This window comes from Capricornis sumatraensis, chromosome 2, assembly GCF_032405125.1.
Source record: "Capricornis sumatraensis isolate serow.1 chromosome 2, serow.2, whole genome shotgun sequence".
NCBI classification, from domain to species: domain Eukaryota; kingdom Metazoa; phylum Chordata; class Mammalia; order Artiodactyla; family Bovidae; genus Capricornis; species Capricornis sumatraensis.
Window position 1 is genome coordinate 130,440,834 of NC_091070.1, and position 143,646 is coordinate 130,584,479.

The window sequence follows — 143,646 nt, forward strand, 5'->3', positions numbered from 1 at the left end:
GTGGTAATATAGAAAATGGGACATTACTCAGCCATAAAAAAGTGAAATAGTGCCATTTGCCACAACATGTATGGACCCAGAGATGATCATATTAAGTGAGAAAAGTTCAGTTCAGTTCAGCTCAGTTGCTCAGTCATGTCCGACTCTTTGCGACCCCATGAACCACAGCACACCAGACCTCCCTGTTCATCACCAACTCCTGGAGTCCACCCAAACCCCTGTCCTTGAGTCGGTGATGCCATCCAACCATCTCATCCTCTGTCGTCCCCTTCTCCTCCTGCCCTCAATCTTTCCCAGCATCAGGATCTTTTCCAATGAGTCAGCTCTTTGCATCAGGTGGCCAAAGTATTGGAGTTTCAGCTTCAACATCAGTCCTTCCAATGAACACCCAGGACTGATCTCCTTTAGAATGGACTGGGTGGATATTCTTGCAGTCTAAGGGACTCTCGAGAATCTTCTCCAACACCACAGTTCAAAAGCATCAATTCTTTGGTGCTCAGCCTTCTTTATAGTCCAACTCTCACATCCATATATGATCACTGGAAAAACCATAGCCTTGACTAGACCTTTGTTGACAAAGTAATGTCTCTGCTTTTGAATATGCTGTCTAGGTTGGTCATAACTTTCCTTCCAAGGAGTAAGCGTCTTTTAATTTCATGGCTGCAATTATCATCTGCAGTGATTTTGGAGCCCAGAAAAATAAAGTCAGCCACTGTTTCCCCATCTATTTGCCATAAAGTGATGGGACCAGATGCCATGATCTTAGTTTTCTGAATGTTGAGTTTTAAGCCAACTTTTTCACTCTCCTCTTTCACTTTCATTAGACAAATATCACATGATGTCACTTATATGTGGGATATTAAAAAAATGCTACAAATTAACTTATTTACAAAACAGAAATAGACTCACAGACATAGAAAACAAATTTATGTCACCAAGGGAGAAAGAGTTGGGGGAAGGATAAATTAGGAGTTTGAGATTAACAGATACACACTACTATATATATAACAGATAATCAACAAGGATGTGCTGCATAGCACAGGGAACTCTGCTCAATATTCCATAGTAACCTATATGGGAAAAGAGTCTCAAAAGAATACACACACACACACACACACACGTATACAACTGAGTCACTTTGCTGTATACCTGAAACACTGTAAATCAACTACATTTCAATAAAAAAGTAATATAAAAAGAAAGCACAGAGTTCCACTCCTCATGGGCTGGGCTGGACTGGGCCCTGCCTCAAAAGCTTTCCTCCTAGAACTAGAGGGACCCTCGGAGTTCATCCAGTCAGTGCCCCCTGGAGGAAACTGGCCAGAGGGACCAGACTAAGGCCACACCACTGGGGAGCCGCTGGCTGAGGTCAGAACTGAGGCCTCTTGACCCCAGCCTCAGCGCCCTTCCCTCCTGACCGACAACTTGGTTGGTCAGTATACTCTAAGTGGGTTCCTCTGAGTGGGGCCTAAGGACCAATCAGCTTCAGAATGGCCCTGGGGAAACTTTTTGAAACTGCAGCTTTCTGAGGCCCATCCCAGATCGACTGGATCCTAATCGGTGGGGTGGGGACCAGGAATCTGCTCCTGATGCACCACTTCCTTTGAGAACAACTGAAGGCATGTGTTACAATCAGTTGTGGAGGGTGTTGCAAATAATTTGTTACTAATAATACTTAAAGCTCTCAATTTGGGGGCATTATTTTCTTTCTGAGAAGAACAGATACAATAGCACAGCTCTCATACACTTGCAATAATAATGAGCTTCCTTGACCAGCAGAGAAAGTTACTGTGGTGCTGCTCCTGCTGCTCCTTTGTGGCAGGCACGTGTCCTGAGCCTGTGTTTTTCCACACTGCGTGACCAGACCCTCTAACTGGGTTTGGGCCTCCCCTCGATGTGTCGGGAGAGATGAATGTACCAGCTTTGGAGAGAGACGGAGCTGGATTTGAATCTACATTGTACCATTTACCAGCCATCCATAAAACCCCTTGACCTTAGTCAGTTTCCTCCTGTGCAAACTGGGAATAGTAGTTCCTACCCTCAAGAGTGGCTGTGAAGATTAAACAAAAACATCCTAATGTGCGTGTATGGATGAAATGAAGGCACAGGGCGGGGGAGTGGGGGAGGGCGCATGGCTCCCTGCAGCCTGCAGCAGGGCCTCTGGCATTGCCACCTGGCTTGTTGACCTTCCCCATTCAGAGGAGAAAGAGCCTTGTGACTGGAATTCTTGAAGAACGGTGCTTACAGGGGGCTGTGCTTGTATTGAGTAAGGTTTAACAAATGGAAGAGATAATATTAGCCCGGTCACAGCCATCTCTCCCCCTCTCGCCTTCCCTCTATCGCTCCTGTGACTGTGACTGAAGCTGGGGTCCTCTTCCTTCTCCTCTTCCATCATGGAAATGTCTGTCCAGCTCTGAATCTGCTTTGGTGAGAACAGAGGTGGGCAGGGCATTTGGTGGGAGGCTGGCTTTGGAAGAAATAAAAGACACACCTCTGACTCTTCAGAAGCTTCTAGCAAAAGGGAGAAGGAACGCTAAGCCCAATCATGTCTTAAATCTTTGCTTTAATGCAATTCCACTTTGTACTCTGCTCCATCGCCAGCTCCTGTCTGGCAAGGAGACAGCAGGGAGCGGCACGTGCGGGGATTCCAGTGGGCGGGCAAATCTGATTCCTACTCACACTCTCCCCCACCACCCCTCCCTCTGCCCCCACCTTACTCCAGAGAGCGCTTACCCCTGATCTGAGGTGCTTAAAGGACTGCTCTCTTGTAGTTTCAATGTATGTCAAGCAGCAAGAAACAAATTCACTACACATCAGCCTCATTAAGGCCTGCAGTACTTGTGACATCTCAAGAGCAAACCTTTTTCTCAGTGTGTCACCTTCTCGTAATCATGGGTAGAGGTCCCATGGGGGCCCCCATCCCTACTAACGTGCTCCCCAATTTCACTCACTGCACAACGAAGAAACACATTCTAAACAAGCTGAGAAATGGATATAATGAGACATCTCCATACTGGATCGATGTTCCTCAGAGCACTTGCAAAGAGAGAGGTGACCCATGGCTCTGCTTGGACCAAGAGATTCAGGAGTGGCCTGGTCAGATGAGAGCCCCAGCTTCCATTTCTGAGGGTCGACCCCAGAGAGGCATTTATCAGCAGCATCCACTCCCCCACCCCCACCTTGCAGACAGTGCTCTGACTCCATGTCCGCGGCCCTCTCTCCACCTGTCAGCCAAGCTCATTAGGGCTTGCGAGCTCACATCAAAGGTGGCTCTCGTCAAAATTTGTAAGCATCAGGTTGCTTTGATTATCCACGTCCTCAGAGGTGGGGTCCTTGGGGCATGGATGATTTTTTCAACTGCAGTTTATCAGGACAGGACTGAATAGCCATGGAAGGCCTGTGAGATAATTACAGTCATGTAGGTGGTGGGAATCATGTTAAGAAAAGCTGGGTTTCTAAGCATTTTTTAAAAATGTTTATTTGTTTACTTTTGGCTGCACTGGGTCTTAGTTGTGGCATGCAGGGTCTTTGCTAAGGTGTATAGGCTTCTGTCTAGTTGTGGCATGCGGGCTTCAGAGTGTGTGGGCTCTGTAGCTTGTGGCACACAGGCTGTCTGCTTGAGGTAGTGGGTTTAGTTGCCCCGCAGCATGTGAGATCTTGGTTCCCCAACCAAGAATGGAACCTGCATCCTCTCCATTGGAAAGCAGATTCTCAACCTCCGGTCCACCAGGGAAGTCCTGTAAGCATTCTTAGCTTGTTGATTATTTGATCCCTCAGATGCACAGACTCCTAGTAGAGGCAACCCAAAGATACCCTTGGTAACCACAGAGAGCTGGACTTGGATTAAAATCTTGCAGTTGACCCGTGCTTTAACAGGAGACAGGCCCCTCCTCCTTCCAGGCAGTATGGAGGCTTCACAAGGCCTCAGGCTGGGATGAGTTTTTTCTGTTGACATTTTCCTTTCCAAGAACCCACTGTGTCTGAGTTGGCTCAGCCTCCCTCACTGTGCCTGGAGAAAGGGGGGCACATTGCAGGGGAGCCAAAGCCCCTACCTCTTCACTGCCACCTCCTGTAATGACAGCTCACAGATGGCCCCAAGAGAACCCGGGCCCTTTGTCCTCAGCAGCCGACATCAAGTCCCAGCTGCCTGACTCCAGGAAGCATTACGACTGTCCCTCAAACTTCTAGGTTAGGGTTAGGTATCTCTCCTCTGTGCTTCCTTGCCACTCCAGTTTCACTTTTAATGGCTTTATTTTACAAACACAAAATACTAGCAAAGCATTTTTAGGAATATTTACTCATTGAATGATTGATGATTTACTCATTGAAGATTGAACGCGGGAGGAGAAGGGGATGACAGAGGATGAGATGGTTGGATGGCATCACTGACCCAATGGACATGAGTTTGAGGAAACTCTGGGAGTTGGCGATGGGCAGGGAAGCCTGGCATGCTGCAGACCATGGGGTCACAAAAACTTGGACATGACTGAGTGACTGAACTGAACAGAATTCATTGAATGGGGGGATCCCAGGCGGCTCTAGTGGTAAAGACCGAGCCTGCCAATGCAGAAGACTTAAAGAGACGTTGGTTCGATCCCTGGGTTGGGAAGATCCCCTGGAGGAGGACATGGCAACCCACTCCAGTAGTCTTACCTAGAGAATCCTTTGGACAGAGGAGCCTGGCAGGCTACAGCCCATAGGGTCGCAGAGTCAGACACAAAACACAACAGAAATGACTTAGCACGCACACACTCATTGAATTTTCATAACAACCAAGAATGTAGTTACTAATATGATGCCTCTTTTATAGATCGAGGGGGGCGGGGGGAAGACATAGAAAGACTGAACAATTTGCTGAAGGCCACAGAGCATGTAAATGGCAGGGTCAGAGTTAAAATGCAATCTGGTTGCAGAATCTGGGCTCTGAACCACTCTGTTAAACTGTGTGTACCATGCCATCAAATGCCTTGTAGAATAGTCCCTTTACAGATCTTTTCTCCCTCACCAGCCTGTGAGTTCAATTGGAACTGGAATTCACCACCAGATACACAGTAGATGCTCCAAAAACTTTAGGGAATAGCATGCCCAGTGTACCAACAGTCCTGCCTTGAGTCAAGCAGGAGTATATATCAGCCAGTAATTTTCTCCTGGTGCCAAGAAGGGGGCTCCAAAAACAGAGTCAATGCTTCCTGCCCAAAAGGAATTTTGTTGGTTTTAACAGCTCGTTCCTATCAGCACATTGATTTCCTTTGGGGAAATTACCTGTTTCCTGCTGGGTAACAGATTGGCAGAATTGTAAAAGGAGGTGACTTGTCCTCCTCCAGCCAGGGAGGGCATGGACCCCAAGTTAGGCCAGCTGCACTCTATTTTCCTGGACTTTGAATTTGGAATAAAGTAGCACATGCAGTGGCACCCCACTCCAGTACTCTTGCCTGGAAAATCCCATGGGCGGAGGAGCCTGGCAGGCTGCAGTCCATGGGGTCGCTAAGAGTCAGGCACGACCGAGCGACTTCACTTTCACTTTTCACTATCATGCATTGGAGAAGGAATGAACCCACTCCAGTGTTCTTGCCTGGAGAATCCCAGGGACGGCAGAGCCTGGTGGGCTGTCATCTGTGGGGTTGCACAGAGTCAGACACGACTGAAGCGACTTAGCAGCAGCAGCAGCAGCACATGAATGGAAGCACCAGTGGAGTGCAGGCCTGCCTGTTCCCTCTTGCCTTGTCTGAGCCCCATCTGGATGTTTGCACTCTGCATCTGCCTTCCTCCCCATCCCCAGTCGTCACCTCTGCACCTTGACCTTGGCTTATTTTGCACTTGAGTCTCTTTGGTCTGGCTAGGCCTGACACCTTGGGCTCCAGTGAGCTTGCACTACTTGTTATCTATACAACTATCCTATCTGTGGACTTCCCTGGTGGCTCAGGGGTAAAGAGTCCACCTGCCAATGCAGCAGACACGGGTTCAATCCCTGGTTGGAGAAGATCCCCTGGAGAAGGAAATGGCAAGCCACTCCAGTATTCTTGCCTGGGAAATCCCATGAACAGAGGAGCCTGACGGTCTACAGTCCCTGGGGTTGCAAGAGAGTCAGACATGACTTAGCAGCTAAACAACAAACAACAGCATCCTATCCGTACACTTGCTGTGGGTCACACTGCCACCTGGCTTATTCTTGCTCTGGACGTGTTCTTACCCAGCATCCTGTTCAGGCCCTCCCTGCCCTCTCCTTCAGCCAGAGTTTCTTGCTGTGTTCACTGAGCTTCAGGGTACCATCCCAGGGTGGGGATGGTGGAGCAGAGACCAGGGGAGAGGCTGAGTGGGAAATCTACTGGTGCCACTTTCATCTGTCTTATATATTCAAGTTTTACTTAAGACTTCAGTTAAAAGGAAAAACCCTCTACTTATTAAAATAAGAAAAGTTTGCAGACCATTATCTTAGATCTTTCTGAAGCCATCAGCTTATTTCTGCCTGTTGTTCTAGCATTCAAGCTTTCCATTTGCTCAGAACTCAGTTAACCATTCATTTGATATGTTCTTAGTGCCTACTCTGTACAAGGTGCTGTGCTGGCTGCTTGGAAACCAGGTGAGGAAAGAGCCTCAGTCCTCAAAATGCTGGTGAGCGAGAGTACATACTGTTTGCGTGCTGAGTTGCTTCAGTCATGTCTGACTCTTTGTGACTCTATAAACTAGAGCCCGCCAGGTTCCTCTGTCCATGGGATTCTCCAGGCAAGAATACTGGAGTGGGTTGCCATGCCCTCCTCCAGAGGATCTTCCCAACCCTATGTCTCCTGCATTGGCAGGAGAACTTTCTCTTCCACTAGGGCCACCTGGAAAGCCCCCAAGAGCTAGAGTAATGCTCCTCAAGTTTAATGTTCACACAAATCACCTGGGGATCTTTTAAAATGCAGATTTTGATTCTGTAGATCTGAGTTGGGCCTGAAATTCTGCCTTTCTAACCAGTTCTCAGATGATGGAATCAGGAACCCAGTGCTCCTTCTTGCCCTCTGGGATGCTTTTAACATTCTTTTCTATATATATATATGTGCACACTGCTTTACTTATTTACTTACTTTCGACTGTGCTGAGTCTCTTGCTACCTGTAGGCTTTCCCTAGCTGCAGGGAGCAGGGGCTATTCTCTGGTTGCAATGCACGGGCTTCTCACGGTGGTGTCTTCTCTTGTAAAGGAGGACAGGCTCTAGTTGTCCGGGCTTCAGTAGTTGTGGCACATGGATTCAATGGGATCTTCCTAAACCAGGGATCAAACCTGTGTCCTCTGCATTGGCAGGCAGACATGGAATGCTTTTACAAATCCTAATGTGGGACCTCCATGGTGGGCCAATGGCTAAGACTACACTCCCAGTGAAGGAGGCCTGGGTTCGATCCCTAATTGGGGAACTAGATCCCACGTGCCACAACTAAGACCTGGCACAGCCAAATAAATAAATACTATGTAGGCCATCATTAAATCAACATCTGTAGTTTTTAAATATTCTTAATGATTTTAATGTGTAGCTAAGTGGTTCTTAAACCACTGATTTATAGGGAAAGACAGATTATTGGTTTCCTATATCTGCTGTAACAAACTGCCACAAGCTTAGTTATTCAAAGCAACACAAATTTATTATCTTACAGTTTGGGGAATCAAATTTAAAATGGGTCTCACTAAAATCAAGGTGTTTGCTGGTAAGTATTGTTTTCTAGAAACTTTCAGGGAGAAGCTGTTTTTTTGCTTTTTCTGGCTTGTGCTGGCTGGCACATTCCTTGGCTTGAGGTTCCTCCAATCAGCTCTGATGGAGTCTCTCTCACCTTGTATCACTCTGACTGTCCTGCCTTTCTCTCTAATTTATAAGGACTCTTGGGATTCTACTCAATACACACAGATAATCCAGGATAATCATCCCGTCTCAAGGCCAGCTATTAGCAATACAGCATAATTTATTAACAAATTCTGGGGATTAGGACATGGACGCCTTTGAGGGAGCCATATTCTGTCTACCACAGAGACACTGAATAAGGTAAAGTAGCACAGTCTGGTTCTGCCTTGAAGGAGATGTACACTGGTCAGGTGGTTCTTACTCAATCTTGGAAAAGGGACAAGAGGAGGAGGAGTCGATAAGGACTTTCTGAAGGAAAGTACTGCAGTTGGCTCAGGCTGGATCTTGAGAGCTGATTGTCAAATTTCCAGAAGTGGTACCCAAAACAACCCTTGGTAGCTTGAAATCAGTCACAGAAGAATATTTACACCATGAAAGTGTTAGTCATTTAGTCGTGTCTGACTCTTTGTGACCCAATGGACTACAGCCTGTCAGGCTCCTCTGTCCAAGGAATTCTCCAGGCAAGAATACTGGAGTGGGTAGCCATGCCCTCCTCCAGGGGATCTTCCCTATCCAGAGATTGCACTTGGGTCTTCTGCAATGCAGGCAGATTCTTTACCATCTGAGCTAGCAGGGAAGCCCCACTGGCAAATACTACAAATTTCTTTTCCAGAGATCCAGTTGTTAAACATTTAACAGCACGCCACTGAGGAGGTGCCCCAGAGTCTTAAACGAGTAGACATCAACCATCAAGGTAGATAAAGCACTTGCCTTTGAAGTATATCTGCTCTCATCAAATACAGTATAAGCTCCCACTGGACAAATCACAAATTTCCATGCCTCTACAGTAAGGATTCTCAAACCTTAACATGCACACAGATTACCTGGGGATCCTGTTAGACCTGATTTAGGAGGTCTGGGATGGAGCCTGAGATTCTGCTTTTCTAACAAACTCCTAGATAATGTCCATAATGCTGGTCCTAAAACATAAGCATACTTTGAGTAACAAGATTCCTGAAAAGTGGTCTCCAAAAGTGATCACAAAACATTCCATTTGGATCTAGAGAAGATGATTCTAAAATTTCTATTTCTTATATTTTATTTACCAAAGAAGCCATTATTTTGTATACAGTGGGAAGAAAATTTTTAAAGCTATACCAATTAAACCATGAGATGCTATCAGTTGTAGGACACATCCTAATTTCTGATATATTAAAATGTAAAAATAAAAAATCTTTGAATCAATAAAATGCACTGTTTGTATTTTATTGTTAAAAAGTAAGATATTACATTTAGCATTATTTAATATTTTAATGACACTTACATTTTAAGAGCCCTCACATGGCCTACATGTTGGACGGTTCTGAATGTTGAATGGTCCAGAAAGACTCAGGAGCAAAAGTGGGGGCCCCACACCCGAGGGTCCCCACAGAAGTGGTATCCTCACCTGTCAATGTACTTTTTTGTTTTCCCATAATATTTAGTTTTCATTGAGTTAGAGATTATGATACCTAGTTTTAGCCAAAAGAGCCCTCATAAAACAGACAAATGGTTTAAAAGGATTCCTGTGGTTAGAAGTTAACACCAATAATAGAAGCCTGAATGAGCAATAAGAAAGGCAGAACTGACATTTCTGCTCCTGATACGCATTCTGCATCTGCCACATTCCACTAAAACAGTGATGATCTAATCGGGTCTGACAAGACATTGCCAAAAACCAAAAGAAGAAAAAAGAGAGAAATGATCAGGAACACTCTGAAACGTGGGTTCACATTCAGTTTCACTAGGGATGAATCCCACCCCTGGGAACTGGGAGTGTTTGTTAGTTACGGTGATTTGTGTGCATAATTCACACTAGGAAGGGTGGGTCTGCTCATTGCAGGAGCCCGAGGACCCTTACTGATGGAGCTGCCGCCAGCTCAGAGCTCTGGAGGCTCTCACACCCGCAATTAATTGCCCTGGTGTGAAAGTGTTACATGTTTCTTTGGTTTCCAACTCATTGGCCTAAACCACCACGTGAGCCCAAACACAAGGAGAGCTGGAAATGCCATCCTGGCAGATGGGACCGCTAACTGCCCTGGCTCCTGATTCCTCGTTCTTCTCCCGTTGCGCTGTCTCCTGCGTCTTTGAGGTCACAATCATTGCAAAATACTGACAAATGCTCTCTGTCAGAGAAAGCTGCCCAGATAAACCTGTATAGCTCACAAAAAAATCCTGCCTGGGCTTCTAAAGGTATTTGAGTATGAAGATGTCTAATGTTTGGAGAAACTGCAGTTTCTGAACAGAAGAAAAGTCGCTTAGTCGTGTCCTACTCTTTGCGACCCGGTGGACTGTAGCCCACCAGGCTCCTTGATCTATGGGATTTTCCAGGCATGAATACTGGAGTGGGTTGCCATTTCCTTCTCCAGGGGATGTTCCCCACCCAGGGATTGAATCTGGGTCTCCTGCCTTGTAGACAGACACTTAACCATCCAAGCTACCAGGGAACAGATGATACAGTTAAATCATGAGGACAACCTACAAGGCTTTCAAAACTTGCCTGTCTCCCCAGTCAGCACTGTTCTGTGCCGGAAAATGACTGCATTCCTCTTAGCCTACATCAAAACCTGAGCTAAAAAGAGATCTTTCCTTACCCTTCCCTTCCTGGCTCCAGTGGCATGAAGAGTAAACAGACTTGGTCAATATCACACTGAAGAATGGATTTAATCAGTGAAGAGGATCATGTCAAGCAGAACCTGGAGGCATGGAAAAAAAAATATCCCAGTGCAGATCATCTGTCCAAAGAGAATCCAGAGTTACAAGGGAAAGTTTTCCACCTACAAAGATTATACATTTTTGTGTATACATTTTATATATACCTTCTGATTTTTAAGAGCACCAGGAGGTATGATAACCATCACAGGAGAAAAAACTTCTTGGTGATGCCATTGGAAGGTGTCAGAGCTGAGTTTTACATGAAGCAAATTTCATTCACATTTAATACTGAATAAATGAGTGGGAAACAAAAGGCAATGTTTAATTTGGAGGTAATTATTCATCCACAGTGGGATCTCAGCGCCATTGTGTTCATTAGAGGAACATCATCTCTTTATTAGCAACCGGAGTTGTGTCCCAGTTTTACCTGCCTGGGGGCCAGTGATGTTTGGAAGAAGCAGCAGCTGCTCCTCAGGGAGGAGACAGCACGATGGGCAAGGAATAGCAGCTCTTGCAGTATTTACAGTGATGCTGGGGCCTGGCAACCTCATGAGCAGATGAATAAGCGAGTCTTTGCTTTGAGGAGTTGTGTTGGGCCAAGAGTATGACCAGTTTGGCCTATTGAATTAGTACCAAAGCTGGGATTTAAAGACATTTATCTATATTTACAAAGCAGAAAGGGACTCACAGACTTAGAGAATGAACTTATGGTTGCCCGGGGGAGGGATGATGGGGGAAGGGATAGTTAGGGAGTTTGAGATGGACATGTACACACTGCTGTATTTAAAATGGATAATCAATAAGGATCGACTGTATAACACAGGAAACTACTCAGCATTATGTGGCAGTCTGGATGAGAACGCAGTTTGGGGAAGAAGGCATGCATGCATAGGTATGGCTGAGTCCCTTTGCTGTCCACTTGAAACCAACACTGTTAATCATCTATATCCCAATACAAAATAAAAAGTTAAAAAAGATAAAGACATTTATCTAAACATGAAACTTTTGGAGGACTTAGCAGTCTCTTCTTAAAAGTCCTTCTGATACCCATGACATTTTCACAGAACTAGAACAAGTAACTCTAAAATTTATATGGAACCATGAAAGACCCAGAATTGCCAAAGCAGTCCCGCACAAAAAGAACAAAACAGGAGGCATCTTTCCAAACTTCAGACAAAACCACCAAAGCTACAGTAGTCAAACCAGTGTGGTCCTGGCACAAAAGCAGACATACAGATCAATGGAACAGAATGGAGAGCCCAGAAATAAACCCACACACCTACGGACAATTAATCTTTGACAAAAGTGGCAAGAATATACATTGGGGAAAAGACAGCCTCTTCAGCAAGTGATGTTGGGAAAGTGGCACAGCCATACATAAATCAATAAAGCTAGAACATACCCTCACACTATACACAAAAATAAACTCAAAATTGCTTGAAGACTTAAATATAAGACATGACACCATAAAATGTGTGCAGAACACTGTCTGACATAAATTGTACCAAGGTTTTCTTAGGTCATCTCCCAGGCCATAGAAATGAAAGCTAAAATAAACAACTGGGACCTAATCAGATTTATAAGCTTTTACAAAGCAAAGGAAGCCATAAACAAAACAAAAAGACAATCTACGGATTGGGAGAAAATATTTGCAAATGATGTGACCAACAAGGGCTTAATTTCCAAAATATACAAATAGCTCCTACAATTCAATAACAGAAAAATAAGCAACCCAATTGAAAAGTGGGCAGAAGACCTAAATAGAAATTTCTCCAAAGAAGACATACAGATGGCCAGGAGGCACATGAAAAGATGCTCAACATCACCAACAATTAGAGAAATGCAAACTGAAACAGCAATGAGGTACCACCGCACAATAGTCAGAAGGGCCATCACGAAAAAGTCTACAAATAATAAATGCTGAAAAGAGTGTAGAGGAGAGGGAATGTAAGTGGGTGCAGCCACTGTGGAAAACAGCATGGAAGCTCCACAAAGCACTAAAAACCGGAGTTGCCATATGATCCTGAAACCCCACTCCAGGGCATATCCCCAGATGATACGATAATTCAAAAAGATATGTGCATCCCTATGCTCATAGTAGCACTATTTGCAATAGCCAGGACATGTAAGTGGACTTCTCTGATGGCTCAAATGTTTAAGAATCTGCCTGCAATGCAGGAGACCGGAGCTTGATCCCTGGGTTGGGAAGATCCCCTGGAGAAGGGAATGGCTACCCACTCCAGCATTCTTGCCTGGAGAATCCATGGACAGAGGAGCCTGATGGGCCACAGTCCATGGAGTCACAAAGAGTTGGACTGAGCTGCTAACACACACACACACACACACACACACACACACACACACACACACACAAGTAAACAACCTAAATGTCTATTGATAGATGAATGGATCAAGCAGATGTGTTAGATAGATGCAATAAAATATTACTCAGCCATTAAAATGAATGAAATAATACCATTTGTAGCAACATGGATGGACCTAGAAATTATCATATTAAGCCAAGTGAGTCAGAAAGAGAAACGTACCATACAATATCACTTATATGTGGAATATAAAACAAAAACAGATTCACAGACATAAGAACAGACTTGTGGTTGCCAAGGGGAGGTGGTGGGGGATGGAAGGATTGGGAGTTTGGGATCAGCAAATGCAAACTGCTGTATACAGGATGGATAAACAAGGTCCTACTGTATAGCACAGAGAATTACATTCAATATCCTGTGATAAACCATAGTGGAAAAGAATATATATATGTGTGTGTGCATGTATAATTGAGTCACTTTGCTACACAGCAGAAATTAAACACAGCATTGTAATTCAACTATACTTCAATTAAAAAAAAAAATCCTCCTGGAAATACCCAGACAAGGTTATAAGCCTTGTTGCTGTGTGTGCTACACCCTTATACCTACTATAGTGCTGCTGTTATAATAGCATAATTGTGTAGGCATGATTGCTTACTTGTTCTCTGCCCACTGGACTATAAACTCCCCAAGAAGGGAGATTGCATCCTATTCAGTGCTATCCCCTGGGGTGTGACACATGACACACAGCTGATGTATTTGATTGAAAGGATGGGTAGATGGGGTGACTCAGTTTAAGCCCTCAGTTGAAAACTCTTTTGAAATGCCATGGAGGACCTAATGCTGAGCTGTGTAGGTTTTGTTTAGAGCAGGACTCTTGGTACCCCAAGGGAGGGGGTGTGGTTCATGCATGGGATTCAGGGGGAATTAGATAAATTTGATGAAGTTGAATACAGTATTGTATGTATATGCTCATTTTTTTTTTTTTAGAGAAGGTGCTCAGAGCTTTTTATCAGCTTTTCATAATGATTCATGACCACACACAAAAAAAGCATAAGAAATTCATGTGCTTATGTAATCTTTGGCCTTGACCCTTGTGGAAGAGGAGGGACGGGAATGAGTTCTGCTCTGCAGGGCAGCACCAGCCGTCTGCGGGCGATACTGAGTGGCAGAGAGTCGCTCTCAGGCCCTTATCTTCTCAGAGCATGTGTCACTCTGCCCAGGGTGTCTTCCTCCTTAACACAATGAGAGCAACACAGGTCTAAAATGGAGTTGCAATCTTGCAGTTTACCATTTTGGATTTTAGAAGGCCATGGGCAGCAGAAGAGACCTTAGAAAATGGCAAAGAGAAGTAATCAGAAAGGCCGGACCCAGGGGAGATGGAAAAGTTGCCTTGTGATCCATGAAGAATTGCTGTGTGGGGAAGGCTCTGGAGGATAAAACTGGGATCCAGAGGTGGGTGTGGCAGAAAGTTCATTTCTGTCTCTACAGAAGAAGAACCTTCTCCTAGTTAAAACTGCTTAAAAACAGAATGGTCTGTCTTCTCAGGTAGTGAGTTCCTTGTCAGAGAAATTCAAGCAGAGGCTGAATGAACAAATATCAGGAATACAGTGGGAAGGGGTATTAATTCTAAGGCTCTGAGTTTTCCCTTCAGTCTCTGCTTCTCAAGTAATTCTATTCACTTTGAAAAGCATTTCATTTTTCTTAATTTGGTCTCTGTAAGAGATTCTCTTTCACCAGCCTCACCCACAGTTTCTAAGCTTTTGTCTTCAAGTTGAAGTCAAGGGCTTGTGCAGGCAAGCTGACTCCAAATAAACTGATAAGATTCTGAGCAAAATCTCTCTGGAAAATGTACTGAAATATATTTTTCTAAACTATGAAACAGATAAGCAAAATAGCTTTTATTTCGATGTGCTGTTTTCTTGAACACCCTAAAAGCACTCACTTTTGAAGAGTGAGCTGTCAGAGCCAGTCTCTGAAATTAATAGAATGTAATTTTCCACCATTTGTGAAAAATTTTGGGCTTTTCTATGCATATGAAAGTCATAGGGATGAGCAGAAGCAAAACTACTAGCCAGGAGGTTATTCTGACAAGCTTCCTCCAGCCATCCCTCTATTGCCTTTTCATGATCACAGCTTTTTGTTTTGCACTGAATACCAATAAAATAAAAAATGAGAACACGTGAGAGAGAAGACCAATGACACAATGTTCAGCCCACAATGCAAAGAGAATAAAAATGTTCTTCAATTTTAGACAAAGAGAGAAGGATTTGGTTAAGGGCAAAAAAAAAAAAAAGGTGGAACTTTATAAAAAGCAGGGATAGGGAATATTGTAACTTTTCAGAGCCACACAGAAATTCAGCTAGAATGTAATATATCCTGAAGCATTGTGGGCAAACAACTCCAGCTCAGATCCTTGCTTCTTGGGGGCCTGTTTGGCTAAGTTCCTCTTTCAGACTTAAAGCCTAGCCTCTTAATTCTGACAGATCCTGATCTTTTCTGATCTTGCTTCAAGCATACCATGCTTTTGAACTTGTCTTTGCATTTGCTTTTTCCTCTTCCTGGGACATCTGATCCCTACGCCCAATTCACTGAGACCACTCTAACTAGAAACCAGCTCCCTCCACTCCCAAGGGCCGGACACCGTCAATAACAGCACCCTTTTCTTTTATATCAAAACACTTCTCATTTTCTTACATTATTTTGTATATTTATTTATGTACTTGTATATTATCTGTCTTCCTCAGTTGAAATTTAATCTCCATAAAAATCCATGCCTGTCTGGTTCACAGCACGTGCCCAACACCAAGAGCTCAACACCATGTACCCTCCCATGACCCAGACCTAAGGTCACCGCCTTCACTCCTTTTTGCCACTTTCAGACGGTTTTCCCTCTTTCCTTAGAATTCTCAGCTGCTTTGGAGCACAGGACGTCAGACGGTACTACTCAGTTTCCTCCCTTTTTGCAACGGTCACTGTCCCTGCTGGGCCTCCCAGGTAGCTCAGTGGGCAAAGGATCCACCTGCAATGCGGGAGACACAGGTTCCATCCCTGGGTCGGGAAGACCCCCTGGAGGAGGGAATGGCAGTCCACTCCAGTCTTCTTGCCTGGAGAACCTCATGGACGGAGGAGTCTGGTGGGCTACACTCCATGGGGTGGCAGAGTCGACTGAAGCGTCTAAGCACGAATGCACAGTCCCTCCTAAAGACCTCCGCTGTTCACTGACTATTTATCACCTGGCTTACTTGCCCTCTCTACCTGTCATGATTCCTGGTGACTTCCACAGCCCTATCAAAGTCTCTGGCCTTTCAGCTCATCGGCTTGTTTACTGCCCCAGTCCCGTCCTCCTCCTTAACCACCTGCTCCCATTCATCTTTACCTATAATGCCACTCTGACTCTATCCCTCCTCACTCTCCATTCCCCAGCTTGTGCCTGCCTCATGCCTTACCTGCCTTAGATTCTCAGGTCCATCCACAGAGGTGTCACCTTGCATCCTTATAATAAACTCTCTTGCCCCATCTCTTTCTTAGTATTTGGCTGGCAAAATTCCAATCCTGATTAAATCCAACTCTGCCTACTCCTCCCTGCAATCATGGCTAAATCTCCCCCCACCCTGCAACCCATATTGATTTGTCTCATTTTAAATTCATGACCATAAACGTCAAGTGGGCCCTCAGTGCCTCTGGGAAGTACTCCTACGTTCACCTAGTTTGCTTATATGCTTCAAGAGGACTTTTTCATACTTTCTCCACCTCCTCAAACCCCGCTTTTCCCATGGCCTCATCCTCACTCTCAGTTAATCACTTGGCATCATTAAAGAATAGAAATTCCCATGGCTATGTCCATCTACCAGCCTTCACAGTGAATGCGAGGAGTCCATCTCCCTCCTGTCTCCTTCCTGTTACCAGGTACGGAGAGGCTATGCTGCCATGAGAGGCCAAGCCCTCTCCCTGAGCAATGAACCTCTTCCACTCCTGCTCAAGATCATCATTCCTGCACAGACTCCTCTTTCTGCTGCATCGTCACTTTCCCCTCCCTCCTGGCTCATCCTTATCAGCATACAAACATGCTGGAATATCTCTCATCTTAGAATAAAGGTATCCCTTGATACCACAATCTTCGCCTCCTTTCGCTGTGCCCCTCTATAGCAAAACTCCTTGAAAAACGACCATATTCGTAATTTCCACAACCGCACAACTACTCACTCTTATATGCCCCCAATCATGTTTTCTTCCAACCGCTCCACCCATGGAGTCATTGTCAAGCCCCTGCTTGTCTCAGCTCAGGCTGCTGCTTTAAAAATGCCAGAGGCTGGGCAACTTAAAAGCAAACGTTCATTTCTCAAAGGTCCAGAAGCTACAATGTCCACGATTGAGGTGCTGGGTGACTCAGTTCCTGGTAAAGGCTTTATTCCTGGCTTATAGGCAGTGGCCTTCTTGCTGTATCTTCATATTGCAGACGGAGAGCGAGCATGCTCTGGTGCTTTCTTCTTCTTTATAAGGGCACTAATCCCGTCTCAGGGGCCCCACTCCTATGACCTCATCTTAACCTAATCACTTACATCCAGAAGTCTGTGGGAGATAACATCACTGGCAACAAGTACCTGTATAATGTGGAAGATCCTGTGGGAAGTGCTAGGCCCTCCACTGTAATCACTGAGTGCAGTGTAGGTGGGAGGTTCTGCACAGATTAACACGGAGAGCAAAACATGATGCAAGAGAAGCTTTCATAAAGAAGAGTGTGTGAGGGGCAGGACATGGTTGAACGGTTTTAGGCAGGGTCCCTAAGCCAGGATAGCACCTTGAGCAAGGACACTGAGGCCGCAGACTGAACTGGAAGCCTTCCTCTCTCTTTACCTGTGAGACCTCTCTGAACTGAGGATCCATAGCTGCTCCCGGCCCATGCTAAGATAAACTTCCCAATGTCACTTTCCAGGGTCCACTCTAATGAAGCTCTGACCTGTTTACAATAGCATTTTACAAACTGCCTGTTATTTCTTCAATGTTGCATTCTGTTCTCTACATCCTCAACACTTCCCTTAGCATTTAGCCTAAAATCACTCAGGATAAGGAGCAGGTAGCCCTTCAGGACTTGGATCTAAGCTGTTTTCTCTAATTCAGTTTATTGTTCTTGTTCAGTCACTAAGTCGTGTTCAACTCTTTGCAGCCCCATAGACTGCAGCATACCAGGCTTCCCCGTCCTTCACTATCTCCTGGAGTTTGCTCAAACTCATATCCATTGAGTTGGTGATGCCATTCAGCCATCTCATCCTCTGTTACCTCTTCTCCTCCTGCCCTCAATCTTTCCCAGCATCAGGATCTTTTCCAATGAGCTGGCTCTTCCCATCAGGTGGCCAAAGTATTGGAGCTTAAGCTTCAGCATCAGTCCTTCCAATGAATATTCAGGGTTGATTTCCTTTAGGATCGACTGGTTTGATCTCCTTACAGTCCAAGGGACTCTCAAGAGTTTTCTCCAGGACTGCAATTCAAAATCATTGATTCTTCAGTGCTAAGCCTTCTTTATTGAGAACCCCAATTCAGCTTCACCTGTAATAAAGTAGATATTTGATTTTCTGATTTCCAAGTCTGTTTCTGATTTAAGATCTGGAGATTTGACTTACTGATCCTCTTGGAAACTTCAAAACCTCCAGAATCAGTTCACAGTGTGGCCCCTTCTGGAAATCTTCCGACTCTCAGCAGACACAGTGGCTCCCTCTGCTCTTTGCACACACTTGCCAAAGGGCTTAAGACATTTTTTGTGGTGAGCTCCTGTAGCACCCAGTCTGTGTCTGCTTCTTGTCTGTCCCCTCAGCTCTCAGCTCAGAACACATGCTCATAACCATCTCTTGAATCCACGAATGGATGACACAGATGCAACTTGTGAGACAGGAGCAGCACAAAGGCTCTGGCAAAGCCCCCAGCCCAGTTTGCAGTAATCACGTGAGACTTACCCCAGAAGATGGCTATTAAACTGATACTATGCCAAAGGAGTATCTCTGCTCCCAAGGCTCCAGAGCACACTCGCCAACAGCCCAACCATAAAACAATTTTCTGGGGCTCAAGACTTGTCTTTGAAAAATGCAAATTTTCCCCCATGTCTCCAGCCCTACCCTATGTTAATGACTACTGGACGTTTCTCTAGGTCATTCTATCAGATCATCAGCTTTAAATAGAGAAAGTCATTGAAAACCAACCACTTTGGATCCTAATTGAAAAAGACATGATTTTTCAGACCACAGGGTAATTTGAACATGGCTTGAGTAATACTAAAAATCATTATTTTGTTAGTTTCATTATGTATGCTTAATATTTATGGTTTTATTAGAAGCACATGAAGAAGAATTGGTTTACAGGTGAAATGACATGATATCTGTAATTTGCTTCAAAATACTTTAGGAAAGTTAACAGTTGGGGGAATAGATGAAACAAGATTGGGAGGATGTTGATAATCTTTGAGGCTAGGGCAAAGGTGCATGGAATTTTGTTTTACTCTCACATATATTTGAACTTTTCTAGTTAAAAAAAAATTCAACATCTTGGTTCTTTCCTCTCAAAGCTGCAAACTAACAGAATCCCCCTCAGGTCCCAGAGGGCCATGGAGTGCCCTGTGAATTTTTTGTCTGAATGTGCTTGTTTCTATGCAGCAATTCAAGAACCCAGAGATCTATTAGTATCTCAGCTTCATTAATAACCTTCAGGTTCAACTTTTAAAAAATGAACTGGCAATGATATCAAGCTTAAAAGAATGATAAGCTGATTCTGCAAAGGTCAAGGGATTAGGAGAGCCCAAAGGGGGCCAGCTACTGACCTAGGGTGTGACCTTCATCACAGTGAGAGAACTTTCCTCCCACAGAAATAGCTGCACAAACCAGAGTGGATGAAAGCAGAAGCTCTATGCTCTGGGCTTTGCTGACTGTGAGCAAAATTTGCCCCCCATGGACGTAGCACCGGAGCCTGGACCACCCAGCAGAGGGAGTAATTAAGCTGGGAAAGGTCACCGATTCATAATTCATGTCAAATGGCTTGATTTAACCAGTAGCCCCCTCCTCCACTAGTGCCTATCTCAATGTTAAGGGAAAGGGACCATCTGAAGATTTCCAGTCCTGCAAAGACATCTGCCTGCATTAGCTGGGGGCAGAATACTCCTGCTGGACCTGAGGACAATCTGGGGCCAGGGCAGAAGTGTGCATGACTGTTCCTATGTGGTTAATGTGTTCAGTTGGGCATCTGGAATAAGGCACTTTATCAAGGCCATCCCCTTGTATTTGAGCTCACTCAGTAATCACTTACCGAGTCTGAATAATCTTCAGAGAGCTACCATTTAATAACCGCTTACTGTATGATAAGTCTTTCCCAGGTATTACCACATTCAATCCTCCTGATAGTTCTAGCACGTGGCTATATTATCCCCTCTTGTAGAAGAGGAAAAGGAGGTTAAATGGGGGGTGAGGTGGTTTATATACATTGAATTAACCACATCCCCAGAATTTATAACCATCTCTGACTAACTCCAAGGCCCCTGCTCTTAACTTCTGCTGGGTCTTGCCCAGTGACAACTGTCTTAAGCTGAAATGGAGGTCATCCAATTCTCTGGGTGACAGTTTGTTGTTGTTTAGTCACTAAGTCATGTCCAACTCTTTTGTGACACCATGGACTGTAGACTTCTAGGCTCCTCTGTCCATTGAATTCTCCAGGTGAGAGCACTGGAGTGGGTTGTCGTTTCCTTCTCCTGGGGATCTTCCTGACCCAGGAATTGAACCCATGTTTCCTGCGTCTCCTGCATTGCTGGCGGATTCTTTACCACTGAGCCACTTGGGAAGCAGGTGAAAGTTTACTGTGGTCCTATTTATCTCATGTTTTGATTAGAGAGGTCAGTGTAGCCTGATCAGTTCATCCAAAGATGGGCAGTGGCTGGAAGGAAAGGAAGCTTTCTGCTCGGCCCTAAACTCTCATCTTGCTTAAACCACTCAACCACATAGCTCAACACCACCTCCCCGTAAAGGCAAGTTGTGAACATTCGTAACTGTCTGTGGCACTTGCCTGGGGCCCAGCCTGCTATGTGTTGACCCTACTCCTGTTGGCCTCTGGCATTCTTGGACTACAGGGAGGGCCTTGGCTGCTGCTCTGGTCCTGGTGGCCTTTAGCTTTGGACTTTCTGGTTGGTTACTGCACAAGCAACCCATGAACAGCCACCGCAGAGCCTACAGTGAATGTCAGGAAGCATTCACTGTATGGGAAGGACTCATTCCTGCCATTTTCCTGATGACCCCTGAGACCCCAGCCCTACTGGCTCAGCCCCACAAGCCCAGGACCTCTGTGAGCGTCAATGCCATGCACGTGCTCTTTCTGGCTTAAGTGTGGTAACTCTGATCAGAGGCTCTGCTTTGAGAATCTAACTACACAAAACTTTTTATATCATCTAAAATAGAGAAAAGAAATAAAATTCTGTCTTCATTTGGGTAGGGCCATTAAGGGATGGAGACATTCTTCTTAGAAGCACAACACAGAGTGGTAGTAGGAATCTGAAACAGCTCCCAGGAGAAACCGGGCAGAAGAGATCAGGCTTATGGTCCAAGAACAGGATTTCCAGAATGTGGAGCCAGGGTTCTCTGGTAGCTCAGATGGTAAAGAATCTGCCTGCAGAGCAGGAGACCTGGGTTCAGTCCTTGGTTTGTGAAGATCCCCTGGAGGAAGCATGGCAACCCACTCCAGTAATCTTGCCTGGAGAATCCCCATGGACAGAGGAGCCTGGCAGGCTACAGTCCCTGGGGTTGCCAAGATATCAGCTATGACTGATAAGGGCTTCTCTTGTGTTGTTGGAAGAGAGTGTTTGCTATGAGCAGTGCATTTTCTTGGCAAAACTCTATTAGTCTTTGCCCTGCTTCATTCTGCATTTCAAGGCCAAATTTGCCTGTTACTCCAGCTGTTTCTTGACTTCCTACTTTTGCATTCCAGTCCCTTATAATGAAAAGGACATCTTTTTTGGGTGTTAGTTCTAAAAGGTCTTGTAGGTCTTCATAGAACCGTTCAACTTCAGCTTCTTCTACACATGGACATCACCAGATGGTCAACACCAAAATCAGAATGATTATATTCTTTGCAGCCAAAGATGGAGAAGCTCTATACAGTCAACAAAAACAAGACCAGGAGCTGACTGTGGCTCAGATCATGAACTCCTTATTACCAAATTCAGACTCAAATTGAAGAAAGTAGGGAAAACCATTAGACCATTCAGGTATGACCTAAATCAAATCCCTTATGATTATACAGTGGAAGTAAGAAATAGATTTAAGGGCCTAGATCTGATAGACAGAGTGCCTGATGAACTATGGAATGAGGTTCGTGACACTGTACAGAAGACAGGGATCAAGACCATCCCCATGGAAAAGAAATGCAAAAAAGCAAAATGGCTGTCTGGGGAGGCCTTACAAATAGCTGTGAAAAGAAGAGAGGTGAAAAGCCAAGGAGAAAAGGAAAGATATAAGCATCTGAATGCAGAGTTGCAGAGAATAGCAAGGAGAGATAAGAAGCCTTCTTCAGCGATCAATGCAAAGAAATAGAGGAAAAGAACAGAATGAGAAAGACTAGAGATCTCTTCAAGAAAATAAGAGATACCAAGGGAACATTTCATGCAAAGATGGGCTCGATAAAAGACAGAAATGGTATGGACCTAACAGAAGCAGAAGATATTAAGAAGAGGTGGCAAGAATACACAGAACGGTACAAAAAACATCTTCACGAGCCAGATAATCAGGATGATGTGATCACTCATCTAGAGCCAGACATCTTGGAATGTGAAGTCAAGTGGGCCTTAGAAAGCATCACTACGAACAAAGCTAGTGGAGGTAATGGAATTCCAGTTGAGCTGTTTCAAATCCTGAAAGATGATGCTGTGAAAGTGCTGCACTCAATATGCTAGCAAATTTGGAAAACTCAGCAGTGGCAAGACTGGAAAAGGTCAGTTTTCATTCCAATCCCAAAGAAAGGCAATGCCAAAGAATGCTCATACTACCGCACAATTGCACTCATCTCACATGCTAGTAAAGTAATGCTCAAAATTCTCCAAGCCAGGCTTCAGCAATACGTGAACCGTGAACTACCAGATGTTCAAGCTGGTTTTAGAAAAGGCAGAGGAACCAGAGATCAAATTGGCAACATCCGCTGGATCATGGAAAAAGCAAGAGAGTTCCAGAAAAACATCTATTTCTGCTTTATTGACTATGCCAAAGCCTTTGACTGTGTGGATCACAATCAACTGTGGAAAATTCTGAAAGAGATGGGAATACCAGACCACCTGACCTGCCTCTTGAGAAATCTGTATGCAGGTCAGGAAGCAACAGTTAGAACTGGACATGGAACAACAGACTAGTTCCAAATAGGAAAAGGAGTACATCAAGGCTGTACCTTGCTTATTTAACTTCTATGCAGAGTACATCATGAGAAATGCTGGACTGGAAGAAACACAAGGTGGAATCAAGATTGCCAGGAGAAATATCAATAACCTCAGATATGCAGATGACACCACCCTTATGGCAGAAAGTGAAGAGGAACTAAAAAGCCTCTTGATGAAAGTGAAAGTGGATAGTGAAAAATTTGGCTTAAAGCTCAACATTCAGAAAACGAAGATCATGGCATCCAGTCCCATCACTTCATGGGAAATAGATGGGGAAACAATGGAAACAGTATCAGATGTCATTTGGGGGGGCTCCAAAATCACTGTAGAGGCGACTGCAACCATGAAATTAAAAGACGCTTACTCCTGGGAAGAAAAGTTATGACCAACCTAGATAGTATATTCAAAAACAGAGACATTACTTTGCCGACAAAGGTCCGTCCAGTCAAGGCTATGGTTTTCCCAGTGGTCATGTATGGATGTGAGAGTTGGACTGTGAAGAAGGCTGAGCGCCGAAGAATTGATGCTTTTGAATTGTGGTGTTGGAGAAGACTCTTGAGAGTCCCTTGGACTGCAAGGAGATCCAACCAATCCATTCTGAAGGAGATCAGCCCTGGGATTTCTTTGAAAGGAATGATGCTAAAGCTGAAACTCCAGTACTTTGGGCACCTCATGTGAAGAGTTGACTCATTGGAAAAGACTCTGATGCTGGGAGGGATTGGGGGCAGGAGGAGAAGGGGACGACCCAGGATGAGATGGCTAGATGGCATCACTGTCTCGATGGACGTGAGTCTGAGTAAGCTCTGGGAGTTGGTGATGGACAGGGAGGCCTGGCGTGCTGCGATTCATGGGGTCTCAGGGAGTCGGACACAACTGAGCGACTGAACTGAACTGAGTAAGGGCTGAGTGTGGAGCCAGTCAGGCAGCACCTGCCCTGAGTTACATCTCTGGAGGCAGCTAGCATCAAAGCCAGTGAGATCAGGGGAGGGAGGCAAAGGCTTCCTAGGAGGGTTGCCCCTGGCTCTTGTCTAAGAGCTTCTGAGAAGATCTCAAAGCTTTAGTTGTTAGATCTTCAAAGCAGTTGCTCTCACTGTGCAGACTATTTTAGGAATTTCAGGTTGTGGACACACCCTTTTCCCACCCTGTGGTCCACAAACCTATCAATTGCCTTTAGACACCTCATGGCTATTCTTTCCTTTCCTGGCAAGGAGGAATTGATCAAATTAAAAACAACTCCCCCATCACCACCACCAGTTTTGAAGCTCTTATGTCAGTTAATCCACCCGATTAAAATTGATTGAGCACCTACTATGCAACAGATGCTAAGCAAGGTCTGGGAAAACATGCATGCCTTGCCTTCACATCACAGATGGTCTGGTCCCTCTCTGGTCTAGGAGACGGATCACTAAGTACATCATTCCCGTGAAGTCTGAGGGCAGGTAAAGCAGCAGGAATATAGGGTCTATAAAGGGCCCTCAGGAGTCTAACCAAGATAGGAAAATGGGACCCTTCTCCTAATGCAGACGCTCAAAATGAGGAAAGACTCAAGGGCCTTGTGGGGAAAGTGGGGGAGAGAGGGGCATGGGGGTAGCCAGAAGGGACTGAGGAAAGTGGAACCGCGTTCTGGTCACAAACCCCAAGGCAGCCTCCAGGACGATCAGGATGGCTTTCAGGGAGGGGAACTGACTTCCCTTTGTTGGGCCATTTGGCTGCTCTAACAATTAGTCCAATGAATAACAGAAAGTCCCCTCCCTCCCACCCACCCTCTCTCAGCCACCTTCCACCCCAGGTGACCACGGTTGTGAGGAAAGCAATTGGTATTTGGCAATTTTCATGTGCAAGAATCATAGAGAATTGAAAGCGGTGAGACAAGCCAGGCTGCGCACCCCTCCTGCCGGGGCCCCAGGCTCTCTCTCAGTCTGTGCTTTCCCCCGGGTTGCAGAGCCGTGGCCCCACTGCCATCTCCATGTCTTCTCCATCTGGAAGTTTCCTCTGCATCCAGGCCGCACTTCAGCAACCTCCTGTTCCTGGTTCCTCCTTCTAGCCCTAGGCTTAACATTTCCTCCTCCTGCCTGTCTCTCCCCGGGGCTCCAGTGTTGGGCTCCATCAGCCACTGTTGGTTTCTGCTCACTGGGGTGGGTCAGTGGGTGGTTCTCCACCTCCCCGCAAACCCCCATGAAGAAGCCCACTCAGGAACCAAGACTTCAGTGGGTTCTGGGCCATGCCTCCATAACTTCCCACTTCATCCATTCTACAAAAACCACTGAGGTTTCCTAAAAGCTCAAAGCCTTCCAGAGGGAGAGCAAGTCAGAGAAACAGTCAGTGCTTTCAGGAGCAGGGCTGAAAAATCCCCCTGAGTACATGTGTCTGAATGTGGCCTCTGTGTGTATGTCTGTGTGGTAGACTGCGCGTGTGCGCGTGTGTGTGAAAGAATTACTCAGAATGAAACAAAACATGTTCCTATCAAGCTTAGCTGATGTTCCTACCAGCAGCCTAGACAATGCATCACCTGGTTTCAGCACTGGGCCATCTCCACACTGCTGGGGCGAACCCCTTTAGTACCAGGGCTCTGGCACAAACAGGTTCCTTGGGCGGGGGTGGCAAACAGTCATTACATACCCTGAGGGGCAGGTAGCCCTCACAGGCTACCAGCCCCTCCCTTATGAACTTCACAGATATTCTCCCTGAGGCCAACCTCCACCGCCCTCCCCATCCTCCACCCTTTGTTCTCTGCCCCCGCTCCTAGCTCTGGCGCACTTTTCTAATTTGGGAGGCCCGAGAGCCCCACCCTTGGCCCTCTCTTCTCCCACAGCCAGCTCAGCGGTTGGAGGGAGAGATGGAAAGAGAATACGTGTGCAGGAATGAGAAAGAGCGTACGAAGTAGAAAGGGAGGGAGGCCACAGGAGGTGTGTGGGTAGTAGGGGAATGGACTTCACAGTCTCCATTCAGTTCAGTTCAGTTCAGTCGCTCAGCCGTGTCTGACTCTTTGGGACTCCATGGACTGCAGCAACGCCAGGCCTCCCTGTCCATCTCCAACTCCTGGAGTTCACTCAAACTCATGCCCATCGAGTCGGTGATGCCATCCAACCATCTCATCCTCTGTCCTCCCCTTCTCCTCCCGCCTTCAATCATTTCCAGTGTCAGGGTCTTTTCCAATGAGTCAGTTCTTCACATCAGGTGGCCAAAGTATTGGAGTTTCAGTTTCAGCGTCAGTCCTTCCAATCAACATCCAGGACTGATTTCTTTTAGGATGGACTGGGTAGATCTCCTTGCAGTCCAAGGGATTCTCAAGAGTCTTCTCCAACACCACAGTTCAAAAGCATCAATTCTTCAGCACTCAGCTTTGTTTATAGTCCAACTCTCACATCCATACATGACTACTGGAAAAACCATAGTTTTGACTAAACGGACCTTTGTTGGCAAAGTAATGTCTCTGCTTCTGAATATGCTGTCTAGGTTGGTCATAGCTTTTCTTCCAAGGAGCAAGTGTCTTATAATTTCATGGCTGCAATTACCATCTGCAGTGATTTTGAAGCCCCCCAAAATAAAGTCTGACACTGTTCCCACTGTTTCCCCATCTATTTGCCATGAAGTGATGGGACCAGATGCCATGATCTTAGTTTCCTGAATATTGAGCTTTAAGCCAACTTTTTCACTCTCCTCTTTCACTTTCATCAATAAGCTCTTTAGTTCCCCTTCACTTTCTGCCGAAAGGGTGGTGTCATCTGCATATCTGAGGTGATTGATATTTCTCCCGGCAATCTTGATTCCAGCTTGTGCTTCTTCCAGTCCAGCGTTTCTCATGATGTACTCTGCATAGAAGTTAAATAAGCAGGGTGACAGTATACAGCCTTGACGTACTCCTTTTCCTATTTGGAACCAGTCTGTTGTTCATGTTCAGTTCTAACTGTTGCTTCCTGACCTGCATACAGGTTTCTCAAGAGGCAGGTCAGGTGGTATTCCCATCTCTTCCAGAATTTTCCAGAGTTTGTTGTGGTCCACACAGTCAAAGGCTTTGGCATAGTCAATAAAGCAGAAATAGATGTTTTTCTGGAACTCTCTTGCTTTTTTGCTGATCCAGAGGATGTTGGGAATTTGATCTCTCATTCCTCTGCCTTTTCTAAATCCAGCTTGAACATCTGGAAGCTCATGGTTCACATACTGTTGAAGCCTAGTTTGGAGAATTTTGAGGATTACTTTACTAGTGTATGAGATGAGCACAATTGTGAGATAGTTTGAGCATTCTTTGGCCTTTCCTTTCTTTGGGATTGGAAAGAAAACTGACCTTTTCCAGTCTTGTGGCCACTGCTGAGTTTTCCAAATTTGCTGGCATATTGAGTGCAGCGCTCTAACAGCATCATCTTTCAGGATTTGGAATTCCGTCACCTCCACTAGCTTTGTTGGTAGTGATGCTTCCTAAGGCCCACTTGACTTCTCATTCTCCATTAGCAGTCCCCATTAGCAGCACTAATTGGGCAGTAATTGGTGTAATCATCAAAAACATCCTCGAAAACAGTTAGCTGCCCCAGCAGACACACTTGCTTTCCAGTGACGCCTCGATATGGAAAAATGAGCAATTTCCTCTCACAAAGAAACTTTTCAGGACCTAGACTATGGCGTGTTCACAGAGGGGCTTGGATCTTGTCCTGCCCAACTTCCTGTAGTTTCATCATACTCCTTCTGAGGGCCAGGTTCTGGTCTTCCTTAGCTGGCCTCCTGACTGGCTAGAACAACCTGGGCTCTTGGTAAAAATCAGGGCAAGTGAGACTGAGCTTCCAACCATGAATGTGGGGATGCATGAGGGCTGATGGTCCTCTCTCCCACCTGTCCTCAACTATGCTCCAACTAAGGAAAGCTGCTCACTCCCCCTTCACTTGGAGCACTTATTTTTGCCTGAAAACCTTGTCCCAGGGTGTGCCTGGAAGGTGTTCCTGTTCCCCTATTCCTTCCAGTCTCACCTGCCTAAAAAACTCAAAACTCTCCTCCTCCAGGAAGCCTTCCCTGATTTGGCTAGTTTAATTCTACTCTGGAATTCCTTCAGTGCTCACACCCTTGCTTTACACTGTATTATATTCACATATCTACCTGCCTTCAGAGCAGTAGTCACTCACTGAGTGTGAATTAGGTTTAAGGTACTGAGGAGATGAAGATAAATGAGACAGAGACCCCAGCTCAGTGAGCTCACAACCTGCTGACAAGTCAATGATAGACTGTTGCTAAACTCTGTGGAAAAAGTGAGCATTGGGCTGATGAGAAAGGGAGCACCTGAGAAAGCTTCAGAACTTAGGGAAGGGGCTGTTTCGAGTGCTTCATGTATTTCAATTCATTTAAACCTCTTGGTACATTGGTATACTGACAAGACAGTGTGCTCTGATACTACTATTATCGTCTCCATTTTAAGGACAGGAAAACTGAAGCACAGAGAGGTTTAGTAACTTGCTCAAGGTCACACAGCTACGACATGGCAGATCTAACCCTAATCCACACTCACTACTGCTCTGAAGGCAGGTAGATATGTGAATAGAATACAGTGTAAAGCCTAGCTCCCAAACCCACAGTCTTAACCTCTATGCCCCACTATGTCCTCTAGGAACCAGCTGGATGATAAGGAAAAGCGGAAAGTTGTTCAGGGCAGAGGGACAAGCAATTGTGAAGTTCCAGAATCTAAAGAGGGCTGTGGCAGAGAAGAGAGGATCTGCAGGAACCATCAGCAAAAGCACGGAGCTTGGGTGGGATGTGAGGATGAGAACCAGGGATTATCACTCTGTGACCCTCGCACAAGCAGCCTGTAGAGGTAGAAGGGGTCTCTGGGAGAGGAGGCTAAATAAGTGGACGAGGCCAGATCTGGAAGGGACTGTGCCAGAGTGTACAGCACCAGAGTGGTGTGCTAGAGAGTGTCAGCCTCATCCTGAAGGCCCTGGGAAGTCGGTAAAGGGTTTTAAGTGAGAGGGTGACATAATTAGAATATCCCATAACGTGACTTCCATGATCCAGAAGAGGGATGTTGAGTGTCTATGCTGGGGCAGTGACAGTGGTGAGGAGGACAGGGGCTCACCATTTTAAAGATTAAAACAGATGATTTGGTGACTGAATGTGGGTGGATACGGAAGAGGCAAGAGTCAAGGAGGGCCCTGAGTTTTAGGGTCTAGTTTGGTTTAGTTATGTCCTTCTTCAAGGAAGCAGAGCAGGTTTGTGAAGAAAAATATGAATTCTACCTTGAACAGGTTTGATTCAGGAGGCCTGGGGTAAAAGTGTTCACAAGAAGAATTTGGGAATGCAAGCCTAGCGCCAAGGAGAGAGCGAGGAGTCAGATTCAGAATTGGGAGTCCCTACAGTATGGGCTCTGGAGTGAGACTTCCTGGGTTCAAATCCTGGCTCTGTCACTTGATACCTATAAACTGCAGATAATAATAGGGTTGTTGTAAGAATTAAATGATGCAATCCATATTAAGCAGCTTCCCTGGTGGCTCAGACGGTAAAGAATCCGCCTGCAATGTGGGAGACCTGGGTTCAATCTCTGGGTTGGTAAGATCCCCTGGAGGAGGGCAGGGCAGCCCAGTCCAGTATTCTTGCCTGGAAAATCCCCATGGACAGAGGAGCCTGGCAGACTACAGTCCATGGGGTGGCAAAGAGTCGGATACGACTGAGCGACTAAGCACAGCCCAGCACATATTAAGCAAGCAACATAGATTTTGAAACACAATAAATCTTAGTGTTTGATACTGTTAGTATTATTTAGTATTTAAAGCCCTCAGAGTAGATGAGATCACTCAAGAGAATATGCAGGGACAGAAGAACGGATGAGAGTTGAACCCTGGAGAAAAAGGAAGGGTTGGGAGGAGGCAGATGAGAGAATGAGAGAATCAGGAGAGGAAGGTGATCCAGAGGGAATCACGCCACAGAAGAGAATTTCACAGTCGATGTGGGCCTGGGCACCTCTGCAGCAAAGAGGTCAAAGAACTCATTTTAAACCAATTTCACGTGTGGCCTCTCTCCACAGTGATTATGGGCATTCTCCTAGGACAGAGCCCGTCATGGGCTGAGGGCTCTGCACGCTGTGTGTGGTTGGAGGCCAGTGCTTACGGGAAACAACATGGGACTGTATCTCAGGTGCCTGGTACAGAACTGGATCTTAGTAGGATCTCAATAAATGCCGAATCAATGAACGATGTGAAAACACAGGCTCAAGTTCTGGCGCTGCTGCTTGCTAGTGTGATCCTGAGACAGTTATTTTTAGCTTCTCTTGAGAACTCACCTTGTAAAAGAAAGATAATTATATCCACTTCTTAGGGCTCTTGCAGGTATGAAGTGAGACAACATACAAGAGCATGTTGTGTAAACTGTACCACTTTACAAATGTACAGGAGTAGGCATGAAGGTGGGGGCTGAGTCAGTAAAGTCATTCATGGCACTTCTAGCAAACAGAGACACATAGATGAGGCTTGGGAGCTGGGATGAAAAAGGATTTTTATTTTACTGAATGGGTGGAGGCTACAATTTAGGAAACAGATTTGTTCTCTCCAGGGGGTACAACCCTTCAATTGCACAGGGGGTGGTGGGCCCCTGACCCTAAACTCACTCTGTTGAGTCCTCCTGCTTGGGTTCTGTTGAAATCAAGGATTAAGACTTTCTAGTTTTGACAGGACCTTTTGTGGATTTGTCACTTTAATTAGTTTTGGCATTTTATCTGGTTTCTTTTCATTAGTGGAACAGCCAGAGTCCTAAGATTACAAACCCCCTCCAGGCTCCTGGGGGATGATTCCAGTCTTTGGGGTCCTGGTCTTACAAGAATCTTGGCTTGGCTTTTCCTGGAAAGCTGAGCTATGACCACAGGACAGAAGCCAGCTGCAGCAGAGACTCCCTAAGCTGCCCTCAGAGGAGTCTTGTCTCTGTCAAGAGTGGAGCAGCCAAGCATGTCCCTAGCTGTGAAGCTGTCTGGCCCCAGCCCTGTGTTTCATCAAAGATACTGTTTTCTCTAGACTAGCAACTGGGTCCAAGGGGTAATTGGATGACTCAGGTCAGAGGACCAAGACCTTTGCAAAGAGACAGGAGTGAATCTTTCACTGCTCTGCAATTTCTTTCCAAGTACTTTTTCTTTATTATGAAGTCAATTTTACAATATTATAATCTTTTTTTTAAAAGAAAAAATTATTCATACCCTCACCAGGGATCAGAAGGCCCAGATTCCAGTTATCTGCTACTTCTTAGCTTGTGTGACCAGGGACCAGTTCCTTAATTTCCTCATTCACCAAATGAACTACTAGCACCCTTACATTCTAGCCTTAGGGCTGTTATAAAATTAAATGAGAGAGGGGACTTCCCTGGTGGTTCAATGGTTAAGAGTCTGTGTTCCCAATGCAGAGGGCCTGGGTTCAATCCCTGGTCAGGGAAAAGATCCCACACACCACAATGAAGATCTGGCATAGCCAGAAAAAAAAACTAAATGAGAGAAATTTCCTCTTGGCAATCTTCAGTTTATGGGTTAGTCTCTAGCCAATGTGCCTGCTGGCTTTCCCTCTATGGTCTGACAGAAAGAAGAAGGGGTAGGAACTGTCGTTTGTTTGAACACTTGCCATGTTCAGTTCAGTTCAGTTGCTCAGTCGTATCCGACTCTTTGCGACCCCATGAATCGCAGCACGCCAGGCCTCCCTGTCCATCACCAACTCCGAGTTCACTCAGACTCACGTCCATCGAGACAGTGATGCCATCCAGCTATCTCATCCTCGGTCGTCCCCTCCTCCTCCTGCCCCCAATCCCTCCCAGCATCAGAGTCTTTTCCAGTGAGTCAACTCTTCGCATGAGGTGCCCAAAGTACTGGAGTTTCAGCTTTAGCATCATTCCCTCCAAAGAAATCCCAGGGCTGATCTCCTTCAGAATGGTCTGGTTGGATCTCCTTGCAGTCCAAGGGACTCTCAAGAGTCTTCTCCAACACCACAGTTCAAAAGCATCAATTCTTCGGTGCTCAGCCTTCTTCACAGTCCAACTCTCACATCCATACATGACCACAGGAAAAACCATAGCCTTGACTAGACGGACCTTAGTTGGCAAAGTAATGTCTCTGCTTTTGAATATATTATCTAGGTTGGTCATAACTTTTCTTCCCAGGAGTAAGCGTCTTTTAATTTCATGGCTGCAGTCACCATCTCCAGTGATTTTAGAGCCCCCAAAAATAAAGTCTGACACTGTTTCTACTGTTTCCCCATCTATTTCCCATGAAGTGATGGGACCAGATGACATGATCTTCATTTTCTGAATGTTGAGCTTTAAGCCAAATTTTTCGCTCTCCTCTTTCACTTTCATCAAGAGGCTTTTTAGCTCCTCTTCACTTTCTGCCAAAAGGGTGGTGTCATCTGCATATCTGAGGTTATTGATATTTCTCCTGGCAATCTTGATTCCAGCTTGTGTTTCTTCCAGTCCAGTGTTTCTCATGATGTATTCTGCATATAAGTTAAATAAGCAGGGTGACAATATACAGCCTTGACATACTCCTTTTCCTATTTGGAACCAGTCTGTTGTTCCATGTCCAGTTCTAACTGTTGCTTCCTGACCTGCATACAGATTTCTCAAGAGGCAGGTCAGGTGTTCTGGGATTCCCATCTCTTTTAGAATTTTCCACAGTTTATTGTGATCCACACAGTCAAAGGCTTTGGCATGGTCAATAAAGCAGAAATATGTTTTGATCAGCCATAAAAAAATAAGCATTTAACTCCAGGCATTTAATCCTTGTATACTATAAAGCAGACCTTATATTTCCCAATCTACAGATGAAAAGTTGAGGTTCAGAGAGCTAAGATACAGTGCCTCAAGTGATACAGTTGGTAAGTGACAGAGCCAAGAGCTGAACCCAGGTCTGTCTGGCTCCAAAACCCATGCTCTTTCTTCTACGCAAAGTCAGTGTGAACTTGGCTTCTTTCCTAGCCCTTCCCCTCCAGCATCGTTCTCACTTCTCAGGTAATGCAGAGAGCGCCCTAGGCTCACCATGGTTAGGTCCAGGTCTAAAACTGCTTTCAGTTCAGTTCAGTTCAGTCGCTCAGTTGTGTCCGACTCATTGGGACCCCATGAACTGCAGCACACCAGGCCTCCCTGTCCATCACCAACTCCCGGAGCCTACCCAAACTCATGTCCATTGACTCAATGATGGAATCCAACCATCTCATCCTCTGTCCTCCCCTTCTCCCGCCTTCAATCATTCCCAGTGTCAGGGTCTTTTCCAATGAGTCAGCTCTTCGCATCAGGTGGCCAAAGTACTGGAGTTTCAGCTTCAGCATCAGTCCTTCCAATGAACATCCAGGAATTTAGGATGGACTGGGTGGATCTCCTTACAGTCCAAGGGACTCTCAAGAGTCTTCTCCAACAGCACAGTTCAAGCATGAATTCTTCGGTGCTCAGCTTTCTTTATAGTCCAACTCTCACATCCATACATGACTACTGGGAAAACCATAGTTTTGACTAAATGGGCCTTTGTTGGCAAAGTAATGTCTCTGCTTTTGAATATGCCGTCTAGGTTGGTCATAACTTTCTTTCCAAGGAGCAAGTGTCTTTAAATTTCATGGCTGCAGTCACCATCTCCAGTGATTTCGGAGCCCTCCAAAATAAAGTCAGCCACTGTTTCCACTGTTTCCCCATCTATTTCCCATGAAGTGATGGGACCAGATGCCATGATCTTCGTTTTCCGAATGTTCAGCTTTAAGCCAAATTTTTCACTCTCCTCTTTCACTTTCATCAAGAGGCTTTTTAGCTCCTCTTCACTTTCTGCCAAAAGGGTGGTGTCATCTGCATATCTGAGGTTACTGATATTTCTCCCGGCAATCTTGATTCCAGCTGGTGTTTCATCCAGCCCAGCATTTCTCGTGATGTATTCTGCATATAAGTTAAATAAGCAGGGTGACAATATACAGCCTTGACGCACTCCTTTTCCTATTTTAAGCTATTCTGTTGTTCCATGTCCAGTTCTAACTGTTGCTTCCTGACCTACATACAGATTTCTCAAGAGGCAGGTCAGGTGGTCTGGATTACAGATGATGATTTCTGACCTTGAACCTGTATCTGCTTTCCTGGTTCCCAGAATGCTTTGGCCTACAAGTGTTAGTTGCTCAGTTGTGTCCGACTCTGTGCAACCCTATGGACTATATACAGCCTGCCAGGTTCCTCTGTCCATGGGATTCTCCAGGCAAGAATACTGGAGTGGGTTGCCATACACTTCTTTAGGGGATCTTCCCAACCCAGGGATTGAACTCATGTCTCTGTCTCCTGCATTGGCAGGCAGGTTCTTTACCATTAGCACCACCTAGGAAGGAATGAGAGAGGGGCAAATATACCCTTGGTTTAGGTAGTTTGAGGCAGCTTCCCTCATAGCTCAGTTGGAAACGAATCTGCCTGCAATACAGGAGACCCTGGTTCGATTCCTGGGTTGGGAAAAGCCATTGGAGAAGGGATAGGCTACCCACTCCAGTAGGCTTGGGTTTCCCTTGTGGCTCAGCTAGTAAAGAATCCACCTGCAATGCAGGAGACCTGGGTTTGATCTCTGGGTTGGGACAATCCCCTGGAGAAGGGAAAGGCTACCCACTCCAGTTTTCTGGCCTGGAGAATTCCGTGGACTGTATAGTCCATGGAGTTGCAAAAAGTCAGACACAACTGAGTGACTTTCACTTTCACTTTAGATAGCTTGAATTGTTGAGGACCTTTCTTAAAATAAAAGCAAGACTGGGCTCTCAAAAACACCTGGGCATTGAGTTAGAGCTCTGCAAAGTCTTCTCTATCTTTCAGGCAAGGGGGAATTCCTGGAAACTCTTATAATGGCTTGGAAGGGCAAGGTTTGCAGAAGTCACAGAGCTTTGCCTAGAGTTGCTATGTTGGTGTGGGGGTGAGGGGTACAGGGTGGCATCTGCTGGGAATACTGATAAAGCTGTTTTGTCAGGAACCCCATTGGGATTCCATGGAAGAGTGTGTTCCAAATAATGGTATAAAGTTACTCCCACTCCCCAATTCAGGACATCAGCTTAATTCTTCACCAGCGGAACAGGTTGAGCTGATGTCTGTTTTCTGAGAGAAAATTGAAAACCTTCACAAAAGTGGCCAGATGCTTCAGGAAGCAGGAGATGGGAGAGGTGGAGAGAGGAGATCAGTGGTCCTCCAGGTTGGGTCAGAGTCCTCTCGGCTCCAGTCTGCTTGGCAAAGCGGTGGGTCTGCTTGTGTCTATTTCTTTGTATCCATGAATGTCAGACTGCTCCGTTTACATCTCTGCTGGGGGTATGGAGGGGAGGAGGGAATGGGGAAAGGTTCCCTATTTGGAAATTGCATTGAGATGGAAAGACAATATGACACATCGGCTCATGTCAAAAGAGCTCATTCTTCCCGCCTACAGCATTAGCAATTTCCCACTGAGGTTTAATTTTTTAGAAATTATTATTTTGTTTTAATTTATTTTATTTGTAGCATAACTCAACAGGACACTGCAGCTCAGAGCAGGGTGGGAAGTTTCCAAGGGCAGTCAGGCCACTGCCTAAGAGACTTGGGGTGGGGGGCAGGGGAAGTGTACTTCGGTTATTTCTGATCAGAGTAGAGCATAGGAGTGGGAGGCCGCTGGCTTTTGCCTCAAACCTCCTCTCACTTTGCCTCTTGCCTCACCTCCACCCGCTTCTCCTGCTTCTGAGCAGTCTGGCCTATGGAGTGGGGGGAATCCGGTTTACAATGCTCCAGCCACGACTGCACAGGAATGAGAGTAACGAGGGAGGAGAAGCCCAAAGCGAGTCTGGACATTTTAAACTCACCCTCTTCTTCAGAGCCAGCAAAACTTCACTCCCTCCTTCTTTTCCCTGCTCAGCTTTCTCCTTTCCTCTCCTGCAAAATCCTAGAGTGTGGTTGCTGGAAGAAGCCTCAAAGAGCTTCTCATCCCACTTAGTCATCTTGTCAATAAAGAAACCAAGGCTCTTACTGGAGCATGACTGCCCCAAGGCTGGTTTGGTGCACCAGCCCTGGGACCCAGCCCCCTGGGGCACAACTCTGTGCCCTTGTTTGCCTATGCCTTGCTGGCTCTGCACCTCCTTCACTTTCCCATCTTTAACCCAAAAACTTAGAATGTCTTCCTGGGACTTCCCTGGCAGTCCATGGTTAAGACTCTGAACTTTCACTGCAGGGGGTGTGGGTTGGATCCCTGGTCAGGGAAAGAAGATCCTGCAAGCCAAAGAGAGGACAAAGAATAATCTTTTTCTGAGAGATAAAAGTTGAGGGATACACGGGGATGATCCAGAGAGATGATATGGGGTGGGAGTTGGTAGGGGGGTTCAGGATTGGGAACTCATGTACACCCATGGCAGATTCATGTCAATGTATGGCAAAACCAATACAGTATTGTAAAGTAAAATAAAGTAAAAATAAAAATTAAAAAAAAAAAGTTGAGGGATAACAATTTCACTTCTTTCTCTCCTTCCCTACCCGGGTCTGAATAGGACTCTGGAGTCTGAATTTAGTCTTTTCATATGAAAAGAAACCTAGATGTGTTTTGGGAGTGGGCTTGCAGTCTAAAAGGATTCTCAAGAGGAAAGAGTCCCATTTTTACATGAGGATTTTTTCTTTCTGCTTTGTGGCTGGTTATGTGAACAAATGTATCGGCAGTTAACTGTGGGGAGAGGGCAGGAAGATGACAACTAGGGCAGAGCTTTGCTCTTAATGTAAGAATTATTAAATAACTACCTTTCTCTTTTATCTCTCTTTCTGAATCAGTGTTTCTTTATGGGCCCCTTTATATACATGCCAGTTCTGTGTCTCTCTGTTCTCTTCATCTCTCTCTTATATTTGTCTCGCTACATGTCCCTCTCATCCTCTGCCTCTCCATGTCTCTCTTTCTCTTATCTCTGTCTCTCTTATCACTCTCATACACACACACGATCACTTACACAGTCCAGATTCAATAGTTATTGACCGAACAGGGAGCCTGAGCCCCTTGCCCACAGCCCTGTCAGAGCGAACCTTTTTCTCCCCGTGTGGTTGAGAAATGCCAGGTCCGGAGCTGCTGCCGGGGCGCCAGAGACGCTGCAGAGCTGCCTGCCGAGTGTGGAGGCAGAATCCGGGAACAATGAGAAATTATCTGTTAATTCTCGGCTTCTGCCACCTGCTCTGCTCCGAACAGGCTCCTTTGCCTTCAGTTTAGATGCAAATTCCCCCACTCGTTGTAAAGCAAAATATTGATTTCCCTGCATCACAGGCCTGGGCCCTTGGAACGGACCAGTGTTTTTTTCATTCTCTGCAAAGGCAAAACAAGGCGCTTTGTTCTGCAAATTTCCCCAGGAACTGGAGAAGGGGAGGGAGAACTTGCTGCTGAGTAACAGAGCTGCCATAAACAGGAGCAAAGAGCCGTTAGTCTCCACTTGTTATTTTATATAAATACAAACCTGCCCCCTCAGAAATCGCTAATGAGTGTGTGACAAGGGGCCTCTGAGCTCCAGTCTCTCCAGGTGGTGGAGGGAAAACCGATGGGACCTCTGGGCTCCTCAGGTGGGTTCTTAAAGCACTGGGAGGAGAATGGGGACTCCACAGCCTCACTCGCTCTTGGCACTGCAACTGAGCACCTCTCACAGGAAGGTGGCCTGGGTTGCATTGTGTGGCCGGGATCGTGTCTTCTCAGTAACTCCCGCCTGCCTTCCAAGTCCTCCCCTGTCGCAAGCTCCTGAAGCCAGAGTGAAAGCTTCGAACCCGCCGCAATTGCCCGGCCTATCTCCCTCTCCTAATGGGGTGCCCATGCCACCAGTTGCATCAACGGAGCCTTCAGCACCATGGACAGAGCTAGGAAGCGCAGGCGGTTTGCCAGGGTCCTCTCAAGTATTATCTTGACCCTCGGTACCTGGGGCACTAGCTGCCCAGGGCTGTCAAGGGCCGGCTAGCTCAGATGGCGCACGATGGAGACCGCCAGGAGCTGGGGCTCTGAATCTCCTCTCTCCGGGAAGTGAGTCACCGCCGGAGCCACTTCCAATTAGCGCGTTAATTAGGAGGAAAGACCTTCCTCCTCCACCCGCCACCCGGATACACACCAATCCCCTGGATTTCAGAGACTGCAGCTAAATTTTCCTTCTCAGCTCCGGGAAGGCAAAGAGACTTGAACCTGGAGTTTCGGGTGAACCCCACAGAGGAAGAGGCCCACCCGCCGACCAGCCGAGAACGCAAGATTTTTGTGAGAGGCCCCGCAGGGGCCTGGCGGCTGTCCACAGACCTCCAGGTTGAAAGGGGCACCTAAGAGCCCCCTCAGTCAACCTGCTTCTGGACCTTACGCCACAATTCCGAGAGGCGAGTTCTGCCCAGTCTAGCCTCAATCCTTCCGTTTAATTTTCGGTCTTTTTGGCTCTTGTTATGCTTAACAGCAAGCGTAACATCGGTAGTGTTACACCGAAGCGGGGAGATGGGTCTGGCGGGAACCGAGGGCCCTCTTGAAACGCCCCCCGTTCTTATTCGCCAGAAACTTTCCCCTCCGGTTGCCATGGAGAGAGACGGCCGCTGCCTCCCGTCGCCATAGCAACGTGCGGGTACCGCGGACAGCAGGAATGCGGGGCTCAGAAAGTCTTTTTGCAGTTCACATCGCCCCACAGTCTTGGGGTCTTCTGCCTTCGAAGCTGGGACAGGCGGCAAGTCTGACTAACTTCCCCGATTAGGAACCTTGGCCAAGGTCCTCCCACTCCTAGCAGGGTCATCCATCTTTCTAGAACAGGTTTCTCCGTTTCGGTGCCACTTGTGTGGCATGTGGCAGTTTACCCAGTGTTTTCACAACCACTGTCTTTATATCTCCCCGCAGCCCGTGAAGCACTCGTTTTCATTTGTACCCCTTTCACAGAGAGGAAAAATTGAGGTTCAGGGAGGCCCAAGGTCACACCAGGCCGTGAATGCGGAGCCGGATCCTAGGCTCTTTCCCAGGTCTTGAACCCTCCAGGATGCGGGACAACTCGGTCCCTCCGCCTTGAACCGCCCGGACTCAGACCGGTCGCTGAGTGTAGAGGGGGCGGCCGTGAGGCGCCAGACTTGCCAGCTGCCGCGGGATGCCACGTGAGGGGCGGAGACCCTGCGGGGAAGTGATTAAAAGCCGAACGGAGCCGGAGGGGGCCGCTGCGGGGAGGGTCTTCTCGGGGCCGCCTTGCCCCGCCCCAGTCCGGCCGCGGCGCGGGTTCCGGCGGCTGCTTGGAGGGCTGCGGTGTCCGGGGCATGAGTGGGGTGCGGGGGACCGGGGAGCCTCGGTGCCAGGCGGCGCTCGAGGTCCTGGCCTCTCTGTGCCGGGCCCGGCCGCCCCCTCTCGGGCTGGACGTGGAGACTTGTCGGAGCTTCGAGCTAGAGCCCCCAGAGCGGAGTCCGAGCGCTGCCGACTCAGGTAACAGGAAAGCAGAGGCCCCTTCCGTTCCTGGAGTCTCGCCCTGGCTGTCCCTGCTCCTCAAAGCCCCAGCTTCGGGAGCCCCGGAGCTTAGGTGGAGAACTCTAGCTCCGGATTCTGGATTCGGATCCAGCCCCGGCTAGTGCACTGGCCATCGCTCGCAGGACATAGAGAGGCGAAGGGGGTCCGGGAGGGAGAGAATACCCCCTGCTCAAGCCTGTGCGACTCTGCGGGGCCCCGCGGAAAGCCGGGCTCCCAGGATGCGGCTCCCCGAGGGGCCTCAGTTTCCCTTTTGCTCTCTCTGCTTGCCCCGCGGGCGATCTTCCCGGGGAGGGGGTCCGTGGAGCAAGCAGGAGACCAGGGACATCCCGGCTGAGGAAGTAACTCGTCTCTTCGGAGGCTGTCAAGGTCCCGGGTGCGTCTGTCGGTCTGTCCCGTCAGTGTATCTGATCTCTCGGGCAACGCGGCCCCAGCCCCCTGGGTCTCTCAGGGAGAAACTTGGGTCTGCGCCTGGCACGAGGTCTTTGTGTCCGGGTGTCTCCGACTGCGAGTGGCTTTCTGCGTCTCCGCTGGGGGGCGGGGGGCGGGGTGGGGGAGGGTGTCTCGGCCTCCTCCCCGCCGCACCCCCCACTCCCCACCGCTATAACTCGCTCCCTCGGTCTCTCTCTGACTCACTCGGACTCGGGGCCGAGGAGCGACGGAGCCGGTGTCTCTTGCCGACTTTGCCAAGCGGGCGCCTCCTGCCCGAACGGCGCGGACCCTGCGCCGGACGCAGTCCCAGGCGGCTGCCGAGCCCAGGAGGGAGCCCGAGCCGGGTCGAGCTCGCCGGAGCCGGTGAGTCCGGAGCGCGAGCCCCGCGGGGCCCGGGCCTGGCGCGCAACTGCGGCGTCTCCCGGGAGTCGCGACAGCGGGAATGGCGTGTCGCGCCCTGGCGGCGGGAACCGCGGGAGGGTGGGCGGCGCGGCGGTCGGCCCGCCGCGGGTATTTACCTGCCTCGCCCGCGCCGCGCGGCCGCGCTCGCCCCCGGCAGCCAGGCTTCTTTGTCCGGATCCCGGGGTCTGGAGGGTCCTGGGCGGGAGGGAGGAACGGGCGGTGGGGAGAGGCTGGGGGCAGTGTGAAACCCCGAGAGAGAATACGGAGTGGGGGTGGGGAGGTCCTGCAGGGACCCGGGCTCCGGGGTTCCTTTGGCTCCACAGACTCCACCCCTCCTTGTACCCCAACCCTGACCCCCGTGGCGCTGGGCCTAGAGGTTCGCTGGGGTCGCCCCGCGGCGGCGCATCATCCGCGCGGGAGAGCGAGGAGGGGGCCCCGAGAGGCGGGAATTTTATCTCCACGCTCTTCTCCTGGGACCAGAAGCGGGGACTGGAGCCGCGGTTCTGGGAGGAGGTACAGGTGGGGTAAGCGCTCCAGAGGCCGTAGGTTCCAGGCCCTGTTTTCACTTGAGGTTAAAGGTCGGAGATGTAGCTAGGTCCTAGGTTAGGAACAGGGCTGCTGGGGAATAGGGGAGAGGGAGGGGAGTAGTGGGCCTGGGGGAGGCTTGTGTGCGTCAGGGGGCTGTGTCCAACCGTGGGGCGGGTGGAGCCCGCTTCGGCTCTGTGTGGGTTGTAGGGGGCACTGCTCCCCCCAGCTCTGGTCCTGGCAGTGTTTAATCAGTGAGCTGATTACTGCAGCAGAAAGGACTGAGGTTAGACATGCAGAAGAACTTTTAGAGGGTGGTACGGTAGTGGAGGTTGATTCTTCTTGAAGAATCTCTGAACAAATTAGGCCCAGTAAGTATTATCAGATTTTGGTTCTCAGGTGCCATCACCTCCTGCAGTACCCAACTCCGTATGCCTGTCAGACACACAATTTTCCCCAAGTCAGGGAGTCTCTTCTTGCCTGCCTCCCCAGCTCCCTTCCCTTCTTTGCTCCAATGATCCTTCTCCAATGGGTTTCTTAATGTTTGCTCTGACCCCCTCAGACCCTAAAGGGGCTAATTCAAGGTGAGAACACACCTGTCGAGTTCTGGATGGAGACTGTTCCTCCTGTCTGTTTAGAGCAGAAATGCTACGGGTGGGGGGCAGCTGGCATACATATGTACACATCCTGATACAGGGAGGCATTGGGGTTCTGACTCCAGAGGGACACCCCATAGTCTGCAATGACAGGTACCTGGATGGCCAGGCTGGGGATGAGGGAAGGCTGAGGAGTAAGAGCCAGCAGGCCCAGATGAATCAGTATGCCTTCTCTGCAGGCTGCTTCAGAAAGCAAGGTTGAGTTGTCAGCCCTGGGGAACTTTAACTTTGGCTGCTGAGTCACAAGCCCTGGGGCCAAGCTGTGGGGGGAGGGGTCTGAAAGGGATGGGAGAGGCAGAAGAAGACCCTTGATCAGAGCAGGAAAAAGAAAAATGGTTAAGTGTGGCTTTGGGATCTTGCAGGCTTAGGTGTGCATGGAGTCTAGGGTGATGCTGTGGAATTTGGGATCAGGCCCTGAGGTATCCCACCTCCCAGGCATCCCAGAACAACTGCATTCCAGAACTGTCTGGGTCCAGATTCTCCATTCAGAGAAATGCTGCATCTTTTCATTTGCAGTTTCATGAAAAATGCAAGTGATGAGAGTATTCCCAGATCCCTTTGCCATTGAATGTTTTCCTCTGCCTTTCTACTCCTGTAAGTCTCCAGCTTATGCGATTTTAAGTAACACCCTGAGATTCAACAACTGAGATTCAGACTCTACTATCATTTTCAGGGACCCTCTTATATGCCAAGGTCTGTGATACGAATTGCACAAGAAATCTCAATCAGACCCTGAATTGGAAGCATTTGTACACAGCTATCGGAGCTGAAAGCAAGTCCCATCTTTTCTTTAAAAACATTAAAGGTGAAGGGTCTGCTTTCCTTCTTACTATCCACCTGCCCTCACCACCACCCCCCACCCCCACCCCAGGGATACTAGCAGGCAGTTCTTCACCTTTCTTTGTGTCCTTTGCCTTATGGAGGTGAATAAACTTTTTTTTTCATAAGCCAAGTTGCAGAGTGTTGGGTGTGGGTAGCTTGGGTTCTGATAGCATTCTCAAGGTAGTAAGAAGTACAGAGTGGTTCCAGAAAATGCAAGGATCTGTTGAGAGAGCCTGAGCGGCCCTGCCCCTCCCGGGTTGGCAGGCAGGAATGATTATTCTCTGGTGCACTTATGGCCATGAGATGTGTGTGATGTTTGTTCACTTTTCTAATGACTATGGAGATGTTCTGTGATTCAGCCACCTGGCTTTGAAGTTGGCCTTTTGCAGCACAGATAATATTTCTCCTGCTTGTGATGCCAAATTAAATGCACAGCATTTCATCCAAGCACACAAAACAGTTCTGTTTCTGTAACTGAGTCAGTCCCTCACTCCTTGATGGAAGGAAGGAATTCTGCAGATTTTGCCCTCTCTGGGGAAGAGTGCAATACAGAATCCTTTAGAACCCATGGTGATGAGATTCAGACTATGGTGCGTCTTTGGCTTTAAGACTCTAGAACCAGGATCAAGGATCTAGGCGTTGTAGAGCCCTTGGATTTACAATTCTAGAAGTTACCTTCTCTCTGTGTGGGAACTTCAAGAGTGGGGATGGTAGATACAAAATGTTCCATCCTCCCAAGCTCTGCACAAAAGGTATGTTCTTTTCTAATTGCTCTAGCATGACTGGGTCCTCCCTGTCCACAGAGTTGGGGCATGAGGTGTGACTGGGAATAATGAGGACTAGGATTGAAGCGTGCGGATCAGGCCAGTTGTTTTTAGGTCTGTGTAGGGCTTCCCTGGTGACTCTGATGGTAAAGAGTCTGCCAGCAATGCAGGAGACCCAGGTTCAACCCCTGAGTCAGGAAGATCCCCTGGAGAGGGAAATGGCAACCCACTCCAGTATTCTTGCCTGGAGAATTCCAAGGACAGTGGAGCCTGGTGGGCTACAGTCCATGGGGTTGCAAAGAGTCGAACACAACTGAGTGAGTAACACTTTCACTTTCCCACAGAACTGTCTGGAGTGGGGTGGGGGGAACATAGGGTAAGAGAAAAGTCCTGACCCAGCTAAGTGGCACCCCTGCTAGACCAACTTAGGAAAAGATGCCAAAAACAGAAGGTGGAGAAAAAAGGGAGGGAGATTTAAAAATAAAAACAGAAGGACACAGCCACAGCTAGGAACTGAAAGCAGAGGGACTTAAAAGTGGAAGTGAGCAGTACATCCAGCTCTGGATTCTCCAGGTATATGATACTGCCTTATCCCTCCCTTCTCTCTGTGCGGGGGCTGAACTGTTTTTCTTGCTCCATGAGGACCAGGCAGACCTCTTTTATTACTGGTTACAGGTATAAACAGGGAGACGGAGGTGGAGGAAAAAGAATCCAACATTCTGTCTGCCCCTCTCCCCATCATCCCAGCCTTGACTGCTCCATTCAGAGGGGCCACATGTCCTGACCACCAGGCAGAAAGGTACAGTTACCATCCACCAAAATAATAATACTAAAATAACCCCTAAATTAATGCCAATGTTCTGTTAGCTATGACACTCCATATTAGTCTCCGATTTATCCCTGAATCCTCTAATGATGGTGGAAACAGGCACCCAGTCATAAAGCTTGGTGCGGCTGTAATTAGTCCAGCATTGTCTCTCCTCATCACAGCTTTTCCAAGAGCATTAATTCCTTCTCTGTTTGGACTCCACTAATTATCCCCAACGGTAGTTCAGCCTGGATCTCTGAAAGAAGGAAAGGAAGCAAAGTCTTCCTGCTTCCCCTCCCCCCCAACTCTGAATTTTAATTATACCAGGTTCTCCTAATAAATTTACAAGCAGAGCTTATTATTAATGGAAGATGTCTGTGAGCCTCAGAACAAAATAGCCTTCATTGTCCCAACACACACACACACACTCTCTCTCTCTCAGGGATTTCTCAGGTACATTTCCAGATGGGACTTTTCCAGGGGCCATTGATTATTTGCCTGATGGGTATAGTTTCTGCATCTTCCAGGGAAGGAGAAAGAGACGGGGGATGAGGAGGCTGGCCCCCAGAATTCTGCCCAGGTTCAGAGGGTCAGGCCAAAAACCTGAAGATGCTCCCCACCCTCTCCTAATTATAGTGAAGAAATGCCTCCCCAGCTTCTCTGCCCAGACTTTGCCTCTGGACACTTTAGCTCTGCCTCCAGACCCCTCAGACCCTGGGCTTCGACATCAGAAAGTCCCCAGTTCAAATCCCAACTCTTCTGCTTAGGTACACTTTGTACAAGTTACTACCTTAACATCTCTCAACTTAGTTACTTTATCTTTGAGAAAGTGAAAGTGAAGTCGCTCAGTTGTGTCCGACTCTTTGCGACCCCGTGGACTGTAGCCCACCAGGCTCCTCTGTCCATAGGATTCTCCAGGCAAGAATACTGGAGTGGGCTGCCATTTCCTTCTCCAGGTGATCTTCCCGACCCAGAGATCAAACCTGGGTCTCCCACATTGCAGGCAGACACTTTACCCTCTGAGCCACTGGGGAAGCCCTTCTTTGAGAGGTGAATATTAATTTCTTAGGTAGGATGTAAAGATTAAGAGATCTTATAAGGGGCACAGCACTTACTATATAGAAATAAATAATAAATACTGTTACTAGGGCTTCCTTTGGAGAAGGCAATGGCACCCCACTCCAGTATTCTTGCCTGGAAAATCCCATGGATGGAGGAGCCTGGTAGGCTGCGGTCCGTGGGGTCGCTAAGAGTCGGACACGACTGAGCGACTTCCTTTTCACTTTTCACTTTCATGCATTGGAGAAGGAAATGGCAACCCACTCCAGTGTTCTTGCCTGGAGAATCCCATGGGCAGAGGAGCCTAGTGGGCTACGGTAGTCCATGGGGTCACAAAGAGTCAGATGCATCTGAGCAACTAACGCTTTCATTACTAGTGTTTGTATTAATGGTTCTGACCAGACTCTTTTCCCTTCCTAGATTAGACACTGCACCTTCCAGGGTTTGGGGCCTCTGAGTTTCTTGCTGGCTGCTCCCTGAGTTGTGCGGGTCTGTGCCTCCAGCTGTGTTTGCCAGGAGCTCCTTCACTGAGGCAGCTTTCGCTCTGCAGAGCCTGACATTGCCCATTTCTGAGGGTCCGTCAGTGACCCCAGACCCTGCAGCCAGCTTTCTCCAGCTTTGAGGGGAGCAGAGGAAATGGTCCTTTCTTTTCACTTCTTCTCTCCAGTTTATCTTTTCAATTACAGTCTGTTAGCAAGAATGTCTGTTACTATTACAAAATGGATCTTCCTGACATGGAAGCCCATTAGAAAAATGGGAACAATAGCAAGCGATGAGAAAAGCTGATAAATCCTAACACTATGGGTGGAGAGAAGAGGAGGGAGGACTGAAGTATCAGGGCTCTGTCTCTGAAGAAAGAAGTGTCAGTGGGGAGATAAGAAATGCCTGGGTTGCTAATTAATAGCCTACCGTTTTCCAGAGAGAGAGGGAGGCCATGAGCCATCCCCCCCTGTCAGACACAATCTCACTTAAGGTGACAGGCAGGTCCTGCCCTGATGGCCTTCAGGGAGTCATCAGGAAAGAAGGGGCCTGATCATCATCACCAGGAAAGAAGGGTCTTAAAGTCTCTCACATGTTTGCCCCCTGGCCCCATGTCCCCCTTCCCTGCCTCAATGCCCAAGCTTTGGGTCCATTCTGTACCCAGTGAACTGTTACCCACCACAAAAACAAAAACCAGGAAGAAGTAACAGCAACTTACCTTCGGGAACTTTCACCACATATTGGGCTTCCCAGATGGCTCAGTGGGCAAAGAATCCACCTGGCAATGCAGGAGACACAGGAGGCACGGTTCAGTCCCTGAGTTGGGAAGATCCCCTGGAGGAGGAAATGCACCCCACTCCAGTATTCTTGCCCGAAAAATCCCGTGGACAGAGGAGCCTGGTGGGAGCCTACAGTGCAAAGGATTACAAATAGTCGGACTGACTGAGCAACTAAGCACACGCCCCCCATGTATCCCGCATTGTGCTCAAGGCCTTACTTTATCTAATATTTACAGTGATTCTTTGACGTAAAAGAGGAGCCCACTGTTTGGAGAAGTTAAATAACTTGTTCAAGGTCACACAGTTGATGAGCATGCTCTGTGGTCATTCTGGCACTGGTGCTCAGTGGAGATGACTGCCTCGTGTCTCTGAGCACTTCCCCAGTCCAGGCTAGAACCCACGTGCCCTGCACAGCACCAGATCACTGGGTGTGTTTCCGAAGCCAAGTCCCATCGCTCTCTGCTCTCCCAGAGGCTGCTGGGTAATTGGTCAATATGGTTCCCCAAACCAGGTGCCCATAAAATACTGGTCTCCTCTGATACCTAATACTGAGCAATGGACTTCTTTTCCCCAGTTTCCAAGCAAACTTTGCAAAAGCATAGTACGTTCTGAATTGTACACTTTTCTTCAATGAATGTCTTCTTATTCCTTTGGAACTTGCTTCTGTTCACCAGCTGGTTGGTGGCAGTAATGGCAAAACAACTGAACAATGAGTGTTGACAGAAAAACTTGGAGATGTGAGATCTTTCACAAAGGATGTATTACATCTTGAGATACAGGGAGATCTAGCTATAGTGTATATGTATTATAATACATATTACTATATATAGAGACAGAATAGAATAATTGTATTATCTTAATATATATATTATATAATAGAATAATTGTATTATTGCCACTGGTAAAATTGTCCCTAGTTTGTAATGATAAAGTTAAAGCTATCTCTCTTATTAGTGTCCATGGTTTGCATGTGTTCTTCCCACTAAACAAATTGTAAAATTAAAAGATGTTCAAAATCAGACTGGGCAGAACTAGATAATTCTAATAAAAATAGCAAAATATATATTATATGGCCTACTACATTCTAGGCACTGTCCTTTGCACTTTTGATACACTTGATCCCATTTAAATCTCACAATGACCCTATCAGGTAGATACTATTACTCTACCCATTTTACAGATGATGAAACAGAGTCTGAGAGAGATTAAGAGTCACAGTTGATAACCAGTAGAGATGGACATTGAATGAGCCCAGTCTGACTCCAGGACAGTGCTTCTTTCTCTCCAGGCTGAAGGGGAAATAAAGAAGGAAAAGGAGAGGAAGAAAGAACAGAAATACAAACACTTAGGAAGTTCATCCTCTTTTTCAAAGTGTAGGACTTTCTCCCTTACCAGAGGCTTACCTCTCTTTCTTTTATTGGAGGATAATTGCTTTACAGTGCTGTGGTGGTCTCTGCCGTGCGTCAACACGACTCAGTCATAGTTATACATATACATTCCCTCCTTCTTTAGCCTCCCTCCCCACCCCCTTGCCCCCTCCCCAGGTCGTCACAGAGCGCCAGGCCGGGCTCCCTGCGTTGCACAGCAGCTTCCTGCTAGTTATCTCTGCCACACATGACTGTGTGTATATGTCAGTGCTGCTTTCTCAATCTGTCCTACCCTCTCCTTCCCCCACTGTGTCCTTCTCCTCTCTTACCATGAACCCAGTGTATGGTATAATATGAAGAGCACTGGGTCAGAACTCAAAAGGTGGCTAAACTGCCCATCAAAATGCTCTCTGCCTCACAGGGTTGAGGTTCAAACAAGACTTGAGTGGGGAAACGGCTTTGAAGGCTGTATATGCACCTGCAGTTTACTAGAGGCGATGCATCCTGGTGGGTTGGTCCCAGCAGGCCCGAGGTAGGAAGGCAAGTATCTTAGGTCACCTGGGCCTTTGGACAGCCCTTTGTGACACATTTTCAGCCAGGCCCTGCGGGCAGGCTGAATTCCAGGCCACATGAAGTGATTTTAAAGGAGCTAAATCCTCTGCAGTCATACCCACGGTGGCCTAATTCTGGTCTTACCAGCCTTGCTCACCACCTTGTTCCCCTGTGGTGTGAACCCACTCAGCATCGGGACCTAATTCTCTTTGCGTGGCCCGCCTGTGAGGTATCCTGGAAGAAGAGTCTCCAGGCAGAGGAAGGGCCTCCTGGCCTTACATAACCAGTATTGAGCACTGGGTGCCAATTCCCAATAATCTCACAGCGCTGAGGGAACAACAGCTAGGGGCCATGTGGAGACACATTCCAAATAGCAACCATGCTGAGGAAAAATTGATTCCTCCACCTCTCTTTTCATTTATGAATTCAGTTGTTGTTTTTTTTTTTTTTGGTCAGACTGAACATTTAAATACACTCTCAGCTCTCTTGATTCTCCCCATTTCTCATTAAAATTCTAATTATTACCAGAGCAAGAAAGATGTATGATCAAAGGAAAGCAAAACCCTAGAAATACCTTTTGTTTTAAGGTGACTCATATTGCAGAGAATGCACCCAGAACCGCTGTAACAAAGAACAGATGTGGAGGGCTCAGAGATGGCCAGATACTTTTAAATATACACAAACACACACACACACACACACACACACATATATCTGTGGTATATACTTAGCTATATCTGTGGTAGCATTCCTGTGAACTCCAGGGGTATCAGGGCTTAAGGAAACAGTCTCCAAACTATTTAGATCATGAAATCATAACAGCAAAATTTATTTTTGTTTAATACTTCCAACATGTGTTTATTTGCTCCCATGTTCTATACACATGGACAAAAGGGGTATTATAAAGCTGACTCTCCAAACACTTAGCAGTTGTGTGACCCTGGGCAATCTATTTAACCTTATGTGCCTTAGTTTCCTCATCTGCAAAATGAGGATAATAATCTTCACCTATTTCACTGGAGAGTCTTAAATGAGTGAATACATAAAAAGCACTTTGTGCCTTGGACATTTTAATTGTTCATAACTTGACTAAATTCAATAACAAAATTCATTACTACAATTTGTATATTATAATTCTGATTTTTTTAATTTTTTATAAAATGAATAAGTATTCAATAAATCTGATATTTTTTTCTCTTACACTCCCAGGATGCATGCACAACGTAATTGGAGACCTTTAGTCTAGAAGTTCACTTAGAATCAGTTTGGCCCCTAGCAGTCTCTAGTGGGCTAACCTCAGCTCCTATGCTGGGGAAAGGCTCCCAGGTCTCTGTGCAGGGGCCTGGGGGCTGGAGAAGGTGGCAAAAGGCATGAGGGTCCTATGTTCTTATTCCTTAGTCCTGAAGGTGATAGCTGATCAAGGCCAATACCCTACAGCCAGGGAGTCGGGAGGCAGTGCTACCTCCCCAGAGAGGATGACTGATGTTTTGGCCTCTTCCTCAGGTCCCTCTGGAAGGAGGAGAGCTTTCCCTGGGGCCTCTGCTGTGAGAGTTCTCTTGATCCCCCGAAGAGGGACCAAGCATCTCCCAGCCTAGTTTAGTACCAGGAATATGGCAAGTGCTCAGTAAATATTGGTTGAGCGATAATGACAGCTGTTTTATTTGACATTGATCGACTGATTCATTCATTCATTCTCATGTGTCAGTTTCTATGCTGAGCCCTGAGTCAGACAAATAAAAAATAACACAGGGTTATAGTAACCTACAGTTTCATCCAGGACAACAGTCTGAGACAGTGGAATGAGCCCCAGGCTGGGTGGGCAGTGGACATCTGGACCCTGGTCTAGGCTCTGTGATCTCTGACCGCAGCTGAATCCCTCGTCTGGATCACTGCTTCCACCTGCAGAAGCACAGCCTGACCTCGGTACTTGTAGGGTCATTCCTCACCTTAAATCCCAAGATTCTTAAGGCTTGGGACAGGATAATTCAGAGGCTGCAAGCTCATAGGCCTGCAGTGGCAGGCAAGTAATAGGGACAGGAGCTGGTGAGCACACAGCCTTCTGAAGGGCATCGCCAGTTCTCAGTGTGTGGGAGCACAGGTCCAGTCACCAAATCCTCAGGCCATTTCCAGAGAAGCCAGGAATCTGGTGTGATGATGACAATGGTGATGATGGAACTGCTTGATTTTTCAGTCATATGCAAGCCAAATAAGCCTTCTCTTCTGGCTTGTCTACAAGTGACCTTTGTGCAAACCCATTGGTTCAAGGCTTCCTGATGTCTCAGAGTAAGAAGAGGCCTTGAGCTCAAAGGTTCATTCCTAAAGGTGGGGTGGGGGTGGGGGGTGTGCTTAGTAGCTTCTCCCAGAGAGAGGCATCCTTCACAACTCTCCTAGGGTAATGGACATCCTACTTGGGGCACAGGGTGGGAGAGTGAGTGCCTGCCTCTGAATCAATTATGACTTTCAAAAATACCAGTGTTACAGCAGAGCTCTCACACAGCCACAGGAATGCGGGCAAAGGACAGCTATCGGAATTGTTTGTATTTAGCTCTGAAGTAAACTATGTGGATCAGATTCCAGCTTGGTGTGGTGTGTGCAGGCTCAGTCATGCCCAACTCTGTGCAACCCTATGGACTGTTGCCCTTCAGGCTCCTCTGTCCATGGAATTTTCCAAGCAAGAATACTGGAAAGGGTTGCCATTTCCTTCTCCAGGGAGATTCCAACTTCATACAAGTTATTTGTTGAGCCTACTATGTGCACACTTCTGGGAATACAGAAGAAGCATTGGATCTAATCCCCACCCTCAAGGAGATTATGCTTGATCTCATTCTCTTCAAGTCAACCTACTCACTATATATTAGCTCCTGCTGTGGGCTTGGTAGGCTTGGGGTGAGTGAAGAGAATGAAGTATCTCAGCCTGGGGCCCCTGATGTCTCACAACCTGTGGAGGAAGAGAGCTGTCTGCAAAAAACTACTCTGCTATAAGTCTGGCCATAGTAACAGTTCTAATAGAAATTCAAACAGCATCCAAATGTGAACGCCTCACGAATTTGCACATTTGCTTAGGCTGCTATTTAAATTACTTTCCTTTCCCGGGCACATGCCAATAGGGAGTCGGGGAGGCAGCCCAGGTGCTCCCCAAGCTGGTGGTGGGGGGAGGGGCGAAGCTGGAGAAATCAGCCTGAGGTGAACACGAGGCTGCAGATACTTCACAAGTTGGATGTGGAGCACTGACCCTACAACCACCCCTCCTCTGCCTGAGCAGCCTTCTCATGACCACTCTTTTCTCTTCTTCCGTCTCTGTCCCTTGTGTGTGGCCCCTCTTTGACAACCCTTCCCGGCTTCTCCCCACCTCTGTCTGTCTCTGTGCCTCCCTGCCTGGCTGAGGGCAGGCACCTCTGTCAGCCTCCTCGCAGTGGTAGTTATTGTGTGTGGCGTGGCCCTGGTGGCAGTTTTTCTCTTTCTCTTTTGGAAGCTGTGCTGGATGCCCTGGAGGAACAAGGAGGCCTCCAGCCCCTCCTCTGCTAACCCCTCCCCGGAGGCCCTCCAGAGCCCCAGCTCCAGAGGCAACATGGCGGACAAGCTCAAGGACCCCCACACCCTGGGCTTCCTAGAGGCGGCTGTGAAGATCAGCCACACGTCCCCAGATATCCCGGCTGAGGTGCAGATGTCCGTCAAAGAGCACATCAAGCGTCACACACGGCTGCAGCGACAGACCACAGAGCCAGCATCATCCACCAGGTGAGGGTGGACCCCTCCCTTCCTTACCTCCACATTCCTGAATCCAATACATGAATGAGATTCCAGCCTGTGAGGATCAGAGACCGGAAATAATCATATGCTTATTGTGGTTGGAGAATATGTCAGATGATGTCTTCCGTGGTGGGTGATCGGCTCAGAGGTGGGCACCAGGAGTGACTTCAGCAGAGGGGAACCTTGGAGGTGGGGTGCTGTGCAGGTGGTCAACCCTGAGATGTGCGTGGGTGGGAGGTGTTGGCTTGTCCAGAGGGAAAGGAATATGCAGAGGTGCAGAGGCGTGAAAGTTAATGCCGTGTCTGTGCCCACACCGCCTCTGAGATGGAGTCTGCAGTGTGTGGGAGAGAAGAGATTCCTAACATTTTGAGAAGGAGAATAGCCTTTGACAGAGTTCCCTGCCTTACAGAAATTGTATACAACATTCTTTATCTGAACAAACAAAATGACAAAAAAAAAAAAACAAAACCACCATGTAATGACAAAAACCTACTCTAAATTCAGAAACGTTTAAAAGACGTGAAACATGCATGCATAAGGCGTTGTATTTATTAAAAATTTGGGGCTTTTATGGATTCCTGGGTCCAGGATCCCAGCGGACCGGCCAAAGGGAAGCAGGGCTGGTCTTCAGATTGAAAGCCAGAAATGGTGCAAGTGCTGGGTCACATTTATGGAGTTTGTTTTTTGACATCAGGCAAATTGCTCATTTTCCTAAGCCTCAGTTTTCCCAACTGTGAAATAGGGCTACTGACGCTCATAAGGTTGCTGTGAGGAGCCAAGGTAAGAATCCATGAGATAATAAGAGCTTATTATATACCTGGCTCTGTTCTAAGTACTTTGTGCGCATTCATTTCACCCCACAGCAATCCTATGCAATTGCTACTTCTATTTTTTCATATCTTATAGTACAGAGAGATTAAATAATGTGTCCCAGTTCATGTAGCTAGAAAGTGGCAGAGGGAAAGGGGGTGATGATCAAGGTAGTGGTGAAGGAGTGCTGTATGGAGGGTGGGAAAGGATGGTCCTTCTAAATAGGGGAGCTTTTTAAATAGGTGAACCAGAGTCACGTCTACCAGGAAGGAAACCTAGAAAGTCAGAAGCAGAAAAGCAGGGGAAAAGATCACAATGGCTAACGTTTACTAAAGCTTGTTATGTACCAGGCCCCCTTCCAACTACTTTACGTGGATTAAGACATGCGCACCAAGTGCGGCAGAGATAAGGCGGTCAATCAGCAGGAAGTAAAGGGGGCCTCAACACGGGGTAGGATGAGCCAGAGTCCTGAGCCGTGTAGGCCTGCACCCCGCTCTCCCGTCCCCTCACTCTCTCACCCCTCCACCCCTCCTCCAGGCACACGTCCTTCAAGCGCCATCTGCCGCGGCAGATGCACGTGTCCAGCGTGGACTACGGCAACGAGCTGCCCCCAGCGGCGGAGCAGCCCACCAGCATCGGCCGCATCAAGCCCGAACTCTATAAGCAGAAGTCGGTGGATGGGGACGATGCCAAATCCGAGGCCAAGAGCTGCGGGAAGATCAACTTCAGCCTGCGCTACGACTACGAGAACGAGACCCTGATTGTGCGCATCCTGAAGGCCTTCGACCTCCCAGCCAAGGACTTCTGCGGCAGCTCCGACCCTTACGTCAAGATCTACCTCCTGCCTGATCGCAAGTGCAAGCTGCAGACCCGGGTGCACCGCAAAACCCTGAACCCCACCTTCGACGAGAACTTCCACTTCCCGGTGCCCTACGAGGAGCTGGCCGACCGCAAGCTGCATCTCAGCGTCTTCGACTTTGACCGCTTCTCCCGCCACGACATGATCGGGGAGGTGATCCTGGACAACCTCTTTGAGGCCTCCGACCTGTCCCGGGAAACCTCCATCTGGAAGGACATCCAGTACGCCACGAGTGTGAGTACCACCGGCTCCGGGGGCCTCTTGAGGGTTTATAGTTCTGGATTTGAGTGGATGTGTCCAGGAACCCACGAACCCCTAGAGACAAATGGGCCTCTGCCCTTCAGGATGTGAAAGGGGAGCCCAACTCATAGCCCAGCCCACCCTAGGGGAAATCCTTGCACCAGGTCCCAGATTAGGGGGTGGACGGGGAGGGAGGGTGACAGCAGAGCTCTCAAGCGGTTGGGAAGGGAAGGAAAGGGAATTTGTATCTATTGCTTCTGATGAATCTTCTGTAGTGGTTGCCTCTACCTGCTAGGCCTCAGCACTACCACCTATAATGTATGTCTTTAATCACGGGTGAGGATGGGGCCAGGCCTATAGACTGACTCAGAGAGCAGCATGTGCCAAGGGCTTTGATGTGTACTAGAAGCCTGGCACAGGCGATCAAGGACAGGCTATATTAATCAGGATAAACCAGGTTATGCCGCAGCAACGAATAATCCTAGGATTTGGTAGCTTAAAGCAGCCAAGATTCAGTTCTCGTTCATGTTACATGTGCTTTGCAGCTTACCTTGTCACCAAGTTTGCAGAGGCTCCGTTTTGACCCTGTGCTCTTAGTTACCACCTCAGGAAGGAGGGGATATGGCAAATTGTGCACTATTTCTTAAAGCTTCCATGCAGACATGACAAAGGTCACTTCCACTCACCTTTCATTAGCCAAAGCAAGACACATGTGACTCCCAATATTAAGAGGACGGGGCAAAGCAATCCTACCACATGTCCAGAAGAGGGACTAGAAGTACTTAACAACCAGAACTAGAAATTGTCATGCAGCAGAGTCCTTGCTCTCAGGCCCTGCCTGCCTGCCTGCGCCATCTGGAAGGTGGTAGGGGAGGAGGCCAGCCTGGAAGGAGACCTGGCTAATTCACACACTACAGAGCCAGATGCTGGGCTCTTCATGATCAATTAGAATTAACCAGGAAGGTTTCAAGGCGCACAAGGAAAGGGTGATGTATTGGTGTACAAGGAAAGGATTATTAAAGAAGCAATGGGAGTTGGATACGGTTAACCCGGGGAGACTTCTTGGAGGAGAAAGTCAAGCACTATTTTGAAAATGAGTAAGGCTTGAGCTGGCTTTTTAAGAGGGGGGCAGGTTTGGCACAGAGAATTAAGAGGGCATCTCCAAAACCCTTGGGTCCAGCGTAGACAGTGTTCTCCAGGGCCCTGGGTGGCTGTTGAAGAAGCTATGTAATTCCATCCTGCAGACGTAGGTGTGGGATGTACCTCTCTCTGAGTTCAGCCAGGCAGCTGAGAGCCCTGAAGGGGTGTTGCCACCAAATGCCAATGGCCTTTTGTCTGGTGTCTTGAACGCCAAGTGGTTGAGTGTCCCCTGGGATCTTTCTTTCACTATTTCTCTGGGTTTAGACTCTCCCTGTGGACAATCAATGCTCAATATCTATGTATTGAATTTCTAAGGAGAGAGGCTGGGAAAATCAACCCCACTCTGGTGGGAAAAGGAATTGATTTGTTCAAGGAGAGGAAGTTTGGTGGGCTCTGTTTCTGCTCTGGGAAGGTCTATCCCATTCTCCTAGCTGGTGCTAACTTTGGTCCAGTTTGACGTCCCAGCGTCTCCCCTACTTTTGCTTTCCTGAAATGTCATCCCCAAGAACAGAGAACAGCACAGGCAGGGGGGCTTGCAGACAGGGCGGGCAGATGGGGCCGGCTGGAACAGCAGCTGTGCACCAGCCCCAAGCTCAGCAGCTCTGCTCTATCAATCACTGTGAAGTTTACATCTGGTACAGCTCTTCCCTTGTGGTCTCAAATGGCAACAGCTTCATTATGGTGACTGTACAGGTAGCGAAGAGCAGCTTAGTCCTCCCCATACTGAGGCTGAGGCCCAGGGGCTCAGAGAGAGAGAGGGGTGGGGGCCAGGGGCTGTGAGGAGCAGGACTCAACTCAGTCCTCTGAGGAGCCTCCCTTCTCCTTCCCAGAGACCTCCCTTTCCTGTGACTTTAGCTCCAGGCACAGTGGATGCCCTCATCCTGGAGCAGGCAGTCTGTGCTCAGGTACGCCCCTCACCTGAATGCTAACTTCCTAGAATTCCGTGGCTGTCCCTCCCCTTGTCCCACACCTCTTCCCCAGCCCAGCTTGAGAAAAAGCACAGACCCTCACCGTCCTCATCACCCTCAGTCAGTACCATTATAGTCCTCCTCCATCTTCTCTTAAGCAGGACCCTGTGCGAAGCACTGGGGAGCAAGGGGGGTCTGGGATAGAAGACAGCCTCTTTGACCCAATGCAGAACTTGAATTATAGAGACAAGAAATGTTCATGCAGTAGCTAGTGATGCAAAGTAGCAAATAATGTGTGAGGTTGTAAGATCTGAGAATTAGGACAGTCAGGGACAGTTTCTTGGGTGAAAGAGAATTTAGCTATGTGGGGAGGGCTTGGTATACATAACTTGATATGCAAAGAGGAAGGGGAAGCATTCTAGCCAAGGACAGGGGGAGTCTGGGACCAGGAGTTTTGAAGCTGAAGGTGGGGTGACTTGCTCATACACCCATCTTGCTTGCAGTCTGTGGGATGAATGTTCTGTCTAGTGAGGCCACCAGGGCCCTCCTCTCTGCAGCTTCTCAGCAGGCTGGCTCTCAAGGGCGGTCTCTTTATCCTGGGGGGATGAGGATTCAGGCAAAGGAAGGGAAAAGGAAATAAAGGGCTGGTGCTTTGGCTTGAGCTGACTGTAAAATTGTAATTATGCTGAGGCCAGAGAGGCCCAAGTCGCAGTGACGGGGAATGATTGAGCACTCCATGTATGTGAAATCCTGTAGCCAGTGCCATGGGGGCCGGTGTGGATGAGCCCAGTCGGCTCCCATCTCTCCCACGTCCCAGATTCCTGCCGGATTCTGTTCCTAGAGTTGCATTTTGGCCTCCAGCTCCTCTAACCTGCAGGCTGGTCCCTGAACACGCCCACCATTTCTGCCTCTTGCCTTTGCTCCCAAGGTTCCCTCTGGCAGTCAGGCCTTTCCCCTGCTTTGCTGACCCAAACCAACCCACCTTTGAAAGCTTCCCCCAAAGTCCTTCCACCTTCAGAGAAGTCACTGCTGGATTTATTCTCTGGGTCCCTCAGTTATACACCGAATCATATTCTGTCTTGCAAAGTCCTCCCAGTGGCTTAGGAATGGTTTGTGTCCCACATTTGACTTTTTTATTTTCCCCCAGGGCTGAGCATGTCATTTTATGCAAACATAAGATCTCAGCACCTTCTTGCTGAATGACCGATGGCTTAGTTAATTCAAATAAAACTACATACTGGTGCACAGGGAAAGGACTATTAAAGAAGCAGTGCAGTTAACCTGGGAAGCCTTCCTGGAGGAGAAAGTCAAGTAGTATTTTGAAAATGAGCAGATCTAGGCATGGCTCTGCATTCCTTCAGAGTAACGGTTCGGGTAGATGGCTGATGTCTGGAGTAGCAAAGAAATGAACCAGTTGGATCAGGTGGTCTGGACTGAAGTGGAGGGTCAGTGACTCACAGTCTGGTAGAAGGAGAGGCCCTGTGAGAAGCGGGCTGGGGAGGCTGCTCTGAGGTCACACCAGTCTATGAATGCTGTCTGCTTGTTGCTTCTCACACGCAGACGGGAGGATCGGGTGCAGCCCTGGCAGGTGGAACCAGACCTGCCCCGGGACCAAACCCTGCTTAAGGTGGTTTAGAGTAGCAAAGCCTGGAGCATTTGTGTTGTTTCCTTATGAGCACTGAATGTGGAGCTTGAAAGCTAGTGAAGGGAAGGTATGCATCCAATTAGATGAGCTTGTTTAATCGCAAACCCTTAAAGCCCAAGGAGCACTGGCCTCCGCATCCCCAGGTTGTTCTGGACAAAGCTTAGGCTGTAACAGAGCTACCCCGCCCCCTCACCTGGAGGGTGAGGAGCAGGCACAGCAGACGTGTTGGGGCCATCGGATCCCTCTATTGTTCCCTGGAATCAAGACACTCAGGCTGCCACTGAGGCTTCCCCCTCTTGCTGGCTTGACTAAGGTCCCCTGGAGGTCTCCTGGGAGTTCCCTGCGGTTTGCCATTTTTCTCTCCACCCAGAACTTCCACTGGAGGAGATCATTCTGCTCTTCCCTCTCCCCTCTTCAGCCCCCAGTCTCATTATTTCTATATAAAGCTGTAGATTTATCATTATAATAGAGCTGCCGTCACCAAGGTTTGCTAACGTCTCTGTAATCTTGTAGTTATTGCTACAGAGGCCTCAGACCCCAGAGCACACAACTGTTCCCTATCCCCATTCCTGCTCCTTCATGGAGGCTGTAATTGGGGCCATAAATATGTGCCATGCTTGGTGGCGTTAATGGACTTGGCCATCTTTCTGCCTTACCGGGTTCCCCATAGGTCAGAGTGAGCGTGTGTGGTCATGTGTGTGTGCATGTGTGTGTGTGTGTGTGTGTGTGTGTGTGTGTGTGTGTGTGCGCGTGCATGTATGTGTGTGTTTGGTGGCAATGCAGTACTCCATAGACTATCAGGGAACCTGGACTCAGCCTGCAGGGGGGAAGGGAGGCCTTGTGTGCTGGAACAGTCTTTTCTCTAGCCTGGGAATGAGCAGAGCTGGGTACAAAGAACTCAGGCTTCAGTACCAGACAAACTTGTGTTGTATTCTAGCTTTTGCACTCTCTAGCTTTGAGATCCTAGGGACATTGTCTAAACCATGCCTCAGTTTCTTCATCAGAAAAGTGGGAGGTAATAATGGAACCTAGCTTGTATTATTTGTAGTCACTTAAATAAAATGCAAAGCTGCCTAGGGCAGCACCATCACAGGGCAGCCTGCTGAGCTCCATGCTTACAGTGCCTCTCTTCTAACTCAGCCTCCAGGGCACTATTTATACCACCCCCGGGTCTGAGCCCCAACTTTGGTCTGGACCATCTATTCCGACAGGTGGTTGGCTATTATTCATTCCTATTTTATTTATTTCTCTCTTTTATGTATTGTCTTACCATGTGTTCTCTGTGTGACCTTGGAAAAGTGACTTGCCCTCTCTGGGCTGCACTTTCCTCAGAAACCAGTTTCAAAGTTATGAGATTCTGAGATTCTCAGCTTCTCCTGTAAAGAAGTGATTTCATAGCAGAAAAACCCAATGCGCGGGAGTGTGGTCTCCCTAGTAGAGGCCTAAGCCCTGGGTTGATAGGCCACTGGGCAGAATTCCCTCCCCTCAGTGTCCTCTCTTCAAGCCCCTGGGAAATGTCCTCCAGGGAGTTGCTGCCACAAGCAAGGCCCCGTCAGCAAATGGCCTTCCTCCTTTTCCTCTAAGACACAGTCCTGCACCTGGGCTCAGCACCCTCCCCGCCTCTCAGGTCCCCCATCTGCCAGTTATTAATATGGAGGTTATTACTTGAGTTCCTACCAGGAGCCAAGAGCACAAGCAACTTTATCCCATTTCATCCTCACCAGAAGCCGTATTACTGTGCCCTATATGTAAGTAAAGAAATGAAGGTTGCAGGCTCAGTAATACCCACTGCCACCCGGACAGGTAGTGGTAGAGAGCCTTCAGCAAGTCCAGGCCTTCAGCAGAGCCCATGTCCTGCACGGCTAGAGGGGAGAAAGTGTGATTATGTTGCTCCTTGGGCAGAAGACAGACCCTGAAATTGTGCAGCTCGTCAGGAAATCCAGAAGAGTGTTTGGTTTGGATTTTCCTTCGTGACCTGGTTCATTCCTCTTGTTCCGGGGACTTTTGTGCTGACACTTCGATTCTGTTACCATCTCCCCAGTGTTCTTCCTATGGGCACTGAGTCTGACATTCATTCCTCTTTCAGTCAACAAACACGTACTGGGTGCCAACTATGTGCTGTCAGTGTGATCACTGAGCGCATGTTGTGTATAGAAGCCTGGCTGGGCTGTGGAAAGGATGACAAGGAAAGAGCCCAGCTCCTACAGCTTAGGCTAATGGGAATTGTGTCCAGTGACTCCCCTTGCCAACCTCCCAGGCCTCTCACACAGAGGGCACACACTTGGGGACAGACCAATTCAGATGTTCACCAACAAACTTACCCAAGCTGCTGTACTGCAGCCATTAAGCAGAAATGTTGAGGAGAGAAAAGAAATCAGAGTCAGACGAGATTGGTTTGGGAAAGTTTCTAGAAAAAGAAAATGTTAGGCTAGGCTTTGCTGGCAGTGAAGGAAGAGAGTATTGAGAGAGAATCAGAGGGAAGGGAGTGTGTTTCTCTATTTTCTTTGGATTGGGGGAAAGATCTAGAAAGAACCTCTCATATGGTGGGTTTCTTCTCTTTGTGCAGTAACTACTTGTGGTGTGATTACCGTGTACCAGACACCAGGCTAGCCTGGGGGATACGAAAACTTCAACTTGGTCCAGTCCTCAAAGCTTCACAGTCTGATGGGGGAGGTAGGAAGGCAGTTCTCTTGTCCCAGGGGCACATGCAGGTCCCAGTGTGTTGGTGAAAGACTGGCCTCCTAGAATGAAATTGCTTTCTTTGCCAGAAAAGAGTTAGTTGCATCCTTTTCTCACACCCATGTGCTTGAGTGCAACAGGATCCAAGGGTAGCTTACAAAAGGCCTTTTCAATTAGAGTCAAAGAATCTGCAAAATTGAGTCACTGTGACTCATTCAATCACCCTGGGACAAAGCCTCCCAGATACTCATTGACTAGCAGTTTGATGCAACACCTTCAAAGTGCCCACCTTGGATCTTAGGCTCCCAGTTCTACCCTGGCCAGGAGGGAGGGCAGGAGCAAGAGGGAATTATAATGAAATTTCACCCACATGTCTTCAGTAACCTCTTAAGAACTTATTTGGGTCCAAGAACGCTGGGTATTGAAGGACAAACATAGTCCTTATTTTCAAAGAGCTGATGGTTGGGTGGAGGTTTCAGAGCAAGTAAAAATGTAACCAGAAGAACACTGTTTAACTAGGCGTGAAAAGGGAATGGGGGCTGGCAGAGGTGGTGAGCTGGAAGCGTGAGGGCGTGGAATGGGGGCTGCAGACGGCGAAAGAGAAGTCAAGAATGAGATTTGAGCTTGGGGAACAGTCACAGTCAAGAAGAAAGAGGAGACGGACCAGCAAAGGATACCAAGCAGGGGGAGAGCACAGCGAAAAGAGAACTGAGGACAGCCAAGGAGGGATGGGTCAGGAATTGTTCATCCAGCGGTGATTTCTTCAGGCATCTGCAAGGTACCAAGCACAGCTCTGGACATTGCGGATGGTTGTTGCTATTCAGTCGCTAAGTCGTGTCTGACTCTTTGCAACCCCATGGACTTCAGTGCGCCAGGCTTCCACATCTCTCACTATCTCCTGGAGTTTGTCCAAGTTCATGTCCTTTGAGTCGGTGATACCATCCAAACATCTCATCCTCTGTTGTCCCCTTCTCCTCCTGCCCTCAATCTTTTCAGGCATCAGGGTCTTTGCCAATGAGTCAGCTGTTCACATCAGGTGGCCAAAGTATTGGAGCTTCAGCTGGCAAACCACTCGGGTATTCTTGCCTGCAAGAACCCCATGAACAGTTAAAAAAAAAACAAAAACAAAAAAAAAAACACTGCGGATGCATGGTAAAGGAAGCCCCTGCTCTCAGGGAGCTTACACCCTGGTGTGGGGAGACAAATGAGTAAGTGAGATAAATAGTATGTTTGAGAGTGATGAGTGGCCTGGAGAAAATAAAGCCTGGAAGTGTGATGGGGTGTGTTGAGTTGGGAGGATGGCTGGAGGAGAGGTCCTGCGCTTGCGTACTCAGCTGCTCAGTCGTATCCAACTCTTTGTGACCCCAGGGACTGTAATCCGCCAGGCTCCTCTGTCCATGGAATTCTCCAGGCAAGAATACTGGAACGGGTTGCCATTTCCTCCTCGGAGGATGTTCCCAACCCAGAGGTCAAATCCATGTCTCTTGTGTCTTCTGCATTATCGGGTGGGTTCTTTACAACTGGCACCACCTGGGAAGCCCAATCACAGGGTAAAACAGGTTAGTCAGGGGAGATATCCCCAAGAGGAGGCCAGCCGAGTAGGCCTGAGAGATAAGAGGGGAGAGAGCCATGCAGAGGTCCAGACAGAGAAAATGCCAAATGCAGAGATCCTGAGGTGGGAGAATACCCGGCTTGTTCAAAGAAGTAAGGGTTCAATGTGGCTGAAGCAGAAATGGGGCTGGAGAGGAGAGAGAATAAAAGATGAAGTGAGAGGGGGGAAGGGGCAGGAAAGGTTCATGGAGTTCCACAGTCAAAAGTTTAAAAGCATCACTAGGGCTGACAGGTTGGAAATAGACTATACAACCAGGGCAAAGGCAGGGATATCCATTGGGAAGCTGTTGCTGTGAGAGACAGTGGTGGCTTGGACAGAGATGAGGGTAGAGTAGAGATGTAAGCTGTTCTTGATTCTTGATGTATTTCGAAAGCAGAATCAGCAGGATTTGCGGACAGATTGGATGCAGGGTCTAAGGTGTAGAGAAAGAGAAGAATCAAGGTTGTCAGCCTTAGCAACCCAGGAGGGAATCTCCATCAGCTGAGTTGGGGAATTCTGGAGGGAGAACCCATATGAGGAGGAAGATCAAGAACTCAGATTTGAACATGTGGTAGTTGAGATACTTTTGGCATATTCAAGTGGAGGTGTTGGATAGTAACTTGGATAAAGAATGCACAGAAGAGAAGCCTTGGCTGAACAACTCAGTATAGGGGATATCAGCATGTAGATGGTGTTAAAATCCATGAGGTTAGTTGAGATACCAAATTTAGAGAAGAAGAAAGACCCAAGACTGAACCATGGGACACTCTACTGTTTAGACCGTGGGGACCATGAGGAAAAGTCAGCAAAGGAGGCTGATAACCAGCAACCAGTTAATTAGGAGGGAAAAACCAGGAAAGTACAGTTTCCTGGGAAACCAAGACTGTGTGTCCGGGATGAGAGAGGGAGGGATCAACATCATCAGACCCTGCAACGGATCAAGTTAGATGCAGACCGAGACGTGACCGTTTTGCTCAGCATGAGCCTTGCCAAGAGTTGGTGGAGCCCCACTGGAGATGAGGTCATTGGTGGAGGATTGGGACATGGTTGTATGTATCATTTTAGGGGAACTCTTGTTTTTCGTTTATGTGTTGCTTAGGGAAGTGAGCTCTCAGTGACTTGGCAGGCTGGTTTTGCAGTGTCCATGTATGTACACTGCCACACTTGGGAAGAAGTGGGATGGAGCTGGGGGCAGTGGGTGAGCGGCCCCATTCCACTCAGAGCAAATCAGGCCACGACACCGCATTGCATCAGGAATTTGCAGCAAGGCTAGGTATCCCTGGAATTCTGCCTTGAATTCTGGACTCGACTCTTGCAAGCAGGACCAAGCCTGGAGAGAAGCCGAGAGACAGAACCTTCCAAGAGAGGTGCACAGGGCAGATCAGGGTCACATGGAGGCTCCAGGAGGTGTGAGAGGAGCAAGGCTGGGCCTGGGCCCGGGCTGCCCGCCCAAACCCATGAAGACTGCTCCCCAGGCCCTCCAGTCAGAGCTGCTCTGAATAATGTATGAAGCCAGCCAGCCCTGCCCACTGTTTCGGTGGCTTGGCCCCTGTGAGCCCTGGTTGTGCCCTCCTGGCAGCCTGACACCAGCCTGAGTCCGAAGCCCCCGCATGGCTCGGGGCTGCAGGCCTCACTGGTTTACTTGCTGCTCAGCTGGAGCTGCTTGTCTCTGCTAATGTTCACTTACCCCCACACTCCCTGGGGCCTGGCCTCATTGTCCTCTTTATTCTCAGGAACGCTGAGCTCTCCTGCACCTCCAGCCTCAGGCCGTTGTTTGTTGTTGTTCAGTGTCCCTGTTCTACTGTTTGCGACCCCATGGACTGTAGCACGCCAGGCCTTCCTGTCCCTCATCATCTCCCAGAGTTTGCCCAAGCTCATGTCCATCGAATCAGTGATGCCATCCAACCATCTCATCCTCTGTCACCCTGTTCTTCTGCCTTCAATCTTTCCCAGCATCAGGGTCTTTTCCAATGAGTCAGCTCTTTGCATCAGCTGGCCAAAGTATTGGTGCTTCAGCATCAGTCCTTCCAATGAATATTTAGGGTTGATTTCCTTTAGGACTGACTGGTTTGATCTCCTTGCAGTCCAAGGGACTCTCAAGAGTCTTCTCCAGCACCACAGTTCAAAAGCATCAATTCTTCGGCTGGGATAAGGGCAAAAATGTCCAGACCAGATCCCACACAGCTGATTCCTTCAGCCCCTGCCAATGTAGAATGCAGCTGGCCAGCATTTCTCCTCTGAGAGGGGAGGAGAGGAAGGGCCTGGTTGCTTGCCTCCCTCAAGGATGCCAAGTGATGATGGGGATGTCAAAGCCTAGAGTGTTTTCCCTGCTCCAGAAATAAGACCTGCAGCCCTGCCTTCCAAGCTCTTGTTCTACTTTGGGAAGAAGTAGGAAGGGGGCGCACCAGGGGTCCCACCACACTCAAAGCTCAGGTCCTGAGAATGTGACTGTCCCCACCAGGCCCCAGGTTCCGCAGCCAATGTGACCTTGACTCTTCTGGGAACTACTCAAAGGGCCAAGGCTCCTCTACCCAAGGGTTGCTGAAAATCCATCAAGAGCCCAGCAAGGGGGAGAGGCGGGGTGTGGGTCTGAGCTCCAACCCACATGCAACAAGTCTTTTAGGGGCAGAGAGGGAGGGGACAGAATCCCGGAATTGCCGCAGGGTTCCCGCACTGCTAGCAAGAGTTCCAGACCAGCAAGTTGTCCCTTCAGCAGAGGTGATGGCTGCACCAGCCTTCCACAGCCTCTCACTTGGGCCACCTGGGACCAGTAGCCTTTCTTGGGTACAGGGGGTTAAAGGTTTCCCAGTGGGGTTGGAAAACAAAGCTAATTGGTCCAGACAGGGCTCTGACCCGGCTATAAGCAGAGTTGCTCAGTAACCGCTCCATTGGCCTTGGGTGTTCTCTTTCAAGTCATTTCTAAACTCAGCCTTTCACAATAGGTCCATCTCTACAGCTTCAGATGAAATGGCCTTAAGACGCTGCCAGAGGCTCAGAACCGTGGGGACAGTTCCCTCCTCACCCTTGATAAATTCCTAGCATCCAGACAGCCCCACTGCCCATCCTAGTCAGCTGCCCGCAGAACCCAGCTTCCACGGGCAACCAGACCACAGCCCTGTTCTGCCTCCCTCCTCTGCTAGCTTCGTGCTGGCTGGGCCAGCCGACCCTGCCCTGCCCTGGCCCCATGTGCTGCTCATTAGTATGCTGTGCATCTAAATGGTATAAATATCTAATCTTCCCGTTACAAGAGAATGAATGGGAAATCATTAGGCAACAAGCTCATGCATCAACCAAAATTTATTCCTCCGACACTGGTGCATTTGATGTGCTTCCCCCCCACCTTGCTGTGCAGAGCACACACTTGTCTTGTGGCTTCTACCACCTGATAACCCATGGTGACATTTTCTCCTGGAGAGATATTATTTGGTCACCAGCTTCCCAGGTGGCACAGTGGTGAAGAATCTACCTGCTAGGGCAGGAGATTCAAGAGACTCGGGTTTGGTCCCTGGACTGGGGAGATCCTCTTAGAAGAAAATAGCAACCTGCTCCAGTGGTCTTGCCTGGAAAATCCCATGGACAGAGGAGCCTGGTGGGCTACAACCCATGGGGTCACAAAGAGTCAGACACAACCAAGCAACTGGGCACAGACACGCAGGGAAGCAACATGCAAACATCCCCTCTGGACACTGTCAAGGACATTCAGACCACAGGATTCGTTCCAGAGGAAGGGATTACAGCAAGTCCCCTAGATCAGCTGCAATCCAAAGAGACTCAGATCACTGGGTGTAGCCATGGCTAGAATGGCAACCCTCTGGGAAGAACTGGGGCCATCCCTGAGGGGTGTCTAATTTCTTTGGTGTTATGACTCCGTTTTCTCAAGGATTTAGGGAAAGTCAGAGCTGGAAAGGGCCTCGGAGATAATCTGGCCCCTTGTCTTCCTGTCACAGATGAGCAAGATGAGACCAGAGAAATCACAGAGCTTGTCTGGGGCGGCTCCGTGAGTCTGTGCAGCTCGGTGCCCCAACCTCAGTCTCATGCTCTCCTCACTGGCTTCCTTGTCTCTAGGCTTTTACAGGGAATTCTCTTCCCCTGGCTATTTCACTCATTCCCTCTCTCCTTCCCTCCCAGGCCTCTGCCCACTCCCTATCTTCATTCTGTGCCTGTGAGCCTCTCTGTCCTGTAAGGGAAAGAGCCAAGACTTGGAGCCCAAGGCATGAAGCTCAAAAGGCACAAAGACGACACTCTCTCTGCCACAGTCAGTCTCTTCCACGCAGGAGACTCCCAGTCTCTACTGGGAATGGAAATAGGCAAACCAACAAGCAACATCAGCAAGAAAACCAAGGAGGAAAGGGAAGCTATAGATCAAAGAGCCTCAGACCCTGAGCCAACTAATCCCTGACCCCCACCGCACACATGTGGAGGAAGGAGACAGAGCTAGCTGTAGAGTCTAGGTCAGCCTTGCCCAAGTGTTAGCATACTTTCATGGTGTTTCTGTGTCAGCAGCAATGTAGATAGCTGTGGTCTCTCCAGGAGGCAGCCACCCACTACAGTCCCCGGCCCCCACCCCCGCCAACCCCGTGCCCGTCTGGCCCTCATTCATCCTTATCAATCTGCCCCTGTAGCTGTGTTTTCCTCTCAGGTCTGAATTGACACTTACTCATTCTCCATGAATGTTTAATGCCTTCCTTTCTGGACAAAGTCTCCAAGACCTTGAGGGTGTGTCTGTTGTTCTTGTTCAGCCGCCAAGTCATGTCTCATTCTTTGCGACCCCATCGACTGCAGCACGCCAGGCTTCCCTGTCCCTCACCATTTCCTGGAGTTTGCCCAAGTTCACTTCCATTGCATCGGTGATCTCTAAAGACGGTCTCTCTAGGGCTGCAGCAAAACTTGGGACAGAGTGTTTTCCATGGAGTCCACTTGGCCTTGGGAATTAGAATAAGAGAGCCAGCACCTGGGATGGGACGGACTGAGCAGGATGTTTAAAAGCCCACCCCTCTCTGAAGCGTCCCTCTGGCCAGCATGGCTGGAGTCACCCAGTCTTGAAGGCCTGAGAAGCACCAGCGACTGCTTCAGAAAACTCCCTGTCTTCCTGCCGATGCTCTGGACTTAGAGCAGCTTGGTGCTCAGGGAGGGCACCAACATCCTTAACAATGAACCTTGTTTCTCCAGGAGCTGTTTCCTACTGTGATCAGAAATCTGATCAGAAGTCTGAGCGTGTGCCCAGTGGGAGGGAGTCGAGGTGAGATGGGGCTGGATGAGAGAACTAGACTCACAAGATCACTGTCTGCGCACAGAATTCCGATTGCAGGTGGAGGCGGGGCATCAGCTGGGGCCTCTCTGCCTCCACATGCCAGGCTCTGCTGCTGCTACTGCTAAGTCACTTCAGTCATGTCCGACTCTGTGCGACCCCATAGACGGCAGCCCACCAGGCTCCCCCGCCCCTCGGATTCTCCAGGCAAGAACACTGGAGTGGGTTGCCATTTCCTTCTCCAATGCATGAAAGTGAAAAGTCAAAGTGAAGTCGCGCAGTCGTATCCAACTCTTAGCGACCCCATGGACTGCAGCCTACCAGGCTCCTCCATCCATGGGATTCCCCAGGCAAGAGTACTGGAGTCGGGTGCCATTACCTTCTCTGGCCAGGCTCTATGTGCTTACATTTAATCCTCACCGCCACCCTGCAGGGTGGGTACTGTTATTATCTGGTCCAGACAGGAGAACTCAGGCAACCTGCTCAAGGTCACAAAGCCAGTGGGAGGCTGAGCCAAGAGTCAAACCGGGTGTGTTGGCTCCACTGAATGTGTTCCTAACTCCCCTCTTTGCTGCCTCAAGGCTGGCTCTGAGTGGGGTGGGTGTTGGGGGTTCTCTCCCTGAGAGCCTGCCTCTTCCTGGGATGGGGACAGCAGTTGTTCTGCTAGTCCCCTCTGGCTCTAATTTCCTGCCTCTTCTGAAGGGTCCCCCTCTTGGCCTCTTCTTTCATTGACCTGGTCATGGGATGTAAGCCTGGCTCCACCCCACCCCAAGTTACACAAAGTGAATAGCAGTGCTCTGATTGGAGGTTTGTTCTCGTGGGAATTGGATATCTCTGCCCCATTGCCTTATCCATGGCCGCCTGGGGAGGCTTCAGGGGGCACTTGCTCCCCGAGGTGCTTCCTGCCATGCCTCCCATAGAATGCGTGCGTCCATCTGCTGGCTGGCTCTTCTCCACCTTCCCCAACTTCCCTGCCTCAGTCACAATCAAACCATGCCCCTCTTTAAACTGCCCTGGGGAATTTAGTTCTCGCTAGCCTCTAAGCCCAGACTCAGTTCCAGCCCCGTCTTCAAACATTCAGAACCAAGAAGATGTTCAAATAAATGATGGACCACCTTCCTCACGAGTGGTGGGACCTGATTGGTATATTGTCTTTGCAGTGTGGAAGGCTCCACCCTCCATAGAAAGCAATTGTGGTTTTAAGTAGCGTTTGTTGCCTCTTGTTACCTAAGAATGACTATGGCCATTGGCCTTCTGCGAGTTCATAAAGGCGCATCTAGGGCCATCCCTGTATATGCAGGAGAGGCCCTTCTTGGGGGGGGGGGGGTACAGATGAAATTGCTACCTGAGATAGGAAGCAGGACTCACTCTCCATCTCAGCCCTCCTAGTTCTGCAGTAGGCTGAGAATGAAACAACCCTGCCCACCAAAGTGAGGCCTAAGAGGGAGGCCCCAGGTGGTAGGAGAATGGGATGAAGTTTCAGTTGAGAAGGATACAGGCTGTTAGGAGTACACGGACGAGTATCCAGAAAAGAGAGGGTGCCGCACACCAGAAATGGGCAGAGAGCTGCCAGGTAAGGGCCTGAGAAGTCGTCCCAGCCCTTTGGGCCTGGAGTTCGGTGGTGAAAGATCCCGAAAGCACCCTATTCGTGTGCCGTTGTGTCCTCTGTGGTTATCTATCTTGTTCACTGTTAGCATTTGGAGAAGTTCTTTGTCACATTGCCAGGCTGTCTCAGGGGTGCGGTGGGCACCAGCAGTAGAGCAGGTTTGGGGCTACACTTGGGCTGGAGCTTTAAAGAGAGTGAGGAAAGGGCGCAGAGCAAAGACGACACTCTCTCTGCCACAGTTAGTCTCTTCCCCGCAGGAGACTCCCAGTCTCTACTGGAAGTGGAAATGGGCAAAGCAACAAGCAACGTCAGCAGGAAAACCAAAAGGATACAGAAGCTGTAGATCAGAGTGCCCTGGACCCCAAGCCAACTAACCCCCGGCCTCCGAGCCTCTCCCTACACATAGGTTTTTCTTCCTGGGACGAGGGAGGAGACAGAGCTAGCTGTAGAGTCTGGGTCAACCATGTTCAAGTGTTCGCGTGTTTTTATGGCGTCTGTGTATCAGCAACAATGTAGATACGGAGAAGGCAATGGCACCCCACTCCAGTACTCTTGCCTGGAAAATCCCAGGGGCGGGGGAGCCTAGTGGGTCTATGGGGTCGCACAGAGTTGGACACGACTGAAGTGACTTAGCAGCAGCAACAATGTAGATAAATGTGGCCTTTCCAACAGGCCTCCCCTCACTCCACAGCCAACCCCTGTGCCAACCCCTGGCCAACTCCATGCCCATCTGGCCCTCATTCATCCTCATCAGTCATCCCCTATGGCCGTGTTTTCCTCTTAGGACTGAATTGATTCTCATTCTCTATTCTGAATTGTCTACTCATTCTCCATGACAGGGCAGCTAGTCCCAAAGAGAAAACCCAAAGAGGAAGATGGGGTAGCTTGGGATGGGGAATAAGGGCAGTACTGCCTCAGGCTAGCCCTCTCCAGAGCCCTTGTGGGAGGAATGGGGAGCGGAGTTCCCCCAGCCCAGCCCTGTAACAGCACTGGCCTGGGGCTCCTTCCCTCAGGGGCCCAGTGAGTCCACCTTCTCCGAGAGCCTTTGGTTGACTCACATCCCCGGAGTGACACATTGGATCATGTGGTCAGATCAGTCCAAATTCCAGAGAGAGAAAACCAGCTCTGGTGGTGTGTCATGAAAACACGAGAAGCTGGGGACAGGCTGGCTGTGTGACTGGAGGCACCTGCTTGAAAATGCCTCCCCCACACTGTCAGAAACCGTCTCCAGCTGAGTCACTCCCCAAGGGTCCTGCTAGAGTGACAGTCCAGGGTCCTCCCCCCGAAGCCTGGCTCCCCAAGACCGACACATCAGACCAGCTGAGAGTTAGCCAGCAAATGAAAACGCAGGAGGAAAACACTCAGACAGCGAAGTTTTGAGCACCTGGAGGGCAGTGGGGAAGGGCAGTGTAATTAGCAAGAATTCTGCAGCCCGCATGCTGTCCTGGGAGGCAGACCCTGCACAGGCATTTTGAAAGAGGGGGTTAGCCCTCCGAGGTGACTTTTAAGAGGAAAAACAGGGAACAAACTTTCTTCTTGCTTCTAGGCCATTTTGGTAGGCCTAGGAAGAAAAAGAGGCCAGAGGAAAAGACAAGACAGCGACTGCCTTTGTAATTCCAATTCCTGCCGACAGGGCTCTTTTTGTTGTTGTTTGTGTTAGTAAATCCTATCCAAGGCTGGGCAGACACCCAGCTCTCTTTCGAGAGTGAGAGTTCCTTAAGGAAAAATATTCCCCCAACCCAATTTGGGCAGTGTTTACCAGAGAAACTCTGGCTGAGCAACTTGTTTATTCTTGCATGAGAGAGGAAGTGAGCCTCTCAACAGAGGCCCCTGACCACCTTGGGTCTGGCCAGCTGGAGCTGGCCTGGTCTTCCCTGGGCCAGACTGCGGGCGGCCCTACACACACACATACACAGTCATACACACATACACAGTCATACACACACACACACCCCGTGTCCCTCAGACACTAGGGACCCAACAAGGGGCTTCTACCCATTCAACCTTGCTTGATTGGCTCTTTTGTCATCTCCCCTCTGAGGACTCCAGGCCCCCAAGGAGGGACATCTTTTGGTTGCCCTGAGAAACTGCATTTGGAAAAGAAAAATTTCAGGAAGACCTTGTGTCCTAAAGATCATTCAGCTTGTGACATGCCCATATGGATAACTATAATAAACCCACAACTGCTTCTACTTTAGGCTGTCCCCCACTTGTTGAGAAGTGGGGATAAGAATTATCTCTTCACTTCGGGGGAAGCCGAGGCATGGATGAAGGTGCAGGACTGTTCAAGGCCACTTGGTCAGCTCTGTTCTGTCAGTCAGGCTCCAAGAGGCTTCTGCAAGGCAGTTGGCAAACACGGTGCCAGCCCTCAAGAACCTGCAGGTCAGCAGGACTTGGAGTCAGGAAACCAGGGCGTGAATCCTGCCTCTGCCGTGTGGCCTTAGCAAATCGCATCACCTCTCTGTTTCCTCATTAGTAAAACGTGGGAAATAGCCTATATTTCCCAAGGTTGAAGAGAACTATCCATGAGAAAGGTCCTCCAGAGGTTCTTGCCACAGATCATTGTTCCCATGTCTAACAGCAATACCTACCATGTTTATAAAGCATGTTCCAGGTATAGATCTCATTTAATCCTCTCAACACAGTAAGAAATCAGCATTTCAGTTTTATAGATGAAGCACACTGAGGAGATTCCCTGGAGTCAGTTTGAAAGCAATAGAACAGAGAACCAAAACTGAGATCATTTTCTTTAAAAGCTGCACGACTGTAATATATTTTACCCTTCCTTGCCTCAAGGCAAAGCATTATATTCTTGTTTTAGATATTCTGGAAAATACAGAAAGCCACAAAAAGAGAAATCCAATTCGCCATAAGCCTATTATCCTGAGATAACCGCCATTAACATTTTGATGAGATCCAAAATCTTCCTATTACTTAGAAAAATCACACAAATGCAATGAGGGGCAGGAACACTGTGGAGGCTGAGAGAGGATTGATACATTATCTGGAAGTTTCGGAGATGAAGATTCTGGAAGAACGCTGGCCTGAAGGGAAGGATGTGGTGTGGAGATCAGGAGGAGGAGACTGTTATGTGAGCCGGGTCGAGGAGTAGAGGGTGTTGACAGACGCAGGAATCTGGTGCCCCTACCACACCTCCATTCCTGCCTTCTCACTGTGGACCATGGCTGCTGCTGCTGCTGCTGCTGCTAAGAAGCTTTAGTCGTGTCCGACTCTGTGCGACGCCACAGACATCAGCCCACCAGGCTCCCCCGTCCCTGGGATTCTCCAGGCAAGAACACTGGAGTGGGTTGCCATTTCCTTCTCCAATGCATGAAAGTGAAAAGTGAAAGTGCAGTCGCTCAGTCGTGTCCAACTCTTAGCGACCCCATGGACTACAGCCCACCAGGCTCCTCTGTCCATGGGATTTTCCAGGCAAGAGTACTGGAGTGGGGTGCCATTGCCTTCTCCCAGACCATGGCTACTGTTCATCTTTATCAGTGAGTCCCGGAGCTCCCTGGTGAGGAGTGGTTTCCTCCTCCTAGCTAATGAAATTGGAACATCCTGGAAGACCCTCAGGGGTAGACCGACAACCTCACGGTGAACACTTGACCTTCTGGGGACTGGAGGTAGCCCTGGCGATATCCTTTGTCCTTCTTCGGTCAGCTGGCTTCCAGTGGCCAGGGACCCGGGGACAGCCTCCAGGTAAGGGCAGGGTGGTCTGGCACAGCTCTAACCCCACCACGGCAGCCTGGAGCCCCTCTGAGAAACCCATCCGCAGCTCTGAGTATCTTCCCAACACACAGGACTGGGTCCCAGACAGCCAGGGCCCCTCACCAGCCTCCGGGTCAGGTGCCCCGGGGGCCGGGATCCCATCTTGTTACCATATTAAGAACAATATTGACAATAAGTCCACCTGACCCTGACACAGCACGATTGGATTTACAGAACCCTTTTACACACATTGTCTCATTCAGTCCTCAGCAAGTCTTTGTAGGGACATTATCCCAATTCTGCCGATAAAAAAAATCAAGCTGAGGCAGAGTGAACTGTCTGAAGGTGGCACAAGTTCTATAAAGTCTCCTTTATTTGTGTCTGTCATTTTGTGTTGCTGTAAAAGGATCTAGCTTGCTCATAAGACCTATGATATGATTCTAATTAAACTTAAGATATCATTCAAATGTGGCAAAAAAAAAAAAAAAGGAAGTCACATGGAGTCCAAGGAGGCCACTACCCAGCACCCAGGCCCCACCATCCCGACACTGCCCGGAGTCGACTCTCACTGGCCTGGAAGCATTCTAGCAGCTACGTGAGAAAGGAAGCCTGGTCACAGAGTTCTGTGTCCATGAGATAAATATAAAGCAGATGCTTGAGGAAAACAGAGCTACCCCTGCTCATAGGACAGGAGAGAATAATGAGCAACATCACAGGGACAGTTCAGAGCATGGTCTCCGAATTCCAAAACCTTATGAATACCTCTGGGCTTCAGTTTCTTCATCTGCAGAGTGGGGGTAATCATAAGACCTAGTTCATGAATTTGTGGGGCACTAAATGAGGTTCTTTTCAAAAGATTTATAAAAACAAGTAATTGAGAAAACAGATGTAAAGCACTGTCAGGCACTGCTTAACCAGGGTTCCAGAAGCATTAGAGGAAACCAGAACACCGGGTAATGAGTGGAACGATATGATTCCTGAGGACAACCTTTCGGCAAACCAGCAGGGTTTGGCACAGTGGATGAGAAGCAGGGCCCTGGGGTCTGGCTGTGTGGGTTTGAACCACATTTCTCTCTAGCAAAGTGAGCTGGTTAATATCTTTGTGAGTATCTCTCTGCTTGCTTCCTCATCTGTAAAATGTGGGTAAGACTAACCTCTAATCTATATGCCCAGAGTTCTTGGCCAAATACCCGGCACGCAGCTAGTGCTTGATGAATGTGAGCTCTGAGTGGTATCTTGAAGGCTCTTCTTTGTCATCATCCTTACTGTGGTAGAGGTCTGCAGTCTCTGAAATCCAGTGTTCTCGACTTTCCACTGCCACCATTCAGTCTTGTTTATTCGTACATCCTTGTAGTCCTTAGGGCTCCCAGGTGGCTCAGTGGTAAAGAATCCGCCTGCTAATGCAGGAGACCCGGTTTGATTCCTGGGTCTGGAAGATCCCCTAGAGTAGGAAATGGCAACCCACTCCAGTATTCTTGATTGAAAAATTCCATGGATAGAGGAGCTTGGCAGGCTACAGTCCATAGTGCTGCAGAGTCAAACATGACTGAGTATGCAATAAGTATACATGCTGTAGCTCTTAACCATGGCCTTCATCCTGCAGGCGCTTAATTTATACATGTGCAATGAAATCGGAAAATGAGAGACAGGGGCATTGAAGAACTCCAGCTAGCACCAACTGGCCACCGAGCCTTTCAAAGCCTCCATTTTCTGATCTGTAAAATGAGAAGGGATCTTTGCAATATCCAAGGCCCCTTGAGCTCTTATATTGATTAAATCACAGAGGTCTTTACTCTCAAACTGATAATTGCTGTAGTTGCAGAAGGTGCTTGGCTAGGAATTCCGTAAGAGACCTAGTTCCTACCCTAATCTCTAAGAAAGAGGTGGGCTAGAACCAAGTCATGGGTGCCCTGCAGAGCCATGGGGCATGTGGATGGCAGTGAACCGAGGTCCCAGAATCAGTGATTTCCCACGGCCTGGCCTGGAGCAAAGGGGCCTGGGCTGGCCTAGGCATGTCCTACCACCTCGAGGAAGAGTGGCCTCTCTGACACAGACAGGAGATAGAGCTGTCTGGTAGGAGGAGGAGGCCAATGAGGGTGGGGTGGGAGGAGGAGGTGGGAGGATGGCTCTGCTCTGTGTGGGAAGCAGGGAAAGCTGGGCGGTGACTTGGATAAGGAGCCTGAGAGTTGGGGTGGCGGGGGGGTGTCCAGGGAGCAGCAGGCCCCCTTGTCAGCAGCAGCAGCCACATCAGGAGAAGCAAGAACCCTGGGGATGCCCTGAGACTTGGGGGAGTATGGCCTTGCCTTGATGCCAGGCTGGCCTCTTCCTGAGCCTGGGGGCTGTTCAGGCTCATTCAGTGCCAAGAGGCAGTCCATCTGGGAGAGGGAAGGAAGGATTTGAAAGAACTTCCCCTGTGAAGCTCAGGCCCTACCAGTGGTGGCTCTAGAATGGGGTCAGGCAAGAGCCCCAGCTCCATGATCCCCTCCTCCCCACCGCTGGGGCTGCCTCCCAGCCTAAGCCTTGCTTTTTGTTTCTGCCACTGGGACTCAGTGCCTGGCAAAGAGGAAATAACCATTAGTGTCACCTGCTCACCAGTGGGAGACATTAGCTTCTCTGGCAGAGCATGCGGCCTGTAATTTTTGGAGGAGTTACAATAATGGAGCTAATTTGGTGTTTCATCATTATGCTCCTGGGTGAGCAGCGGGGGAGGGGAGGCCTGGGGCCTCACCATCACCTCCCAGCACAGAGCTCTGTGCTTCCTTGGGTATCTTTAGGGGTCCTGGAGCCAGGCTCCCTCCTCCCTTGCCCTCCTTTCCCACCAGTAGTTTCTCCTTCCAGAGGTGGATTGTCAGAATGCAGCTTGGAGACCACCAAGGCAAACCCCAGCCAGACGCACGTCCACAGCAGGATAGAGCAGGAAGAGTTGGAGGGTTGGAGGAGGTGTATGAAGAGCCTGGGGCTTCCCTGGTGGCTCAGATGGTAAAGAATCAGCCTGCAGTGCAGGAGACCTGGGTTCAATCCCCGGCTCAGGAAGATCCCCTGGAGAAGGGCATGGTAGCCCACTCCAGTATGTATTCTTGCCTGGAGAATCCCATGGACAGAGGAGCCTGGCGGGCTACAGTCCACAGGGTCATGCAGAGTTGGACACGACTGAAGCAACTTAGCGAGCAGCCACGTGTAGAGTCTGCTCTGCACTAGACACCATCCAGGGGGTTTAAGTGCACACATCTGTTCACCTTCATGGTTAAGCCCATTTTACAGACAAGAAGGTGAGGTCATCTGATATGATGCTTTCATTTTACAGCGAGTAAACTCAGGGAGGCCCAGGAACAGCGTGTAGGCTATCAAAGCTGGCATTTGAACCTAGGCCTCTTGGCTCCAAGTTCAGTGTTAGTTGTTCAGTTGCTCAGTCGTGTCCAACTCTTTGTGACCACATGAACTGTGCCATGCCAGGCTTCCCTGTCCTTCACTATCTCCTGAAGTTTGCTCAAACTCCTGTCCGTTGAGTCAGTGATGCCATCCAACCATCTGATCCTCTGTTGCCCTCTTCTCCTCCTGCCCTGTCTTTCCCAGTATCAGGGTCTTTTCCAATGAGTCAGTGCTTTGCCTCACCCCTAAGTTTATCCTGTTGCTGGGGACACCTGAGCTGGAGCCTAGAGTCTAAGAAGTCACCCACAGATGCCCCTCTGTAGTGCCCCACTTATTAAAGATGCTGCTGGGTGGGGAAACCCTGGGATAGGAGGGAAAAGAGGCAGCCTGCCAGCCAGCACAGCTTCTCATGGGCCTTGAAGCCAGGAGCTGTGGCCTCTGAAATCCAGACTAGAAGATGTCCCTGTTCCCACCCTCCACCCAGGGATGTGCCCAAGGCAACTGCCCCTCCTCCTGTTGTTGACTCAGACATCCACAGAGCGCACCTGGCCCCTCAGCCCACCAGGTGTGGGGCCATTGCCTGCCCCAATATGGCAGGAGAATGAGAGATTTACAGCCCTTGTGAGCTTACTGCACGTAAATCTTGATTTTTCTCTACTAGCAGCTGGCAAAGTCTTCCTTGTGGTTTCCTCGTATGCCTCCAGATCAGAGGCTTAGAGCAACTGCTGCATAGGGAAGCACCTCTGATGCTCATTGTCAGAGAGGGTTAAGCAAGTTCAATGACATCCACAGTTATGCAGCTGGAACGCAGTAGAGCAGGGATTTGAACCCTGCCCCAAACCTCATGCATCCTCCACGGGGTTGTTGGTGCTCCTTCCCTTGTACCAGAATTTCCCTGCCCTCTGGTTGGATGAAGAGCCAAGATCTCAACTTCCCACCAGCCCAGCAACCAAGAGTTCTTTGTTGATGACTATTGTGGGTCTAGAAGAAGGCCGCTGAAATACCTGGAAACTTTAGAAGGCCAAGGACCCTGGATTTCTCAGTATTCGAGAAGGGAAGGCAGTCAAAACTGATACTGTCTTCAAGACTCTGAAGGCATAATGGCTGTGTTATGATGAAATAGCAAGTGTGGACTAGGAGGGAAGGGCTAAGTGACCTGGGAGGCACTGGATGGGACCTCAGGGAGAATTTTGAGTTCCAGGAGGATGCAACACTGGAAAAGGTGGTAGTGAGATTTTTTTTTTTTTTTTTAAAGAGGCCACAGTTGTTGAATTTAATGTGGTCCTGCTTGGGAGCTAGGAGTGGATGAGTTCTTGAATTTAATGTGGTCCTGCTTGGGAGCTAGGACTGGATGAGTTGACCAATCGCTCATGGTCCCTTGCTGCCTAGTGACATGTGATTGGTGCTGTCTTGCTCCGATCCACAAAGATCACACACCAAAGAAGTGAATCCACTTGCAGCTCTCCTAGGAGGCCCACAAGGACTGCAGACTGTCCCCTTGCCCTGCCTCAAGCCCTAAAGAAGCAAGAAGACAAAAATGAAGAACATAACTCTTTGCAGGAGACTGAGGGAAACACTTTATATGCCCGAAACATCTTGGTGAAGGGTTGCCTCCTCCCAGACATGGTGTCTGCACCCCAGAGAAGCTCAGTGGGGAAGATCATGCAGAGAGAGCCCAGGGTTCTTCCATGCTGGCCCAGCTCCCTCCTCACCCATCTTCTTGCACGAGACAGTGTCCATTGGAGCAACTTAGCACCGGGTGAGATGATGACATACAGGGGTATTTCATGAGGAACGGCTGACTGAGGCCAGGATGTGGGCGTTGGCTGGTTGAAGTGAGCAGGAGATGGAGCCCTACATATCATACTAGTTCCCCTTCAAGAGGAAGCAGACAGGAGCAGTCAGAGGGAAGCCACAACTTTCAATCTCAGGGGCTTCCTCTTCAGTGCTTCTTGCTTTTGGAACACCAAGAAATTTCGCTTTCAAAACCCACACGGGTCCTTAGCTCACCTGAGCCTCATTAACCAGGGGCTGAAGGTTACTGTGTGTGTGTGGCATGGAGCACAACTCCAAAGGAGGCTGGGTGGCGTGGAGGAGAAGAGCAAGGCCTCAGAGTCAGCAGTCGGGGGTCCACATCCAGACTTGGTGGACCACTCTGAGACCCTAGGCGATCACTTAACCTCTGTGATCCTCAGTATGGCAGTGATCATGGGTCCTCGCAGGAATGCCGTATGAACAAAATGAATTAAGTCCACAGTGTTGCATGGCCTCTACACACAAGCTTTTGCTGCATGTCTCAGTCCCCTTCTCCCTTGACTTTGCCTTTGATCACCAAAATAAGTAGATGAAGTGGAAGAAACGTCAGAATCCTGATCAGAGTATGTGGGCTCAATTGCTTCTTCTAACTGCACGTGGCAAAAGTTCTCAGCCCCTGAGACCTTCCCTGAGTGCATGCTAAGTCACTTCAGTTGTGTCTGACTCTTTACGACCCTATGGACTGAAGCCTGCCAGGCTCTTCTATCCATGGGATTCTTCAGGAAGAGACTTCCCTAGAGCACTTGTTAAAACGCGGAGTGCTGGGCCCCACACCTGATGAGGGTGGGACCAATAATTTGCATTTCTGGCAAGCTCTAAGTGCTGCTGCTGGTGGTAGTCAGGGAACCACACTTGGAGAACTACCACAATCAGGAATATTTACAAAATGGTGTCATGCATTTTTAAAGCACTATCCAGTTTTCTTAAACCATCTAAATTTGGGTGAGGCACCTTCTTACTAAAATTCAGCTAAGCAGTGTGCCTGAGGTGCAAAGGGAAAAGGTGGAAGGCAAGAGTGAGCAAGCCATCCAGGGGAATTGACATGACTTTGATCCATTCCAACCTTGTTTGCTCCTAACAAAGGAGAAGAGGCCCTTCTGTGATGCTAACTTTTGCTTGGCAGCACTGATACTGAATCACTTTGCTCGTGGTCACAGAGACTCTACTAAGGGTCTTGTCCAGGTCAGCCTTGGAATCTGTTTGGGTTATGTTGCAAAACAAGGATACATGAGTCTCTGGGGAAGCCTGTCAGATGGACTCATGCAGGCTCCAGCCTCAGAGATCCTGACTCCACAGACCTGGGATGCAACTCAGGAGTCAAGTCCCTACCTCCCAAGGGAATCCAGAACAGGAGAGCTCCAGACCACTTCCTGGACAGCACCTTATGAGGCACCACCCTGAGCTGTTAGCCACATCTAGTTAGCCACAGAGACAAGGCTGGACAGACCTGAGGCTGAGGTTAAGCAGGGGCCCACACCTGTCCTTTTCATCACCTTCTAACTAGGTCTACTCCACAAAGCCGAGCTGCTCGTTAATTCAACAAATATCGATGCATGCATGATTGCTAAGTCGCTTCAGTCATGGCTGACTCTTTGTGACCCTATAGACCGTAGCCCACCAGGCTCTTCTGTCCATGGGATACTCCAGGCAAGAATACTGGAATGGGTGGCCAGGCCCTCCTCCAGGGGATCTTCCCAACCCAGGTATCAAACCCACATCTCTTACACCTACCTGCATTGGCAGGTGGGTCCTTTACCACTAGCGCCCCCTGGGAAGCCCCCAAATGTTGGTGAGCCTGTGTTATAGACCAGGCACTGTGCTCAGTCCTGGGAATACAATGGTGAGTAAACTATGGGATGGGAGGGAGAATAGGGTAAGAAGGCACCAAGGGGGTGGGATTCAGGAGGCATTCATGTTGGAGGCACTTATGAGTGAAGCTGAGTAAGGGCCTCCACCAACTTTGCCTTTGTACCCTGGGCCCCTGGTTTGCTCGGCCCTGTCCTTTGGGAACACGCAGTTTAGAGCAGGAGGTGTGACTCTGGAGGAAGTGCCCAAACAATGAGAGGACACCTGCTGTGTGTGCAGAGCTGGGGAAAGAATGATCGCTGAGAGGGGACGCAATGTGCAGGGGGAGGGTGGGGCACAGTTGAGGGACTGACAGCGCCTGAGGCTAACGCAAGGTGGTGAGGCCTGGGCGAGTGGAGGGAGGGATGGGCCCTGATCGCCTAGGGCCCTGTAGGTCTTGGTAGGGTTTTGGCTTTTAGGAGGAAGTCACCGAAGGGTTTTAAATAGAGGAGTGACATGGTCCATCTTACAGTCTTGGAAGCCCTTCCTGCCTGCTGTGTGGAAAGTGGAGCAGGAAAACAAAGGGAAGCAAGGGGTCCCTTAGGAGGTGCGGCACGCGCAGGTGAAAGGCGATGTTGTCCTCTCTGCGGCACTGGAGGTAGAGACAGGTGGGTAGACTCAAGATCGGATTTGAAGCCAGAATCAACAGGACTCAGTGATGAGAACTGACAGGGCTTCATGATGAACTGAACGCAGAGGAGAGAGGAAGGCAGGAGGGGCCGTTTCCCGAGTTGAAGAAAACAAGAGGAAAATGCAAGCAGCAGCTCGGAGTTCTCCCCGAGAATCTCAAGTTTGAGTTTCTCAAGTCTCTGTGAGATGTCCAGGTTGAGATGTCGTGTTGGAACATATGAGTGCAGAGTCTAGAGGCAGAGTCTGTGAAGGCACCATAAATTCGGGGGTCGTGAGCATGGAGGTGGGCGTTGACATTATGGGTGAGTGAGGAGAGAATGACTGTTTAGAACCCACTGCTTAGAGGTAGGGGCAGAAGGATGGTCCAGCAGAAATTGGAAGGAGTAGCTGCGGAGGTGGCAGAATAACTGAAAGAAGAGAATGCTTCCAGAACAGCCTGGGCACCTCCACGCAAGGCTGCAAAGAGGGTCTTCAGAGAGCAGCCTCATCGCAGCAAGGCCCAGAGGTCAAAGAGTCTGGAACAGGAGACAGGTAAAAACCTAAACCTTCAGGTCAGCAAAGAGATGGAGAAGCTAGAGCCCCCATCACTCGTGGTTCAAGCTGGAGCCCTTGTCTGGAACCCCTGCCCATTGGCATCCCCAGGACACCTGTTTGCAGAAACATTTCTCTGTTGCCCCAGGAGACCATCCCGCCAGGACCAAAGCATCTATCTTCCCTCCTCTGAGAGCCCTGCTGCTGCAGCCCTGCCCAGGCAAAGAGCAGCTCACTCACTGCTGAACCACCCGCCCCCTCTGGGGGAAACTGACAGCTGTTTGACAGCCACGCGGGAGGACCATTTGAGGCAAGAAATGAAGACAGATGCTCATCATTAAGTTCATTTATGTGCCATTTACTCCTCTCTGTCATTAGTGAAGATGCCTGTGGATGGACCAGAGTGGAGGTGAGGTCCTTGGCCCTGGCCTCTCCAGACAGGCCGAGTGGTGCAGACTCTCCAGCTTGACCAGGCATGGCCTCTATCTCTTCTGGAACTTCCCCAAACTCTGCTCTCCTCAAACTCCTTCTGCCCCCTCGTAGCCCCTCTCCCTCTCCGCCCACCTTTTAAAAAGTCATTAGGAAGAGATCTGTACCTCCCAGTGTGATTCTGACTCATGGATATTTGCCCAAAAGTAATGGTGCATGCCAAACGCTAAACCTCTTTTCAAGGGCAGGTTCCTGGAGGAGAGGCTGTGGAAAAGTTTCCTAAATAAAACCAGCTGTTTCCCTGAAGATGCTCAGATAGAGAAACACTTGCCACCCACTGATGTGCTTTCTCGTCTGGAGGTGTCCCCGGGACCGGGCCCACCTCGAGGATCTCACCCGCTTCCTCTCTCCCCTCCCCGCCCTCTGAGAGCCTGAGGGTCTCTCTCGTCTCCATCGGCCGGTCCCAGGCTCTCTGTGTCCACAACATGGGCTGCAGCCAGAGCGTATGGAGTTCGTTTAAGGCGCCTCCATTTTGCTAGATCATTTATTCATAATGCTGCAAAGCCCTTGGGGCAGAGAGCACTTGGGAGAAAAAGCAGGCATGAAGTCAGAACAAACAGAAGCTGCCCCGGCTCCCAGCAGGGAGCCCGAGCAACACAACAGACACAGCCCGCCTTTCCACCCGGGCCACCCCCAGCATGTGGTGTTCTCCCCAGCCCTGCAAGCCCAGGCTCCCAGAGGAGCAGGGAACAGCCCACGTCAGCCAGCCCGGTGCTCACAGCAGGAGCCCCTCTCGCGGCACTCCAGGAGAAGCACCCACCCTCTCGGATCCTCTCCCCCAGCAGAGAGCTGATCCAGCCTTGGGGGATGTACGGGGTGGATGGAATGTTGGTTTCTGCCCTCCTCCACTGCAGCCCCCTCGTCTAGTGGGTCACCAGATCCTGCTGATTGTGTCTCAGATGTGCCTTGCCTTGTTTCAAGGCCTTTGTAACCCCTGTCCCCAGGCCATGAGAGACACCCCAAGCCTAACCAGAGGAGTGAGAAGGGACCCAAGAGGAGAGATCAGGACAGCTGGACTGGCAAGACAAGTATTGTCCAGAACAGTCAGGAGGGAGGAGAGGTTATTACAGGCAGTGGAAAGAGCAGGGCCAAGGTGTGAAGGTACGGAAGAACCTGGGGTTTGGGAGGGGGAGCTGTAGAGAGACAGGATGTTGCAGTAGCCGAAACTGTGGGCTCTCGAACCTGGCTGCCTGGGGTCACATCCCAGCTCTGCCACGGAGTAGCTGTGTGCTGGGCTGGAGGAACAGCCTCAAGGTACGTCAGGGTCCCCGTGAAGAAAATGCAGATAATCATAGCATCTGTCTCATGAGGTTTCTGTGAAATTTATATGACTCGGCATGTATGAGCACTTAGGACAGGATAGCCCATAATGGGCACCTGGACTGGAATGATTGGCAAGAAAGGCAAGGGCCAGATCATGAAGAAGCCTGAGTGCACTGGATGCTGTGGGTGAGTGATTTTCACGCCGACTCCTAGACGCTCCAAGGAAGTAGGCTGAGGGGTTGAAGGCAGGAATTCTGGGTAATGGTGGTGGTGTAGTCGTGTCCAGCTCTTGGTGACAGTTAACTCTGGGTGGTGGTGTTCAGATGTTAAGTCTTGCCCCACTCTGCGACCCCGTGAACTGCAGCATGCCAGGCTTTCTTGTCCTCCGCTATCTCCCAGAGTTTGCTCAAACTTGTGTCCATCGAGTCAGTGATTTCATCCAACCATCTCATCCTCAACACAGAGAGATCACAACAAACTGTAGATAAAAACAAACTGTGGAAAATTCTTAACGAGATGAGAACACCAGACCACCTGACCTGCCTCCTGAGAAGTCTGTATGCAGGTCAAGAAGCAACAGTTAGAACTGGACATGGAACAACAGACTGGTTCCAAATTGAGAAAGGAGTTTGTCAAGGCTGTATATCATCACCCTGCTTAAACTTATATGCAGAGTACATCATGTGAAATGCCAGGCTGGATGAAGCACAAGTTGGAATCAAGGTTGCCAGGAGAAACATCAATAACCTCACCCTTATGACAGCACCCTTATGGCAGAAAGCGAAAAGGAACTAAAGAGGCTCTTGATGAAAGTGAAAGAGGAGAGTGAAAAATTTGGCTTAAAACTCAACATTCAGAAAACTAAGATCATGGCATCCAGTCCCATCACTTCATGCCAGATAGATAGAGAAACAATGGAAACAATGACAGACTTTTATTTTTTTGGCTTCAAAATCACTGCAGGTTGTGACTGCAGCCATGAAATTAAAAGACGCTTGCTCCTTGGAAGAAAAGCTATGACCAACCTAGACAGCATATTAAAAAGCAGAGACATTACTTTGCCACAAAAGTCTGTCTAGTCAATGCTATGGTTTTTCCAGTAGTCATGTATGGATAGAGTTGCTATAAAGAAAGCTGAGTGCTGAAAAATTGATGCTTTTGAACTGTGGTGTTGGAGAAGACTCTTGAGAGTCCCTTGGACTGCAAGGAGATCCAGCCAGTCAATCCTAAAGGAAATCAATCCTGAATGTTGATTGGAAGGACTGATGCTGAAGCTGAAGCTCCAATACTTTGGCCACCTGATGCAAAGAGTTGACTCACTGGAAAAGACCCTGATGCTGGGAAAGATTGAAGGCAGGAGAAGGAGACAACAGAGGATGAGATGGTTGGATGGAATCACCGACTCAATGGACATGAGTTTGAGCAAGCTCTGGGAGTTGGTGATGGACAGGGAGGCCTGGCATGCTGCAGTCCATGGGGTCACAAAGAGTCAGACATGTCTGAGCAACTGAACTGAACTGATCTCATTCTCTATTTTCCCCTTCTCCTCCTGCCCTCAATCTTTCCCAGCGTCAGGGTCTTTTCCCATGAGTCAGCTCTTCATATCAGGTGGTCAAAATATTGGAGCTTCAGCTTCAGCTTCAGTGTCGGTCCTTCTAACGAATATTCAGGGTTGCCTCATTTCTAAGCTACTTTTCATCCATTGTGTATATTTCATTTGAAGAAGAGTTTTCCAGCTACAGAACTAGTTTGGAATGGGGGTCACAACGATTTGGAGCAGGAGAACCCTCTGATTACAGTGAGGAGGAGAGATCCGAGGGGCTGGGGGCTGTGCTTATGCTTAGTCACTCAGTTGTGTCTGACATTTTGCAACCCTATGGACTGTAGCCTGCCAGGCTCCTCTGTCCATAGGCAAGAATACTGGAGTGGGTTGCTATTTCCTCCTGCAAGGGATCTTCCCAACCCAGGGATCGAACCCAGGTCTCGCTCATTGCAGGCAGAGTCTTTACCATGTGAGCCACCAGGGGGTTGGAGTAGGGAGTCAGAAAACTGGGAGGTCCTGGTGTGGGTCAGAGCTGAGGTAGTGGGGAGGGGAGGGGAGGAGCAGGCCTCAGAGTCTGCAGACTCTTACAGGGCAGGACAGCCTGGCTGGGAAATGACTGGGTATGGAGACCGCAGGAGGGCTAGGAAGCTGGGATCCTCTCGACTTCTCTTTCCCGTGCGTGTGTGCTAAGTCGCTTCAGTCATGTCTGACTCTTTGTGACCCTATGGACTATAGCCCGCCAGGCTCCACTGTCCATGAGATTTCCCAGGCAAGCGGACTAGAGTGGGGTGCCAGTTCTTCCTCCAAGGGATCTTCCCGACCCGGGGATCCACTCTTCCCTGGCCACCCATTTTTTCTTGCAATTCTGCTGAAGTCCTGCTTTCCACAGAGGAGAAAATCCAAACAGCCCTCAGGGCCTCAGAGACCTGGCCCTGCCTCCCTTCCCACTGCTCCCCAGCACAGCAACCACCTCGCCCCTCCCCGCAGGCCGCGGGCATCACTTGCTGTCCCCTCATGGCAGTCCACCTCCCCCCTCTCTCAGGTCTGACTGGCCTCCCGACCGCTCTGTCTAAACAGGCTCCACCCTGCCCCGCACTCTTTTCCCTCTGCCCCTGCCCACGTTCACTCAGCACCCTGCAGTACTCTCTTGCTTACGTGAGTTTGTCTCCCTCCTCCAGAACACAAGCTCCCGGAAGGCTGGGACTCTGTCTCATTACTACTGTCTCCCTGTATTTGGAAACATTTTGTAGGCAGCAGCGAATGAATGACACAGGCAAAGACGTTCTCCGGTGTGGGTGTCTAGGTGAAAGGTGATGCTGTGGATGAGAGGGACATAGGGATGGAAGAGCAGGTGTAGAGAGGTCTCGGTCACCCGCTGAGTCGAGGGCAAACTGTGAGGTGTGGGCCCTGAGGCAGACACGCCAGCCTGGTCTGGGCTGCTCTCAGCCTGCCCTGTGGTCCACATTGCCCTCGAGACTCGCTGGACCTCCAGGCCTCTGCTCTGTGTCTTTATGCACCCAGTGACACCTGCCTGGGCACTGCTTGCGTATTTCTTCTCCTGTAAGCTCTTTTCATTCACCTTGCTACATCCTACCGAGTGTCACCCTCTCTGGGAAGCCTACCCTAAGATTCCTGGCAGAGCTTCTTCTTTCCTCCTCTAGGGCCCACATCTTGTCCAGAGCTCTCTTACAGCACTAATCAAGCCAGACACTGCTGCTTACCTATGTGCCTTTCTCTCTCCTACCTTATCCCAAGACTGTGAGCTCTCGATAATAGTAGTTGTGATAGTCGTAACAAATTATAATAGCAGCTAATGCTTTCTGAGTGCTTACTATGTGCCAGGCACTGTGCTAAGCGTTTGGCACAAATTACCTCATTTAATCTTTATTTAACAACCTTAGGAGGTAGATACTGTTATTAGCCCCATTTCACAGATTAGAAAACCAAGACTAGAAAAGGATTAAAGTTAAGTCACACTCCTCATAAACGGAGCTGGACCCTGGGCCCAGAGTTGCCCGACCTCAAGTCCACAGGCTCAACCATTCCTTCATCAGCCACTATTTCCTGAGCTCTTACTGTGAATCGGGCCCTGGGCTAGACATGGGGGACTGATGAGTAAAACCAGTCCATATCCCTGCTCCCGCAGAACCCCCCATCTAATGAGAACACTGCATTCATCATAAAATCCCCACAATTAAATAGAAGCTATGGTCGTGGCGTGGGCTCTGAAGAGGTCTGGGGGGCCATGGGGGTGGACATCAGTCCCGGCATCCAGCCTCCACATCTGACTCATCTCTACCCCCAGTTCCAAGCCCCAGGCCTACACAGAGGGATTGCTCACTGGCTCTTTCTTTACCCGTTGAAGCCAAATTGGCTTCCACCCCATCTCCCTTCCAGCCCCCCAGCCCCAGGCTAACAGCACTTCCTGCCCAGTGTTTCAAAGATCCTTTTACTCTCTTGTGACTTTTCTGAAAGTGTAGCGGATACTTCTCTGCTGATGCTGAGAGATTCAGACAAGCCACTTAATGATTAAGAGACTAGAAGTGTTCTCTAAGAGATGGGGAAGCATCGTTCTTGCTTCACTCAGCCTGGATTCCCCAGACGGACGCAGAGGCATTGACGCCACTCATTGCCTATTTAAGAGGAAGAAGCCCAGCCCTGGAGAAAAACAAAACAGGTGGGGGGCAGTGGGAACAGAAGGAATGAGAGCATATGAAATTCAAAACAAAGTTCATGGATACCTTGAGATGGGTAAACAGACAGATACCAGTTAAGCATCCTTGAAAGTGTGAAAGTGAAAGTGCTAATCGCTCAGTCGTGTCCAACTCTTTGCAACCTCATGGACTGTAGCCCACCAGGCTCCTCTATCCATGGAATTCTCCAGGAAAGAATACTGGAGTGGATTGCCATTTCCTTCTCCAGGCATCTTCCCTACCCAGGGATCGAACCCCGGTCTCCTGACTGCAGGCAGATTCTTTACCCTCTGAGCCACCAGGGCAGCCCTTAGGCATCCTTGGACCATCTTAATTGGCGATGGCTGATGGTGAATTTTTCCAGTTTGAATGCTTGGTTTTTATGGCTGGCAGGGACCTTAAGGCTACAGCATCTGGGGTAATGCTCTCATTTTATAGACCAAAGCCCAGAGACGTGAAATGACAAGCCTGAGTACTTAGTGGTGGAGGGACTAAATAAAGTCCCTCTCTTTCCTGGGCAGTCCATGGGTAGGAAATTTTTTTTTCTACACCTAGGGCTGTGTGAGTGCATCAAGGAGAGAAAAGTGCTTTAATGAGCTGTTGCAGATGGACTCCTGGGGAACTAGCAAGGGCAATGCGGTGCAGTGGATGGGCATTTACAAATCTTAACTGCCCAGACATCCGGGCGCAGCAGCCAGGGGAGATTGCTACTAGAATGGGCAACGATGTAGGTAGACAGGCTTCATGCAATTAAAGAAAGGATTCTCCAAGCACCAATATCCTGGCTGCAGGCCTGCCCTCCTCCAAGCAATAGCCAAGACTTTCACCAGCCGCTGCTGGGCTCAGACCCACCCTATCAGCCCCTTGGGTCAGCAGTCCAGAGGGCTAAGTTGGAGTCTGCTGCTTTCTGGGCAGCAGTGACCTCTTCTGCACCAGGGAGCTCACTGCCAGTCAGGGGCCCTATGGTGGCCTCTCTTGACAGAAGGTGAAGATGAAAGCAATAATGTGCTGGCTGTTCTGCAGCCCCTGGTCACCCCTGGTTATATTAAAGCCAAAGCCACAAACATCCTCAGTGAGCATAAAAGGCTGGCAAGTGTGCGGAATCTGGGGCTGAAACCTCCTGAGAAAGCAGGTGGTGCTGAGAGGACTCGGCAAGGCTGCCCATGGGGCCAAGCTGGGCCTGGCTTTCCAGAGAGGAAGGTGCCTCCAGGAGATGCTGACTTTCTGTCTGCTTAGCCCCGTCTATGTACTCAAAAGTAAACTGTTTATCTGCCTTTATCAAGTAACCTGGTCCTCTGCTGTCTACAAGGGCTTCCCACGGGCTCTAGTGGTAAAGAACCCTCCTGTCAATGCAACAGACATGAGATGTTTGATCCCTGGGTAGAGGAGCTCCCCTGGAGGAGGGCATGGCAACCCACTCCAGCATTCATGCCTGGAGAATCCCCATGGACAGAGGAGCCTGGCAGGCGACAGCCCATGGAGTCACAAAAGTTGGACGTGACTGAAGCGACTGATCACACACTGCTGTCTACATATACAGGGGGATTAATATTTGCCTTGACCACTGAGCCAAGAGTAGCTGTTTTGCCATCAGGCCCAACCACCCAGAGCAGAAGGTCCAAGATCGGACTTTGGGCCACTTGGCCCCGGTTTCCTCTCTGCCCCCAAGTCGTAGTGGACTCTTGACCCACTCGCTTTGCCTGTTGGGGCCAGTGATGGAGGGTGGAGCTCACTGTTGGGTGCAGGAACCAGAAGGGGGGTGGGGAGTTCCAAATCTGGCTGCGACTCAGCGCCTCGTGTGCCCCCAGCTGGCAGCTCTACCGAGGAAGGACGGGCCCGCTGACTCTGTGCTGTCCCTGGAGGGAGCCATCTCTGAGGGCGGCCTACAGAGCCCCAGGGGATTCCGCTCACCCTGAGGGCTCTCCCACAGCCCCAGGCAAGTCTCCCAAGCTCACAAACAAACCAGCTTAGACTCCTGCGAAAAGGCTGCCTTTGAAGGCTTCACTCTGCATCTGCCAGGTGGCTGAGTGGGCAAAGGTGACAGCAGCCTCGTGCTCACTCCTCTCGCAGGAAAGAGCCACACACGACTGAGCGACTGAGCACACGCTCGCAGGGACCCTGGGAACTTCTAGACTGCTCACCAGGGCCCTAACCTGACGGTAGCATTGATATGGAGAACCATTCCTTTCGAGGGTTCTTCTGCCTCAAGTGTAGCCGTCTGTGTAGCTCCTCTTGGGCTATCAAGCATCTCTGAAGCGTGATAGGTGTAAAGTGAAGGCCCTGCCCCAAAGCGGCCTCTAGTCCCTGGACGCTATAGGAGGGCTTGGCTGTAGCAAAGCAGGGACTCGTGCACCCCTCTGAGCACCTCAGGGGCAGAAAGTGCAGCAGGGACGTGGGGCCACATGCTCAGTATGGGCTGGACCCTGGGTGAGGGTCCCTGTGAAGGGCGTGGCCCTGGGCCCTCCAAGATGCGTGGGATTGTCATCCAAAGACAAGAGGAGGAAACATGTTGGCCAAAGGGACCAAAGATACACTGGCCGGTTGGAGCAGAGGGTTGGCGAGGAGGGATACAGAAAAATAATCAGGTGAGGTGGTAGGGCAGGACTAATCGTGAAGAGTCCGGGATGCAAGCTAGGAGGATGGGTCTTGATTCTGGAAGCCGCGCAGGGGGCGCTACCGAGAACATTCGGGCAGCAGCCCTGGCCTATAAAAGTCTGGCCCCAGAGCACTCATTTGACCTCAGCAAGTCGCTTAACTTCACCAGTCATTTCCTCCTGCTTACGGTGGGGGTACTAAGATCACCCATCCCACAGGGCTGCGGTGAGATTCACGGCGGCAAGTTAGCAAAGGACTTGGCACATGGTACGCATGCAATAACCTTGGTTCTTCTTGCTGTTGTTGAGGCTGAATGGGTTTCTAGAACACTGGACAGGATTGCACCTTGGAGGGTTATAAGGAAGTCAGGGGAGTTGGGGGCCTCCTTGTAGCTCGGTGCCTCCTCTAGAGATGGAACATTCAGCCAGGTGCACTGCTGACCTGACCCCTGCTGCCTGAGGGGAAAGTCACGCTCCCCTGTGCCCCTTGCCATGGGCCACTTCCTGTTTCTCTCTCTCTGGACTGGGGGACTCCAGAGGGAGACAGGGGATGCCCCTGAGTGAGATGGAGATCCTGGCTCCTTTTCCCTCTCCCTCCCATCTCTCCCTCCTCCTTTTCTCTCTCCCTCCCTCCTTTCCTTCCTCTGTACCAGGTCTTAGTTCTGCCATTTGGGATCTTTAGTGGCAGCATGTGGGATCTAGTTTCCCAGCCAGGGATCAAACCCAGGTTCCCTGCACTGGCAGCACAGAGTCTTAGCCACTGGACCACCAAGGAAATCCTCTTGGCACCTTCCTTTAACTGGTTACACCCCTCCAGGCTGCATGCGTGTCGAGGGGGACAGCACACTCTCCACAAAACATGGAGCCTCTAACAGGATCTCAGCAAATCCAAATGGAAAGAGCAGGTGAAGCTGTGGTCTAAGGTCTAGAGGAGCCAGGGTTGCCTCGAGATGTTCCCTAGGCGGGCCGCTATCCTGAGGGTCAGAGTCCAGCTGTGCCTCCCACCAGCTGCACAAGCCTGGTCAGGACATTACACCTGAGTTTAACCACTGAGTTCTTGTCTGTGAGATGGAGGGAATAATGGCAATACCCTCTGCCTTGCACAGTCACTGTGAGCCTCAAAGGTGGAAATGCCCATCACAGAAGAGCTTCACAGGGCACAGTTCGTGGGTTTTGGTCTGGGCTTCATGTACTAGGGTGTGTGTGTGGCGGGGGGGTGGCTGGGAGGGGGGAGCTCTCCCTACACTGTGTCCAGCTCTGCCCCAGCCAGACACCACCCTTCCACCCCTCACCCCCGCCCACAATACCCCCACCCGCTTCTTGTCCAGGGAGCTGGGTGGATTCACCTGCTACTCCTGGGATTTGATTTGGGAGTGAGTTGAAAAAGGACAAATCTTTGGCTAGGGAAAGGGTGGGTATAGTGCCACCTAGAGGAGAGCATTGGGACCACGTACTCTGGAAAGGGTGGGGGAATTATTTCACAGGAGGGGCCAAGTGTCAGGAGTCTCCCAGAGTCCCCAGTAGAGGGTGGTTCTTTGTGAAGAGACAAAAACCTTGGCACGATCTTTGCCTGCTCTGTTTCTCTGAAGTCACCTCCTCCAGAAGGCCTCCCCAGCCAGCCTGAAATCAGAGCCATCCCAAAGCGTGACCTCTTCCTCTTCCACCCTGGATCTGGAGGCTTTAAGGGAGGAAACATCTCTACGTCCTGGAGCCCCACGTCAGCCTCAGAGCCTGAGATTTTGCAGTGATAGCACCCTCCTCTGTCAGCTGGGGAACAGGAAGAGGAGGCAGTCCAGCAGAGTGCTGTTTAATTCAACAGTCGGACATGCTTACCGTCTTTGAAGTTTTCCTATTCCCTGTTGCTCAGAAACTTCCTGGGATCCCTGGTCATGATACTTCTGGGGTCAGAAGAGGCAGCAGGGTATATGCTCCAGGCTGGGTTCATAGCTGAAGCATGACCACACATATGGACAAAGTGGATCCAAGACCTGGCACAAACATGGAATGGCAAGTGGTCGGTACCATGTCCTGAGCAGGTCCTGATTCCTAGTGCTTTCACACCCAAGCCTGGAAGTTGAAGTGCTAGGTGTGTTTCAGGAGCGGCAAGGAAGCTGCCAGAGCTTCCCAGGTGGCCCTAGCAGTAAAGAACCTGCCTGCCAGTGCAGGAGACTCAAGAGAGGAGGGTTCAGTCCCTGGGTCGGGAAGATCCCCTGCAGGAGGGCATGGCAACCCACTCCAGTATTCTTGCCTGGAGAATTCCATGGACAGAGGAGCCTGGAGGGCTATAGTCCATGGGGTCACAAAGAGCCGGACACAACTGAAGCGACTTAGCACACACGCTTCCAAGGCAGAGGGCCTCGTGAAGATCGACTGAGCTGAGAGCTAGAATCAGATATGCTGGGAGAGGGGACCCCTGCTTGCCAGAGTGGGTCTTGTACAGAATACTGTCAGGACCGCAGGCCCCAGGGTGGGGAGTCAAGGGCTCACGTGACCAAGAAAGGTAAACTGGGAAATAGGGTTGGGCCCCCAAGGGCTTGGTGGCCTGGAGGGGCTGCAGCCAAAGGGCACAGGTAGGGCAGGTGAGGCCAAAGCAGGAGGGAGAGGACCAGGACCAGAGTCTGATCAGAGCTGAGGAGGAAAGTTGAAGAGGACAGGGTCTGCTGAAGAGCCCGCGTCATTATCACTGCCTTTTATACCCAGTTACTCCCAGGACAGAAGCCAGACCATGTGGCCTTAGAGCACTCTGCCTCAGAGAGCTTCTCCTGGGCCCCGGAGTGGCCCTCACCTGCCCTCCTGTCTGCTTCTTTGCAGGAAAGTGTGGATTTGGGCGAGATCATGTTTTCCCTCTGCTACCTGCCCACAGCAGGCAGGCTCACCCTCACCGTGATCAAATGCCGGAACCTCAAGGCAATGGACATCACAGGCTACTCAGGTACCTCTCCTACCCAGGTGCTTGCCACATGGCCTCCCCACAGTCCCGACTTTAGGGTATGGAGAGATGTTCAGACAGGAGGGGAGGAATTGCTGGTATTCTTCGATTGGAGCACAGACCCGCAGGCAAATGGCCTGGCTTTGAATACCAGTTCTGCCATTTCCTTGCTGTGTAATGTTTTGGTTTCCTGATCTGAACAGAAAAAAAAAAACAAAACCTTACACAGGTTGCTTTAAGAATAAACAAGTTAATTCATGTAAATGCTTAGAAATGAGCCGGACACCTAATAAGCAGTCAGTTGTTGTTCAGTTGCTCAGTCGTGTCCAAGTCTGCGACTGAGCAGTCAAGAGATATTAGCTATTACAATCATTCTTTCTCTTGGAGGATGGAGAGGATAAGAAGCAAATAAATGGGAGGAAAAACTAAGAAGGAAAAATCTTTCTAGTTGGTGTGAGGCCTCAGGACTTCCAAGGGTTATGTCAAGTTTGAGTGTCTTAAGTGTTTGTTGATCCACAAAGCCCTGCAGCAGTCCTGTAGTGAGTCAGAGGAACAGAGTCACTGAAAAGCAAAGTGCATTTGTATTTGAGGTTTTCCTGCAGGGCTCTGGGCCTCTCTGTCTCAGCACCAGGAGAGCCGCTAGGTACCACAGGAGAGACAAGTGCTGTTCTAGCAACTGAGGAGATACTTGTTTGGAGGCAGCCTCAGAGCCTGCAGGCTGGACACAGTGTCAGAGGTTTGATCCTTTCCCACAATTCTGCAAGTTGTTGTCATTGTGCAGGGTTTTGGGTTGTAATATAACAGCTGAGTCTCAGGAACCTTCTGCCCCGAGTTGACTCGAATTAGCCCAAGAAGTGGAAGAGCGTGGAGCGTTCCAAGGAGCAGGCATGTAGAATAGTCTGGGCTGCACTCAGATGCAAATGCTTGGTTTGTTTCCCTAAAACTCCCTCCTGAGAGGCTCTTCTCCAGATTCTGATTACAAACATAAATTCACTCCAGAGGTGCCTCTGAACTTGGCTGGGAGTATGTGGAAGATTTTCCCTTCCATTCTTTATTTCCTTAGTATAATCACAGTTGCTGCAAAGAGGTGGTGATCCAGATGAACACATCTGGGCCCAGACCCAACCTGGTGCAGCTGGAAGAAGACGAGATATTAGGCTTTGGAAAATGAGGTTTCAGGGAAGGGTGGTCAAGAAACGCTGAAGTCAGGTGCATTTGAGGCGGCTTTGAATGCCTCTGCTTCCAGAGCTCCCCACTACTGCCGCCCCCACATCTCTGTGCATCACTCACGCCTTCCAGGCTGAAAGCTGCCCCGGAAAGCACCTGCCCTGATGCTTTTCCTTCCACAGAAGCTACCACCACACATCAGAACATGGTAGGGAGCTTAAAGAACCTCTTCCAACATGTACAAGGCTCTTAGGCATCAGCAAGCTGGCTTCCTCCAAAAATGCAACCAGTGTAGATTTCACTTTAATAACAAAATAAATGTGTGCAGGGACAGAAATTCACTGAGGCCTCTCAAAACTGCTGAAGGAAATAGGATTTTGCTGCCCAAGTCCCCACTCTGTCTTCTCTGGTGTAATTAAACTGATGTGCTAGAGAGAGTGCTTACAGCGAAGCCACCAAGATAATCATGTCGGTTGTTGCACATCAGAGGGTTAGGGGTGAGAGATTTTTCTCATGCCAAGTTCCAACCCCTCTCTCACGATTGCCTCTCTTTTCTACCTGGGTTTGGACCTGGGTATTTTGTTTGTTTTCATTTGGAATCTGGTATTACATCTCAGCTTGATTCTGAAGATTCAGGGGTCCTCTTTTCGCTAGGAATTTCCATCCTATTCACTGATGTAAGCAAGTGTCTGGGACAGTTCATGGAACATCATAAGCATTAAATAAGTATGTATTGAATGATGAATGAATGGGTAACTGTCAAAGGGTGATGCACCTGGGACACTCATGCCAGGGGACTCTCAAACTCGATCTCCTGTTTTGGAGGATAAGTCTGAGTTTGCCTTCAACCCAGATTGCTTTGCTGTTGGACTAAACTCAGGGGTGCATGGAGCTCATTAATTGCCTGTTCTTGACTTATATGGCATTGCCCTCCAAAACCAAGGTTTTTTCTGTTCTCCTTGATCTAAACTAGTCATGATCAATTCCTTAAGCCTATCCACTGGAACCGTGACCATAAAGAACAGTACAAAATAATCATAAGGATCAGTATCCCCCAAAAGGATGGTGAGTGAGTACACCCACCCATCTCTGCCACACCTAGTCTGCACTACTTTGAATCTAGTGGTTATAAATGTAAAATTTGGAGTCAGACCTAAATTGAAATCTTAGGCAAGTTTCTTAATCTCTCAGATCTCAAAATCTCTATCTATAAAAGGGGGATAATCATAAATATTTTATAGGATTGACATTTTAAATGACATGATATACATAAATCTCTCAGCACAATGCCTGGCATATAATAAATGCCAAATTATGATGGCTCTCATGACAAGGAGGCTGAAACACACTGCTGGTCTTTGTGCCCCTCCCTCAGTTGCATCTTAGGTTACTGGAGAGGAAAGGACCTCAAGGTCATTTGGAGCCAGCATTCTGCTGGAAGCTCAAGCTTCTGCCCCAGTGCAAATCACGCAGGGGATAGTCTTGTCTCTGTTTAGCCTCTTGGACGATAGTGAGATTATGTGTTCCCTTCTCCAATGCATGAAAGTGAAAAGTGAAAATGAAGTCGCTCAGTCATGTACCACTCTTCACAACCCCATGGACTGCAGCCTACCAGGCTCCTCCGTCCACGGGATTCTCCAGGCAAGAGTACTGGAGTGGGGTGCCATTGCCTTCTCCATCAAGGGAAATACCCACGGAATTTTATAAATTAGATATGCCTCTTAGGAGTGAATAGAGGTGGGGAAGGAAGCTGAGCATCTCCCAGTTAGTCATCAGGCATTTGCCTAGTGGCCCAGGGGACAGGATTCTATCTCTGGGTCAGGAAGATCCCCTGGAGAAGGAAATGGCAACCTGCTCCAGTATTCTTGCCTGGAGAATCCCATGGACAGAGGAGCCTGGCAGACTGTAGTCCATAGGGGTTGCAAGAGTAGGACACAACTGAAGTGACTTGGCAGCACCAGGGACAGGTAGCTTTGTCAAACATTTCTAAGTCTGGCCACATGGGCATTTGCTCTGCTGTGGGAGTGTATAGACATAGGCATGGGAGGGGATGAGCGGTCCTTGGCAGCCTCAAGCCTGAAGACACTCTCCAAGGCAATGTTCACACTTGAGGAGTGTAGAGGTTGCCATGTCAACAACAGGTCTTGGAAGTAACTTTCCCACTTGTCTGCTTGGACCTGAACAGTGTCCGGGGCATATCCATAGAGAACAGAGCCTGAGGACAGGAGAAAGCTGTCTCACGGTAGTTCTAGGAACTCCTCCTTCCTTTTTACTGAACATCCTCCTGAGAGAAACCTTGCCAATGGGTTGTCAGACACAGCAGGCTGGCTAAACACCTGATGGTCTCCCCAGATCCCCCATAAACCCAAGCACCCCCGTGGCTAAGGCACAGTTGCTGTCATCGTGTTGGTTAGTCAGCGGCACACCTGGGCGACTATGGAACTGCCTTTAAGGCTTGAGTTTCTGATCAGGTGTCAGGGTGCCCTGTAGCTCCCCCAAAGCTGTGCACCTCTTCCACCACCTGAACAATTCCCCAGGAGCATAAGGTCCTCGTGGGTTCTTGGGTGCCCAGGAGTTAGAGTCACATGCCTGTGAATGAGGAGCGAGGGGGCAGGCTTCTGGGCCTGCACCTCCTGGCAGAGTCGCATGAGCCCTGGCTTCTGGGCAAGAAGTTGTCTCAGCGCATCAGTGTCTCAAAAGCTGTTATTACCTGTGAGTTGCCCTCCTGTGTCTTGAGCTGTGAGGCATAAATAACAATTATGATGGTGACCGAGACACCTGCACTGTGAGATACAATAGGTGTCACTTCACTTGGATGAGTAGAAAATTTCAGGGTAGGAAGCTGACCGTGAAATACCCATTCAGAAAACTAAAGAAGAGACAAGGATGGAAGGTGCACGGCAGGTCAGTAAAAAGACATCTCTTTGAGGGCTAGAGAGATTTCAAGATCACACTGAGAAAGGAAATGGCAGCCGGCCACCCCGAGTCCCAGAAGGCTGAGGCACTCAGTCCCCCTGCCATGGCCCCCTCCTCCTCCACTGCCAAGAGTGGGCAGGAAACAGTTTCCAGGGAGGCCAAGAGCAGGGTCACTCCTCCCCTCCTGGACGCCAGGTAGAAATGAGCCGGAAGGAGCAATGAGACCCTTAATCCTGTTGTCAGGCTGGGAGGACCCCACAAGCATCGTGACTGTCGCTATTCATTTATTCTGTCTTGTGGCTACTCCTTGGGTGTCATCAATTCTATTTTTACCCACTTTATCCGCTGGTTACTAATTCTGACAAGAACCCCTTAGAGAAAAGCCTGCAAGTAGGTAAAAGGAGGAGAGTGCCTTTGTTCAGCTTCAGCACCCTTTGGAGCCAGCCAGCCACCATGGAGCTGAGATTTAGGGTCGTGAACTGTGTACCCATGGGCAGGTTTCCTGTCTGATTTGGGGCCAGCTTCCCCATTAGCAAAAGTCCATTAAGCACTCTCCTAGAAAGCCTGAGGTCGCTAAAGACTCTTTGTTTACAAAGCACAGAGCGTCTGCAGAGACAGGTGTGCGACATAAATACAAGGTGGTTTAATTATTTTAACATCCCACTGATACCACCTGAGAACAACAGTAGGTCTGGGCTCCCAGCCCTCTGCCACACGTGGTGCTTGAGGACATCTGCTTAACACTCTCCCTTCCCTTCCTGCGGCCCCCATGGGCACAGATCCATATGTCAAAGTGTCCCTGCTCTGTGATGGGCGGAGGCTGAAGAAAAAGAAAACCACCATAAAGAAGAACACCCTCAACCCTGTCTACAACGAGGCCATCATCTTTGACATTCCCCCGGAGAACATGGACCAAGTCAGCCTGCTCATCTCCGTTATGGATTATGATCGGTAGGTAAGGTCCTAGGGGGCCATGATTCCCTGCCCCTCACTCCCACCCCAGTACAGCACAGGGCTCTTTGACCTTGGACCTTGTGGTTCATGTGGCTCAGGCACTCAATGGCCTCTAATCTGGCTCCACCCAGGGAGGTATGAGTTTGAGGAAGATCATGGATTTCCAGAGAAGCTCAAGCTTCACTTCCCAGCAGGCTCATTGGCATCAGGGGCTTCCGCACGCATCAGTTTCCCTGCATTCACTCCTGACTCTTCCCGTTCCTCCTTCCGGCATCTGTTCTTGAGAACCCCTCCCTCTCCTCTCCATTCCCACGCCGCTTCCACTCCCGCTTGGGGATGTCTATGCAGCCTCCGAACTGACCCCTGCCGTCATCACTCCCTGCCTCAACCCAGCCACACCTTCCTAAAAGATCACTTTGTTCCTGGGCCTGCCCTTCTCAAGAACCAGCAGTGGCTCTTGTTGTCTAAGCTCTTCCCCTGAACTCTCAAGAGCTTCCAGATCTGGACCCAGGGTATCCATCCAACTTGACTTCACTCACCTGGTATGAGTTTTTTCTCTTCCACTTTTCAAATCCTGCTCTCCTGTCAAGGCTGGCTCAAACAGATTCTCCAACTATTCCAGCCACTGTGCCTCCTTCTCTCCAGTTGTCACTTTTGCTTGAAGGAGGAAAAAAAAAAAAAAAAACATGCAGTAAACCTAAATCCAGGATCTTTAGCACAAGCTCTCAAGGCATAGTAGGTGCTTGGTGAACAAAAGTGAGTGATGATTGATGCTCTTGCTAAGTGAATAAATCATATCATAGCCCCTGCATGTGGAAAAATGGTACTCAGAGCAGGTTGATTTATTTCCAAATAGCACTGATGTCTCAAGCACTCGCTGAGTCTAACAAAGGAAGAGCCTTAAACTCCCACTCCCCAAAGTCAAGCCATCTGCCCACCATTCCTAAGATTCCAAACAAGGTTAGAACTTTTTGCTCATCTGTCTGTGTCCAAAGTGCATCCAAGGAGGCCGGGGAATGTCTCACCGCAGCTGGCACCCTGAGGCCCTGCCAGGCATCTGTTTAAAGAGCTCAGCACTCTGAATTAGACCAGTGGGGTTGAGGCCCAGACTGCGGGACCTCCCTTTCTGAGAGCATGTCTGGTCACCGATGCCAGGCCCTCTGTTTCTCCCTTAGAGTGGGTCACAACGAGATCATTGGAGTCTGTCGTGTGGGGATCAATGCCGAAGGCCTAGGAAGGGACCACTGGAACGAGATGCTGGCATACCCACGGAAGCCCATCGCACACTGGCACTCCTTGGTGGAGGTAAAGAAATCCTTCAAAGAGGTGGGTGAGGTCACGCTTGGCCCTTGGCATGTTTGCTGCATGGCAGCGCGGGCTAGAGAATGGCAGTCGGCTGCTGCGAGACCTCGCCTTTGTGGGTCCTTGGTGGGGGTGGAGGCGGCTGGGTGTGGGGGGGCACATGCTTTTCACCCAGAGTGTAACAGGCAAGAAGGAAGTGGAGGAAGACGGTGGGAACCTGCTTGACAAGAAGCTTTGGTGTGGAGTATATTGAAAGTGACCCTGAGTTCTAAATGGAAAATAAAAACTTGGAGGAAGCCTGGCCAGCTGCTCACCATGCCAGGCCAGGAATGCTTTCACAGAGCCCCTGAGCCAAGTCAGCCCTTTCGGAGAGCCCCAAGAGAGTGAGATCAGAACCTGGCAGAAAATCCCACCCCCGTCCAAGCAGTACGTTCCCTGAGGCTCTAGCCAGGCTGTCCTGCAGCGGTTTTCACTGTGTGGATGGAGCTGGCCAGAGAGAGGACTCCGCTCTCATGAATGTGGGTTCTCCCCACTGCCGGAGAAGAGAGTGAGGCTTCAAGGACCCACTTTCCAGCCAGGTCCTAACAGAGATGTAATGGACATAGCACTGCCTGGAAGTCCCCAAACGGGCTCCAGGCCTGGCCCTTTTCCACTTGCTGCGTAATCCTGAGCTAGTTATTTCTTTCTTGACTGCAAAGAAAATGTTCCTTCCAGTGACACCTACAATCTGCCCCACCTCCACCAAACTCCACCAGTTTAAGATCCTGCCATTTATCACCTCGGTGATCCCTTGGCCTTTTTTTTTCTTAAATTGGCTGGGACATGGGTTGGGGTGGCCGAAGCCTCTGGGCAGGAGTTTAAAACTTTGAGGAGAGTTTTAAACCTCATTTTGAGTCTTCCAGACTCGAGTCCATAGCCTAGAAAGCGAGGTGATCATTCACTCATTTTAAAAAATAGCGATAGGTTTCAAGCCAGGAAGTCTCAAGAGTTGTATAAAAACTGGAAAATCTACTAATAAAAAAATAAACCGCATGGCCCCTCAACTTAAAAGAAGAGTCTCCTTAAAAACAGAGTAACTCCTTCCCCATGTTCTGTGACTCAGAAAAGGTGTGGGCAGAAAACCCGGAGATGCTAGCAGCTCCCTTTCCTGCTCAGGGTGGTCAAGCCTGCTTCCAGCAGCACTTGTTGTTCCGTCGTCAAGTCGTGTCCAACTCTTCTCGACTCCATGGGCTGCAGGCCTACCAGTCCCTCACCATCTCCCGGAGTCTACCCAAACCCATGTCCATTGAATCGGTGATGCCATCCAACCATCTCATCCTCTGTCACCCCTTCTGCTCCTGCCCTCAACCTTTCCCGACATCAGGGTCTTTTCCAATGAGTCGGCTCTTTGCATCAGGTGGCCAAAGTATTAGAGGTTCCGCATCAGTCCTTCCAATGAATATTCAGGGTTGATTTCCTTTAGAATTGACTAGTTTGATCTCATTGCTCTCCAAGGGACTCTCAGTAGTCTTCTCCAGCACCACAGTTCAAAAGCATCAGTTCTTCGGTGCTCCAGCAGCCTGGAACCTCACATTTCTGTCTCCTGGTTGCCTGGATCTTACCACAGCTCTGGAGCTTTATTGAGGGAGGCCAGCTCTTGGGCCCTCCTGCTTTCCCAGAAGGCCCTCTCTACAAAGTGTGGGTAAGGTACCCACAATCAGCCTCCACCTACACGTGAGCCTCCAGTGGGAAGCCAGCACCTCACTGACTGCAGTGCTTATTCAGTCTAGGGAAGGGGAGTGGCAACTGTCCTCCCCCTTTAAAATCCTTTGGAGATATTTAATGATAGAATAGGTACGCTAAAATGCTCAGGAAGGCATAGAGGCAGGGGTAAGGAACGGGAGCTGAGAGGTCTCAGGCACCTCACGGCCCCACCTGGTCTTCAGTTTCCTGCTTGGTAAAATGAAGAGGTGAGCTTTTCTCATCTCAGCTTTTCTAAGAAACTCTGACCTAAAATGACTGGGCAAAGAGTGAACCCACATCTTGTATCACCTTTCTAACCTTGAAGATGCAACAAGCCACTGCTGTTACTGGGTTAGTCGGTCCACATGAACTGGAATAACCAGCCAGTGGTGGCTGGAGTTGGAACTGGGGTGCAGAGTAGTACAGTGGGGCTGGGACTCAGCCCCAGAATCATTTTCCATAATGAATACAACCTAATTAAGCCAAATAATTGATTCCAAGTCCTGTTTCTTTGAGAACTCTGACTCCCTGGTCCAGACTACAAAAGAAAGATAAAGTAGAACCAAGCCCTTGAAAATGAATATTTGATGAGACAGCAAAGGGAAAGCAACAGTATATGGAAAACACAGAGAATAAATTGATTCATATCCTTTGGGTTTACTTTTTTATTGACCTCACACACCAGGTTCCCGAGACTGCCCCTCCCCAATTCCCCAGCCTTCCGTTTTCTGCTCAGCTGATCATGTCTCTGTATGAAGAAGCTGAGAATGGCATTCATCTTGGCAACTTAGGATTTCTTCAGTACAAATGTATAAAAATGCGTGCCTGTGCTTTTAGCCCCCACAGTTGAAGTCCCTTTATAAAGATGCGTCTAAAAGCCCACCAGGATAATATAAAGTAAGCCTTTTTTGTGTTCATGTGATGCGTTGTACTTGAATATTTATCATCTCAATCATCCTTAGAGTTTACATCCTGTCTCCTTTTTGGTCCTGTTCTGGACATTGAGTAAGAACCTGGCTCCTGGAACTTGTTTCTCCTGTTTGTGTCATACATTTAAAAAAACCCAAAATCTTATTCTCCCACCCCCAGGAAGATGAATGGCATCATATCTAGAAAGCACTGTATTTATATTGCACCATTCTTAGAGGGGTTTCAAGCTCTGTGATCATTACTTTTTTTATTAACGAGAGCAGAGGGCACCCTACTTACTTGTTTGGGGTTTTAAAATCAGGTTGAGGGACAAATTAACTGAAAAGGTATTTTTCCCTGCTGGGATTATTTTTAATGAATAAAAATTGATTAAGCCGCAGCGAACAACCTTTCCCCTGCAGTGACTGTGGCCGCTCGCCTCTCAGCACTCCTGCCCAATGCTGCGTGTCATCGCTGTCACCGCATACAGAGCCCGGGTTGGCCAGCCGTCTTCTCCAGGGCGTTTTACTATGAAGGGACAAATCCAAACCGCCTGCCAGGGATGGGACCTATCTGTTGGAACCTGACCCATTTCAGAACAATAAAAGATCTCACTGGACCACAGCCACCCTGGACTAATCACCTTCCTTGGTGTGCTGGGGACCAGTTCTCTGCTATTTCAGAGCCGCCACAATAAGCCTGCCAGGAATCATTCACCTTTCCATTGTCCGTGAACCCCATCTCCTCCCTGTTTATCTTCACAGAAAAAATCAGAGGCTGGCAGGGGAGCCAGTGTGCCTTCTTCATTTGTTCTGGATAAACAATTATGCTCTGTGTGACTTCTCTTTGAGCTATTATGTAAAGGGAAAAAGAAATACTCTATGTGGCCATTTCGTTTTTTCTGCTGTGGACTGGCCTGTCCATCAGGTTGTTTAAGTGGCATGCTTACCCAGGGGAGAAGCCAGTAATTGCAGTGTACCTTTCACTGACGTTAAAAGTGACGTTCAAGGTTGTAACAGAAAAAAGTAGAACTTCTAAAATGAAGGTCTATTCAATGAAAGCATTGGTAACCATCTTTTGGCACCTTCTGGTTAAGAATTCTTGAGTCAGAAGTCACAGTGGGCTCAACAACCAGGCATTTATTTATCTAAAATATTTCACCAGGGAAACCCTCGGTTGTGATTTCATTCACGTGGATGCTGCAAGCAGAGAGACTGCCACCTGGAGTTAGGAGTAAGTACCTGGTGTGGACCCAAAGAGGTTAGGCTTCTTATTCCATCGTGTGTCTCCTTCTCCTGGTGTGTCCAGCTGGGAAGGCGGCTGCAGGATGGAGTGGAGGGAACACTGAGTGTAGACCTGATTTCAGACCCCAGCTCTGCTCCTGACTGGCTCTGCTAGCTTCCTCTGCATCTTTGTTTTCTTATCTGCAAGAACAAAAGAGCCAGGGCCATCTCCCAGCCGGTCTCCGGGTCCCGCATGCTAAGATAGCTCGGGCTCAGGTCACGTAATGGTGGTCGTCAATACCTCCAGACCAGCCTGTTTTGGTTAGTTGTAAAGATCTGCAGGTTGGCCTGTCCAGGGGTACAAAGGACCATGAAGAACTGAGCCTGGGGACTTCCTTCAATCTGGGAACATGAAGGTGATCAATAGGCCTGGGTCTCAACTCCGTGTTGTGGGCTCCCACGGGAGATGCTGGCTGGGATGGTCTGATTCTCAAGTGGCTCAACTCTGTCTAGAAAGGCTGTGTTGTGAGGTGGGGGTTGGAGGCGGGACCTTGTCCTTCTCCATTCCACCCCTACACACTGCACAAAGGCATAATCCACTTCTCAGCCCTGTTACTCCACATGGAGACCCAGAAAGCCTGAGAGAAGCAGAAGGGGCTGAGCTTCAGGTTCAGAAAGGCCCTCTCAGGACTTCCCAGGTGGTCCAGTGCTGAAGACTCTGATCTCCCACTGCAGGGGCCACAGGTTCAATCCCCAGTCAGGGAACTAAGATCTTGCATGCCACATGGTACAGCTGGAAAGAAAAGAAAGACAGAAACCCATCTCACCCACCTGCCTAACTTCTCTCCCTGGAGCCTTGTCCTGTGTCTCCTCTGCTCCCAGAAAGGATGGAGTATGCAGTGGACACTGACTCACTTTGAAGTTATGCAGCAGGTCTAGAATATTCACAGGGTCAGATCCTCGCCCAGAAAGCATTGCTCCAGCTCTGCCTGGCTTTGAAGTGTGAAGAAGGGTTCAGTGACCGAGTGTGGGTCATCCACTCTCAGTCCTCTCTTCCCTCCATTACGCCTCATTATATCACCGTCTTCACAGAGGGGTGAGAATTGGGCTGAGGGATGGCAGCCTGTGAGACAGGACAGTAAGAGGGGAAAACGTGGGGGTACCCGAAAGCGGCGGGAGCTGCCATCTCCTCCTGCCTCCCTTCACAAGTCGAGTGTTAAGCCCCCCAGGAAGCACGGAGGCTGAAGAGGAGAGGCCGGCGCTGAACAAGATCAGAGTTTTAGCTGTACTAACAGCTCCCAGACAAATTGCTAATAATTCATGATTGCGGCTTCTTGGCAGTAAGGGCACACTCTGCAGACGGCCTCTTCTGCTGCTAACAAAATCTGATTTTCAGTGTGAAAAATGGCTGAAGCATTCAGAAATGGTCCCATCATAGCACCTCATTAACACACACACACACACTCCACACGCTAAAGAAAGCTTTCATTATCTCTACAGCAAGTCTTTTTAAAAATCAGGTCTTCCAGGCCGTTTTCTTTCTTTCTTTTTTTTTTTTTTTAACTTTTATTGAGGTATAGTAGCTTTTAGTATTAAGTACAGAAGAGTGAATCAGCAATACGTATACACAATCTCCTCTTTTTTGGATTTCCTTCCCATTTAGGTCACCACAGAAGACTCAGTAGAGTTCCCTGAGCTATACGATAGGTTCTCATTATTTGTCTGTTTTGTACATAATATCAATAGTGTGTGTATGTCAATCCCAATCTCCCAATTCATCCCCCTGACCTAAAGCTGTTTTCCTTGTTTCTGCATGGCTAACAGCAAAATTCACAAAAGCTTACAAAAAGCTGGAGAAAAGTGGATTCAGTGCATGGGCCAGATGAGTTTGGCAAGTTGAGATGCACATTCCCTTGGCATTGGCTAAGTGCTTTTTCCCCCTCTTCGCAGTGGCAAGGCCGAGCCGCCAGCTTCGACAGCGAGAGTTCGTGCCCGTCTCCGAAACCACCTCCGACACCATGAGCTGCACAGTGGTGGCCAGGCGACACAAACGAGACTCAGCAGCGTTCTTTTTGGACTTGTTCAACAGTCTAAACACAGTGTTGTGCCTCAGTGGCAGCGGGGGCAGCACGCCTCTCACTTCAGAGTCTTAGCTGCCCCGTGTCAGTCAAGGCCGAGACACTTGTGTGGTCAGAGCTGTCTTAGTCTTTTCTGTCTCTCGAGGTGATGTTTTCATGGTTCTTTCACTTTTTATGGATCTGCTGTCAGGAAGAAAAGAAGAGAAAAACAAAGAGGGGAGAGTCCAGGTGTTGGTTCCATTAAATACAATGTAAAATAGTCGTCTTTGGTGGGAGGGTGGTCTGAATTTCTGAAATTTTGTAATAGTCGTCTTTGGTGGGAGGGTGGTCTGAATTTCTGAAATTTTGTGTCTCCACTGAGCTCCATAACCCCGGAGGAGAAGGATGAGCAATGGCTGCTTTGTTCAGTGGCCCACAGGAAGCTGCAGATCTGGCCAAGAGCGTTTACAAAAGTGACTTATGACTCTTAGAGGCTCTTTGCTGATGTGACATAAACCAAGGTGCAGACTCCTGGTCCCATGTTGAAATCGCGAGCACTCAGAGCTGTCTGTGAGCCTTCGACTGGCTGGTCGTGCAGGGCTCCTGGCTCCCCGTCCTTGTGAACTTTCCTCCTGAATTGAACATGACTTGATCCCTCATGGGAGCTGAGTCGCTTTCGTTGGGAACGGTTCTGCGGAAACAAAACATGCCATATGTTTTCTGTCGCACCACAGTTAATGACCACATTTGTTTGAAAGCAGAATCTTTGTTCTCAAAAATAACCTTGTTGTTAAAAAAAAAAAAAAAAAAGAGGAAGCACATATGTTCTGGAATGATTTCTGCGTTATACATAGCTTTCTAATTCCATGAAGTATCAAGCAGCTGTTTAAAATGCCTAGACAGATCAAAGAAAAACCTACATAAAATGTTCTTTTCTGAATGGGGAGTTTCGAAATCCAAGTGATAGGTGGAGTGTATCTTTCTATGAAGAGTACCTTCTTGATTGAAACCAAGTCAGCTTAAGTCTATTTCAGCCGCCTTGACTCTGGGACAATGTTCATCTTAAACTTTAGTTCTAGAAATTATTAAGTATTTCAGTGTTTGTTTGTTTGTTTCAGTGGTAGTGAAGGATTTTTTTTTTCTTTAAATCTCTACTGTAGGTAAAATTCAGTTTAGGAAAAAAGTATGTTTGAACTATTCTGTATTGCAATCGTACATTTCTGTTGAGTTAATTAGTGGCCTTCCCACCAACCCCCTAGAACTAGGTTGATTTGCTCCATCAGTCTGGTAAATGCGTGGGTGGGTCTTCACTTCTGTGTAGAGCTCAGAAATGCCAGTTTCTAGAGCCGTGTGTGTAACTTGCAAGAGGCAGGTCTGCTGAAGAAGTGCTTCTTTCAACCATGGAAGCTCAAGAATGTAAAAACTGTTCACACACCTTGTGTCTTACTCTTTATATGTGACACATGCTTTAGGAGCAGCAACTCAATAAAGCTACCCTTGTTTTAAGTCAAGTTATTGGATTTCTGTGTTGATATAATTTTGAGTAGTGTCTTCTAATCCTCAAGATGACCAAATTGGGCAGGAGGTAACAAGATATTGTGGCAAAAGAGGTTTTCAGCTTTAAAAATGTAGATAAACCCAGAATTCACCCTGTACTGAGCTTTAGGCTGGGGCTAATGTGGCACTGATTTAAAGACAAGTTTTCTCCCCAAATGTCTTGTGATTGATAGGCCTTCTCAGTCAAGTCATCTTGCAGCTGGATTCTCTGGAGAGTGAGGAAAAATTCAAAGTCATGAAAAGACTTCCAACAGGCCATGAGCTTCATTCTTGACTCTAGAATGATCCCATCAAGATGGCCATTTCAATCATTAGGCAGATGCTTACAAGTCCTGAAACAACGAAGGGGGCAGCAGGCTTCCTGAGTCAAGAGTCCAGAAATTAATGTGAAGGGGTCCTTCTAGAAGTGAACTCAAAATGCACGTGCAACTATCCATCACCTTCAAACCTGAAGGCAGATGAGGATGCTGCCTTAGAGTGGTTGCTTCTTGAAGAAGGGTGATCAGTGTGAATCAGGGAAGAGTTACTGCTCTTAGATGTTCCTTTTATGTCCAAGCAACTGTCTCACATGAGTGAGCCTCCCAGTGCCTTTGGAAGTGCCTTTGGAGCTGCTCCCTGAGCAGCTTACGGTCAGCCTCCACACCACCCTGACCAGCTGCTACCACTCCTGCTCCGGCAGTCTTGGTAAATGTCTGTAGGCTGGGAATCCCACCCCAGGGAGGCTCTCAGCTCTGAAACTCCATCCCCAGCATCCTCAAGGGAGACCAGTACTCAACCCAAAGTGTGAATTTATGCCAATTTCACTGTCTACTCCGATCTTTCTCCCTCACAGATGAGAATACAATGATTACAAGTTGCAGAATGACATGAAATACAAGGTTGATTCATTTGTCAGCTGCCTCTGCTAGGAGAAACGTCTTTCTTGGGTTGGTGATGTGAGCTTTGCTGAAGTCACGACACGTGCGTGCATGCATGCATGCATGCTCAGTCATTCAGTCATGTCCAACTCTTTTGCAACCCCATGGACTGTAGCCCACCAGGCTCCTCTGTCCATGGGATCATTCTTGACTCTAGAATGATCCCATCAAGATGGCCATTTCAATCATTAGGCAGATGCTGCAAGTTCTGCAACTATGAAGGGGGCAGTGGGCTGCCTAGGTCAGGAGCCCAGAAATTTTTGTGAGGGGGTCCTTCTAGAAGTGAGCTCAAAATGCACATGCGACTGTGGAGGCAGATGAGGATGCTGCCTTAGAGCAGTTCCTTCTTGGAGAAGGGAGTGTGATCAGTGTGAATCAGGCAAGAATACTGGAGTGGGTTGTCATGCCCTCCTCCAGGAATCTTCCCAACCCAGGGATTGAACCCTCATCTCCTGCATTGGCAGGCAGTTCTTCACCACTAGTGCTACCTGGGAAGCCCCAAAGTCACGATAACCAGGGCCTTTTGCATATCAGTATTTTTTTTTTAATGCAAAAGTGAAAGTGAAAGTCAGTTATGTCTGACTCTTTACCCCATGAACTATACAGTCCATGGAATTCTCCAGGCCAGAATACTGGAGTGGGTAGCCTTTCCCTTCTCCAGGAGATCTTCCCAACCTAGGGATCAAATCCAGGTCTCCTGAGTTGCAGGTGAATTCTTTACCAGTTGAGCCACAAAGGAAGCTGAAGAACACTGGAGTGGGTAGCCTATCCCTTCTCCAGGGGATCTTCCTGACCCAGGAATCGAACTGGGGTCTCCTGCATTGCAGGCAGATTCTTTACCAACTGAGCTATCAGGGAAGCCCTTTAAATGCAAAGTTCCTTTTATTGAGCAGTATTTCCAGGCTGAAGAATGCCTCTCCCCTCCTCTCCCCTTATCCTCAGGATGTTAATTAATTGCATCGTCATTTAAAAAATTATTGTTAATTACTGCTTTGTGTCTTCCCACCCCTGTCACAGCCTGGAGTTTTTATTCAATTAAATCTCTCTCTCTTGCCCATTTCTCTTGTCATTGTACATTCCTGAGGTTTAGTAGTCAGCACACATACAGGATACTGCAAAGCTTTTACTTTTAATCTCTGTTTCACATAGGTAACCCACTTCCCTTCAATCAAGGTACAGCAAAGGACTTGTTTGTTTTTTATTCTGCCCGAGGAATACCTGCATGCCCCAGAAGGCTGGAATCCACCTGGAGTTTTGTCAGACTTGTAGCTCACAGAGCATTTGGTACCCGGGGCTCTGCTGTTTCCTCAGCTCTTTGGCTCAACAAGCAGCCCCTCCAGATGCTGAAGCTTCTCCAGGGAAGTGGATCACACACTCATGTGGGGAAAGTGTGATGCTTTTGTCTACTTGGCAATACTTGATGAGAAAATCCTGTTGCAGACTCAAAATTAAAAAAAAAAAAAAAACTTAATGGAATAGCCTCTCTGCTCACCCCCAGCTTTTAATTAATTTAGAAAGCAGCCCATAGAGTGGAAAGTTCTCTCCCTTCCTGCACATCTGCATCTAAATTACTGGCACTCCACAGTGAGATGCCACCAAGGGAGCTGAACTGCTGAGAGAAGCACTCTGCTGCCCAAAGAGGCAGCTTCCTCTTGCTTCTGCCTCCCCATCAGATCACCCGCTAGCCACCGGCATCTGATGATGTGCTAGTCACATCTAGAGCAAATCAACCATCAGGGGAAACGGGTTGGGCTGGCTGGGCTGGGTTATGCAATAGTAACAGCCTTCATATTTCAGCGACTGCAAACAACAAAGGCTTGTTTCTCATTTGAGCTTAATGTTCATCACAGAGGTTCTGTTCATGGGATTGATTCAGGGGAACTCAGGGTAACAAAGCAGCCAATGCCTTAGACAGTGCCAGTTACCACGCCTTAGGGTAAAGAGCGTGCGGAGGGTCTCATCCTGGGTTCAGTGCTCTGGCTTAAAAGGAACACATCACTTTCCTTCACAGTTCATTGCCCAGAACTATTCGTGTGGCCTCCAAAACATAAGGGGTTCAAGCAACCAGAGGAAGAGGAAGTAGAAATATTTGATCATCAGCACGTGGGAAGACCACAGTGAACTTCGCAGACCCATGAAGGGTGACAGCTACTGAAGGACTGATTCAGAGACACTAATAAAGGGAAACTGTAGTCTATTCATTTTTGCATGAAATCAAGAACTGTATCTCGAGTCTTGTTGGGCCACACAACTGTGCTAGCCTCGGACTTAAATCTTGCCCACAAAAAACTTTCTAGTCCAGTAAGTTGATAGCATAAGTAACTCTTAGTCCAAAGTAGAAAGTGGTCAGTACAGGAAGGGAGGTGAAATAAAAGACTACGGAAGTACAAAAAGGAATAACATAGCTCTGCAGATTGAGTGACAGCTCAAGGAATGAGGCGCCCTTGACCTAGGAAGGGTAGGACCGGCAGATGTGGAAGTTGCGAGGAGGAGGCACATTCCAGACTCAGGAGTTATACAGGTAAAGACCCAAAGCAGTGGAATTCCCAGGACTGCCACACAGCCTGCATCTAGGGGAGACAAGGAGCCCCCGAACATAACGCCCGCCTTGCTTGCATTGTCTGCCCAGGCAGGATGCTAGACTGCTCTCCCAAGGAGTACTTCTTTCCCCTGCCCTGGCCCTTGCCTAGTTCTTGCCAGCTGCCTCCCCTGGGAAATGGACCTGCTGCCCCTCCCCTCTCCATTTCAGGCTTGACTTCTGCTCCCAAAAGGGCTGATCACCTGGAACTTCAAGACTCGCCTGAATCTGAGACTTGGTCCAACTGTCTCACCTCATCTAACCGTCACACCTCATCCACTTCCCCAGCCTCACCTCCTAAGGTTATTACTCAGCCACAAGCCATGCAGCTTAGTCACTCAGTCATGTCCAGCTCTTTGCGACCCCACCGACTATAGCCCACCAGGCTCTTCTGTCCATGCAGTTTCCCAGGCAAGAATATTGGAGTGAGTTGCCGTTTCCTTCTCCAACAAGCCACTTGGGACTTCACAATTTGTCCTGTGTCCTGCTCTGCTCCTGTTTGGAGTAAGCCCTATCCAAGTGTCTGATTTTGTACTGAGGGAACAAGACTGGCCTCTCCCTGGCTTTCCTCTGGCTAGGTCACGGCTGCAACCCCAGCACGGATGTGGCAGGCCCACAGGGAGAGACTCACGAGTGGGCCTAGGGCTGGGCTAGCATAGGCAGTGGGGGGAAACAAGGGCACCTGTGCAGGATGTGATGTGATGCTCACAGATAGAAAACACCACGGTGCTGATAGCTGAGCAGATCTGAAAGAAGGGAGAGGGACACGGGATTCAAAGTTGTTGGTCTTATACTTGAGGCGCCAGAAAAATGATGGCGCCTTCCATGGAAACCAGAATCTCAGCAGAACAAGGGATAAACTGAAGAGTCCAGTTTGAGCCCACCTGCGTTTGAGATGCTGGAGGACTGTCTAGCAGACTGCTTCAGTCAACATGTAGCTTGGCAGAGAGGTCAGGCATGGATGTTATAGAAAGCTTACACACCAAAATGAGATGCGAAAACAGAAGGCTGACGCTGCCATGCCGATACAAGCAGCAAAGGAGAGTCTTATAGAGAGGTTCTTCAGGACCCATTAACATTTAGAAGTCAAGGAGAATGAAGAGATGTGAATAATAATGGAGGTGTGCCCAAGCGAAGCTGATCAATGAAAATGTTAATGAACAAAAACATCAATCAAGGGCTTCATAAAATGATTCTTCACAACAAATTAATCCAAAATGCTTTAATGTAACTTGACACCCATCTATTTTCACCCTATCCTTTTTCCCCACCTCAGCTATGCTCTTGCCTTTTTTAAAAAATTGTAGTGAAGTCAGTCCTGGGTATTCATTGGAAGGACTGATGCTGAGGCTGAAACTCCAATACTTTGGCCACCTCATGTGAAAAGTTGACTCATTAGAAAAGACCCTAATGCTGGGAGGGATTGAGGGGCAGGAGGAGAAGGGGACGACAGAGGATGAGATGGCTGGATGGCATCACTGACTCGATACACATGAGTTTGAGTAAACTCCGGGAGTTGGTGATGGACAGGGAGGCCTGGCGTGCTGCGATTCATGGGGTCGCAGAGTCGGACACGACTGAGTGACTGAACTGAACTGAAAATATACATATCATAAAATTTACCATTTTAACCATATTTAAGAGTACATCTTAGTGGATTTAAAGAAGTTCACATTTTTGTGTAGTATCACTAGTATCCACCCATAGAACTTTTTCGTCTTGGAAAACTGAAACTCTTTACCCGTTATGAATAGCAGCCCCCATTTCCTCCTCTCTCCAGCCCCTGGCAGTCATAATTCTGATTTCTGTTTGTAAATTTAACTACTCTAGGCACCTCATAAGAGTGGAACCGTATGATGTTTATTCTTTTGTGTCTGGATTATTTCACTTAGCATAATGTCTTGAAGGTTCATCCATGTTACGTGTCAGAATTTCCTTCCTTTTTAAGGCTAAGTAATAGTCCATTGTGTGTATGTACCACATTCTGTTTTCCATTCATCCATAGTGGACTTTTCACCATTTGCTCTTGGAATAATGCTGCTGAGAGTACAGGTACACAAGTATCTCTTCATGATTTCAATTTTGAGGAGGCATATACCCAGAAGTGGAATTGCTGAACCTTGATAAATTCTATTTTTAATATTTTGAGGAACCATCATAATGTTTTCCATAGCAGCTGCACCATTTTATACAAGCACAAAGATTCCGATCTCTATATCATCACCAGTACTTGTTATCTTTTGATTTTTTTTTTTTTGACGTTAGGCATCCTAATAGATATGAAGCAGTATCTTGTGATTTTGATTTGCATTTTCCTAATGATTAGCGATGTTGAGTGTCTTTTCAAGTGCCTATTGGCTGGCTGTATTTCTTCATTGGAAAAATGTCTATTCAAGTCCTTTGGTTACTTTTGAATTTTTGCTGTTGTTATTGTTAAGTTTTAAGAGTTCTTTATGTATTCAATATATTAATCCCTTATCAGGCTTATGATTTGCAAATATTGTCTCCCATTCTGTGGGCTGTCTTTTTACTCTGTTGATCATGCCTTTTGATGAACAAAAGTTTTTAATTTTGATGTCCAACTTGTCTATTTTTTCTTCTGTTACCTGTGCTTCTGGGGTCGTATTCAAGAAATCACTGCCAAATCTAATACCACTATGATTTCCTCCAGTGTTTTCTTCTAAGAGTCTTAGAATTTTAGTTCTTATTCTTAGGTCTTTGGCCCATTTAGAGTTAAATTTTGTGTAGGCTGTGAGGTAAGGGCCCAACTTTATTCTTTTACCATGTGAATATCCTGTTTTTCTTACCTCGTTTGCCGAGACTGTCTTCTCCCTATTGAATGATCTTGGCAACCTTGACCATTTGACTGTATGTGTAATGGTTTATTTCAGGGCTCTCTGTTCTGCTTCACTGGCTTTTATTTCTGTCTTTTAGGCAGTATCACATCATTTTGATTACTATAGCTTAAAGTACTAAGTTTTAAAGTTGGGAAGTATAAATTCTCCAAGTTTGTTCTTTTTTAATATTCTGTTAGCTCTTTGGGGTCCCTTGTGATTCTATATGAATTTTAGGGTGAATCTATTTCTGAAAAACAACAACAACAACAACAAATCATTGGGACCTTGATGGGGGTTACACATTGATTGACTCTGTAGAGTGCTTGGAGTAGTATTGATATGGATCCAACTCTTAAGGACACTATAATCACCCACAAGTGCCATTTGCTGACAATCTGTCCACAAATTCATCCTTACATCTGGGGTTTCAACTGATAAGCAGTAGTTGTGATAAGCGGTACTGTTGTACTACTTGGTGCTGGACCAAGTTATGGAGGTCAAATCAGCTAACTAGACCTTTTACACTAAACTCAATTCTTGACGAGTTTCTGTAGAAGTCATCTCCCATAAGTCTCAATGCCCTGACCCAACTCTCAACCTGCCGACCCAGCTCAGCCCTATAGCCCAATTTCTCCTTCCTGCCCTTTTCAGTCCCTGAAGACACAAGAGCTTCAGCTGGACTCATTCCCATGCATGAAGACTCATCTCTTTCTGCATGAACATAGGTATTCACTCAGTGAACACATGTTGAGTACATAGAATGTATCAGGTAACGCACTAGGGCTGAAGGCACACAAATTAATAATAGCTAACAAGCATGAAGCATTTCCTATATGCCAGACACTGTTCTAAGGGCTTTATATCCATTATATCACTTAATTTTTCCTCTAGCCCTAAGCGATTAAGAAACTTGAGATGGGAGGGAGGTTCAAAAGGGAGGGGATATATGTATTCCTATGGCTGACTCATGTTGAGGTTTGACAGAAAACAACAAAATTCTGTAAAGCAATTATTCTTCAATAAAAAATAAATAAATTAAAAAAAAAAAGTTCACACAACTGAACCAAGATATCTAAATTCCAGAGTTCACATGCTTAAACATCATGCCAAGCTGCATTCTAACATAGCTCTTCAAGGAGCTCACAATTCAGAGGAGGACACAGATAAATAGAAAATTACCATTTGGTCAAGGCAATGCTAGAGATAAACCAGAGATCGGGAGATGGTGAGAGACAGGGATGCCTGGCGTGCTGCAGTCCATGGGGTCGTGAAGAATCGGACACAACGTAGTGACTGAACAACGACAGAGGATTGCCTAACCCAGCCATTTGTGCATATCCCCTTCATGATGCACCCCAGAATGTACCCTTTGAGACTTCAGCCTCATCCTCTCTGGAGAGAGCCCTACAATAGCCTCTTCGTGCACCCCCAGTCACACATACTAATCTGATTCCCTATATCAGTTACTCCTCCAGAGACAGCCAAAGACCTGGGGAGTCTGCCCATCACACCCAGCTCCAGGCAGTCAGCCCATAAACATATTCCAGGTTGGACAATGTAAGGAAGAGTGAAGGCTGTACTTCAGCAGCTCTGCTGGAAAGGGCTCATCACTATGCTGTGCCACTCCCAACAAAGCCCGCGCCATTAAATGATGAAAAGGGAAACTGATGATGAACTGCATGTTAGAGGATGAAGAATTCAGAGGAAGCCTGCAGACTCAGGCATGCGAGATGTCCTCTGGCATCTCTTTGCTTTCAGAACCAGAGCAGTGAGCCTCCTCCTGTAGGGATCTCAGCTGAGGATGACTAGCTTGCGGTAAATTAGTACTGGGGAGGGAGGGGTGGGGAGCTCTGTGACTCTTTCCCCTGAGGTGCCTCTTTTTTTCTGCACAGATTGGGGAGGTTTGGTGATGCATCAGGGATTATCCAGAGAGACACAGCACGCCAGTGTGGGCAGGAGCCTCAGGCATCCTGAGACATGTAGCGATTCTTTTCTCTGTGACTTCACCTTGCAGTCTGTGCCTGAGTCAGGTTTGTGGGGACACTTTCAGCTGTGGAGCAATAAGGGAAGAAAACCCGTGGCTAGAAATTCTAAGTGTTTTTAGAAATGTGAGTCCCTGAGATGACAGAGGACTTGCTAATCATGGTTGAAAGGGCTATGGCCCTTTATGCCATGGTCTTTCATCTCCATGGAGAAATTACTGACAATGACACACTGCAGTTAAAATGGATCGTGAAATCAAAAAGCCAGACGAGCTTCAGACACTGCCTTCCTTCAATTACCAGGAACTTTCTTTCCCAGATGATCCAAATATGAGTGACTTAATATGCAGAGAAGTTCTTCCTGTGACCTCTGGTCTCAAACCTGGAGCGGCCCTGATGCTCCCAGGGGCTCTCTCCCCAGCAATGAAATCGGGGTCGGGGTAGAACTACATTCTCCAGTCTTTTAATCCCAGCAGCTACCTGTTTCCTGCCAGATTTGCCAAGTGAGGATGGAGTCATCTATGACTCCAATACATCTGGAAAACCTAAGAGCCTAGAAGCAAAAGATCTGCTTTGTCCTGTATTAAGCTTCTTAAACTTCCCCAGTCAACCCTGAGTGGATCACAGACCCTCTCTGAGCCTCATTTCCCTCATTTATACAACTGGGCATAGTTGCCTTGATGGCAGTGGTCAGGCTCGGCCTCAAATCTGCACCCTAAGAGCTTATGGCAGTAGAGCTTATTGCAGTGAAGGCCTGTTTCTTTCACAACTGGGTGACTTGAGAACAAAGGGCCTAAGCCTCTGTGTGGCTCTTCAGCCTGGAGAGGGTCAGAGGGAGCAGGGAGGGGGGAGGTAAGGAATAAATCAAGTGGCTATGTAATTAATTTAGAATACGTTAAGCACTGAATGTTGAAAAGAAACAAAAGTGGTGACATTTAATGAATGTGTCAGTCAATATCTCACTCATTCCAGCTGTCTTTTTAAATGTCAAATCTCTCACAGTTTTTTTTTTTTTTTCTTGCTTCTGGAAGGCTCATGCTAACAACAACCAATTCTGGTAGATGCCCAGTAGTAGGTCCGCAGGGGCAGGTAATGTCAGAAGTGGGAGATTCAAGAGGCTGGAACAGAAGACAATGCCCGTCACCCCCCAGAGAGCCAGGTGCCACAGCTGCTTCCCTGGGGCCCCCAGCAATCCACTCTCTGTTCCCCAGGCCCTTCACCCACCTCCGGGCCATCAGCTCCAAAAAAACACACCAGGCATCCACACCCAGAGAAAGACAGTCAGTGTGTGTTTTCATGTCCATCCCCCATCCGTACCTCCTCAAACTTCTCAAACTTCAAAGTTTTCAAGAGAAAACCTTAGCTGAACTCCAAGAAGAGAGAAAGCCAAGAGCCCGCTTGCTCCAGAGAACTCCAGGCTCAGGAATTTCCATTCCGAGCTGATTGGCCCTTGGTTCAGTCCTCTATAAATACCAGATACAGCTTCAGAGGCAAACGGAGGGGAATGAGCCAGCTGGATTTTCACTTTGGGGAGAAAAAACGTGAAACCAAGCAGCACCGATCGGTTTTCCTCCCCACCTCCACGCCTGCCCCCTGGAGTGAGCCTCCTTGCTTTCAGCCACAGCTGAGCGGCCAGTCTCTTCAGCCTCCCCAGGCACCTAGGTGCAAGGAGGAGGGGCAACTCAAATCCAAGTGGAAAATTGGCTGGTCTTCAACCGACCTGGAAGTTTAAGTGGCCTAGGCAGTCCTGGAAAGTTCCAGCAACTCCAGCTCATTTAGCACAGTGCAGCTTCTGGCTGGAAGAGCAGAGAAGGGCCAGGCTGTCCTAGGCCTCCTGTGGGGCAGGGCAGGGGGAGCCAGCACAGGATGATCATGGGGAACAGCTCAGGCCTGACCGAGCCCAGCTGCGCAGGGAGAACACGGTGACGTGCCAGAGGAGGGGCTACCGCCCGGTTTGCAGCTGGGCAGTGGGAGAGTCCATGCCAGCCCCTAAGGAGAGCCAAACGCACAGGTGCTCCACCGCCCAGGCGTACCCCCACCCAGAGCAGAGCCAAAGCTCACGAACACTCGCCTCCACTGTCTCCTCGCCAGGACGCAAAGCCAATGGCTTATTAAAGTAAATGTTCCCACTCCATCTCTGTGGCTCCCGGATGGAGTGTTTCCTGCATAATCAGCCCTCCCTTCTAGAGGTTCTCTCCTTACCTGACTCTGGTCTCCTTCACGGGATGCTGTTTTGCATCCATCCCGATTCATACCTACACCCCTAGAACTAAGAAGGCCCCCAGGCCCAGCGCTTGGCCTCTCTCCAACTCTCTGCCCTCTCCCTGGACGATTTCACCCATCACCACCTTCACACCACCTACTGTCTCTGTGCAGATGTGGGTGGTGGTCTCAGCTGCCAACACCCACCAGGCCCAAACTGCTGCCTGCCACAGACAAGGCCTTTGACGTCCAGCTGCAGCCTAAACCCAGTATTTCCCAAAACAAACTTCTCCCTTGGCTTTCCGTGAACTTTAGCATTGGCCCATTGGTTTAATCCTTGGCTCCCAACTCTCCCTCCATCGGTGACCAGGGCGGTCACTTCAGCCTCCCCTGCTCCCCGGCATGCCCCGGTGCCCCATCGTGGCAGGCCTGCCAGAGAGGAAACACCTACTGCCAGAGCGAGAGGGCTGATGAGCCAAGGCTAGAGTCGAGTACCCATATCAGAACACAAGCCTGTGCTCCAGGAAAGGTCTATGAAAAATCGAGAGTCATGGTAATGGGGATGGTCTCCAGAAACAACCCTCAAACTTTACTGTGCATTCAAGCCACCTGGAAACTTTGTTTAAAATGTAAATCACTACCACAGGGATTCTGATGCACTAGGCCTGGGGTGGAGCCTAGGAATCTGTTTTTCAACAAGCTGGCAGATGGGTCTGATGCCAGTGAAGTCCAGGCCCATGCATGGAGGACCATTTGGTCCCAGAATTAGAGATTGGCTTTACCTGAAGTCGGACAGTTGTTCCTAATCAAGGAAACCCTGACCCAGACCCAGCTCATAGGGTGACTGTGCTCTGAATTCCTGGATTCCTGGCAGGCAGTCACAGAGGGCTGAGTTCATGGACAGTCTTGGGGTGGGATTTTGCCCCCCAACCCAGGATCTATCTGGCATTCCCATGGGCAGCACACTGCTACCTGACCAGGAAGGGGTCTTAGCAGCAAAGGCACCCACTCTGGAAACTGCCCTGTGCCCTGAAGGTCACCCCCCAACCATCCCCACCACCAACAATATTGCAGCTCAGGCATAACTACTGAGGGCAAACTATCTTCTTCCCATTTCACACCCTTGCTCTGTCACCGCAGAGCAAAAGCAGAGGCTGGACATGACTGAGAACTAGACTAGGCTGACTGCAAGCTGGGCATGGACACAGGAAGTGGTGGCCGAGTGCTGTCCAGAGCTCCTCCATCCACCTCACTTCCTAACCCAGTCTTGGCCTTCTGATAGTCAACAACATGGGTTTTGCAGGTGGTGCTAGTGGTAAAGAATCCACCTGCCAATGCAGGAGACATGAGATGCAGGTTCGATCCCTGGATCAGAAAGATCCCCTGGAGGAGGGCGTGACAACCTACTCTAGTATTCTTGCCTGGAGAATCCCATGGACAGAGGAGCCTGGAGGGCTACAGTCCGGGGGGTCACAAAGAGTTGGACATGGCTGAAGCGACTTAGCACGCACTCACACAGTCAGCAGCATGGTCCAGATGCCAAGGGACGATGCGGGAGAATTTGGGGGAGTAGACTCTGTGATCAGGGACTGACTGGAGCAGACGATAAGAGATGAGGTGGAGGTCTGTCCAGGAGGGCGCTTGTCCCACCCCCTAGTACTGCACATTGAGCCTGAGGATGGGAGGGCAATAGAGCCCCAGTTTTTCTGCCCATGAGAAAAAGTCTTGCAATACCTCCCAAGCTCCCAACTTCCTGCTGGAGAACTCCATGTGGATGACTTAGGAACCTACAGTCTGCTTCCCTCTCTCCACTGACCCTCCTCCCTCCCAGCCTCTAGGGCTCCTGGGCCCACTCCCTTGATTAATACACCACTGATAGTCTCATGCCCAGGCCTCTAATCTCTGCATTTCTATTCCTCCCTCCCCTCGGCCCCAATTACTCACATGCCCTGTTCACTGTGCCCACAGACTGCCTCCCACCTGCGCCATCTTTCTGCAGGCCTGCCTTAGCTCAGGCCCTCCGCCCCTGCCGCCCCGACACTGGCCCAGGAGACTGCAGACCTTTACCAGGGGGTCTGCAGATCTCTGTTCTCTGAACTCTCTTGATGCCCTCGGTTCCCAACCTGGCACTTTCAGATTATCTATGGGTCTTCAGTATTTAAAGGAACTACTAGAAACTGCACACTTATCTCAATACAGCCTCATGAACTATTAATACATATAATTTGGTCAGTGGCTGAAATCAAACTGTGAGATATACGGAGGTAAATTAATGAAAGGGGTTTCCTGGTGGTGAAATACTGGGACCCAAGCTATTGTCACACAGACCCAGCTAGCCATCTCGCCGAAATACATGTCACATTCTGTCACAGTCATTTCTGTTTGTCTGCACGCCCTCACCCTGATCCTTCAGACTCCGTTCCTGGGCATTCAAGTCTAGCACCGTGTACCCCTCTCTCCATGCACGCTATGGATCTCCACTTCTCCATGACTTTGTTAACGCTATTCCCCCATCCTGGAGTCTTCTTCCATTCTTCCTTTGTCTTGAAACCCTTCTCGTCCCTTATGTTGCTGTTCAAATGTCTCTCCCCCATATTCCCTGAGTTCTGTGCCTCCCAGATCAAAATGAACAGTTCCTTTTTCCTGTTCCCCTAAGGTCAGTGTATCGCCTTCCTAGATCACATTTCATTCTGATGTACGTCATAGTTAGGGTCTTCCCGTCAGAGCAGAGGCTGCTTGAGAGCTGATGTCTTCACTGTGCTTTGCATAGTAGATGCTTGATAAATGTCTCTTGCAAAAGTTGGGATGTGAGTGAACGAGTAGATGACTTCTCCTCAGACTGAAATCAACATCATCAACATGACCCAGAATTATTCTACACCATCAACAGAACACAGCGTCTTCTCTGGGAGAAACAGGCTAAAGAGAATATATCTTCGGAAGGTTCTCTAAGTGTTCCTACTACCCCTATGGTCCAGAGTGGCCAATTAGGACCATATGGCCAAACACTGGCAGTTATTACCTGTTAATTGATTATGATGGATGAGTCATCAAGCCAGTTACTTTACATGCATTTTCTGATTAAATCTCATATCAATCTGATGAGGTAGGTATTATTAGTATTACCTCTCTATACAGATTAGGAAACAAGAGAAGTCCCTTGCCCAAGGCCAAGGGTAACTGAGGATAAAACCTGGAAAAGGGACTTCTCTGGTGGTCCCAGATTAAGATGCTGCACTTCCACTGCAGGGGGCGCTGGTTCGAACCCTGGTCAAGGAATTAAGATCCTGCATGTCACACGGCACAGCCAGAAAAACAGAAAAATAAAAATGAAACCTGGGCAAGTCTGACCCTAACTGTTCTCTCCTGCTTCTAGTGAATGGGGGGCCACCACAGCCTATACCCCTGAACCTTCAACACAGATGACGGGTTTATCTCTTGCTGGGGAGGCTGTGAGGTCCACAAGGCAAACTGGGCCTAAGCCACGACAGACAGACTACTGACTGCTCGCCCTACCCAAAGTGCAGCTCCTCGACAGGCCCCCCGGCACCTCCCAGGAAGCATCTTCCTTTCCTCCCTGGAAACCTGGACCCGTGCCACCACCAGACTGAAACTACTCCTTCTGCCCCACACCAGCCTTCTTTCCTCTGCAAAGTGATCCCTGGGGTTGATTCCTCTGATGAAGTGTGTGTGTGCTGAGTCACTTCAGTCGTGTCCAACTCTTTGTGACCCCATGGACTGTAGCCCACCAGGCTCCCTCTTTCCATGGGATTCTCCAGGCAAGATTACTGCAGTGGATTGCCATTTCTTTCTCCAGGGGATCTTCCCCAGCCAGGGATTGAACCCACATCTCTGAAGTCTCCTGCAGGTGGATGCTTAACCACTAGCGCCACCTGGGAAGCCCTGCCTCTGATGATAGATGCATTTAATACTTTGGCCTGTCCCACTAAGGTCTGAATGTAAACTAGGCCGCAGGAGAAGGTAATTAGGCAGCACTTTTCTGATGAGATGAGAGGATCAGCAGGTGTAAGATCAGGGGTCTGAGTCCTGGTGTGCATTTAATTAAGCATCGGCTGTTTTGTTTACACATTGGATGGCAAAGCTTGAAAAGATCCCAACCAACCTCTTTCCTCATAATTTAGATGAGGGTGGAAGAAGGAGCCTAAGGACGCCCCCACAAAAAAATTAACAAAAGGAAAACACAAAACAGAGCATCCAGAATCTCAAGGCTTCTGCTTTTACAAGGTCAGTCCTTGATTATGAAAAAGAATAACCAAAGGGAACATAGAGAACCCTGGGGAGACAGGGCTCTAGACAACCCCAGGGGGCACACAAAAGGGTTGTAGGAAGGGGAGGGAATGCTTAAAATCAGTAAGGCCATAGCTAGGAGTCATCCCATTTAAATTCTAACAAGGCCGGTATTCAGAGATAACAAAGGCCACAGTGTTTAATTAAGGGTGTAAACGGTAGAAATATGAGACAGGAGCTTTTACCAACTGTTAATGAGGTAGATGGGAAACCTCTAAAAATAAACCAGAGCAAGTTGAAAGGGTAATTAGGGGTGCAAAAATAAACAGAGGGTGTCAGTTTGAGAGCAGTTTCCTGCAAGGCTTCTCCCGACTCATCCTCAGTAGGTAGGGCAGACCGAAGAAAGGATCCCCAAGGGGTCAGGACCAGCGGCAAGGCTCAAGGTGTCCTCTTACCTTGCCTGGTCTCCTTCCAGGCCTTTTTAGAATGAAAAGATCTTCTGCCCCGCCCTGCTCTAATCCAACCAGCCAGAACCGCTCACACCCACACCCTGTGAAGCAGGCTTTGGCTTATTTAATAGAGAGTCCACACCGAGTCCTCAAGGGGACCCAAGCAAATATTAGGGGATGGAAGACCTTAAGAGCTAAGCAATAAAAATCAATCTGGTTCCTGCCTTTGAGCTGATAATCAGGAATTCTGTCTGCCTGCATGAGTGTATAGACACAAATCCACACTGCAGTCGGGAGATTGCTGGTCAAGGCCAAATAGAGATCGGTGGTTGCTTACCTTGGAGGAGAATTTGAGGTGTCCCATCTCCACATGGCTCAGTGGTAAAGAATCTACCTGCCAATGCAGGAGACTTGGGTTCTATCCCCGGGTCAGGAAGATCCCCTGGAGGAGGAAATGGCAATCCGCTCCAGTATCCTTGCCCGAAGAATCCCATGGACAGAGGAGCCTGGCCTGCTGCAGTCTATGGGGTCGCAAAGAGTCAGATACGACTAATCGACTGAGCACAGCACACACATTCTTCCACAATATCTTTCTCTCCTCCCCCACTAGAAAACAACCACATTCTGGAGTGTTCTGCGGTCAAGTAGGTTTAGGAAATTCTTCGCGTAATATGCCCCTTGGGGAGATGCACATTAACACATTTGACACTCTGAGAAGTGTGGTTAGGAAATCTCCATGTGTCTATTTAACTCAGGATTTCCCAAACTAACCCTTTGTCCAAAAAAACACCATTTTCTACCTCTCCCCACTACCTACCCCCAACTAGTAAAATGTGAGGGCATTAAACACAGCTCTGAGAGACTGGGAATTGACCTTGGGAAGGATAAGTTTGTTGGGTTTGGGGGGTTTATTTGTTTTTTTGGCTGTGGGGCAAGTGGGATTTTAGTTCCCTAACCAGGGATCCAACCTGCACCTCCTGAAGTGAAAGGGTGGAGTCCTAAGCAACTAAGAAAGGTATAGAGGGAAACAGAAAATGTTGCTATTTGGATCATTTTAAATACTTTACTTGCTGTTAAAGACACTAGCGCAGAGGTCAAGAATCTGCCTGCCGGTGCAAAAGACACTAGAGACTCGGCTTTGGTCCCAGGGAAGGACAACGTTGGAGCACAGGCCCCTCCCTCCTCCTCTGATGGGGCATCAGTGGTCTTCCTCAAAGGCCTAGAGAGCAGCAGGCTGCTCATGGGGACCAGGGAGGAGGAAACCTACAAAGGGAAACGAGGGGCTCCAGCGACAAACGTCCCTTATTTCATTTACTGTCTTAGCAGCTTCTCTGCAAAGAGCAGGTGAACAGTGGTACCCACCTCAGGGGAGAATGATTCCCCTGGTTTCCAGCCCAGACCAAATAGCTTGGCTCTGTGGATCCCTATCTGATCCTAATGGGGGATTAAAATCAGATCAGTCAGAAGACAGGGCCCACCACTGCTATTGCTATAGGCTGTGTGACCTGAGCAAAGTGATTCAACCCTTATTATCACCTTTCCTTATTTGCAAAACTAGGTTAATACTAATAGCTATCTCAGAATTGTTTAGAAGGGAAAGTAAAGCGATATACACAAGCACTTGCGTGTGTACCTGCTCAGTCTCAAAGTCATGTCCAACTCTTTGCGGCTCCATGGACTGTAGCCTGGCAGGCTCCTCTGTCCATGGGATTCTCCAGGCAAAAATACTGGACTGGGTTGCCATGCCCTTCTACAGGGAATCTTCCCAACCCAGGGCCTGAACCCGAGTCTCTCACGTCTCCTACACTGGCAGGCAGATTCTTGACCTCTGCGCTAGTGTCTTTAACAGCAAGTAAAGTATTTAAAATGATCCAAATAGCAACATTTTCTGTTTCCCTCTATACCTTTCTTAGATGGTTTCATCTCTCACCAAGTCTTGGTTCCATAGAAATGTGGAGGGCCTGAAAATCACATCTCCACCCAGATCTGTCTCCCAAACTCTAGATTTCTGTTACAGTTTAGAATTTACTTTAAGGAAGCAGAAAGCCAGTGAATTCCCATGATAGAAAATAAAACATTGTCAGAAATGTGAAGATCTGGAATTGAAGTCAGGAGGAACCCATTAGGAACAGAAGCAGAAATTCTGTCTCCCGCTCTCCAGGGTCTATTCTGTTATCATCTGATACCCCCTCACCTTTCTCTGCCCACTCATTAACCCCCAACAGTGCAGGACCCAACTCCAGAGCCCATGCTGGAGGGCAATAGAGTCCATGAATCCTTGTTCAAGTGTTAGGAGAGTCTGCTTGAATAAGCGTATCCACTCAATCCCGTGTCATAGGACTGGCTGCCCGAGGTTAGGTGTCCCTCACAGGGCCAGGAGCTGAGACACTATAGAGAGAGGAGATCATGAGACAGATAGAGCTGTCCCTTCCAGCATCACTGGACAGGACAAATAACAAAGGCCTGTCAATTTCATCCTCATGCTTGCCTGCCTGGCACACAGAATCTTTCCCCTATTCAAACATTTTCAAAGCTGCTGTCATCTAACTTGATCACATTTACAGCTACAAATCATACATCTCCTCATCAGAAACAATGTGAAGTCACTCTCTGCTCCTCATCCAGAGTCAGGGAGTATCAGTAGGCTGTCTCAAAGACTGCTTGCTTACCCTAGAACCTCTAATGTTCAGCTTCTGTCTGTTCCTCTTCTTTTTCTGTGAGATCATGTCCAAATAAGACTGCTCACTTTCTCACAGTCTGTGAAATAAAGGGTACATGTAACCTCTGCCATTTCCCTAATATCCAACAAAGGGGCAAACACAGGATGACAGCCGGGGGAAGGAATTATTCACTTAGCAAAACAGGAAGAAAGCAATCTCTAGGGCAAGAATCACACTGTGACTCCTAGGCTAAGCATATGTGCCTGTGTGTGTGTGTGCTCTCGGTTGCTTCAGTCATGTCTGAGTCTTTGCAACCCTGTTGACTACAGCCCACCGGGCTCCTCTGTCCATGGGATTCTCCAGGCAAGAATACTGGAGTGGATTGCCATGCTCTCTTCCAGGGGGTCTTCCTGACCCTGGGATTGAACATGTGTCTCCTGAATCTTCTGCACTGCAGGCAGATGCTTCACCCACTGAGTCACCTGGGAAACCCAAGCATATATTACATCCTATCAGATTCCTAAGCAACGGGGACCTGTAGCTGGCACAGTAAGGCCAATGTCCGCGAGACTCTGCCTATACTTAACATCCCAAATGAATCCTGAGGACCAGGCTCATACATCTTCTATTCTTTAGAACCTGGGGTTGTTAGTTCTTCAATCTGACCGTCCTTCTCTTAATGGCTGATGTCACATGGTGCATGAAGGGATGTAGCTGAAAAACACAAGATATGTCTTTTCTAAGCTAAATTCCAACTCTGGCTGTGAGACTGGCCTCTTAGTGGAAGGGTTCTTCTTAGGGAAGGCGGAGTGGGAAATGCCTAGGGGGAGCTTGTGAGGGTGTCATCTTCCCCATCAACTCTTTCTCCTCCCAATAATTCTTCCCCAATGGCCTGAACATCCATCTTTGTCAATCAGAGCTTTTAACTTTGGCACTAGAAACTCAATGAGACAGAAAATTAGGACCAGACCAAAGTCTGGCAGGGCCCATTAGTTTCCGGACTTGACTCTAAGTAATCAGACAGCTCCAGCTACAGGCAAAATGGGCTTCTTGCACCAGCATTACATAATCACCCTGCTTTTCTTATTTGCTCATAGACAGACATTCTGGACATAAACCTCTTTGCTGCTGGCCCTTATCTAAGGTGACAAACAGTAAACAATTTGCTTCATTATCCTTACATTCAGGCATCATGCCTCCCAAAGCTTCATCGTTGGTGTGTCCGTGGTCTGGGTCTCAAGCGATAGTAGGTGACAACTTCATTAGCTGTTTATCCACCAAAAAAAATCACAGACTGCAAACTTCCTATCCTGAATGAAAAAAAAATTGTGTATTATATCTCATCCCAGTGATACCATAGCTGGTTTCAAACCTTAAGCCTTAAGGTTCTAGCACTTTGAAATGCCATTCCTGGTACCAATTTCCATTCTAATTACAACTTTTTTGGTTGTGCACTTTTAAAAGAACTAAAGCAAAAATTTTAAATATGTTTTGTTGTTTGTTGTTCAGTCACTAAGTCATGTCCAACTTTTTGTGACCCCATGGACTGCAGCACACCAGGCTTCTCTGTCCTTCACTATGAAATTAAAAAAACACTTGCTCCTTGGAAGGAAAGCTATGACAAACCTAGACAGCATATTAAAAAGCAGAGACATCACTTTGTTCACAAGGGTCCGTATAATCACAGGTATGGTTTTTCCAGTAGTCATGTATGGATATGAGAATTGGACCATAAAAAAGCTGAACACCAAAGAAGTGATACTTTTGAACTGTGGTGCTGGAGAAGACTCTAGAGAGTCCCTTGGACTGCAAGGATATGGAAGGACTGATGCTGAAGCTGAAGTTCCAATACTTTAGCCACCTGATGCAAAGAGCCGACTCACTGGAAAAGACTCTAATGCTAGGAAAGGTTGAGGGCAAGAGAAGGGGAAGACAGGATGATATGATTAGATAGCATCACCAACTCAATGGACATGCTATGTTTATTTAACACAATCATATATATGTATATGTGTGCTTATATGTGTGTGTACATATATGTGTACATGCGTGTATACATATACATATTTGTGTGTGTGTGTGCAGAGAAAGAGAGAAACTAAAGGAGCAAAAGTGCAAGGACAGCCAGGCTCAAGGAAACTAGAAGTAAAAATTAGAAAATAAACTAGGCACCTTCTCTTTCTCTGTCTCTGTATTTCTATCTCAGGGGTGGTGACATGACACCCAGGTTTTCATCAATCTGTGTCTGTTCTATCCTCTCTTTTCAGGCCTTTCAGGAAGGCAGTGGGAGGCTAATTCACTTCCCTCTTAGCAACTTACATGGCTGCTACCATAGCCCCTGATTCCATAAGACCTTCGAACACCAATGTCCATTCCTGACCTTCTGTGCTCAGCGGCTTGGTTGAAACTCTCCAGAGACAAAATCTGATTGGCATAACTCATTTGTTTGAGCCAGACCACACACATAGAGTTGCTGGTCAGCCAGTGTGCACGCATGCCTACTCTGTTGCTCAGTCATGTCCGACTCTTTGAGACCCCATGGGCTGTAGCCTGCCAGACTCTTCTGTCCATAGGATTTTCTAGGCAAGAATACTGGAATGGATTGCCATTTCCTCCTCCCAGGGATCAGCCTGTGTAGTCTTTGCTAAATCTTGTGTCAAGCCAGAATCAGCAGTCATTTAAGTACCATGTACTCTGTAATTCTGTCCTTTCCTGGAGTTAGAAGCAACCAAGCATCATATCAGAACATGCAAATACTATGTCTGTCTCTACATGGACTCCAAAGACCCTGAAAGTGAGTCACAGCCCAAACTGAAGTTTTAATTTTTCTATATGGCCGTCCTCCTTCTGTGATCTTGACCTGAGTGAATGGCACCACCATCCATACAGCTCTTCAAGCTAGAAATAAAGGTGCTACCCTTTACTATCTCTTCTATTCTAATCCTCATATCTAATTCAGCATCAAATTTTATGGACTTTTACCTCCCAAAGATCTCTTGAATCCACCTACTTCTTTTCAGCCTTCCAGCATTATCTTAGATAGTGCTGTTATAATCTCTTAGCTAGCTTTTCCTTGTAGCCTATTAACTGATCTTTCTCATTCAGTCTTCTCTTTTTCCAAAATATTCTGCAGATGGCTTTTAGACAAATCTGGTCGCACCACTCTTAAAGCCTTTCAGTGGCACGCTGATGTTCCAGACCCCCATGATCTAGTTGTGTCTCCCTCTCTGGCCTTAGCACTGGCCTTCACTCTCAGAGCCACACTGAGCAGCTCTCTTGCAGCCTCTTTTGGCTCAGCACGCATGTCCCCCACACCTCTTCCAGGAGGTCTTCCCCGAGGTCTGTTGGTCTAGGTTAGATGTGTTTTCTGTGCATTTTCATAAAGGAGTATTACCATAGCTCTTATCACTCTGAATTGTGAGTCCCTGTTTTCTTGCCTGTGTACGACATAAGATTTTAAGTTCCTTAGGCAGGGACTGTTACTGATCATTGTGCTTGGCACATACTCATACAATTAAAAAGACTTGCGTAGCTATTGCTGTATAGACACTTCCCACCTCCTAGAGGGGCTTCTTGGTTATTACAGTGATTGCTAGTTTTAGTGCAGGGTCTTATATTTTATAAAGAATAGCCACAAGTCCTGTCTCAGATCACCCCAGCAAATGCCCCCAGCCCTGGCACAATGCCCTGAAAGAAGGAAGAAGACTCCCCTGGTGGTACAGGATAAGAGAATCTGCCATCCAATGCAGGGGACATGGGTTCGGTCCCTCTTCTGGGAGGATTTCACATGCTGTGGAGCGACTAAGCCGGAGTACCACAACTACTGAGCCCATGAGCTGCAACTACTGAAGCGCACAGGCCTACAGCCCACGCTCCACAACCAGAGAATCTGTCACAATGAGAAGCCCGGGCACCAAAGCAAAGAGTAGCCCCCACCTGCCACAACTAGAGAAAGCTCCCTCAAAGCAACCAAGACCCGGCGCAACCCAAAATAAATAAATTTTAAAAAATTATTTAAAAGAAGAAGAAAGAAGGAAGAAAGGAATGTTACTCTTATTTGCGTAAGAAGGAAATAGGATTCAAATATAAGTGACTTGCCTGATGGCAGGTAGCTAGGGATCATTCCCACTCTGCCAGGGAGGAGATGCCAAACTCTGGTAGCAGAAAAGGCACACAAATGTGAGCCTGTCCTAAGGAAAACTATGTGATGAGGAGTGAGATTTAAGACCCCAACTCAGGAGACACTGAAGTTGTTTGGGAGGCAATGAGGGACCTATTCCAGGAGCTCAAAACTGCTACTTGGACACAAGGGAGAGGGCGACCTTGTGTTCTAACCATTAGAGTGGATATTATAGTCCTCAAGTGTGATTTATAGTGTTCTCTAATGGTAGCACACAGGGCTGGGCTGAGCAAGGATCAGATGCAACACAACAAGCTCCGGAAGCAGCTAAAATCATTGGCCGGGGAAAGTTAGGTACAGGGTGACCTGATTTTTCTAGAGAACAACATGACAGGGTAGGCCAAGCAGAGGGAGGAAATCAAGGATCAGGGAGGATGGTAGAATACAAAACAGGCTAAGCAGCTGCTGCCTATGAAGGGTGAGGTCTGCCTATCTCACACGACACCATCCCAACTGCATTCCAAGCATCATTCAGAGCCTCCACTCTTCTTTTTTTTTTAATGGTATGGCATCTTTTTTATTGGAGGATAATATCTTTACAATGTTGTGCTGGTCTCTTTTGTACAATAATGCAAATCAGTCATAATTATATGTATATATGGCCCCTCCCCTTGACCCCACCCCCATCCCACCCAGCTAGGTCATCACAGAACACCATGCTAGGCAGAGCCTCCACTCTTGATGAGCAATAAAAGCACTCTGTGTGTGTGTGTGTGTGAGAGAGAATGTGTGTGTATTTTGTATATTTTAGTCCCAGGACATCAGAGCACATTAGCAACAACAACAATGCTCTACACATAGGGAAGAAAAATCTTAGGCAATAAAAGACCTGGCTCCATTAACAAGATTACATCCAGAAAATCCAAGCCATTGATGGGTCCACAGTGACAGATGTGCACCTCCATTTGTCTTACCAGTTGTACAGAAAGGAAAAAGAAAAGGACGATTCCAAAAACAAAGAGCCACCCACAAATAGCTTTGCCTCTGGGCAGATCATGGGCAGTCAGGAGTCCCTTTGCTGGGACCAGTACTTGTGGCTGCATTAAAGCTCCCTAAATGCTGACACAGTGGTTTGAGTGGCTAAACAGATGTTTCTCCCCTTGATCTCACCAAGAGTAAATGTGAGGTCTGTGTATCTGGGTTTCACTGCAGAAATGCGCTATGGAATGGCCTAGTGTGGAAAAAATAATTTCTTCTAGGAGAGGACAAACCAAGGGTTTTACCTAAAGGGTAGAACTGCAACTCCTAAGGGAAAGTAATTTCTCCCAGTGACCTTTTTTTTCCTTAGATTTTACGCGTTTATTTTTGGTTGCACTGGGTCTTTGTTGCTGTGTGGGCTTTGTCTAGTTGTGCCAAGCTCCTCTTTGTTGTGGTGCATGGGCTTCTCACCTTGGTGCCTTCTCCTGCTGCAGAGCACAGACTTTAGGCACGCAGGCTCAGTAGTTGCGGCACATGGGTTTCATTGCTCCGCAGCATGTGGGATCTTCCCAGACCATGGATTGAACTTATGTTCCCTGCATTGGTAGGCAGATTCTCATCCAGTGTACCACCAGAGAAGTCCCTCTCCCCAATGTTTTGAAGTATGCTCGATTTACAAGGTTTCAGGTAAACAGCAAAGTGATTCAATCATATATATATATATGGTATATGTGTATTCTTTTTCAGATTCTTTTTCCATTATAGGCTATTACAAGGTATTGAATTTAGTTCCCTGTGCTATACAGTGAACTCTTGTTGTTTGTGTATTTTATAAATAAATAAATATATATATATATATAGTATGTATCTGTTAATCCTGGATCCCTACTTCATCCCCACTACTTTGCCCGTTGGTAACCATGTTTGTTTTCTACGTCTATGAGTCTGTTTCTGTTTTGTAAATTAGTTCCTTTCTTTCATTTTTTAGATTCCACATAAGAGTGATATCATATGCATTTTTTAAAAGACACCTAAGTAGAGAACCTAGTATAATGAAGCCCTGGGTTTTTTTTTGTTGTTCTGTTTGTATGTGTGTGTATGGAATATGACTAAGTAAATCTCAGATAGCATGGCACAGCACCCATAAACACCTGTGCATTGTGCATCCCAAATGAATACAGAATTTCTTTTAAGAATCATGCTATTATCCCACTTAGCCAAACTAACTGTAATTACTTAGTATCATTTGACACCATCTGTATTCAAATTTCACAGATTGTCTCAACGTTCTCTTTTCACAATTTATTTGAACAGGATTCAAAGCAGGTCTGTACATTGAGTCTCATTAGGCCTGTAAGGTTGTTTTTTTCTATAATATTTCCCTCCCCTTCTTTCCTTCCATATCATTGATTGATGTTTAAAATATAGACCAGATCAGGTCATTTCCTGTTCAAAACCCTGCAACAACTTCCCTGCACAGTTAAAACAAACCCAAGACCCTCATCAAGCCCCGGTCCTGCATGATCTGGCCTGCTCACTTCTCCAATGTCCTCTCCATCACTTGCTCCATTCAATCCCAGCCTGTGGCCTTGCTTGAACACACCAAACCTGTTCCCACCTGGGGTTCTGTGCCGGCAGTTCCCACTGCCTGAAATCCTTTACCCTCCCTCACTCCCCCCACCCCCGCATCTTGGCAGAACTGCCTGCTTGTCCTTCAGGCCACAGCTCAGCTCGCCACATCCTCACAGATAGCTGCCTTCCCGGATCACACATTCGAAATGAGCTCTTCTTCCCCCAGGCCGCCCTCTGTCACATCACCCCATTTTCATTTCTTCGTGTAGCTTAGTACAATTTGAAACTATCTTCTCTTTGTTCACCTGTGTAACAAGACATTAAAATAGAAATTTCTACCAAAAGACCACGGAAGAACAGATGTGAAATTTCAAAGCTAGATAACCATAGGCAAAATCTATAAAGGAGGGCTTCCCTGGTAAAGAATACACCTGCCAATGCAGGGGACGTGGGTTTGATCCCGAATCCAAGACAACGGAGTCTGTGAGCCACAGCTGCTGAGGCCTGCATGCCTGGAGCCCGTGCTCCACAAGAGAAGCCAGCACAATGAGAGAAGCCTGTGCTGCGCAGCTAGAGAGTGGCCACTGCTCACTGCAACTAGAGAGAGCCCGCACGCAGCAACAAAGACTCAGCACAACCGGAAATAAATGAATAAATAAATTTCTAAAGAAATCTGCAAAGGAAATGGCCAAGGATATTTCCATGATTGTTGGTCCTCTCAGCCAGATCACGAAAATAGAAAAGAGGTAAGAAAATGAAGAAGGAGGGATTTATAGAGGATTTCTTTGGAAGGAATTGTCGATTTCATGAGAGAACCAACTCCTTCCACCCAAAGTGGAAGGGATCAGATGGGGAGCACTACCTCCTTCAAGCCTGGAGAGAGGGCTTTAGAGGACCACTTAGAGGGCTCACTCTGCGTTTTCTCAGGTTGGCAAGAGAGGAGGAGGAGTGTTAGATATTGGACTTGTGCCCGACTCTCACCCAAGAAAACCCAAGAGGTCAGCCTGGAAAAACAGGGTGGAGGGTGCTGAAACTGGCTTCAGTCTACGCTTCCAGAACCTCCTGGCATATGAGATGCTTGAGTATTTCTTAGGGACCAACGTGAACCAGGTGAGAAAAATCAGAGAAGTGTTGTCTTGGGTTCTTCTGCCTAGTGAGGACCCCCAGAGGATTGAGTGATTCCAGCAGCAAGACGCTGGAAGAGAAGGCCAGGTTTCTAGGGATCAAGAGAGAAAAACCAATTAACTTCACAACTGAGATACATTTACCTGGGCCAAAGGATTCCAGTGCTGGAATCTTCAAAGAAAGGGTCATTTTAAAATATCTATCTGGCCTAAAGAACACGGAATCTCCCAGTCTAGTAAGAACTGCCCCAACCCCTTACCACATGCTCCCTTTCCCCCTTACCCCACTGAAAGGAGCAAAATATTGCCAGGAAGAGGTAAGAAGGTGAGATAGGGAAGAAAATATATTAAGAGAAAGCAGAAGCTGGCTACATCCCTCCTTTTCCCTAGAGCAGGAAGCCAGAAACAGGCCAAAACTCAGGGTCTTTAATTCAACCTTTGGATGAGATTGGAGCATTTAACCCTAATAGCTCAGTTGATAAAGAATCTGCTGCAATGCAGGAGACCCCAGTTCTATTCCTGGCTCGGGAAAATCCGCTGGAGCAGGGATAGGCCACCCACTCCAGTGGGCTTCCCTTGTGGCTAAGCTGATAAAGAATTCACCTGCAGTGAGGGAGACCTGGGTTTGATCCCTGGGTTGGGGATATCCACTGGAGAAGGGAACAGCTACCCACTCCAGTATTCTGTCCTGGAGAATTCCATGAGGTCCCAAAGAATCGGACACGGCTGAACAACTTTCACTTCACTTCACTTCACTTCAAATATTATCTTGCATCAGATATCCCAGTTTTCAAGCCTGTGATAAAAAGTAAAGTAAGTCAGAAAAAGAAAAACAAATATTGTATATTAATGCACATATATGGAATCTAGAAAAATGGTGCTGATGAACCTATTTGCAGGGCAGGGCTAGAGACACAGACATGGAGGACAGACTTGTGGACACAGCGCGGAAAGGAGAGGGTGGGATGAATTGAGAGAGTAACATGGAAACACATATTACCATATGCAAAATAGAGAGCCAGTGGGAAGCAGCTATAATGCAGGGAGCTCAACCGGGTGCTCTGCAACGACCTAGAGGGCTGGAATGGGGAGGGAGGTTCAAGAGGGAGGAGTCAGATGTATACTTATGGCTGATTTGTGTTGTTGTATAGCAGAAATCAACACAACATTGTAAATCAATTATCCTCCAATTAAAAATAAATTTTTAAAAATTGAGGCTGTTTTTACAACACAAAGTTACCAAGTTCAGTTCAGTTCAGTTCAGTCGCTCAGTTGTGTCTGACTCTGCGACCCCATGAATTGCATCACGCCAGGCCTCTCTCCATCACCAACCAATGGATTGTCTATAACTTAGAAATAAGCAGAACAATCCTAAGAGATGCCCACATTTCCACTGCAGGAACGATCACCACCACTGAATTTACTTTGCTCCTGTAAAAGTGTAATAGTCACTCAGTTGTGTCCAACTCTTTGCGACCCCATGGACTATATGGTCCATGGAATTCTCCAGGCCAAAATACTAGAGTGGGTTGTCTTTCCCTTCTCCAGGGGATCCTCCCACTCCAGGGATCAAACCCAGGTCTCCTGCATTGCAGGTGGACTCTTTACCAGCTGAGCCACAAGGGAAGCCCAAGAATACTGGAGTGTGTAGCCTAGCCCTTCTCCAGGGGATCTTCCCAACCCAGGAATCGAATCAGGGTCTCCTGCATTGCGGGTGGATTCTTTACCGACTGAGCTACCAGGGAAGCCCCTTGCTCCTATAGTCATGCATTTGTCACCTCCTCTTGACATTTGTCTCCCTCTGCTGACAGTTCAGTTCATTTCATTCTCTCAGTCACGTCCAACTCTTTGCAACCCCATGAACTGCAGCACACAAGGCCTGCCTGTCCATCACCAACTCCCAGAGTCTACCCAAACCCATTTCCATCGAGTCGGTGATGCCATCCAACCATCTCATCCTCTGTCGTCCCCTTCTCCTCCTGCCCTCAATCTTTCCCAGCATCAGGGTCTTTTCAAATGAGTCAGCTCTCCTCATGAGGTGGCCAAAGTATTGGAGGTTCAGCTTCAAACATCAGTCCCTCCAATGAACACCCAGGACTGATCTCCTTTAGGATGGACTGGTTGAATCTCCTTGCAGTCCAAGGGACTCTCAAGAGTCTTCTCCAGCACCACAGTTCAAAAGCATCAATTCTTCAGCGCTCAGCTTTCTTCACAGTCCAACTCTCACATCCATACATGACTACTGGAAAAACCATAGCCTTAACTAGATGGACCTTTGTTGGCAAAGTAATGTCTCTGCCTTTTAATATGCTGTCTAGGTTGGTCATAACTTTTCTTCCACATGTAAGCCTCAAAAGACTGTGAACTTCGTCATCCTGACATTGTATCCCCAAATGCAGAAAGAGATCTGGCATGTAGCAAGCATGCCCTAGGTATTTTAAAATAAATATCATCCAAGACTTATCAACGGGCTCATCCTTAGGTTTCCCAAGTTGTAGATACATGAATAACTGAATGTCTGCTTTGGAGCTCATTGGAAGTTTCTAGGATGGTCGTACTAGATAGGACAGGATAGCTGCCAGGACAACAACCCTCAGACGTGATGGGACACACACAATGCGAGTTTCATTCTTGCCAGTGAAAAGTCCGATGAGGATGTTGCTGAGCACCTCTCCTCCAGGCAGTGACTCGGAGATCCAAGCCCTTCCCTGTCGTAATGCTGCCATCTGTACCATGCAGCCTCCAAGGCTGCTGTAGAAGGAGAGAGAGGGGGAAAGGCACAGCTGATGATCAATCTCTGCTGCTGAGAACTGACACATTTCATTTCTACTTATGTTCTTTGGGCCAGAGCTCATGCTGTGGGCCTTGGTACAGATAACTAAGGTGTCTGGTTTGATAGCTGCACCCTAACAATACGTCTGCACTGTGGGAGGAGCTTGAACCTTTGGTTGTCAGTAGCGACCTACCATCGCTGTCTCAGTAACCACCCGAAGGACTGACGAAAGCCCATCTTGCTTGCATAAATAAGTCCTCTTGCCAGCAGAGTGGTGCCCAGATGATGATCCCAGCCAAATATCTGGGCCCAACTAATCCCAGACTCACCTCCCTCATGCCAGCTGTCAGTTAGTCCAGCCTCCCCTCAAGGTCTTTACTATTTAGAAATCCTGCTATTATTCCATTAGGGGGTCTCAGAATTCAATGTCTGACTGCTCCATCAGTAGAGGTTTTCACTTCTTGTTCTGTGGGGCTAGAAAGGGCACATTCACCCTACACCTGGGTTAGCTGCCAAGCGCTGGCTTTAACCTTGTGAGGCCCCTCTGCTCAGACTTACCCAAGCCCCTTTGACAGCCTTGAAATACCTTCTTCACTTTACAGTTGAAGAACTGGGACCTGGTGCTTGACTTGCCCAAGGTCACAGCTGGTCAGAGGCAGGGCTGGAATCAGACCCCGATTCTCACCCACTCTTGCCGTCACACCACATGCCTTCAACACCTCGTCTCCACTCCATCCCCAAATGACCAGCTGTTCTACACAGACCGAGTGTTCCTGGTCCCCACATCATGGAAGCCTCTGCATATCTTCTACCTCAGCCACACCTCCTTCACTTGGCCCCCAAGTCACGCCTTCCCTAGGAAGCCTGCTCCTTCCTGCTAGTCTCGTATCTGGCTCATCCTTTCTCCTCAGGTCCCACTTGGAAGTTTTGTTCTATGCAGAATGTTGAAATCGAAAGGGGCCTGAATGACTGAGTTTACTGCCCCACCTCCCTTCCCTCCCACTTTATAGATGAAGAAGCTAAAGCCAGACGGGCTGAAATGACTCTCCTGAGATCGTGCTGCTGGCTGTGGCTGTTTGAAGAAGCAGGCACTACAGACACACCTCTTCAGACCTCTTGGCCTTACTGAGCTCTCTGCAGGCAGGAGTCAGGCCTCAGTGGGCTGGACCACCTTCAAGCTGTTAGCACTGCCTGCATCCCAGCCAGGACTTCTCACCTGCAAAGAGGGGAACTTGAATGAGCTGGAGAATCAACACTTGGCTAATTAGGTGGAGGGACGAACCTCTCCAGAGAGGGATAGGAACTGATGGGGAAATACTTTTTCTTTCTTTCCTCCAGATAGAATTCTCAGACAGTCCCACACAATTAGGCAACCAGGAAGGAGCCCACTTTCTGACGCAGGCCTCTGGAATAGCTCTCTCCATCCCTCCTTCACAACTTCTGATCCTCACTCACACTCTCTGGTTTCCACTTGCCAATAGAATCCATTGAAGCCTTTGTCTCAGGCTCTTCTTTTCGCAGAACCCAGACAGACAGAGACAGGAAAGGTGACCCCGAGGAATGCCTGGCTACGCAGGTTAGCCCCATAAGAAGGCACTGGTCTTGGTTAATACCAATCTCCAATGTCTTGTCCTCAACCTTCCTGGTTTAAAAATTTGGTTTTTCCACCAAAGAGAGGATGTCTCCCAGGGGAAGCTTATGTGAACCAAGGTTAGGGTACCCATCTGTTTAGTTACCATACAAAATACAACTGTCAAGTGGGCCAGAGACCTGAGTGTACCTAACTGGTGCCTCTTCTCTCTGTGGATGAGAAACTTGAGAGGCCACATGCCCAGGAAATCCCTTGGCTAGCTAGACCCCCTAGCAGTTCTAGAAGGTCTCATAACCCTGGGGCATATCGCTCAGCTGAGTATTAATAGCTTGAGGACCCCTCAAGGCATCAGCAGTATCTTTGTCAACTGCTTCATGGCAAGTTTCATCCACTGGTCCTAAGAAGCTCAAATGGGAAGCATGGGGATCGGGAGGGAAAAGTGTGGATTTTCCTTGACAGGGCTTGGAAGACGACTTCACATAAACATTGTTTGATGGCCTTGTCTGTTCTAACTGCAAGTAATATAATAACTTCAGAGATTAAAAAAGAAACAAGTAGCTTTGTCAAGAAGATCTTAGCAGTAAAGTCTACTTGGTCAAGAGCTCCTTTCTCCACAGTGTTCAGATGGGCACCATCCATATTTGCCTGTCACCTTATTTCTACACTTCATATCATTAGTATTGTTATAATGATGGTGATGGTGGTAAGAAGTCAATGTTCTGTAAAATTATTAATGTGGTTTTCTCTTTCACCTTTCAGAGGATATGATCTTCCCTTTGCTTAGCCCCAAGTATCTGCCTGGGGCGCGAGTAAATTGGTGCAGAAGAATGCAAAAAGAAATTAAGAATTAATATTCTGTGATGGACATTTAAAATGAGATTTCTCAGCAAGACACTAAGCTTTAGATCCAGGCTATTATCTTAAAAGTTAGAATTGCCAATTTGCTAAAATGACAGATTCAGAGGCATAACGTCTGGATTCAAATCCAGGTTCTATCATTTACCAGTTGTATGACCTTAAGAAAGTTACTGAATCTCTCTACGACTTGGTATCTTCCTCAGAAGATTGTTATAAGAATTTAAGCTAATACGCAGAAAGCACATATTCAACAAATTGAATTCGTTTTTTATTTGTTACATATTTATTTGTTTATTTTATTTGGGTAGGCCAGGTCTTAGCTGGGTCATGCAGGATCTTTGATCTTCATGGCAGCATATGGCATCTTTAATAGTGGCATGCAAACTGTTAATTGTGGCACGTGGGATCTAGTTCTCTGACCAAGGATCGAATCAAGGTCCCCTGCATTGGAGTGCCGAGTCTTAGCCAAGGGACCACCAGGGAAGTCCCTTGTATTCCTTTAAATAACAAGCTCTGTAATATATTGAAGTAGTTAGAAAGCATCTGGAACATAACGAGTATTCAATGAACATGGCTATCTCTTTCAAAGTTCTCTTATCTTCCTCTTTAGTGTATCAAGAACCAGTTCTTGGAGTGTCCGGGAAGCCGCAAAGTTCTCTCTGTGGTAGGTGAGGGACATGACGTAGAGAAAGTGAGGGAAGGCTTTCCTTTCAGTCCTGAGGGATTATGGGAAGAGGAAGTGAGAGACAGAGAAAGGAGACAACTTCCCCCTCTCATCACACACACACCCTACACTCAAGTACCCCACAAAACACACACACACACCCAACTGTTGGGACTGACCTCAAACATCCAGGAAATGAAAACCACTAAGGACATAAAGACTTTATGAGGCAAAGCATAGACAATTAGGACCAAGCAGCCGTGTCAGGCAGAATGGGCTAGAGAGGGCTATGAACAGACCATCAGGGTTGGGGGAGCCAGGTGAGGGACATGATAGAAACTCAGAGGGACCTCCACCAGGCCAGGAACACTAAGGGAAGGCTGAGTTAGCCAGGGAGTAAATTAGAGCCCTCCCCAGCCTGAAAGGGACCGCATCACAAACCGTCCAGCTGCTGGATTTAGCAGAGCAGGCGGCGACCAGGACCACAGACAAAGAGACAGCCCTGGAGACTCAGGAACCACGGACACTGCCACGTGATTCTAAGGGGGCGGTTGGCTGGGGAGACAAAGTTTCCAGAAACTGGGAGAAACTGAGCATTTTCACACAGAGAGATTATTTCCTGGAGGTATTGTTTACATTGTTGCTTGGATTGAACTGAATCAAGGTTTTTCTTCCAGCTACACAGAAGCTGGAGACAAAGTAAAGACTCCAATTGCCTCTGCATTTGTATGGTATAAGTCTCATCCAGCATTCGTTGTCAGCACTGTGATTTAGTGGGTGCTATCATCTGCAGAACTCCTCTTCTATGGGAACTGCCCTCCATATTCACAGGGCAGACAAACAAAACACGTTCCCATGAAGAGGTCCTGCTCCCTCTTCTCCCCTCCCCGCCATCCCAACCCCGAGAGTTGGAGGCTGGGCTCAAGCTGGCTCGAGCTGGGCCAGCTGAAATCTGGGCCAGAGCGCAAGGCTCTGCCTTGAGATTTGGAGATTTTGATCCAAGGAAGATGAGTGTGCTGTTAGTTGCTGGAAATCATGATAGGTTTCCAGAGCAGTGACTCCCAAAGTACTATGGGTGAGCCTCAAATCTTCCCAGAATGCAAGGCCTTGCTTCTATTCTTATGTGCAAATGATATTTCTATACAGTACCATAAATTCTGTATACAATGAGGGACCCTTTTCTAATAATCTACTGAACGGGTCACTGTGGATCACTAAAATGTACGGTCCGCAAGCTAAAGTGACTGTACAGAACTCTAATTTGGTGTTCCACTGAGAAAGCTGTCTGCCGGGCCAAGTTGGCAATGCTCTCACGGAGCAGGCGCACAGAGAGTTGGAATTATTTGGAGTAATGGCATTTTATTGTTAGTGCTTCATCAGTGTTGTTTTGAATTGACTGTGGGTTTTGATAGCTTAATTATTTTGAGCATTAATTATAAATTACATTCATTATAAATTACTGTAAATTTTGGCTGCTTGATTGTTTAGCTTTATAATTACCAGCTTAGTTTATTGTGATTGTTGTGTGTAGTGATCTTTTAGGCCTATCATCTTTCAATACTTAGGCCTATACATAATTCACTTAATATTATCACACCTCTATATATGCATATGCATGCATGTTCCCCCTTGCAATTTTATTAATGCAGTGATAATTCATGTAATACCTTTATCCTCTAGAAACTGGGAATCATTGAAAGGTTTCAGGATTTTTGATCCTTTTCAGTGGGTTACAGTGGAGGAAGAATCACAAATATATGATGTGAAGACCCTAGAGCTACCCTTTTCCTTATCTTTTTAGGAACACCATTAGTCAACTTTTCTTTTGATTCCATGAAGGTATGTAATAAGTTCTCCTTTTAACTGAACTGGCTTGAATTGGTTTTGGTTACTTGTATCCAAAAACCCTTAACTAATAAAGTCATCATATTTTATTTTAAAAAATATTTATTCATTTATTTATACGGCTGCTCCATGTCTTCATTGTGGCACATGGGATCTTTAGTTGCAGCATGTGGAATCTAGTTTCCTGACCAAGGATGGAACCCAGGTCCCCAGCATTGGGAGCATGGAGTCTTAGCCATTATACCACCAGGGAAGTCTTTAAAGTCATCACATTTTCATAGAGATATAAATATTAGTGAATTCACAATCATTCCTACCTATATGTTCTAAGGAAAATTCCTCTACTTTTTTTAAAGGGATGAGTGGAATGGAGAAGGTAAAAACTAACCAGATTTATTTTATAAGAGGCACCAGTAAAGAGAGAGAGACTCAGAAGGCAAGAGGAAAGAGGTTGGAATAGAGAAGAATAAAGGAAGTACCAGATGGGCTGGAAGATTCTGGAAGGAGAGTGAGAAGAGATTTGTGAAGAACAGCTGCCATAATGAGTGGGGCGATACAAGGACTTTTAGGAAGTTTTGCTGTGTGTAGAGAATACCCGAAGCAGCCAGGTTTGAACCCAACCAATCCCCTTCAGTGTATACAGATTTGTCTTAAAATGGGTGCGATGATTAGAATCTCATTATTAGATTACTATCCAATCGCATTTTGTCCTGCCTCCCTGGGAGTCCTCCCATAATACCTTGAGCGGACTTTGGGGTGTTCCCAAATTCTTCATTTCCATATTATAGGCCATCTGTTAGTTTATTCCCACAGATATACAATCACATCCATTGAGGAGGAGTTCTTTTTTCTCTTTCCACTCCTCTTCTTTCCAGAACAATTCAATCAAAAGGCCAATAGATGGGCCAAACAAGTTTGGCATCTGCACTAGAGGAGGGGAAGTAGCTGTGGTGTCTCAGAGTGGGACAGAGCCCAACTCAGGTGAAGTTGTCTACACCAGGGAGGAAATGGGGGGTCCAGTGCAGAGTGTAAGGGCATGAGTAGGGTGAGGAGAACATCAGCAAGGGGAAGAGGGTGACGCAGAATAATGGAGCCTGAGCAGGTTAAGGAAGGAGGTGTCCATGCAGGAGAGAGTGTCAGAGTCCAAGAGGTTGAGCATGGCAAGCACGTGGGGGTACAACCCAGTACAGGGTGTTGAAACTTGTTAAAGGGGGCTTTTGCATAAGAAGTTGATCTGGGGCAGAGGCCTTAGAGCCTGAGAGAAATGAGAAGGATATTCACACAGGGGTGGGGACATGCCAGCATGAGTATTTGAGCTTGACAGGAATGAAGAGGGTTTGGATATAGGGGATGGCCCAGTGCACAGTTTTGGAGCCCAGGCAGGCTGAAGAGGGCATCCACATGGGGGGGGGGGCGCAGTTGCAGTGATTTAGCACTGGGTATCAGAGCCTAGAAGGGGTGAGAAAGGGATCCTTGCTGTGGAGGGAGCAGCAGTAGGAGACTGGCTACACAGAGGGAAGTTGACCAAATAAGCTAACTAATATCAAGCGTAATGGAGCTAGGTTTCTCACTGTTGCAGGTGGGAGTTACAAACATGAAAAGGGGGGAAACTGGAATCAACACTGTGGTTTGAGACCTGAAATGGAAGGATTGGTGTGAATTCATTGTTTTCAATATAAATAGAGAAACAAATACATATGTAAATATGTGTACACACACACGTGCATGTGAGCACATACATGAATCCTCAAGCCCAGTGTCCTGAGAGAATAGTGACACCTCCAGTGTAATGAGCACCTGCAGCACCCAGATAGTGACTTCTAAATACCATTCTCAAGGCGAAAAGCTAGACCTTCTTAGAGAAACAGCTAATTCCACAATATGGTAGTCTGCCTGGGCTGTCATAACAAAATATGAGAGACTGGGTGGCTTAAACAACAAGTGTATTTGCTTCTAGTCCTGGAGGCTAGAAGAAGTCCAAGATCAAGGTGACTGTTTCAGTTCCTATAAAGTCTTTCTTCTTGATTTTGCAGAAGGCTGCCTTCTCACTGTGACCTCACATGGCAGAGAGAAAGAAAGGAAGCTCTCTGGTGTCCCTACTTAATATGATAAGAATACTTATCATATCAGATCAAGACCCCACATTGATGATCTCAGTTCAGATCAGTCACTCAGTCGTGTCTGACTCTTTGCAACCCCATGGACTTCAGCACACCAGGCCTCCCTGTCCATCACCAACTCCCGGAACTTATTCAAACTCATGTCCATTGAGTCAATGATGCCATCCAACCATCTCATCCTCTGTCATCCCCTTCTCCTCCCACTTTCAATCTTTCCCAGCATCAGGGTCTTTTCAAATGAGTCAGCTCTTCGCATCAGGTGGCCAAAGTATTGGAGCTTCAGCTTCAACATCAGTCCTTCCAATGAATATTCAGGACTGATCTCCTTTAGGATGGACTGGGTGGATCTCCTTGCAGTCCAAGGGACTCTCAAGAGTCTTCTCCAACACCATAGTTCAAAAGCATAAATTCTTCGGTGCTCAGCTTTCTTTATAGTCCAATTCTCACATCCATACATAACTACTGGAAAAACCATAGCCTTGACTAGATGAACCTTTGTTGGCCAAGTAACATCTCTGCTTTTTAATATGCTGTCTAGGTTGGTCATAACTTTTCTCCCAAGGAGTAAGTGTCTTTTAATTTCATGGCTGCAGTCATCATCTGCAGTGATTTTGGAGCCCCCCAAAATAAAGTCTCTCACTGTTTCCACTGTTTCCCCATCTATTTGCCATGAAGTGATGGGACCAGATGCTGTGATCTTTGTTTTCTGGATGTTGAGCTTTAAGCCAACTTTTTCACTCTCTTTCACTTGATGATCTCATTTAACCTTAATTACTTCCTCATAGACCCTATGTCCAAATATAGTCACTTTCAGGGTTGAGGCTTCAACATATGAATTTTGGGGACACAGTTCAGTTCATAGTACATAACTGGGACAGGGAAACTATAAGTTGAGCCTAGAACATTCTGTTTCTCAAATAAGAAAGGAAATGTTCAAAGAATGATGGAGATGTGTCCAAAAAATGTCACAGAAGTCAGTTTAAAGGGGATCACAATGATAGAATCTGGGGGAAAATAATATCATAGTAACACATTATAACCCTTTAATTAAAATAGAAAATAATGAGTCACCATCGATATGAAAAATAAAAATAAATTGAAAGTTTGATAAGGAAGGAGATAATTACATAGTCTCTAAGTACCATCTCACAAAATATTAATTACAAAAGTAATAAAGAATAATTTTATAGTGGAGAGGGCTGGTAGACAGCTTCTTAATTCAGTGATCAAAGTTAATACCAACAACAGTGGAACAAATAGAAATCTTGTGCCACCTGGTAAAGTGCAATGAGAGTCACATAGCATCACCTCTGTGATATGAGTACCAAAGTTTCAAACCTAACGCAATAATGAAGCAACAGCAGATAAACCCAGTCGAAGAAATGTCTACAAAATAACTGGCCTGTAGTCTTCAAAAGTGCTAAGGTCATGAAAACCAAGGAAAGACTGAGGGAAGTCTTCCAGATTAAAAGACATAAAAGAGGCATGACAAATAACACAAACTATGACCCTCAGTTGAATCCTTTTGCTCTCATGAACACTATTGGAACAATCAATGAAGCTTGGACAGGGTCTGAGAATTAGATGGTAATAAAGTATCTACCTGAGTTCTTCTGTTTTGGAGGTTATGTTGTAGTTATATGAGAGAATATTCTTTTTGTAGAAAATAATAAAGAATGTGAAGGTGATGAAGTACCATGTCGGCAACTTCTTCTCAAATTAATCAGAAAAAACAGTTCTTCAGACTGTACTTGCAACTCCTGTCAGTGTGAAATTGTTTCAAGAAAGAGAGAAAATTTTAAAAAGGAGCCAGGAAGCCATAACATAACAAATGTATACTCCACGTCCTACGTCACATTATCCTCTCATGATTGAGCAGCAGCCTTACTTTCTCCTCAGCAGAGAGCTGGGATTGATGTCTTCTACCTCACAACAGCCGTGCATCTTATTTCGCTTCATATCCACCTCCACTGCCTTCACTGTGAGTCAGTGACAGTGACATCCCTCCCGCTGTCCTAGGCAAACCCTGCCACTTCCTCCTTAGATCCCACTTCTCCTTCCTCCTCTCAACAGCATCATTCCATTAGCCTGTCCTTTTATCTTCAACCATCTGTCTACAATGCGGGAGACCAGGATTCAATCCCTGTGCCGGGCAGATTCCCTGGAGAGGGAAATGG

At 48.2% G+C, this 143,646-nt stretch overlaps 1 protein-coding gene across 4 annotated transcripts; it reads left to right on the forward strand.

The window, feature by feature from the left end:
- The first annotated feature begins 39,408 nt into the window (after positions 1-39,408).
- On the forward strand, positions 39,409-104,359 carry SYT6 (synaptotagmin 6). Of its 4 annotated transcripts, none has more exons than XM_068965617.1 (7): positions 39,409-39,571; positions 51,646-51,994; positions 53,354-53,909; positions 92,027-92,147; positions 97,007-97,178; positions 98,357-98,507; positions 104,288-104,359. In XM_068965617.1, exons 1-7 carry the CDS (start codon positions 39,409-39,411, stop codon positions 104,357-104,359), a joined length of 1,584 nt encoding a protein of 527 aa, XP_068821718.1. The 4 variants fall into 4 exon arrangements, with proteins under 4 accessions (XP_068821718.1, XP_068821719.1, XP_068821720.1 ...); XM_068965618.1 differs by lacking the exon at positions 104,288-104,359 and adding an exon at positions 102,279-102,296; XM_068965619.1 differs by lacking the exon at positions 104,288-104,359 and adding an exon at positions 102,279-102,296 and having other exon boundaries at positions 98,357-98,486.
- Positions 104,360-143,646: the final 39,287 nt, after the last annotated feature.

Coding starts and splice junctions, on each gene's coding strand:
- SYT6 (XM_068965617.1), top strand. CDS start 39,409: ATGAGTGGGGTGCGGGGGACCGGGGAGCCTCGGTGCCAGGCGGCGCTC. Junction 39,572..51,645: donor TCCGAGCGCTGCCGACTCAG/GTAACAGGAAAG, acceptor GGCTGAGGGCAG/GCACCTCTGTCAGCCTCCTC. Junction 98,508..104,287: donor TAAAGAAATCCTTCAAAGAG/GTGGGTGAGGTC, acceptor CCCTCTTCGCAG/TGGCAAGGCCGAGCCGCCAG.